This window comes from Tiliqua scincoides, chromosome 5 (assembly GCF_035046505.1).
Source record: "Tiliqua scincoides isolate rTilSci1 chromosome 5, rTilSci1.hap2, whole genome shotgun sequence".
In the NCBI taxonomy this organism is placed as follows: domain Eukaryota; kingdom Metazoa; phylum Chordata; class Lepidosauria; order Squamata; family Scincidae; genus Tiliqua; species Tiliqua scincoides.
The window spans coordinates 118,925,282-119,063,382 of NC_089825.1; the positions used below are offsets into that span (position 1 = coordinate 118,925,282).

Sequence of the window (138,101 nt, forward strand, 5' to 3'; positions counted from 1 at the left end):
ACCTCTGAGATAGGGTGTGGTATCAACAGGGTGTGGTATCAACAGTGACCCCTTGCACTGACCGGCCTGGGAAGCATGGGGTTTACACCAGGGCCTTTGATTACAGTGTGCACTTAGAGGCAACAAAGCCCTCAGGGATAAAAGCAGCACCTGGAGGAGGGAGAGTTTGTGGGTATAGAAAGAAGGAGCTTGGAGGAAAGAGGACAGATGGGCTAACTGACTGGCTAGCTAACTGACCAACCAACTGGACACTGCTGGAACAGAGATGCTGGAGACTGGTGTGTGGCTGCCATGCCCAAGACCTGCCAAGGACCAAGGTGTTGCTGCAATGGCTGAAGAAGTAGGGAGAAGGGAGGACCCCTGCATGTTGAACACATGAGCTATTCTAGTGCTGGGGTCCAGCTGTGCTGCAGCTGTGAACTAGGGTCATTGTGGGGGGAGGGGAAGCAAGGGGAACCAATTAGCTTAAAGTGGGCATAAGTTCTCTAGATAAAGTTTGGAATGGGAATTTGGCAAAACAAGAGGAATCGAGTAGTACAGTTTGCTTCACAATAACTAAACTAGTGGTGTTGGCTTCTTCGCTCACATAATATTGCTCAGGGGGAGAAGTATGTGTACCCTAGTCTTGTGCCTTCCCCAGCTGGAGTAAAAGTATGTAACATCCAAGAGAAAGCAAGAAGATAGAAACTACTCCAAGCTGGTTTTCACTTGCATTTGTTTTGTTTTTTGAAAACATGGGGAATAATCCAAAATGTAACTGATGCTCTCCCAGTCTGAAGTGGTGCAGTCCCCTGTACCATCTCCAGATTCTACCGTCTCAGTTTGGTCTACGCATGAAGCTACTCTGGCCTCATCCCAATTAATCAAAGCTTTACATGTTGTGATTAACTCAGAAATAAATATAGCACAAGTAACAAACTAGCCTGCTTCCTCCTCCCTTGATGGGCTCAGACACATAACCATCTTCATAATTGTTGAACCAGTTGTTCTCCTTGACTGCCAGAGAACTACACAAATGTTAACCTTCTGGCAGTGACATTTGATTCTGCAAGTCCTGACTACACCCCTTGTTTGGCAAGTATGGTGCATCTTTGCCCTGAAAATGCAGAAAGAACACAGGCAAGTTTCAAACGGGTGAACCCTTGTTTATTGGAAACGTGCCCAGAGGGCAGGTACAGCCCCCTTGACTGGGGCACGGCAACAGTGATGGAAGTGGGTAGGTTTCTGTGGGTTCACGGAAGGGGGTGCTCTGGGGAGGTGAACACACTCAGCTGCTGCTCTCTCCTAGTGTGTGCTTGTCAAAGAGATACTCTCCAAGCCCGCCCTGGTTTGCCCCCAGCCTCCGCAGGTTGGTGATGTAGTCACCCAGCACTTTGATAGCTTTTACTTGCTCATCGAGGTAGTGGGATTCCAGGAAGTCACAGAGCTGGGAAGAAAGACATAGAACAGGGTCAGGTGTCAATAGGAGGCATCCCCATCTAGACAAAGGCTGGTTCCCTCTAGGACAACATTTTCCAGACCATCTCAGTTGAAAGAAAGGGGGAGGGGAAATGCATGTTCATACTGGCAATTTGCCATCCATTTCTCACAAAGGTGTCCATTTTTTGGCATAATGTTACACCAGACTAGCACTGGACCAGGTGTAAAGATTACCATTTTGAAATCCATAGTAGCTTAATCTAACTACATTGTGTTCAGACCACTGCAGTGGAAGAAGTTTTATTGTTAGTTGCAGACTACGGTGAGAGTAGTGACTTTAGCCAGTTAATGTAGTGGGATTTGTCCTCTAGGAGAGAGACTACAGGGAGATTTAGGTCCAGGAGGACAAACTGTTCAGTTCTTCAGCAGCACCCCAGAAGCATCCAAACATCAGTGCTCTCACAGACTGGTTGCAGAGATGGCTTTGCAGACACAGAAGCAAAGCAGTATCCATACCAATAGCTATTGGACTATCAGCGCCTTTAGGGATAAAAAGCACTTCTGCTCCTCCTCAAACTAACAGTAGCTCAAGACAGAATTCCCCAGCCCTATCAGCAGCCCCGATACTCACATGCGGATCTCCTTGGTCACTTGCCATTCGGTGCAAATCCAGAAGGGCCTGGTTCACGGTCTTCTCCAGCTGAAGGGCCGCTTCCATGGCATCCAAAGTTGTGCTCCAAGCATCTCGTTCGGGCTTCTGTAGAGAGAAAGTCATAGGTTTCACAACAACCCTTTAGAATAGGCTGCTATTTTCCCCCCAGGACAGTGACTTTACCCAAGCCAAAGAGAGGTAACATTTGAATCCAGGTCACAACTGTTTTCATGGTCCCTAGATCCTCAACCAGCAAGCTTGGAAGTTCAGCTGTGACTAATCTGGACACCCCCTACTCAATCTCATTGCCTATCTAGAAAACCAGGGCACCTCATCCTACCCATCCCAGATTTATATACCTTGATATCCTGCAGGAGAACACGACCGCCACGCTGGGTCTGGAACTTCAGCAGCTTCTCGGCGTGCTCCCGCTCCTCGTGCGACTGCGACCGGAAGAAGTCAGCAACGTGTTTCAGGGCCACATCATCCCGATCAAAGTAGGCTGACTGTAGGGATGCAGATGTGACAAATCTAGTCACCATTATAAATAAAGCTGTTCATAAAAGCTTGCAAGTTCAGTAGAAGAGGAACCTCAGGATGTGGGAAATCTAATCCTTCAGCATAGCCCTTGGATATAGGTGAGTTAGGAGTTCATTGTGGCTACCACAAGATGGCTCCCAACAAGTCATGTGTCAAAACCGCCATGATACTGATAACTCACTCATCCGCTTCACAAGGCACTCACTTTACACCAAGCTCTGCTAAAAGCCATGAGAGTCTGCATAAGCAAATTTAAAGAGGCACTCTTTGTTTGGCTCAATCATTTGCTTCTTAAATTATTGTTTACTCTTGGTCCAGAAAGAGGGCAAGGGATAATCAAAAGTCAGTGGGGGGGGGGGAGGAATTTATAGCTGCCCCTATCATCAAGCCCTAGAGTCTTTTCCCACCCCATCAATTTCATGTTGTCCTGAGTGTTGCCACAAGGGCTAGAGATGTATCTTTAAAAAACAGATGTTATTTTTTTAAAAAAGATTCGAGGCATTGAAGGTAACAGACAGTGGAAAGCTCATGACAGGAAATATTATCGCATAAGTTTTTGATGAAGAATCTTACTTTAAAATAGGAATGTACACACCAGAGGAATAGTGCAATGCCAGGAGAACAGGAAAATACCAGATGGAGACAGCATTCAAACCCAGTATGGGAGAAGCAAGCCTTGACTTAAAGACTGAACTCACTCAAGGGAGTGTAAAGCAACTGACCAAGCTACAAGCTGGAGGACAAAAGAATCACGGGCAGGTATGAGAGATATGAGTGATTTGCAAGTGTTCGACTCCCAATAGTTTACCAATTGTTTAACTTACTAAGTAAAGGTACTGCTCTGCCATTAGCTTGTGTTCTTGTAAAAGCAAGTTCTGTACTATACTAATTGTTTTAATGCTTTTATTATGTATTTTAATAATTGTGAGCCCAGACATCTCTAAAAGAAAAGTAGGGACTTTTAAAAAACTTAACACCTTATATGCTATTGCCATTACATCTTTTAATCTGCTCCAGTATCATTTTAATTGATTTCTTACTCTGGTTATCCCAGTGTATGTGTGCCACAACTCAAGGAGTGCAACAGGTAATGTCTTCACCCCCAGTCACTATTTTGCAATTAACTTTGGTTGGCGGACCTCAGGGTTTTAGTTAAGACACAGACAAGAGAATAAAAATGTCACCAGCCTAAAACCTGCCCATCCTAGCCTAGCAGCTTGCGAGTTTTTGTGTATATATGAAGAGAAGTCAGCTGCATCTTGATCACACTCACCTCCTCAAGGTTACAAGGAAGAGAGAGAGAAAGAGGAAACCTCTCTTGCCACAGTGGCAAGGCATTTCTGAACACACACAGAGGACGTGTAGTAAATGAAGAGATCAGGAAAAGCACACTTATGGAAGTGTATTAGCATCAAGAGCCAAAATGACTCCCATCATTGAAGAGTGGGGGCTAGTGATCTGAAGTGAGGAAAGATGGGGGTGGGATGAGAGCAGGTTTTTAATCACCCCACTGGTTTATCTCCATCTCCCACACTTGGGATCCACCCAAACTACTTTTTTTTTTTTTTTGCAAGGAGGGCAACTAGAGGATGGGAGGAGGCCTCCTGGAAGGCAAATGTGTTTTTAACTTGTAATGAAGCGAGAGGAGCTCATGAATAGGGACACTCCGGATCTCCTGGGTCGGTGGAAGGTGTTCAGATGAGTTTGGGAGCCCAGAACCAAAAGATGCTGCGAGTCAGATCTGGAGAGGGTCTCTAACAAGGGGGCCAATCCGTGGTGGGTTGGAGAAGATGTGGAAGGGATGGGTGGCTCATGATGGGGGGGGGGTCTACCCTACTCACCATGGACAGATAGACATAGCTGGCATACAGCTCCATGTTGACCATGCGGTTCACAGCAGCCTCGCAGTCGCGGTGGTAGTTCTGGCGGACCTGGGAATCCATGACTCGGATTAGATGGGACGTTCAGACGAACGGATCGCTGCTGCTGAGTGTCGATCAGGGGCTGGAGGGTCAGCCGGTGGTGAGTCTCTCCCCAGGTCCACTCGGGTAGGGCTGTAGCAGGGAGAAGGTGAGTCTTTGCAGGCGGGGAGAAGGCGACAGAACCGGCTCCGTTCAAGCACTGTTGAAGCAAGAACCAGGCTCTGCGGGACAAAGGGCTGCCGGCGCTTTTATAGCGCGGCCGGGCAGAGGAGAGGGACGGGCGCGGCCACCAATAACCGCTCCTGGCCACTCGCTCCTCGGGCTGAGTGTGCACTGAAGGCGGAGCCCCGGCAAGAGAAGGGGGAGGACCCAGGCGTCTGAGCGCTTGCTCGGCCCTTCCCCACGCACGTGATCGGCTGGCACAGCCTCCCCCCAACCCCTGATTTTTCAGTGCCGGGGCTTGCTCAGCCCTAGAGAACGGGGGCGTTAGGAAGGCAGGGTCAGCGATCTCCCCCCCCCCCCAGTGCCTTGAACAGCTACCTCGCAAGTGGACACCCAGAAGGGGAAGCTTTGCTCAGAAATGATGGACCACCTTCAGCTTGTTGGGTTTCTACCCATCAAGAACCCCTCCCCCCCAAAAAACCCTCAACCTCCCCCTCCAGACAAGCCGATCCGATTATGTGCAGAGTGACTTTTTTCACCAGGAGCAGCTGGGGTTGCCAACTTTTGAACCAGAAACTGTGGCTGTGCATTTAACAGCACTTTCATCTGCAGCAATGAACAGGAGATTCTTTCTTTCTTTCTTTCTTTCTCTCTAGCACTGAGCTATGAAAAGAGAACCCCTGAAAAACCATTACCCCCCAGAACATATTGGTTCCTTCCAGCAGCAGCCAGCAATACAATGAATTTATGAATGGCCCCGGCATGTATTCAGTTCTTGATAGGATCTCCCTATCTAAAGCTTCACCTGATTTCTGCAAATTTCAGCTCTTTATTGAAAGGACAATAAAGAGCATTTATACTTAGGACTTTCTGCACAGAAAGCCTGTGCTCTGGGCACTGTGGGCCCCCTCCCCTCAAAAGCACTAGAGTACCCTTTTAAATGTCAGGCCTGTTGCCACAGAACTCTAGTCCCATTAGCCACATGCTCTATTCCCCCAAGGCCCCATTCTCCCTGCTTAGGGAACCCAGAACCCAGAACAGCAATTGGTGGTCCGCAGATTTGATCACGTGACCACTGCTCCTCTTCTGGAGGCATTCGTGTTCTAGATCAGGGGTGTCCAAAGTTTTTGGCAGGAGGGCCACATTGTCTCTCTGACACTGTGTCGGGGGCCGGGGGGGGGAAAAAGAATTAATTTACATTTCAAATTTGAATAAATTTACATACGTTTACGTAAATGAATATATTAAAGATGAACTTATATGAATGAATGAAGGTCTTGCAATTGCTCAAGACCTATAAAAGGCCTTGCACAAAGCAAGGCTGGCCTTTCTTTTGCTGCCGCTACTGCATCACAGATGTGAAACAGCAAGCAGTGGAGGGAGCCCTCATCCCACAGCTCACGTGAGGCGTCAAACACTTGCCCTCACGCTGAGAGCAGTTGTGTCGGGCCAGTGTGGGCTCCAACAAATCACCAGAGGGCCAGAGGCTCATTGGAGACTGGGAGCTCCCTGCGGGCCATACTGAGAGGACTTGAGGGCCGCAAGTGGCCCCAGGGCCGGGGTTTGGGCACCCCTGTTCTAGATGCCCAACACTCCTCTCCTCCAAGTTTTTGCCAGCTCCCCCTGCCCTTGAGTTCTCTGTAACCAACAGCAGTACAATCCTCAATGTGTCTATTCAGAAGTTAGTGCCATTGTACTCAGTCAGTGGGCTTCATTCCAGGAAAGCATGTATAGAATTGCTGCCTTAAAGGCACCCTTTGCCTTTGCAGCAGGCAAAGGGTGTGGTCAATGGCAGCCACAAATGATTGCCAGGATGGAGCCAAGTCAACATTTGTAGACTCTTGACTGCAGGGTTAAGTGTACTTATCAGGAAGTAAGTCACACTGAACTCAGATAGAGTTCAGAGTGAACGTGCTCAAGATCAGGTTGCAAGAATTAGCTGCTAAAACTCCTCCTGTGACCCACTCTGTTGTCTCCTTCTAACCGCCATTATATGTACTCTGGTAACAGGGACCACAGGAATCAAAATGATTTGAAGCTTCTGAATGCGGTGATGGTCACAAGGTCTGCCACGGCTGCTTCATCACCATGAGTCAGAGTAACCTACGGCCATGAAGTATGGGGACAGTTGGTGAACAGAGGTGGGGGAGGATTTTACAAGGCTCATGTGAGCACACCAGCAATATCATGTTCCCATTAAACTAGGAAGTTGGCTCAAACTTGATTAGCTGGCATCGAACATGTTTAAGTGATGCCATGGTCCCATAGATCAACCTGATCCTCATTAGCCTGGTCTTTATTTTCAGATTCTGGGTGGCAGTGAAAGACCAGAGGGCCTGAGGGCCAGGGATATTGGGCCTTCTGGGACTGAGTTTCTCCATCTTCTGACTGTTGCCTGCTTTTGTAACCTGAACAGTCAGCAAACTTTGGAATATAGGTTCTGAGGTGTGGAAGTTATTGATTGCTAATTAAAAGCCACTAATAGCCCTGGCAAGTTGCTGAGTGGAGAGTTTTTTTCACTGCTTCAGTCAGGCCAATCATTTTAATTGGGCTCATTAACCGATGACATCTTTGGTGTTATAACCCTTAATCTCCCTACCCTTTTGGCCTTCATCTCCCAGCGCAGAGGCTTTTGCTGAGTGCAGCAGAAAAAAACCCCTCCATTTAAGCTCACATGGATGTTAGTTAGTCTGCTACTTAGGAAGCTGACACAGGCTTTAATTCATAGTCAGCAGGTGGATTTGCTAGATGGTCAATCGGTAGCTCACAGGTGAAGGGGGCAGGGCCTTTCCTCATTCAGCGTGCTACTACCTGATTGACAGTGGGGGGAAAAATCAGACCAGCATGCTACCTGTCCTGTGAGGCAGAGAAACAGTACCAAAAAATGAGAGGAGGCAGTCCATCTCTCTTACAAGTTTTGTGTTTGTCTGTTTTTTATGGTTCAGATTACACAGGCCAACACATGTTTTGCTTCCTTAAATGTTACACCAATTCCTGGGTATATTTGGGGTGCCGATTCCAGAAATGGCATCCGTTTTGCCCTATCACGTCTAGTTTTGGAGACACGGCATAGCCTCTTTAGTGAATGGTTCAAGCAGCTTCCTCAGGAGGAAGCCTACACCATGGCTTCCTCAGAAGGAAGCTGCTTGAACCATTCACTAATGAGGCTATACTATATCTCCAAAACTAGACATGATAGGGCAAAACGGATGCCATTTTTGGAATCGGCACCCCAAATTCATATCAAACCACCATAAAGATTGGGAAAAACTTTTCTGACCCTCAATTTTGTAGGCCGGTGTTATCAGTGCTTTATTGCAATTAATAGTGTCATGTGGACTGTTGCAAGCTGCTTTGCATAGACAGGTGGGGTACACACTTTCTTATGTAAATATAAGGAAGTAGTTTTATTCTCCTTTCAGAGGCAAAGTGTGTTGTCTGCAAGTCCCATCTGGTCCATTGGCTTCTAGATACTAATTACTCCCAGGCCTTAGGGCAGCTGGATCTCAGCCCTCCCTTACGCACATGTAAAAGCAGGTTTTTGGCAAAGTTGCCAGAGCCAGTGAGGTGGTGCCAGCCATGTTTCTTGCACTGCCTCTCAGAACTAGTAACACACTGGCCTGGATTTCTCAGAAGTGGTAGTATGCTCCGAGGAGAGTTCTGAGTCTTGGGTTGACTTGCTAATTCCCAACTGTAAAACACTACACCTTAAGGGCACCAGGTCATGATGGGGAAATTGTGCCACCAAAACTCATATGGCAGACAGGGAGGTTAGCACCCCCTCCTCTCTTACTTACAGCTCCATTGGTTCTTCTGCTTTTTCACCTACCTTGCCAGCTGCAGCAAACAGCATTTGAGTTTTGCCTCAGAGCTGTGGCTGCACCCTTTCTCACAGGGAAGTACAGCCTTAATTTCCCAGTTAAGAACCTGTTAACACCTACATGAACATCATCAGTTCCTCCCCAGAAGTTCTGAGTCCTTCCACCTTCCAAAGCCAAAGTGGCCTATGTAAAAGGCCAGTAGGAAATTTGGGCACATCAGCAATTGTCCCCACTCATGACAGAATATATACGTCAGTCAGAGGTTACACTTATAGGAAGGTGCCTGTGAAGAAGGGGGTGGGCTAGTCCCAGAAGTAGACTAGCAAGAAGAGCCTTTCCGCAACCACCACATCTCCATTTTTAGCATCAATTGATACTTTTTGCAAAGGTGTTATTTGGGTTTGGTGCTTCTGGTTTCTACGGTGGAGTACAGAGGAATCTGACTGAAAATATCCAGTGGGTCGCTGCTGTTCGGTTCAGTGAAGTGAACCCGTCATCTGAAAATGTGTGAATTAATATGGTTGGCAACCTTCAGTCTCGAAAGACTATGGTATAAGCCTACAGCACCCGGTGTTCCCAGGCGGTCTCCCATCCAAGTACTAACCAGGCCTGACCCTGCTTAGCTTCCGAGATCAGGCATGTGCAGGGTAACAGTTGCTGCTTAATAATGGCTAAGAGGATGAGTGTAAGCAGAATGCCTTTCCCTTGCAGAATGGGAATTCTGCGTTCTGAATGGGAACTAATTGCAGAATACCTTTCCCTAACTGCAACCAATTGTCTCCCACTTGGGAAGAGAGGAATGAGGTTGAAGGTGCAAGTTCCAGGCAAAACTGATCCCTTACTCCTGTTTTTGGAAGTTAGGCACTGTCTAACCGTCACTGGTCCTAAGCAGGGTCAGGCCTCGTTTGTACTTGGATGGGAGACCTGGGAATACCGGGTGCTGTAGGCTTATACCATTGTCTTTTGAGACTGAAGGTTGCCAACCATACCATACCATGTGATCAAGAGCATCTGAAAGGTAAGAGTGGATTTCAGGGACTGAGATGAGGGTGTCATGAAGTGTTCCCTCTACTTCTTCACACTGCTGCTCAGACCCCTTCTGTGGCTGAAAGGTGGTGCCTCCGGTCCCGTGCGCTCAGCGCTGATGTCACTGTTGTCGCTAACTTCTGGGAAGCCAAGCTCCAAGGAGTTCAGTTTATAGCTGTGCAGCTGTATGGCTGCACGGCTTAGTGGAAACTGTGATGTTACAGCCTCTTCTGTACAAGGGACACAGGGCTCTTACTCAGCAAAATCCTCTTGTAGTGTGTCAATTTTTTATTGATTAAAATTAAGTTTTAGCTCAGTCTTCCTCCAAATAATCCAGGTCAGCATTCATGGTTTTTCCCTCACCCCATTTTATCTGTCTCACACCAACTGGCCAAAGGTTACTGAATTATCTTGACAAGATTTGATCCCAGGATTCTCCAGTCATAGGTCCAGCATTCTAGCCTAATAGGAGTGCATGCACATTAGACTGTAGTACTGGTGGTGTTCCACAATTACTCTTTTCTACTTTGAAGAAGGGATATAGTTTAGCAAGGCCATCTGCAAGAGAACAACAACAATTATTTGGAAACAATTCAGTCCCAAAGATACCATATTCACAAGGCAAAGTATGCAAATGTTGCCACAGTGTTACTTGCCAATATTTGCAAACTGGATTTTAAAGTATTTCCATAGTAAGTGGGGAAAAGGGAATAGGTGCCTTCTCGTTCATGGTTGATCACAGGGTTTGGAAGACCCTATTTCTGGTGGTGGTGTTTGAAGTTTTCTTTCTGAATTAGTTACTGAATTACCAGTATGTAAACTTGTTCTGTTGAAAAGTGATATTATTGTTAGAAATATCATCATCATAATTCAGGGTCTACACGGGTATAGTTAAATTAACTGGTTCATTAAAAGGGTTTTACATATTGTTCCAGGTAAGTCTCCTAATGTAAGTCTGCAACAAAGATTCTTGTACACCAGCAGGCACTAATCTATGGCCCATGGGCTGAGAATCCATTTCCCAGGTGAATGGAGTTTACTGTTGCACCAGAGAGTCTCCTCTTCACACCACAGATTGCACCTAAACATCATACCGGATAGCTGCTTCTGGGTTCAGTTGCCAGCAGGCTTTGTGCCTGGATTTCTGGGCAGACATGGCTGGCCGACACAATGTTTGGGGGATGATTTGTAGTGCAAAGTGGAGGCTCCCCTGAAGAACAGTAAGCTCCATTCATGCCAGGGAAGGGATTTTCCAGATGCAGTGGTCTCCAGTTTAGAGACCGTTATTCTACACCCAAGGAAGAGAAGGGAATCTAGAGGTTTCTGACAGGTTTCTCTGTGCCTGAATGCAACACACAATCTCTCGCATCCATTCATGAAAGAGAGGTCTGATCCTGGACAAGGTTAAATCCCCCCCATGCTAGAGTTCTTAACCCTTGGAGATTCCAGTGAGGGCAATTCAGGTACAAAATTGCCCTGATTGCCCCAGACTGAAGTCCCCATGAAAATGCCAATTCTGATAAAAATATTGTGGAAATCTGTGGGCCTTTGTGAAAATGTGGGGAGAATAGGTAGTTCGCATGTTTATTCAGAGATTTGTGCAAAAAATAAACCAAAAATATTGTGCACTAACATAAACCAAACTCTGAGCCAAGAAAAGTTGGACTGCACCACCTATATAAATTATAGACTCTTAACAGTTTTGATTGCTTCCACAAGCTGAGGAATGATGGAGAACACAGACTAACCACCAGACATTCCAAGATGGCCCATTAACTTCTGGGAATTCACCCAGACACTTCGCACACACTTTTCAAATACTGTCTTTGCAGTCTGAAGGACTAGGAATTTGCCTTTAGAAAAAAAAAATTATCAGGATTCTACACATAGTACTATATTGTTCAGTTTTTATTTATTAAAAAAGTGAATAGCCTGCCTTTTCCCTTCTAGAAAGAAGGCACTCAAGATGATGCTTTTGGACACAGCCTGGCTTTACAGAAATCCATGGAAGAATTGTGTTCTGAAATGACAAGCATTCCCTAGAAAACAGTAGATAATTAAATAAGGTATCTCAAATGTCTGTGCGTATTGGCCCTTGTGTGATAGATGTGGTGTGTCTGCCCCCTGTTGGAATGCAACAGAACAAGAATGGTTGTAAGCTGGAGTGGCACCAAACCAATCTGTGGGCTCTAGCACCCATATTACACAACCACAAGAAAACTCAAAACAGACTCTGGGTAGTTTATGCTACAATACACCCCAAGAGAGCAAGGAAAGCTCAGTTGCACAGATCTGTTGAAATTCATCTCAAGCCACAGGAAACAGACAAAATTTTCAACTCACATTAGTAGAGAAGAAGCTGGCAATCCTTTTCTGAAAACCATGTACAAATACAGCAGTTGCAGACCTTCTAGCAAAAGAGAACAAGCTAGCCACATCCTTCATCTTGCTCTCCCCTATCTCTCAAAAGCCTCTATAAGCAACATGCACATCTTCACACTGCTAACCACAAGAAGCAAAGAAATGCAAAAGTAAAAAAATATAAGCATCCCTTGAGAGAACCTGCCCCCCCCTTTGTTTCCACAACAAAAGTGTCCCTCCACTGGAGGGAGTTGATGGTTAAGACATTTTCCAGAAGGTCAAGAAGACAGTCAGGACACCAGCAGCAAATACAGCAATGGCTTGCCAAGTGGGGGTGCCAAAGTAAGATAGGAGGCCTTCCTGAAAGGAAAACAAATGTAGAAGACATTATGTTACAGGAACAATGCACAACAGTGGCAGATGTGGTTGGGGCAAGCCCTCACATGTAAACAGAGGGAGGGGGTCAAATTTTAACAGCAAAGGGCAAGAGTGCTGAACTTTCCCCCTATCTATGACTTCACCCCCCCCCCCCCGGACTCTTCCCTTTTAAGCAGGCCTCCAAAGCCAGGGATGAGCTTGGGTGAGAGGAAACCACCTGAGTGAGAGGTAGATTCTGTGTATACTATATACGTGTGTGTGAGAAGGGTGGTCACCTCTCCTGACCCATATACCCATTTTGCTGTTAAATTGGTAAAGGGACAACCACATTCAGGTTTCCATTATATGCAACTCATTTTAATGTAATTAACAAAATGGTGGGGTGGGGCAGGTGATTAATTAAACATTACTTTAAGTGTCCAACACCCAGTGGTATAGCTAATGATTGTATAGCAGAGCTCAAAATTATGCCGCGGAAGTAATGTCACAACTGGAAGTGACGTCACACCTGGGCTTTTTAAAAACTGAAAATTAGGGGAAAACCTACCTCCTCTCCCCAACAGCTCACCATCCACTTGCTCTGCTGCCTTCCCCCAGCCAGTTGCATAGCTGAGGCATCACTCTGCTACCAGGGGTCAAAGAAGACTTTGTAGCCCCCCCATGACAAAATCAAATTTAATTAAGTAAATAAATAACAGTGTGCACCTTATTGGTTAGAGACACTGTGCTCGGGTGGAGAGGGATGGTTATTCTCCCCCTGCTAAATATAAAAGGAGCACCACTTGAAAAAGTGCCTCTTTACCCAGTTAGTGGGGTAACTGTATAATGATACATGGAAATAAGAGCTGACTCATATTAACAGATTATTGGTTCCATGCTGAATCATAACATCTCCTCATTGGCTCTCAGAACAATCAGTCTCATAGGTCAATTTTGAGTTAAAGCAATCCACTTTTTGTTCCTTAAGGCAGTTGTGTTTTCGTTTTCTGGTTAATTGGCCATAACTTTTCATAGAATACAGATATTCTAATGTGGTTGGCTTCATTGCATTCTGCGTTAAATTACCTTTCCAATGATGTGATATTATTTGTACATATCAGGGTTTTCACATTTTTGGCCACTAGTATCAAGCTCAGTTTGTTGCCCACCTAAAACTTGTTGCCCAGTACAACTGCTACCCCCTGCACCCGCTTAGCCACACCACTGCCAACACCCCTAAACATTATAACCCCGTTCAGACTGGAGGCTCCAAATGCTTGTGGGTCAGGGTAGATGAGTCTGGGGTTGGGATGCCACCTTCATTCATTCACTGTGCCCCTACCAAATGTCTGAATGGGCCTCCTGTGCCATTTCAACACCACAACAGTGCAACTCTTACCCACTCCAACTCCAGATGACCCCAGTGAGGAGCTAAGGGCCCAATCCTATCCAACTTTCCAATGCTGGTGCAGCCACAGTGCAGCCCCAAGGAATGGGAACAAACATTCCCTTACCTTGGGGGTGCCTCCATGACTGCCCCCCTACTGCAGGATGCAGTGCATGCCCTGTTGGCACGGCTGCACCAGTGCTGGAGAATTGGATAGAATTTAGCCCTAAGTCTTCTTATCAACTTAAGAGGATGCCTTCAATTGATTGGACTTTGATAAAGCTGTTTTTAGTAGAAGAACTTGCAAGAACTGTATGCCACAGGCCCCACAAGAGGCAGCCTCCCTTACATGAAATGCCCTTTCTAAGATGGCATCTGCTGCAACACACATATCCAGCAGCTCAGAGCATTTATCTTCCCAAGTATTGTCATTCATACATAGACTCAATTAAAAGGAACCCTCTTTAATTGGGCAACAGCTCTCAATTTTAGAGATGAAGGATACAGAGCCTGCTTGCTATATCTCACTCCCCTCCTAGGGAATCACTGTGTCTTCACTCCCGCCCATATACACCATTCACTCACCCAGCCTCCCTGCTGCTCAATCCAATTCACCAGGCGGTCCCGTAAGAATGCCATGGCCCAGTTCACCACAACAGGGAACCAATTTTGGCAAGACTACAGTTGGAGAAAGAAAAAGTATTATAACAGTACTGGACTGAGTCAGAGAGAGAGAGAATCCCTAAGTAAAAGCAGTGTTGTACCTTTAAGAAAAACTGAAACAAAGTACTGCAGTGAATAAGCCTTGGAGTTCACCACAACTCTTCTGCAAGGTATGTTAAGTAACCAAAAACAGACATGTGGAAAGTGGATACATACTAGAGGATACATCCCAGCAAAGCATGCGGGGTTGAAGAAAAAATGGGCCTTCTCCCTTTGAGAAAGCCAACAGTAATTCAAATCTGCTTTTTAGCACTATTTAGCAGCACAAAAAATGCCCTTGTAAAGCAAACAGCAAAAGTAAAGAAAGATGTGGCAGTCCATCAGTATATTAGCAAAGCCACATATTAATTTGAGATGGGTGTGCCCCACAAGAGAAGCCACATTGGATAGAATTATTTAGTGGCTGGAGGGCAAGTTTCTCTCATAAGCAAATCACTTCATTCCATGACAAAAAAGTTAGAGAGGAAAAAAGTTAGAGAGGAAAAGATATGAAACGAGAGGGTTACAGAACAGAGGGCTACAGTATTACATTTTATCAAAGACATTTTGTATCTGGGACCCAAATATTCTATACACATTCTCTTCCAAATAAGTTTTCCCACACTTTTGCCCTATCAAAGGAGTGCTGCTGGGAACACGGTCTGCAAGGCCTGAGTAGATTGAGGAGGGGCTTCCAACCTGATAAGGGATGCCCAGAAGAAGGTTCTGGACTCTGCCAGCAAGCCTCAAGGAAAACAAATAGGATATCTTGCTTAACCATGTGCAGTTCTTCATCACAGCAAGCTTCATCACAGCAAGCTGCATGGGGCCAGAAAAGGGTGGGAAAAACCAGCAGCCCTGGTCTAGAGTAGGGGTGCCCAAACCCCGGCCCGGGGGCCACTTGCGGCCCTTGAGGCCTCTCAATACTGGCCCAGCGCAACTTCTCTCAGTGTGAGGGCGACTGTTTGACCTCTCGTGTGAGCTGTGGGATGAGGGCTCCCTCCACTGCTTGCTCTTTCACATCTGTGATGCAGCAGTGGCAGCAAAGCAAAGGCCAGCCTTGCTTTGTGCAAGGCCTTTTATAGGCATTGAGCTATTGCAAGACCCTCATTCATTCATATAAGTTCATCTTTAATATATTCATTTATGTAAACTTATGTAAATTTATTCAAATTTTAAATGTAAATTAATTCTCCCCCCCCCGGCCCCCGACACAGTGTTAGAGAACTGATGTGGCCCTCCTGCCAAAAACTTTGGACACCCCTGGTCTAGAGGGTAGAGCAGACGAACATCCACAAGGTCGCCAGTTCAAGGCCACCAGCACCGTGCGACCTTGAAGCAGCTGACAAGCTGAAGCCGAGCTATTCCATCTGCTCTGAGCATGGGAGGATGGAGGCCATAATGTAAAGCCAGCTCGGATTGAAACACCTGATTGTAGTGGTTCTTGAAAGAGAGAACCTTCTTTCAATTGTAGAAATCCCTATTTAATAAGGGATTTGGATAAGCCTGCCTATGTAAACCGCCTTGAATAAAGTCTTGAATAAAGACCAAGAAAGGCAGTATATAAATACCTGTTATTATTATTATTATCCTAATAGCACCCCCCAATCCTAATCCTAATAGTACTCTCTCTTCAAGTAGGAACCCTTTCATTAAGGGTTAATACTCTGATCTATGCACTTATTTCAATCAATCACTTTTGTACATCACCCTTCCTTAAGAAAAGCAAGGTGGCCGATGTGAGTTTTCACCTTTTTCTCCTCACGACAACCCTGTGAAGTGGGATAGGTTGAGAGTGACTGACACCACTCCTTCTAGCAAGTTTTATGACCGCCTGCAGCTGCTTGCATTTTCCCCAGTTCAAATGGGCTCAGAAGGTCCTCAACATTCTTAACCTGCCCCCAGAAGTCAGGTCACTGAAATGAGAAGTTACCGGTAAATCACTTTTCAAAATCCATTGGATAACCCTGCCCTATTCACTTTGGAATTCCCCTGGCACCTTCTGGAGGGACAGTGCAGAAACCTTGCCCCCCAGCTCCTTCCTTTGCCTCCCTGCTTTTACCTGGACGATGACTCTGTATGCAAAATAGAAGAAGACAACAATGCGGCCCCAGTTGATCCCAGTAGCAAATAGGTGCTCAGAGATTTCAGCCATTTTTTCAAGCAGGTGGTCACCAGAAATGCATTCTACCATGCTGCAAAAACAAAGTGGCATCAACAGGCAGAAAGAGGTGTCCCAGGGTTATGGAGAACTAGTAGAGGGTGTGTGTGTGTGTGGGTCCTACCAGGACTATGTTTTCCCCTAGAACTCCTGGGGTTTGCCAAGGCTGGGTTCAGAACAAGCCTCAGAGAGCCATAAGCTTGTGGTCTTCCTCATCCCATCTTCCTCTTTCAAGCATTAAAGGAAAAAAGGCTGCTTTCACTTTAAGAACAAACCATAGTTCTGCATTATGTAACAAATCAAGGAACTGTGGTTTGTTAAGCCATTTCTGCCCAAAGTTGAAGATGCACAATAGGAATCAAATGCATACACCTGTGGGCTGTACTCCTGTGGGCATAAATGGGTTTACTAACTAGAGTTAGAAAAGGCCAGAATATTAAACCAAGATTCATTCTGTCCACAGCATTCAAATTTACAAAGCAAGAGTACATACTTAAGGTCCCTTAGTAGGTATAAAAAGATTTATATACCACTTTTCTAACAAAGACATCTACAAATATATAGCACCATCAGATACATGCTGCTTTACAAAAAATAAGTCTTTCATTGAGGGGGGTTCACAATCTAGAAATAGACACCAGAGACAGACAGAAGAAGAGAAGGGAAATGGAGGCAGGGGAAAAAGTAACCTATAGTAAGCAATCCTGAGTAGGCGCTCTCACACATGAGCCTAAACTATGCCACGATGCATCAGATCAGGGCTGAGCTAGTCCACATCCTTTGCAAGAAGCCCAGCAAGCAGTAGGCTCTTGCAGCTCCACTGGAACATTGCCTGTGGTTCATAAGTTGTTTGCAGTCTACCTTCTGCCCTGCTCTGCCTGATTCACTTGAGACCCCTCACCTGGTGATTTCTGGGTCATTGCTGAGTTCCTGCCATATACGGAGCATGCAATCTCTCAGTGAAATGACCAGGGCAGCATCTGGCACATCCTCCTCTTCTGATTGCTCCAGCAATGTGTCTTCTCCAGGTGGTTGCTCCCCTGAGGCCTCTTGGAGACGAGGAGCAGTGAAACGCTGCCAGAGAGTCTTGATGAACCTGCAAGAGAAGAGGTGCAATAACAACAGCAGCAAATACAAAAAAATTAGCAACAACAGATTAAGAGATAGCAGTGAGAACAGCACCAAAACCAACGTTTCTAAGATGCTTGAAAGAATAACACAGTTTCCACCTGGCACAGTCTCTAAGGTGCCCAACGGAAAGCTTCCCTGGGGAGAGAATTCCACAATGAGTCTGGCTGCAATCCTAACCACACTTTCCTGAGAGTAAGCCCCATTGAACAAAATAGGACTTACATCTGAGTCGACCTGATTAGGATTGTTGTACCCAAGAACGCCCTCTCCCCAGTCACCACCCACCTCCGTCCCAGAGGTAGGGAAATTCCTAGGAAAGCCTCCACAGATGTCCGAACTGTACAGGTAGGAAAATGTGGAAACAGGCGTTCCTCCAGGCTTCTGGGTCTGACTCTCAGGTTATGTAGAGATTTGGAAGTAACCATCAGCACTTTGAACTGTGCTGCTCAGAAACAGCCAGAGCAAATCTCATCTCTCTCTGAGGCTGCAAATGCCACCTACCCAAGAAGCAGGGCTCTTCCAATCCGAAGGATGCTTGAGTTGCTCTTGGAGATTCCTGGATGAGAAATACAGAGGACAAGAAGTTTGACTGTTGCATCTTATAAGACTTAGTTCTCAGGGGACCTGCCAGCCCACCTGGTCCCCTCTTCCAAGTCTCTCTTTCCTCTTACTTTCTGAGATCTTAGGAGTTCAAGTTTTTCCTGCAGCATTGAAACCCCAGAAGTTCTGACTCTCAACACCCTTCCCCCCCCAACACTTCAGAACAGAACTAATCCAAGCTAGAGCAGGGGAATCATTTCAGGAACATTCTACAATGAATGCCACTAAACTACCAAGGCTGGAGAGAATCTAATTCCTACAGGTGACTGTACAGTATATTGATCACACAGGCCAACACACATTTTGCTTCCTTAAACATTACACCAATTCCTGGGTATATTTGGAGTGCTGATTCTGAAAATGGCATCTGTTTTACCCTATCACATCTGGTTTTGGAGACATGGCATAGCCCCTTTAGTGAATGTTTCAAGCAGCTTCCTCATGAGTAAGCCTACACCATGGCTTTCTCATGAGGAAGCTGCTTGAACCATTCACTAATGAGGCTATACTATATCTCCAAAACTAGCCGTGATAGGGCAGAATGGATGCCATTTTTTGAATCGGCACCCCAAATTCATATCAAACCACCATAAAGTTTGGGAAAAACTTTTCTGACCCTAAATTTTGTAGGCCTGTGTTATTAATAGTGGCCTACCGAACATGGCTGTCAAGTTACAGAGATAATATACTGGAAGGGTTTGGAACACAATCCACTCCAAGGGCCTGTTGAGGAGAGGAGCCAATGCTTTGCATGCAGGAGGTAACTTGCTCAATCCCCAGGGCTTCCAGATAGGGCTGGGAAAGACCCTTGCTCCATTTCCATAGCCAGACAATACTGTACTACTGACAAGGCAGATTCTTATGGAAGGCAAGGAGGTGGGTGCCTGTATCTTTCTTCCTCCATGGCCAATAGCAATTGGGAGGAGGCATAAATTGGCACATGCATATAGGGAGAAGGATAGGGACCACCACCCTCACTGTGGTACTGATCTCCCTCAGTTGAGGCTCCCACCTGTTTTAAGAAGAAAATGTTGTGGGGAGATCCAGGCCACCATCCTATGAACACTTATGCAGTGGTACACTGGCAGAACTTACTTCTGAGTAGACAGGACCAGCCTCAGGACTGGTGGGGCCCAAAGTGGGGCATTCGTGTGCCCCCCCCCACTCACCAGGTAGCTGCAGCCACGGCGAAACAGACACTTGTGATGCTGTGTCACCGCAGCAGAGGTGACATCATGTATCATCACCACCACCAATTCTTTCTGGGAGGCCCATTTCAGTCCAAACAGTCCCAGGGGAGAGCAAGCAAGTCCACATTCTGCCTGCCAGGCTACCCTCTCAGGCTGGCTGCAGCAGTGGGAGATCTACCCGCCACCCCAGTGTGGAGCCCTCCCAGAGAGCAGGGCTCAATGTCACAACATAGGCCACATTGTGCTAAGCAGCCCTGTGAGTAGGCATGCATAAGACTGCACTACAGAACATGAATCTCTAACGTAAAAGCCCTCAGTCCGTCTTGACAAAAAGACATCTGTTTGTCTTGCTAAGGAAAAGAAACTGCTTCCATGGCCATTGGGAAAACCCAATAAGATTTGCTTCCTAGCAAAGAGCTTCTTGGTGCCACAGTGGACGGGTATCTTTCCCTCCACACATAGGCTGATTTACACCTGAGGGGCCGTGGAGTAGCAGCAGACCTTGACAAGAGAGCGGAACCAAGGTCTTAAACAGCTGAAATACTTTCCATCTTGAAGGAATGACCCCAAGATCCAGCTTTTAATCCAGCCTTTTAGCAAGGCCCCTGATAGCCTGAGTTGCACCACCCTCTCCTGGGCCTACTTGCCTGTTCTACAGCTTCATCTTGGGCAGCGGCCAAAGGGAATACAGAGGATAGCTTGTAGCTAGCATAGCTGAGGCCATCTTTTGGGATTCTATTTGGAAGGGTAATATACTGTACTGTTTATGGACTCTTTTCTATGCTAAAGTTCTTAAAAAAATTTTTTTCTAGATAATAAATTTTTCTATTTATTATTGTTCACTGCGCATCAGTGCAGTTCTTGTTCCACCTTTCTCATGAGTCCATCCATTCTGGGATAACCCAAACTTTCCCAGCAAGGGTTACCAGATACAAAGGGGGAGGGGCAGAGTGCCTCTATCTTTAACCATTATATAAAAGAGAGAATTTTGGCAGGTGCAGCTTTAAAAACCCTTCCATGTTGAGCTGCACCTGCCAAAATTCCCTCTTCTATACAATGGTTAAAAGTATGGGCACTCCATTCTCCTTGGTATCTGGTCACCCCGCAATAGCAAGGGTGCCCAAACCCCAGCCCTGGGGCCACTTGCGGCCCTCGAAGGCTCTCAATGCAGCCCTCAGAGAGCCCCCAGTCTCCAATGAGCCTCTGGCCCTCCGGAGATTTGTTGAAGCCCGCACAGGCCCAACGCAACTGCTCTCAGCGTGAGGGCAACTGTTTGACCTCTCGCATGAGCTGTGGGATGAGGGCTCCCTCCACTGCTTGCTGTCTCACATCTGTGACGCAACAGTGGCAGTGAAGGAAAAGCTGGCCTTACTTTGTGCCAGGCCTTTTATAGGCCTTGAGCTATTGCAAGACCTTCATTCATTCATAGAAGTTCATCTTTAATATATTCATTTATGTAAACTTATGTAAATTTATTCAAATTTTAAATGTAAATTAATTATTTTTTCCCGCCGGCCCCTGACACAGTGTCAGAGAGATGATGTGGCCCTCCTGCCAAAAACTTTGGACAACCCTGCATTAGAGGAACAGAAGTGCACTGAAAGTGGATTAAAGCTATAGTGCAGTGGTTCTCAAACTTTTACCACCGGGACCCACTTTTTAGAATGAGAAACTGTAAGGACCCACCAGAAGCAGGAAATTTTTAACAATCCTAGGCTGAAATCCTACCTACACTTACCCAGGAGTAAATCCCACTGACTATCATTATTAAAAGTATACATAGTAGCCTATTAAATGTACAGATGTACAACATTTCCCCAAATGTAGTCACATACCTTGAGAGCATCAAATCTAACACATCAAAAATAAAATATTGATGAATGGGGACCCACCTAGTAGGTCCTGAAACACTGAAACAGTGTTTGAGAAACACTGCTATAGTGGAAATGCAGCCCAGATCTTTTCCATAAGCACCAATGTATATTAGTACAATTCAAACATGCGAAAGTGAAACTTACACCTTAGATCAGAATTGCTAGGCCCCAGTAGTAGTTCACAGAATTCTTAGGCCCCAATAATAAGCGTCATCCCTTCTAGTTTAGTGTGTGTCTACAGCAGGTGGCCTTGGATCAAGTCTGCAAGTGTTTTGGCATTGCTTGAAGGTGAAATTGACACCTTCAAAACAAATATAAGTACATAATGCACATATAAGCACAAAAATAAGTCTTGAGCACAGAAAAAAAAAAAAGGTGAAAAAAAAGACCAGGTGTAAGTTTATTTCATTTGTATCAAAATCATCACCTAGTAATGAGGGAAGGAGTGAAAGGCAGTCCTTGGATGCAGGTGAATTACTACAAGAAGAAAAAACAACTGAGGAGGACTTTGTTGAGGGGGAAGGAATGCAATAGCTCTACTCAAAGTAAGGAAGTGATCCCATCCTGATCACTGTTTTTATTGACTGCAGTTTCAATTCTGCTCTAGTTTCCATCTTGCTCATGCCAAGTTGAAACTGTTGATCAGAAACTTGTTTTAAAAGTATAGTAACTTCTGGTTTGTAGGACAATTCAGGAAGGGGAGGGGCGATCCGGTATCTTGCCCTGGGGCCCAGTGCTGCCAACTTTCAGGTCTTGGGCACCACTTCAGAGATGGGCACGCTGGGCTGCAGCATCAACTTGCTTGGATCGCAGCCCTTCCAAGCAGGCGTTGGTAGTTGCATGGATTCCTCCCTGCAGCTGAGACTCCAGAGAAGTGAATGGAGCTGCATCGCACTGACTGGGGTAGTCAGATCGCACCTCCTCCCGGGGCATCCCGGCTCCTTGCGCTCCCCTCCCGCTGGTAGGGATCGAGCCACGCTCCTACCTGCCCGGACGCGGGACTGGGCTCCCTCCCAGCCCCCCGCCGCTCCCTCCTCTGCAGCCATACCGGGGTGCGGGCAGACGACGCCCCTCCCTTCTTCCCGCTGGCACTCCCCCTTTCCACTGAAATAGCCCCGGACGCCTGGGTTCCCTCCCGAAAAGGGAGGGGCGAGAGCGCAGGGCACACGCTGAGCCAAGGATCCAAGTTCAAGCCGGGAGGAAGAGACATAATCATACAAGGAGAGGAAGCCTCACCCTCTTCTATGCTCAGTTTCTGGCTCCCACACATGGAGTGGGTCAGATCAAACTTACCTCCTCATCTTCTTCCTTTGAGAGGAATTAGAGCCTGCTTAAGTATGGAGGACCTAGCCAGGGTGCAGGTCTTGGCCTAGGACTCCTGGGTCCTTTCTTCTTTGTGCTTCCTTTCCCCCAGATCATTTATGTGGCCAGGAATGCCAAGGACAACCTAGGGCACAATCCTAACCAGGTCTACTCAGAAGTAAGTCCTATTTTGTTCCAGGAGGCTTACTCTCAGGGAAGTGTGGTTAGGATTGCAGCCTTAGGGCCCAATCCTATCCAACTTTCCAGCACCAGTGCAGCCGTAATGCAGGCCCAAGATAAGGGAACAAATGTTCCCGTACCTTGAGGAGGTCGTCTCTGAGACTGCCTCCCCACCACAGGATGCAGCGCACACCCCATTGGCACAGCTGCACCGGCACTGGAAAATTGGATAGGATTGGGCTCATAGTCTCCTATTTCCATCACATGACATGAACCAGAGAATGCTGGAGCCAGGAAACTGGGACCAGTTTCTGACAAATTTCATGGCAGGGGCAGGTAGGTGTGAGTGAGTGAGTAAGGCCCAGAGTGGGAAAACAGGAGCTAAGAGGTACCACAAGAAAACGTCCAGCCTGGTTCTGGGGAAGTTCTTGTCCTCTTCCTCCTTCTGTGGGAAAAAATGGAGTCTTGTGGTTTAGGACAGTGGTGTTCAACATTTTGTGTGCCACATCCCCAATAAACAATGAGACCTGGGAACCCCACAGTCGATCCTGTCCTGCCCCCTCTGTAGACCCTATCTACTCACCGCAGTCCTGTTGCTGCCCACTTTAATGACTTCCCAGTTCTGTTCACCATAGTAACTGTTACCCTGCACATGCCCGATCTCGTCTGATCTTGGAAGCTAAGCAGGGTCAGGCCTGGTTAGTACTTGGATGGGAAACCGTCTGGGAATACCGGGTGCTGTAGGCTTTTACCATAGTCTTTCGAGACTGAAGGTTGCCAAGCAGTAACTAAAGGCACAATCCTAACCATCTTTCCAGCACTGTCATAGCTGTGCCAGTGGGGCATGGGCTGCATTCTGCAGTTGGGGGGCAGTCACGTTGGCCTCCTCAAAAGGTATGGCAATGTTTGATCCCTAACCTCAAAGTTGCATTGCTCTTATGTTGCTGCTGGAAAGTGAGTTAGGATGCCCGAAGTATTCTTATTTGAATGAATAGAACAAGTTGCCCTGAAGTCTGGCACTAGCAAAAGTTATTTTAGCACAATTGCTAAGAACCCAAGTAGGACTGGGATACCATCTCCTGGTACCTGAAGGGGTATACAAGACGCCTCCCCCTTTACCTGGTGGTGCTCTGGTCCAGTGGTCTTCAACCTTTTTCATTCCCATAAGTTGCCGTCACCCCACAACTGAAGCCATTGGGGTTCTGACCCCAAGTTTGAAGAACACTGGTTTAGGAGATTTCTCTGCTGCTTTTCCTTGGGCAACAAGCCTAGTGTTCCCCCCAAGGATGACTATTGTCTCTCTGTGTACACTTCTGCTGTCACTACCATTGCAAAGAGTTTCATGCTGCTTTCAAATGGCAGTGAATAATCTCCCTTGGCCCTTATCACCCAATAAAGCTGTACCAAACATGGAATTTGAACCCAATGGGTTTTTCTGCTCAGTGGAGCAGAATGGTTTCCATGTGTTTTGTGCTCCAGAGGTTATAGGGTCATTGGGGTCCAAGTTCTAATGTGAACCATCAAAGGGCAATGGAAAATGGTCCAAATCTTGATGTAAAATGAGGCAAGATCCAATCATATTTTTAGAAATTATTGCCAGGGGTTCCCCACATGGGTGTTGCATGAAGGTACATGCTTTAGAGCAGGGGTGTCCAAAGTTTTTGGCAGGAGGGCCATATCATCTCTCTGACACTGTGTCAGGGGCCGAGGGGGGGGGAAGGAATTTACATTTAAAGTTTGAATAAATGTACATAAGTTTACATAAATGAATATATTAAAGATGAACTTATATGAATGAATGAAGGTCTTGCAATAGCTCAAGACCTATAAAAGGCCTGGCACAAAGTAAGGTCAGCTTTTCCTTCACTGCCACTGTTGCGTCACAGATGTGAGACAGCAAGCAGTGGAGGGAGCCCTCATCCCACAGCTCATGCGAGAGGTCAAACAGGCCCTCACGCTGAAAGCAGTTGCATCGGGCCAGTGCGGGCTCCAACAAATCGCTGGAGGGCCAGAGGCTCATTGGAGACTGGGGGCTCTCTGATGGCCGCATTGGGAGTCCTCGAGAGCCGCAAGTGGCCCCAGGGCTGGGGTTTGGGCACCCCTGCTTTAGAGGAATAAATCACACAGGGGATACTCAGACAGCAGCTGCCATGCCAAGCCACTACACAGTTATGCATTTATTCCCCAACAAGTTTATCCATTAGAACAAGGCATATAGTGACCCTGGTAAAAGGACCTGGCTGTCTCCCCACCTGTAAGCATGCCAGAAACATCAGCCAGGATAACACGCCCCTCTGCTCTCATATATACTCACACACACAGAGTCCAGTTCCTTCCTGGGCCGTGCAAACACCTCTGGAAGCAAGAAAGAGAAAGGGACTCCAAAGATCATTGACTACTTGAGTGGGGAGTGAAGCTGACAGGTAGGGGGTGCCAACAGGTGACAGAGAGAGAATGGAGCAGGAGCACTGGCAGCTGCTGTGGTGAGACAGTTCTCTCACACTCTCCCTTTACTTGCCTTTCCAAGGTAATGGATCTCAAGCCTAGGAGGGAAGATTCGGACTCAAAGTCCATTGAGCGGTCAGCAACCATGGAAGTTGAGGGAGTCCCTTTGCTCATCCATACGTCAGAGAAGTGGGGTCGTATCTGGGAGTTTCAAGCCCGGCCTGATGATGTCCTCATTTGTACTTACCCCAGATCAGGTAAATACAGACAGAGAAGAAATGAGAGGGCACTGCTTTAGCTGTGAGGGGATAGCAATGGAGTACCATGGAGCTTTAGGAGATAGAGGGTCATTGGCTGAATCTCCATTATTCTTCCCTCTCAGGGACCACCTGGACGCAGGAAATAGTGGACATGATCCGGCATGAAGGGGACCTGCAAAAATGTGCCCGGGCTCCCATCACCCAGCGGGTCCCCTTCATAGAGCTGTCTGCTCCCATTTTCACACGTGAGTAGGAGTAGGAGACTTTTCAGGGAACAGATGGTTGAGGGTGGGATGAAGGGTGTGTTGTCCTGAGGCTGAATATTCTCTTGCCCACTAGATGTTTCGGGCTTGGAAGCAGCAGAAGCAATGCCCTCTCCACGGACTCTGAAAACTCACCTTCCTGTTCAGCTCCTGCCCCCTTCTTTTTGGGAACAGAATTGCAAGGTCAGGAGAACTGGGGTGAGGTTTGCGAAAGGGGGAGGGTACAATCTGAGCCAAGGATTAGTCGAGGATTCTGTTGCTAATGTCCAAGCCTGGATGATGAGAAATGGTCATAAAAGGAGAGGGTGCCTCTTCTCTTCCCAATTCCTGGCTTCCACACATCTGAGTAGTGAAAGAAGTCAGACAGTTTGGGGCATCTCAACACTGTTGAGGCCCAGCACATTTTTCCTTAGAGGAATTAGGGCTGCTCAAAAATGGGGGAGCTAGAAAGGATGCAGGTTTCAGCACTAGGACTCCTGGGTTCTCTTCTTTCTGCTTTCTTTCCCCAGATCATTTATGTGGCCAGGAATGTCAAAGACAATGCAGTCTCCTATTTCCATTTCCACCGCATGAATCAGAGAATGCCAGAACCAGGAAACTGGGACCAGTTTCTGGCAAATTTCATTGCAGGAAAAGGTGAGTGAGTAAAGCCAAAAGTTGGAAAACAGGAGCTAAGAGGCTCTGCATGAAATTGCTGGCATGGTCCAGGGGAGGGCCTTGTCCTCTGTCTCTTGATGTGGGAAGGGAATGGAGCCTTGTGGTTCCCACCAGGGATGACTATTGTCCTTCGAAGGTGAGGGGCACAACTAGGTAAATTTGTCTGTCTGTCTGTCTGTCTGTCTGTCTGTCTGTCTGTCTCTCTCTCTCTCTCTCTCTCACACACACACACAGAATCAGAAAGCTAAAGTTCAGCCCCTCCACCTCTTCTGTCTCTTTGCAGTCACCTGGGGTTCATGGTTTGATCATGTTCGTGACTGGTGGAAGGCCAAGGACCATCATCCAATTCTGTATCTCTTCTATGAAGACATGAAAATGGTGAGCAGCTATAATTTCCACACACATACACTTTCTCTTCTAAGGTTGCAACCTTGGCTACTAAGGAACTCTGCTCTAAACCCAATGACTTCCCTGCGGTTAGTTTTGAAAGCAGCAGTCTCTTTCAGTGAGAAACACAGTGAGCTTCCCACATGGCAACATCACAAAATGCCATCACAAAATGCCAAAATCCTATCAACAATCCTATCTTTCATTTTCTTTCTCTCTCTCTCTCTAGGACCCAGCCCACACAATCCAGAAAATAGCCCAGTTCCTAGAACTAGAACTTCCAGAACCTGTCCTGAATCAGATCATCCAGCACACAAATTTCGAGAGCATGAAAGCAAACCCCATGGTTAATTACACCCCTTTTTCCCACATGGATCAGACCATATCTCCTTTTATAAGGAAAGGTAAGGGTTGTAGCCTGGGTCCTGGGAGCAGCTGATAGGGGAGGGGCCTCATGGGACTGTTGGGAGCAATGGAGAAAGGAAACCTGGTAAGGTCATCTTAAGCATACAGGTATAAGGCACAGCTGTGTTCGGGGAAGGACTACCATAAGCTCCAAGTTTTATTCATTTAAAGTGCTTGTGCCCTGCCTGGCAGCTGACAAGGCACCAAGGCAGCTTTCATATAGCCAAAGAATAGGAATTCACTGCAATAGACAGAAGAAGTGGGGAAGGGGATATGCCTTGCTGGCCTCTTATGTCCTCCTTCTTACAGGGCAGTTGATGGCCTTGTGGCCACTGAGATGGGGCACAGTCCAAGGTTCAAGAAGCCCCAGCAGTTGGTGGTGGGCAATGATGAGTTAGGTAGTACTATCCTTGTTGTCAGTGAGAGTCTTCCCATCCGTGGTATTTTTAAGTCTTGTCTAGTTAGTCAGGTCTTCTGGCACTTTAGTTATAAGCCTCTGGTGGTAATTGTCACCTTCACTGTGCAGCTGTATGAGCTTGTCGGGTGTATTCACATGTAGATCAAGCTCTTATTTCAAGGAGGGCCAAATTGGGGCCAGTAGGGCCAGCAAGTGCATCACGTGGTCTCACATTAGCCTTAGAACAGCTCCCAAGTCCTCTGGAACATGGTAGCATTCTGTGGCAAATGTGCAATGAAGTAACAAAGAAATGGGTGTGGGAGAGGGAGGAATTTTGAGAATGAAGCAGTTAGAGAAAAAGAAGGGCAGAAGACAAATGAAATGGCTGAGTCCCTTTTCCTGGATCTTCTCCTCTGTTGCAGGTATCATCGGGGACTGGAAGGAGCACTTCACGGTGGCTCAGAGTGAACAGTTGGATGTTGTCATTGCCCGAGAACTGGGGGGCAGCAACCTGATGTTCCGGGCACAGCTATAAGCAGGCACACCTGTGCTTCCCATATTACCGTTCATGAAAATGCACCTGGATATTTGTTGTTCACTTTAAATCAAAGGAATGCTGAAGCTAGAAGTAAGATCAGGTCGAGCTGCATCTTGTGTGCAGGTCTTGCTTTGATTCATGGGTTGCTTGTTGAGATCTTTTAATTTACAAATGAATTTCAGTGAAACGGAGTGGATAAAGTTTGTTCCCTCTTTTGACAATGAGAAAGTGAGTCCGTTTTTACACAGTTTCTAAGGTCTGTGTCCTGCCCTTCCTCTGAGAAGCCCACGATAACATAAAACAGATTTCAGGTGATGACACTGCCAGCTTGTGATATTCTAGTGTTTTCCCAGCTGCCCTCCACCTTTATAGCACATAGGTATGTGTACATAGATCCTTGAAGCCATAGGCTCTCCATAGAATCTTTAGAGTTGGCATCCTTCAGTCTCGGAAGACTATGGTGTCACGCTCTGAATGGTGGTTCTGGAACAGAGTGTCCTTTCCAGTGCATGAAGCCTGGGTAAAGTAGGTATGGAGGATAGGCTGTTACCCATGCAGCAAATCCCCCCTCTCCACGTTGCTGAAATTGTCCAATGGAAAGGCAGAGGCCAATACGGTTGGTTCCAGCGGCGTCACAGGAGTTGCCAGAACGTGACTGTGTTCAGCCATGAACTGCCTCAGGGACTCCGGCTCCGGATTTTGCCTCGAGGTTGACTCCTGAAGCCTTTTCCATAACTGGATGTAGCCACAAGGCAGTGGAGGTTTGGGATCAGAGTTTTCCTTCTCTCAGATGAGCTGCCTTCCCAGGCTGACGAGTCCCATCTACCCGGTGGCTGTTTAGTCGCCTCTTACGACAAGTACAGCCAAACTGAGGGCCTATTCTTATCCCCAGCCCTCCATAGAATCACCTCTCCCCAATCTCAATATCCTATTGTTACCTAGCGAGCTTCATAACTGAGCAGGGATTTGAACCTTAGGCTGCAATCTTGTACTCTTGGAGTACAATCTTGCAATCTTGGAGTAAGTCTCATTCAACACAGTGGGGTTTATTTCTAAGAACAAGTGCATAGGACAGTGCTGTCCATTTCTCTAGTCTCGGGCCACCATCCTGGGCAATCTCTTCTTAAGCAAAGATCCTGGGTCAGTGGTGACTCTAAGGTCCTCATTCAAATACATTCCTGGCCCATGAGCCAATATTCTGTCTTTTAAAAGCAGCAGCCACCAGCAGCCACTTCCTGATCTTGTAACAAGAGCTTAACCTAAGATCATGGCTACGAAATAAAGATTAGCTATGATCCAAAATGGCTTTTCTACCACATCCAGTGGCTGGGAGCCAGGACAATCACTAATTCATTTATTTGAAGATTTCTATCCCACTTCTCTGTGAAGGTAGCTCAAGTCTTTACTCCTTGGAAGGAAGAGAGAGAACAGCTCTTTTGTTAGGATCTTTGTTTTCATCTTTGGGATGGAGAATTTGGCCACTAGCCTTGTTATCAGGAGATGGGCCTCAGTTGGCCTCAAGAAGGCACACTTCTAGCACCTCCATTTGTTTCCGTATGAGCTCTGTTAAGCCATTCCCGCCCAACATTGCATGTACACAGCAGGGATCCAATGCCTGTGGGCCAGGCAAAAATGGGGAGGGGGGTTTGAAAGTAGGCTTAAGAGCAGGCGTAGTAAGGCTGAAAGTGATTGATGTAACAGGTCTTCGAGCAAGCTTCATGGCTGTGAAGAGGGCCGGCCCTTCCATGTGGCCAACTGAAACTGTCACCTCAGGAAGCAGATTGCTGGGGGCCACCTATCCCTGTCCTATAATTCTGTCCTCCATTGCCCCTTCTTCTCTCACTCCCTGGTGAGGAAGAGGTAGTGGAGTGGTGAAGGGAGTGCTGAGGTAGAATATAGGAGAGTGGGAGGATCAGAGGTTGGCACATCATCAGTTGGGGGGGGCAACACTGAGCCAGCCCTGTCTTTGAAGGAGTAAGGCCCATTGTATTCACTAGGGATTGTTCTCAGGTGAATGCAGACTTGTTGCCTGTGGGCTGTGTACTGTCTCTCAGAAAACCCTTGGAAAGATGGTCTAGATATTAATTTATGCCCCTAGACAAATGTCTCAATATTTTTCCTGCTGAGCCCAGTGCTTCTTCTCTACTCAAGTCCTTTCAAAAAAAGTTTCAAAGGCAACACCTGAGTCTTCCTTCTGATGATGTCCCTCTTGTCAGAGAAGCCCTGGAGGAGCTCTGCTCCCCCCTCCAACATTTGCTGCTACATGGACATACTATCACCCCACAAGCAGCTTCCAAATGGCAGCCAGCAATTTAACTTGGCCTCGATTGCACAGTAAGTCCAAGCCAAGCGTGGAATTTGATCCCAATGGGTTTTTCTGCTCAGTGGAGCAGAATGGTTTCAAGGAGTTTCTGTTCCAGGGGGGTAAAAGGGCCAATGGGGTCCAAGTTCTAATCGGGATAATCAAAGGGAAATGGAAAATGACCCCAATCTTGAAGTTGTGATGTAATGTGCCTGGGCTCCTATCCACCAATGTTCGCTTCGTAGAGATGAACCCATAGCAGCATAAACGAATTACAAGTGATGACACTGCTAGCCTGTAGAATTCCAGTTCTTCCCCCTCAACTCTTGGGAAACCAGCTCCTTTGTCAAAACCTTTGCTTTCAGCTTTGAGAGGGAGAATGGGGCTGTTAGACTTGTTATGAATAGGTAGGCCACATTTAGAAGCACCACCTTTGACCAGGCCCTGCTAATGCCTGACCTTTGTTTACCTTTGTTGTTAAAATGCATCACCTCCCAATTTCTTTGGGTCAAGCTGTAGATGAAACTTTCTTCTTCTCAATTGTAATAAAATCCACTGGAGTTCCTGACCAGCCCTCTCTACACTTCTGCCCTATTTCCTCCTGATGATATCACCACTTCTGCTGTAGGAGAAGTCCCAATTCCCTTGACTACACCTCCGGGGATGATGCATCTGTCTACCTGTGTGCAAGCATGGAAAACACATCATGCTGACAGATAAGCCAAATGCTGCAGTGGACTGGGGCTGCCAGAGCAGAAGCAACAAGCTTGTTGATGTGTATGAGAGAGAAAAAGCACACCAGCAAGTTATGTAGCAAGCGGGCATGATACTTATGCAGTAGCTGTGTGGGTTAGATTCAGTGAGTGTGGGCTCTGCCAGAGCCAACTCAAGCCTTTCTGCTGGAGGAGGCACCCTCACCCAAGTGGTGCCAGGTTACAATGGGCCATGATGGCACCATGCCCCCCCGCCTCTGAACAGCTCAAAAGTAGCCTCACCAGCATCTGCAATATCACATAGTCCACTGCATGGTGCCTTATTCTATGAGCATGCATGTATTTTAGAGCCCAGATGCAGCCATTCCTCACTTTGAGCAGCTAGAGGCTGGGGAAGGGGCTGAACCAGAAAATATCACAATTCAGACAAACAGAATTTTTAGAAAGCATTTCTAAAAAGAATAAATAGGGAGAGTAACATACCAGGGGCAGTCCCTGTTTCCTGTTCCTTGTTTCTAACAAATCACTACCAGGCAGAGGTTGCTCACTAACAGCTCAGGCTTAAGCCCAGGGTCATTTCCAAGACCCAGGGCACCATCCCTAAACATTTCTACAACTTTTTGTCATGGCCTGAATATGCATTTTCCCCAGCTACAAACAGATAATTGAAATCACCCATTACTACAACCCTTTTTTTCTTTAGATACTTTCCTGATTTTTTAAAATACAAGACAAGATCACCTTCAGCATTTTCTTTGCTGAAACAAGCATCCAGTTCCCCCATTTTGGCTCAGAGACTTCTGCCAATTGCATATAAACCCCTATACCAATGGTTCCCATACTTTTTCGTACCGGCACCCACTTTTTAAAATGATGCTGTATTGGGACCCACCTAGCTTTATCTGCCTAAAAAAATTCACTTCACCAGTCACTCAAAGCCTCGTTTTTACCGTTTTTATTTTATAGAGGAGGGGCACCTTCTGAAGCTCCACGTTTCATTAGCTTGGGACCCAGTGCTTACGAAATCCAAGCCCCACCTCCCAATACCGTCTCCATTAATGCCCTGGGACCCGTCAGCTCTGGCTGCCTAGTTGACTCTGTGTGTTGAACAGGTAGCATTTCGGCAAATGCTATCCTGAAGGCTAGCCTTGAACATCCTAAACTTGGCTTCCAGGACTGTTTTTAGGTCCCAGCCACATTACCTGAAGTGTACAACTGTTGAGTGGTACTGAAAATATCACACTGACTCTCATTAATGGTTTCTTCCATCATTCTTATGCCGATATCTTCCAGCTTCTTTGCAACACTGAGGACTAGAAACCTCTAGGTCTTCCAAAATCTGTGCTAGATAATTTCTGCACCACTTTAGAGAGAAACGTTGCCACCTGCCTAGGGCAGCCGCTGGACAGTCTGTAGTCAATTGCACAGATTCCTTTCCCTTCCATCCTCTTCTTACAAACAACTCAATACTTGCAGAGTTCAGGTTTTGTTTTTTGTTTTTAATTTCCACACACCAATCAAAACCACCAAAAGAAATTGCAACTTCACAGTTAACAGAGCAGAAAAGATGTATCAAATTTTTTAAAAAAATTATTAAAAAAGGAAGGTTGGGTTTCATCATTTTAAAAAGTGTATAAACTATTGCGTACATGAGGAAGGGGGAATCAATTGTATAGAAAAGACAAGATTAACGTCAACTGCCATTCAGCTGCCTCCAGGTACAGTACAAGACTGGCTTAATGACAGCCAGGTGTGATTAGTGCTTCTGGATACAGTTTGAGGGTTCAGTGTTGGCTATTATGTGCCCAGACTCTGATTCTTGCAGTGCATGCCCAACTCCAGAAATATGCTCAAAAGGTACTACCTGCCAATCACTTCCTCATTCCTTCTACACAAGATGGATATGATTGAAGGTCCCAGGTCAGCCTGGAGCAAAATTTGGGAAAGATGGAGTAGAGGAAGGCCTTGATGGGTGCTTAGGCAACCACCAATATATTATGGCTAGTACTGAAGATGTAGGGAACCCTGAAGACGTAGTTCAGAGCTCCCCTCCATTTTCAGAAACAGAGCCTTCTCTCTATTGTGGCCGAGGCAATACAGAGCAGGTAGGGAGCGATTAAGCCCCACTGACCTTGACTAACCGCCTGCACAATGGAGTTGGTCTAGCAGGACCCATACGTATGTTCAAGACATCCTTTCTCCCTGAAATTAACTGATGAATCTGGACCCCCAAGAAGAATCCTTCAATAGCTGGTTGGTACAGCCCCTTTGGCACTTGTCCAAAGAGACAGGAGGAGCTGGGTGACAACAGATCACACTGGCTGAAGATATTGATAGAAAAAAAAGAGTCACTCACACACAAAAAATGCACCCCAGTAGTTTACAAAAGAGAAATATGACACAGGGTGAAGGAAGAAGAGAAATGAGGACATCACTTGCATTATCACATGGGAGGTGGAATCAAGGGCCCCCACACAGACCCTGGCATAACTGAAATGCATCCCATAATCACCAGCCATGGACACAATGCAAATGGCACAAAACCCAACTGCCCACAAAACAGATTACATTATGAACCGTGCCTCAGAATGGAGGCATGCAACCCATGTGAGCGAGCTAATGAAATCCTCTCTTGTGTCACAGCTCTGTAAACCGTACACTCATAAAGAGCCACAATCAAGGGAATGGGAAATGGGGGGGGGGGGAATCTAATCACAGCTTGAGATATAAAGCACTGAAAATCCAGGACATCAGAAGCACTTCGTCCCACCCCAGTAAATTTGCATTCACTTCATAATCAAAAAACTGCAACACTGTGAAAAATCACAGTATCATAGCACAAATTCTAAAGAGTTTTCATCAGAAGCTCAGCCTCCCCAAACCGCTCCACTGAACACACCCCCTCCAATTCCATATCATTGATATGCATCGTTTAGCCCCCTTCAACTGAAAAGCTGGAGTTTGCACCTCAATGACACTAGACTCCCCACCCAACCCCACCCCTGAGGTAACATAAATCCCTCCCCAGTATAATTATTCAAGTACAATTGCTTCTCCTCTTCCACTCTCCAACCCTTTCAAATCACTGGATCTTTCATTCTCAACCCCCATTTACCCCACCCTACAGACTTACTGCTGGCTGAGCCAAACTGCCTCCTACAGAAGGCATTTGTAGCTGGAAAGGAACGTAGGTGGAGCCTTCCAGACCTTGAATCTGGCTCCAATCTAATGTCCCAGCAAAAACTGGACAAAGTAGGCATAGGATTGTCTGTGACTGTATCTAAAAATTTGGCAGGGAAGGTGCATGATACTGCATACATTTAGTCATGTTCCCTTTAAGAATGAGTAGAGGAAGGGGGAAAAAATCAATTATCTAGGCAATCTCCTCTGGTAAACACCCTCCCTCATTACTCACTGCCCATTTCCCTGCTCCTTTTAGGACCATTTTTTGATACAAAAATTGACCCCCCCATTCCAGAAACCATCTGCTGAGAAACTCCATCCAGAAGTTCCAGAAACCATCTGCTGAGGAACTGGGAATAAGTTTCTTCGCCACTCCCAAGAGAGATATGGGAGAGACCTGATGATACTAGCATTTCAAACATAATGCATTAGCCCAGCGCCAATTAAGCGGCCAGGCAGTCCCAGCGATTTTATTTCCTTAAAATGAATGGATATGCCCATCTCTCTTCTGGCAGCCGTCACTAACAGAGAACAATGCAAGGATAGCTGCAGAGAAAGAAGAGGTAGGGGATTTGGGGCATCAATAATTCACCTTACATGGAAGAGGGTCCAAGAAGTGGGTTTTGCTGGATACAGAACAGACCTGCCTGCCTCTGCCACCTGATCCATCTCAAAACCATTTCAATACCATGACTTCCTGCAGGAGAGGGGCCACATGACTTTCAGCCCCTCTGCTGGATGGGCCTCTAACATGTTCCATGCTCGATATACCTTCCTTGCTCTATATATACACACCCTCCCTGAACACTAAATTAAAGCGTGCACACATTTCATTGTGAACAGAGGATGGAGGCATAACAGAAAGGGAAATAAAGAGCTATCTTCTACTGAAACAGACAGCGCTTTGACGCTTTGAGGCAAGGATACACGCCCCGTTTCTTTACAGTAAAAAAACCTGCCATTTTAAAGCACCTGTGTGAGGCTGGATTCCATGCAGTCTAAAATCTAACAACTGCAAGCCAGCACAGTTTGGGGCAGGGTGTGTGTGTGTGTGTGCATGCCGCTGAGGGTGAATTCTACACCCAGCAAGGTGTGTGGTTGCGATACACCTTTTAGTGCATGCACTGGAAGGGAAGGAGAAGAGAAACCACACACCCCAAGAGAGTCAAATGCCTGAACAGAGCACATGAAGGCGAGTTTGGTTCGGTGCTGGTTTTTTGCTAAGCCAAACGGCCTTAAGGAATACCTGAAAGGCAATGAATCCAGTAAAATACAGGAATGGAGAGGAGGCAAGCCCTGAGATAAGGACCTGCCACAGGATAGAATGAAGCCAAACAAGTGCTACCCCCCCTTTTTTTACTTCTTCAGGCACCAAAGCTCACAGAACGGGGCTGGCAGATAGGTTCTCCCAGTAGGCAAGGTCTCCGCCAGTCATCTGCTTCCTCTTGCAATTCTCTTGTGTGATCTGTTTGGTTCCATTTGGAGATCCAGTTTTATACAGCATGATTGTCCTGCTCTCAACAGATCCTTAAACGTATGTATCAAGACCACTCTAGCACCACCAAGTGCATTTTTTTGAAAACAGAGGAAACATCCTTCCAAAACCCCCACTGCTTTCCTTCCAGCAGTGCAGTTTTCTCAAAAATGATTAGTTGTTGCAGAAATTGGTCTAAATTCATCTCCTCACCAGTGCTGAATTTTGTCTAGATCAGCACGCTGTTCTGCACCTTAAAAAGACAGTTGTCACTTGAAATCCAAACTATTCATCACCTAAGTACTGCATCCTAAGTACTGCAAGAGTACTGCAAGATAACATCCTAAGTACTGCAAGAGCAGAATTGGACCTTCTCCTGTTGAGGCATTTGAAATCTGCCATTCTGGAATGCCATCCAATTTCAGCTTCCAAGATCTGCCACCCCAAGAGAGCAAGGAGAGCTTGGTTGCACAGATCCATTGAAATTCATCTCAAGCTGCAGGAAACAGACAGAATATTCAACACACATTGCTAGGAAAGGAGCTGGCAATGCTCTTCTGAAAACTGTGTACGAATACAGCAGGAGCAGACCCTCTAGCAAAAGAGAACAAGATAGCCACATCCTTCATCTTGCTCTCCCCATCTTTCAAAAGCCTCCATAGGCAGCATCCATGTCCTCCAACCGCTAAACCCAAGAAGCACGGAAATGCAAAAGTAAAAAATATAAACATTCCTTGAAAAAGATGTGCACTTAAAAAAAGGCACCAAGATAACAAGCGATAGTTTTGTTTTTTTAAAAAGCTCCCCTTCCCACAATGGCCAAAAAAAAATTGTACCACTTCTTCCTTCAATCTTGATGAGGAAATTGGGAGAACCTGCCCCCCTCCCTTTGTTCCCAAAACAAAAATGCCCCTCCGCTGGAGGGGGTTGAGGATTAAGACATTTTCCAGAAGGTCAAGGAGGCAGTCAGGACACCGGCAGCAAATACAGCAATGGTCTGCCAAGTGGGGGTGCCGAAGTAAGACAGGAGGCCTTCCTGGAAGGAAAACAAATGCAGAAGACATTATGTCACAGAAACAGTACACAACAATGGCCGATATGGTTGGCGCAAGCCCTCACATATAAACAGAAGGAGGGGGTCAGATCTTAAGAGCAAAAGGGACACAGGCAGGGGGAAAGTTCAGCACTCCTACCTATGGCTTCACCCACCCCCTGTACTCTTCCTTTTTAAGTGGGCCTCCAATGCCAGGGGTGAGCTTGGGTGGGAGGAAAGTGCCTGGGTAAGAGGTAGATTCTGTATATACTATATACATATGTGGGGGGAAGGGGTGGTCAGCTCTCCTCACCCATATGCCCATTTTGCTGTTAATCTGGCAAAGGGACAACCACATTCAGGTTGCCATTATATGCAACTCATTTGAATGCAATTCACAAAATGGTGGGGTGGGGCAGGCAAATAACTAAACATTACTTGAGGTATCTGACACCCTAAGCATTATAACTCCCTTCAGACTGGGGACTCTAAATGCTTGGGGGGTTCAGGGTAGGCAAACCTGGGGCTGTGAGGAGCCCCAGCCAGATGCAACAGAGCATTCATTCATTCATTCACTGTGCCCCAGCCAGATGCAACAGAGCAATACAAACATTGCTTGCAAAGTCTGCTATACTATGCAATTTGGGTAGCGGGGTGGGGTTGGGTGTGGGTGCTTAAAGGCTACACATAAGCCTCCAGCTGTACTTTGCATCAGGCTGCATCAGGGCTTCAAGGCAGCTTAGCACTCTCAAAGGCTGAGTTAAGTCTGTCCTTGCTCACCGACTCAGGCACTGCTAGCCACACCACAGGATTCATGGATACAGGTCACACACACACACACACACACACACACACACACACACACACAAACTTTAAACAGAATACAATTAAAAAGGCAAAGGAGTTCTGCCCTCTTCTGCATCTGGTCTTCCTTTGCCTCAAATTTCTCTTAATTAAAAGAAAAAAGAAAAAGTACAAATACAAAACAAGTATGTTCTCTCACAGCACAGAACAAACGTGTGGCAGCAATTCCACTGGCATGATCCATCTTAAATAAAGGTGCAACCTTTTCATGAGTTGTTCCTCAACAATTGAAGACCATGGATTAGAGTTTCTAAACCAGAGGAGAATCAGTGCCAACTCACCCAGCCCCCATGGGCTTGGATCCAGTTCAGGACATGTTCCCGGATGTATTCCATTGTCCATCCAATGACAGTCCTTATAAGCTCTGGTACTTTAGCACAAATTGCCTGTTTGGGAGCCAAAAGGGAGCAAGAAGCCAGTTATTAGCAGCACAGGCTGTGGCTTAGTAATGGAGTGCATGCCTGCCTTGAATGCAGAATGTCCCAGGTTCAATTCCTAGCCTCTCCAGATAGGGCTGAGGAAGAACACATCAGACTCTACATTGTCAGATGCAGTCACTGCTAGTCAACTGGGTAATACTAAGTTAGATGGCCCAACTGTCTGACCCTTAGGTCGCTCTGAACGTTCTGGGGGGGGGGGGAAAGGGTGGGAAATGGCAGCAGCATCACACTCACCTTAAGAACCAGCCTGCAAGCGAAGTAGAACAACGCCACAACACGGCCCCAGTTAAAGGTCCCATCTGCAAACATCTCTGTAGCCACTCGGAAGAAGACTTCCTTGGGGGGATACGCCTGAACTTGGTCGATCATGCTGTGGGGCCCAGAAAGAGAGTAGCCTGGTTTAGACACACACACTCCACTCATAAGGAGGGGGAGCAACAGCGCATTTTCTGGGGATGGAATCCTTAGCGAGTGATGCAACGTAGATGGAACAAGTAGGGTGATCTAACAGGAACCGTGCTGAGCTTTGGAAAAGTGATGTCATTGTAATACTCTGCAGCATTTCACTGGGCAGGTCTGGCAAAGCGCAAGTCATACGCCTGGAAAAGACCAGGCGGTCATCAAGACAAATGCCTCTCTGCAGTATGTTTGTTCACACCCTTGTCATTTCCAGCTACCCTTGTGGGCACCCATGAAATCCAGGGTACGGAGTGCCACAAGCAGAGAGACGTGGCTAAAGCACACTACATCAAGAGTGCACAACTTCATCACGCAAGTCAAGTCACACAAGACGGAATACAGCAATAAATAAAGCTATCTCCAGATCAACAACGTATCGGACCGTGAGAAGAAAACTTCCCAGATTACTGATTACATATCCAAAGAAGCGAAAACCATCAATAAAGTGCTTCAAAAGAAGTCCTGCAAAAGGAAGCTCATTGTATCCTGCATCCACGGGTGGCCTAACCAGATGTGCTGCCCAGGGCCCCAAATTCTGCTCCTCCTCTGCCATCATGCACCCCAGCACCTGACAGCACAAGCACACAAGATTCAGGTCCCTGCTTTTTTAATTTTTTGCTTCCTCTACTGTTGCCACTGTGGCCTCAACCCCCTTTGTTGAGCTGGCTGTGGAGACCCTTGTCATGGTGGCAGCGGCAACAGCAACCACCTCCAGCCCCACTGCCACAATCTTTGGCAATGGTGCTGAAAGCAAGTCCTCCCAGCCTGGGCACCTAACATTGCTTTTTACTGCTCCCCCCCCACCATCTTTGCTCTGATGCTGTTTTCAAACAGACCAGCAGGATCGGCCAGAAGGGGGAAGCCAAGAGAAGCAATGCTCACTTCCAAAATAGAAAAAAAAACCTCCCATCTTTGGAAGTGAGGCTAAACTTCTCCAACTTCTTTCTTCCAGCTTGTTCTGCTGCTCCGTTTGAAAACAGTGGCTGAGTGAAGATGGAGGAAGAAACAACAAGGCATGGTGGTCAACGGACACAGGTGGCACCCGTTGCTTGAGGCTGCCTGCTCTACCTTGCCTCTTGGATGGGCCCGCCCTGCAGCATCCTGTCTCCAGCAGTAGCAGGGCTCAAGGCCGCCAAGAAAGGTGTGCAAGCTCAAGCAGTGTATGCATGTCAGGAGTCCAACATTTCATTACCCAGCAGCCCAACCACAAAATCGAAGAAATGTAGGACGGAGGGGAGGAGAGGGTGCACATTCAATTCTCGGTGCCCTGGGTCTCCTAGAGGCAGGGAGCAGACTCAGTCTGGCACTGCACTCGAGAAATCTATTGCGGTAAAAGCAAGACTTGCCAGCAGCCGCTCCATGTCCAACAGTGGGTGATCAGGCCCTCACTGGAAGAGATTCCACAGGAAGTACCAAGTGTGTAGAGAGTTGTACAGCATCTCCCTCAGGCAATGTTTCCTGTAAGTTTTTCAGGGAGCGTGCAGAGCCTACAGCAGCTGCATGGCTGAGGCTCCAGAGCACAGAGCAGTGACATCATCGAGCTCTGAAGGGGAAGCTGCAAAGTGCTTCAATTCTGGCTGCATTACTTATAGGGAAGGTTACCCTTGGGGGGGGGGGGAAGAGACATAATTTATTTCATCGATACCCTGCTTTTTTCCATGGGTTCCCAGGCACCTGCTTAGCACCCAGACTTCCTTAGCTTCAGCAAGGCAGCTCACTCCACACACATACACCAGCCGTGATGCTGAGAGGCCAGCACTACAAATACCGAGACAGAGACAGGGTGGAGGACCAAAAGCCATGGGATTACAGGCCGAGTCTATTTCCCTTCATCAACAGATATTAGTGGGAATGCGACGCTCACATCATGTAGCGCTTTCTCAGCACCGACTGGTTAAAACCTACTTCTGCAGCTCTGTGTTTTCATTCAGCTCATCTGCGATCCTGCGCAGGCAGTCACTCAGCTTCTTGGTTTTGGCATCATAAGCCTGGGGCTCCAGGTTATTGAGTTCTGTCATCGTGGCTGTGATACGCTCATTGTCTCCGCAGCTCTGCACTTGGTCCCTGATAAAGCTGCCACAGGACCAAAAACAGACAATGGAGAATTTGTCACCCAGAGCCCCAGTCCCACCACCCTCTCCGTTCTATACCCGAGAAATCCCCAACACACAAATGCTGCTTACGTCAGCCTTCCCCAGGAAGTGTCACCAGTCCGTCCTCGCCTCAAGGCACCCCCTTCTTACTGCAAATGTGTTCCTATCTGGACACTCACCACTTGAGTAGCACTGTTCCTGTCTGAAGGATCTGATCTGAAGTAGTGCCTGGAAGAAAGAGAAGCACCATGAAAATAAGCAAGGAGGAAGAAAGCGCATCCCTGAGAACATAAGAAGAGCTGTGTTCAGTGACATCAAAACTTCATCCCATCCAGCATCCTGGTTCCCATAGCAGCCAAATGCTTCTAGGACACACATAAACAGAAAATGAAAACAACTTTCCTGTTGTTGCTTCTGAATATGCATCCACACATCCATCATGATCGACAGCCCATTAACAGATGTCTCTTCCGTGAATTCACCTATATCCCCCCCTTAAAAAGAAATGAATTGTTTGCTGGACCACCACTCACTGTGCTGAAGTCTACATTCATTATGTGTTGCATGAAGTGGTTTCTCTCCTCTGTCCTCAGTCTACTGTCAATCAGTATTACCGGGTAAGTCAAGAGTCTATCGTTATGGGAGAACAAGGGGAACTCACAGCCCAATCCTCTTTAACTCCCTGTGAGGTGATGCAGCAGTGCCAGTAGTTTCCACTGTGACCTACAGGAGAGCATGGCTCTCCAGAATCTGGCCCATGGGCCAGATCTGGTGCCCTGCATAACCTCTCCTCCCCATGAATAGCACTTACCATTCCACAGGGGAGCCTTGTGGCTCAGGTGCCGCTCTTCCCCGAACCGCGTCCTGGCTTGCTGCACCTGCATGGAAATTTGGGTGCAATGGCTGCTGGGGTGACAGACCCCGCAAGCCAGGGCTCAGTTTGGGGGAGTGTGGCTCTGCGACCATTAGGCTCACTGGTGGAACAGTAAGTACTGTTCTTGCCAGGGAAGTATTTCCCAGTGCACAGCAGTCTCCACTTTGGAGACCACTGCCCTAAAGACCTGCTCTGGGTAACCTTGGCCTGGTAAGGGGGTTTGGATTTGGCAGTCACTGCTGCCACAGAACCTGTCCCCTTCTGGGGCCCAATCCAACCCCTCTATCTCCTCCCCATCCTGCCCACCCCCACCCTGTTCCATCTCCTGTATGGCCTTATCCATTCCAGCAGGTACCCGCAATCTCTTGGAGCACAGACCCAGCTGCTCGGGGCAGCAGTCAGGATGTGCATACTGGCACAGTTGCGTTTGCAATTGCCGTAAAGCACATTATGCTGGCGGAACACCCATTCTGTCAGTATAACATGCTCATAGGATTGGGCCTCCATTATTCTCTCCACCGTGCTGCACTCCATCCTGCTAGAGAAATCCAGAGTACTGGATATGTTTTCATACTGGGACCCACTTCTCTCATTGGGGATAAAGAACTGGATAAGATGATAAGTTCTTCCACTTCCCTACCCACTTCAGGAAAAAGACTTGATTCACTTTCGTTTCCAGGGGCGTCCTTCCCTTTCCTATCACTGTGATTTTACCAGAATGACTCATTATTTGCCTGGTGGTGTTTACAACTCTCGCACATCTTTAAGGTGGCAATTTGGAATTTTAATCATTTACAAGTATGAAGATAAGTGGCATTTCCAAGGCTTACAGCACGGAAAGATTTTCTTATGTGTCATCTCAAAAGCAATTTGGAAGACATCACTGGCTGCTGGCTGCTCCATATGATGAGGGCCACATATACAGACCAGGGGAAGGGGGGGAGGGCTGCAGCTCAGTGGTAAGGTAACTGTCTCACAAGCAGAAGCTCCCCAGTTCAAGACCTGGTGTCTCCAGTTAGGGCTGGGGAAGAACTCTGTCTGCAACCCTGGAGAGCAACTGCCAGCTAGTGTAGACAATGCTGAGCTCATCAGACCAATGGGTTCAGTAAAAAGCAGCTCCTTACAATCCATCCATCCACATTCAGAGAACAAAAGCTGCAGGGCAAATATCCCCAATGGATTTTCCTTTCTAACAATTAACCTGATAATTTCCATCCAGTTTGGTAATTTCTTCCTCCTCCCCCCCCCCCAAAAAAAACTGGGCAAACAGGCATAATTCAAAGCTGTGGCTCTCATATTTAGCAAGCATCCCTATACATCTTAGCACAGCATCTCTCCCAGCAACTGTTGCTGATGTCTTTACAGTATGTTGTTTTGAAAACTGTGGGCCCTTCAAGGCAAGGAACCATTTTTTCCCCTTGTTATGTAAACCACTTTGATGAGTTTTGTTGCTGCAAAGCAGTTACTGAACTAAATATAGGCAAATGCCTTAGAACGAAATCCTAGACCTGTCTACTTAGATGTGAGCCCCATTGTTTTCAGTGGGACTTATGCCCAAGAAAGTGTTAAAGGATTGCAACTTTAATCTGACACCCCAGATGAGACACAGTCTAGGCTTGCAATGAGGTCTTGTCAGTTATCTTGGCCTCTTTCTTCCATTCGCCCCCTCCATCTAAATTTAGACTGTAAGCATCTAGAGGCAGGGACCTGTCTGCCTTGCCTGCATTACTCTGTAAAGCACCACATTCAACTGACAATGCTATATAAATAACAACAGCATCATCATCCACCCTGATATATTTATAAATATATCCAGCAATCCGAGGACATCCCCCTCCCCAAATCCTAAGAGAACATGCAATTAATTCAAGGAATTCACAGCCAGAAGATGTGGCTGGTGTGGCAACTGCCTCAGTCAGCTTTTAAAAGGGCAAAACAAGTTCACAAAGAATAGCAACATCAGCAGATACTTGCCACGATGTGGAACCTCCACATTCAATACTTGTGGCTGAGGAGCAAAACACTGAAGGGGAGCCGTTGCCTTCATGCCCTGTTCTTGTGGGCTTCCTGTAAGTAAGCATCTTTCCGGGCATCACTGAAAACAGGATGCTGAATGAGGAGTCTGAGCCAGAGTAGTTCTTTATGCACTCTTCCTATGACAGTGTTTCACCACCTGCGGTACTTGAGAGGGTGTTCAGTGGTATGCACGGGACCCCTCAGACCCCTGACTACTGTCAACAAGACCAGCAATGCAACAAGCAGCAGTAAGAGGTTCAGAAGGCAAAGCTCCAGTGTGTGCTTTTCAGGTGCTCAAAAATTCCCTTCTGAGCCTCTTACTGGTGTTTGTCATGCTGCGTCTGGCCTCCCAATCTGGAAGTAACTGGTGATGACGATATTATCATCAGCTACCTCTGGTGGTACTTCTAATAGGTGGACCATACAAAACGGAACAGCAGGGGGGACAAACAATGAGAAGTGCTGTCCTATGACACCAAGTTAAACCAGGGATGTGCGGTGGGTGGGGAGGCAGGTGAGGCAGAGTCTCCCCACTGGAGTCCTTCGAGAAGTGCTCTGCACGTGGGTTGTGGGTGCTTGGGTGCCTCACGTAGCGGCGGCACTTTTCGAAGGACTCCAGTGGGGAGGCTCTGCCTCACCTGTCTCCCCACCCACTGCACATCCCTGGTAAGCTTACGGAACTCCCTGCCACAAGATGTGCCAAGCTTAGCTTCAAAAACACACAAGCCAAATTCCTGGTGGGGAAGCCTGTTAACCTTGGTGACTAATGGAACCTTCAGGCTCAGGAGCAGTCTACCTGACTGCCACCATGCCCTGAGTGGGGGGCTCCCTGGCTGGCCACTGAGCCCAGGAGCTCAGGGGTCCTCTTGGGCTTTCCCTCCCTGCCTCCAGTAAGGGCTGCAGCTGCCCTGCCCCTTCCCGGCCACTCTCACCCTCCTTCTGCGGTGGAAGCTCCTGGTCCCGCTGGCCATGACCCGCCGCCATCTCCCTCCGCTGCACCCAGCCTGGCCCAGCCCCAGGTCAGTCCGCGGGAGCCGCTCTGCAGAGATCACGTGACGGACAGGGCAGCCGGCGAGGGGAGGAGGGGGAAGAGCGAGACCGAAACTGCAGCTCCTCGGAAAGTGGGAGGGGCCGCGCGGGCATCGCCACACCACGTGCACACGACACCATAGAGAGAGGGCCGGCTAGGAAGGAAGCACACGACACCATAGAGCGAGACCGTCTAGAGCGGCATGTGGCACCAACTTCCGGTTTAAAGCGCAGACACCCCCCTTTCCACGCCCCTAGAGATAGGAAAAGGCTAGAGTCACGCGCAGAGTGGAACTGGCCAAAGGGTGGTGGCTATTAAAAAAAAATTATTACACATAGTGTGTTGTATGAACTATGGAAGCTCATTAAGGCTGCAATCCTGTCCACACTTACCTGGGAGTAAGCCCCATTGACTATAATGAGACTTTCTTCTGAGTAGACATGCATAGGTTTTGGTTCCAAGGCTGCAATCCTATCCACACTTACCTGGGAGTAAGCCCCATTGACTATAATGGAACTTACTTCTGAGTAGACATACATAGGATTGGGCTCTGAAGAAGCCTTACAGTGAGACCACCCCCTGCTGGCTCTATATCTCAGTTGGTGTCTGATTTACTGCTAGTAAAAAGTATCACTAACAGGCCTTTTTTGGATAAAATTTCGAAAATTTAGACTTGAATATGTATTTTCTTTGTGAGTTTAAAAATTGAAAAATGCATTTCTTCACTAACTTCGTAGGGTCATTAAGTACGATCAAGTTTTATCAAAATTACATGAAAGGTTTACGATGCTGAAAGAATATCATGGTGTTTTTAATGTTCTTTAGATCAGTGTTTCTCAATCAGTGGCATGGGCACCAGTCGTACTTGAGGAGGTGTCTGGTAGTACCCCAGGACAGAGCAGGAACACTACACAACTAGCAGCAGGAGGAGGCTCAGTTCAGCAGAGCATGCTTTTCTGCTCTTGAAAATGCCCTCCCATCCACCTTGAGCCTCTTACTGGTGTTTGTCCTGTTGCATCTGGCCTCCCAACCCAGCAGTAACTGGAGACCCAGCCTGATCAAAGGCGTTATGTGAATCTGTGGCAGCTGCAGAACTGAGTAGCCTCTTGTAGAGCTTTCACCCGGGACAGGGTTCTGATACAGTGGCCTCCTTCGCCGTTCCTGCACCCCTCCTGGGCCTGAATTGCTCCCCTCTTGCCCTACCCCCACCCCAAAACACCCCCTCCCCACCTCTGTTCCACCCTCCCTCTGCCACCTGGTACAGCACTTACCTGCCCTGGCAGCTGTTGGGTGGGATGTGATGCCCACGGAATGGCACAGGCCTTCCCATTGGTGCCACTTACTCTCCAGGTGTCAGAAGGTGCTTTACGGAGCTTTTACGAACACCTGGCGCCACAGCGTCGGTGCTGAGGGTAGGATTAGGCTGCCTGTTTTCTAAAATCTAGTATGTCTCCTGTTGAAGTATTGAAATATATTTGCAGCAATCATTTACCCTACCACATTCCCAAATACCTTTCTAGCACTCAGGATATATTTGACTGTGCCAGTATCAGTTGCCAGTGGTGAACAGTTTCTCAGAATTAAAATTTGTTAAAAGCTACTTCAGTCTACAATATCACAAGGAAGGCAATCATCAAAATCTAGTAATGATTTTTATGGAAAACACTGGAGCAAGTATGCATTGAAACTGTCATTAAGAATTTTGTTTCCATGAAAGCCAAGATATGTAACTAATATTAAATGTAGAAATGAGAATGTTAATGTTTGAATTGTGGTAAGTTTCTAAATTAAAGAGGGGCACCCATACTGACCTTTAATATTTGGGATTCTTATGTTTACTATGGAATAAGGTTTACTTTTTTCTACACTCATTCTGCAAGTGTTGTGTGTATCTCAAATTCCATGTAATATAATCCCGAGTAAAGGGACTTAGGAGTTACAAGCAAGAAGTTACAGCTCTTCACGCTACAATCATAAGCAGTTACTAGTTTCAGGCATTGGCTACTGCAGGTGGGGGAGAGAAGTATTATTATTATTATTATTATATTAATTTATACCCCACCTTTTTGCCCAACGGGCACACAAGGCGGCTTACAACACCTTAAAAATACAACATTAAAAAACAATTTACAATAATTAAAAAATCTAAAAGTATTAGTCATTGTGTTGTTATTATTGAAAAATAATATACTAACTTAAATACAATTTTCCTTGAAGAAGGAGCGCCTTTTTCTAACTTGTACAAAGGTGCCCTTTGGGCTGGGTTGAACCTGTCACACTTACCCAGTTGGCCATAAGGCCGACTGGGGAGGATGCCTGAGGCAGGAGAGCAGCAAAGGACACCCTGTCCAGCTATCTCCTTGCCTGCAGTGCTGCTGTTCCTCCTCCTGCTCCATTGATTGGGAGAGGAGTAGGCTAGAGAGTTCCCCTCCTCCATACATCCTGTTCCAGTCCAGGGAGAAGCAGAGGCTGGCACATCACCAGATAAGGGGGCAGCAGCATTTGGTGCACCACTTTAGGTGTCAGGAGGTCTTGATGGCAGGGGGGACAACTGCTTTTACTCCACAAGGAAAAAAATTAACATTGACACCCCCATCTTTAGCATATAGAAGCATCAAGTCTGTCAGTCCAATATTTTTAACAGTGCAAGCCTTTGCACATCTACTCAGGAGTAAGCCTCATTAAATTTAATGGAATTTACTTCCATAAGAATGTAAGAGCCCCACTGGATCAGGCCAAAGGCCCATCTAGTCCAGCTTCCTGTATCTCAGAGTGGCCCACCTAGTCCAGCTTCCTGTATCTCACAGTGGCCCACCAAATTCTTCAAGACAAGACACAACCTGCATTCTGGTGCCTTCCTTCGCATCTGGCAATCTGAGGTAGCCTACCTCTAAAACCAGGAGCTTGCACACACCTACTATGACTTGTAACCTGTGATGAACTTTTCCTCCAGAAATTTGTCCAAACCCATCTTAAAGGCATGTAGGCAAGATGCCATCACTACTTCCTGGGGCAAGGAGTTCCAGGTGTGTATAGGATGACAGCCTTTGTCAGTGTTTTCTACCAGAAGTTCTGGCCGGATGCATGAATTGCACACAAATACATTATGGGTATCTTTCTTCCGCAGCCTCATAGACATGTCTTCAGTCTGTTGATGGGCACAAATGCAGATGTATTTTCAGGTTTCTTTGATCATGTGGAAGAAGCAACATTTCCAAAGCAGTGGAGAAAGAAAAGCTGTGAAATGACTGGCTGATGTATTGACCATGTAATAAGAGCTAGAGGAGAGGGTCTCAGGAAGGCAAATTTCACTTCTCACTATCCATAAGAGGGCAAGGCTTTGATTACCCATAAGAACTAATGAAAGAAAAGCTAGCACATTGGCTAAGGTGGAGAACCTTTAGGTACCTATCCTACACCGACGTATCTAGGAGCAAGTGCCACTCAACCCTACAAGACATACTTCTGAGTAGGAATGTTATAAGCCTCTGTGCACTTATATAGTGGTCCTGTTAAACTAAAAAAAAACTTGATTTTTAAAAAGTGTTTTATACACTTCGAACACAAAGATATCATATCATCAGTATGCAATCTAGATCACAATATCAAACCAATTAAGTAAATACTGTACAATAAAATTACATTGGGTTTTATACATTACTGTTTTATACTTTCATTTAGATGCCAATATACAAAAAAATGTCATATTCACATTGAAACTTTTTCTTTCCAGCAATATTTAATAGAACAGAATGTATTTGTTGTATTCCATATGGCATGCATTTATTCCACCAAGGCTGGTAATTAATGGGGCTTACTTTTAAGTAAATAGGGGCAGCCGTTATGCTTCGAATTCCCCCCTTACTTGAAGGTTGTGGCTTTTGAGGGCTACATGCCTAAAGCTGCAATCCTATAAATGCTTGTCTGGGAGCAAGTCGCATTGAAAAACTGGTTTTACTTTTGAGTCAATATGCATTAGATTATCCTGCGACAATACAATCCTGTGTTTGCTTACTTAGAAGTAAACTCACAGCTTTCAGTGGGTCTTATTCCCAAGTAAGTGCATGTAGGATTGCAGCCTTGGCTTACTTATTTGGAAGGGGAAATAAGTCTCCTTTAAAAAGAAAAAAGAAAAGAAACCAGCAATTCATTGCCCTAGCAGAAACAAGAACAGGATCAGATTGTGAAGCTTTTTTCGTTTTGGTCTGCTGGATTTGGTATGGTGAACTCCAACAGATATGCCTAATTTCTTAGAAATGGGCATTTTAGCAACAGCAAAGGTTATTGCCCTACATGGCACTTATTAAGGGGGAGCTAGCCTTTAGTGGAGATGAAATAAACCTTTTGTGACACTTCTGCAGCTGTTTGCTTGTCCAGGAGCACAAGTGCCCATTGCAAACTGCTAGCCTACAGAGACATTGCATTGTGGCATTACCACATTCTTGACAGCCCACTAACCTGCACCAGCACAGCCAGGCTGCATGGAGGTCTCCTCAGGGTAAAGGGATGTATTTCCCTTATCCTGAATAACGTGCCAGCCTGTCTTATGGGTAAAGGTGAGTTTTTTTCTGTGATAATGAAATAAAAACACATGACATGGCTTTCTGCACTTCTCATTTTTGGAAAAAAAGGAAAAACCCACTCCAAAATCTGCCCCCCCTAAAAAAACTTTCTAACACCTCTGCACCTGTGGTTGCATCTGCTGACACTATACCACCTTTATAACATACCCAGTACACTTTAAAAGTGATTATAATTTATCAAAAAAAGGAATAAAAACACATAACACCATTTTCTGCACTTCTTGTTTTCGGAAGACACCGTAATCCACCAAAAAATTAAACCTTTTTCTCCCACCTCTACGTATGGGGATTGCTGCTGCATCAAGCAAGATCAGCCTATGTCTTCCTTAACTGCCACCAGTGTTATTTTATAAACCTTAAGTAAGCTGAAGCTGAGCAAGACGGACATCTGATTTTTACAGATAAGTTCTGACGATTAGAGACAATAAAATAGGAACGACTGTTTTGAACAAACAGGAGAGTTTTTTTCTTTTTAATTGAAGAGAAAGAAAAACCATTCTCTTTTAGCCAACCATGTTGTTCTATTGTGGGGCTGGCTGTAAGGAGCATGACAAGCCACTACCCCAACAGGGACAGCTTAATTCAGTGCCTCCTTTTGACTGATAATAAAGCACTTGAGAGAACATGTTTAGCTCCGAATACAGTCCACTTCCTGAACTATAACAGTCTATTAATTCCCCATAGAGAATATTACTAAAACAGTCTGTCGACTGCTATTTACACTTTTTTTTCTGAGTTAAAAAATCCAACTACACACTGGAAAACTAGTTGGCACTGGTTGTTATTAAATACATATATTTATCCTGCCCTCCCTCAAAGGAGTTCAGAGTAGTATTCATGATTCTCCACATACCCTTTTATCCTCACAACTACCCTGTGAGGTAGGTTAGGCTGAAAGAGAGCAATTAGCCCAAGGCCACACGGTGACTTACAGCCCAACAAGAGCTGCCTGTTGTGCAGGGCTGCAGCTATGCCAAAAATGGCTGCCACCGCATCCTGCGTGCTCCAGGCAACAGCAGACGGCTCCTTGGGAGAAGGGGACTTTTGCCCCTTTACCCTGGGTAAAGCAAGTAGTCCTGCAATGGGGCTACTCGATCCTACAGCAACCCAAAGATTGGCGTAGAACCAAGAGCCTCTGTGTCAGGTGGTTAGCCCAACACAGAGGCTCTGCCTCCCTCCTGGCATGCTCCCTCCCCCAGCACACCTCCTCCCTGCCCTCCCTCTCCCCAGAATGCCTCCTCCCCCTTCCACCTACCTCTCCACTGCTCAGCACTCCATGTGACCACCGAGCAGCAGAGCTCTGGCACTCGCCCAGCGCTCTGGGCTAGCACCGGCGGAGCACCAGTGCTAGGGCCCACAAGCATGCCTTATGGCACGTTTGCAACAGTGCACGCTGGGGGCGAGCCGGCGCAAAGAGCTTAGGATCGGACCCTTAATGATGGACCAGAGATTTGAACCCAGGTCTCCCTAGTCCCAGGCCAACGTGCTAACTACATCACATTGGATGGTTCTCACAATCAACAACAAGATTGGATTGGTTCCTTTTTCCCGCCTGGCACAAGTTGCAGACATTCAACAGGTGCAGCTCTCCAAAGTCCTTTCTCCTGTACCAGTTCACATGCTCAGACAAAAGCTTGCAGTTTGTCAACAACATCCTTAACCAGGTGTTGGAAGACTTCAACCTGCTGTGAGGCCCAAATGGAGTCTCTTTGAGAGTGTGGTCCGGCATTGAGAGCTTCTTCAGCTGAGTTGTCGACAAACGTAATGACAAAAGCATGTGGTTTGACAGATTTGGTGGGGTATGGGGTCCTGCTGGCAGCCCGTGAGGCTGCTTTATCTCCAGATTATTATTAACATAGCACTATCAACGTACATGATGCTTCAGAGCTCTCAGGGAGTTTGAGGACTGCATTAAGTTCCTGCATGGGAGCAGGGAAGACAGCGGGGGTGGGGGGAAGGCAGCGACACAATTCCCAGGATTGTGTCACTAAGGGGGCTGCAGGGACTGGCATACACTTACCAGTCCCTGCTGCAGCCTCCCGGAGCCCTGTGCGACCATCTGCAGGGCTCCCCAGCCTTCAGAAAGTGAAAGTGGAGCGATCGCACCCTGCCTCAGCAAAACCAGAAGTGGAGCATGATTGCGCCGCTTTCACTCCCTGACATTCCCCCTGCCCGCGCCACTTAAGGGAAAAGAGTCCAGGGCCCTCAGACTGCAGTGTCGCGACACCCCAGTTTGAGAAGCCCTGCTTTAGAGAGTTTCATAGGCAAAATATAAGCTAATTCCTGCCTTCGAGGAGCTTACAGTATAAAATTAGTGGGGAAACACCACAGGAAGGGATAAATGAGGCAAACATTTATGTCTCCCAGAACAAAGAGAATCAAACTAAACCAGTTCTCAGCTTTCTTGATCTGGTATTCAAACAGGTCTCAGGTTCTGTCTCTTGCTTCAGGCATTCAACCACCACTTTCAAGTCTCTCTGCGGTTTGAAGGGAGGTGCTAACCTTAAGGAGCTGTCCTGTAGCGTGGGAAAATGGACCTCTGTGGCTGGAGTGCAAGCCACTAGTCCATTCACCAGCGTTTGAAAACCCAGCCAGTCAGCTTGAATTGCCTTCACACTGCCTTCAATTATGTCAAGGTCCTCTGTGTCCTTTGTGTTTCCCTTTCAGGTTTTCATGTCCTTCACCATGATTAGGTGTAACAGCTACTCTGAATCTGCACCTGACAACCAATGCCCTGAAGTCAGCCTAAAGCTTATCCTTTTTAGCTGCTTCGGCCTACTTAAGCACCTGTCCGCTATCCAAATAGCATTGGGGTTAAGGTGGGTCTATACAGACACAACTCCCAATATTGATAAAGTCAGAGACTGGAGGACACAGCAACAAGCAAGATGATTGAGTTCAGATGAGTCAGCTTGCACAGTCATAGGATGCATCTGAACCAGGAGTTGTCCTGTTAGTCCTGCCCATCTTCTGTCTGGACAAGCAGGTACCCATTGCTCTGGTGATCAGGATCAGCTGGAGTCTCTTTTTCCTCCTCTTCTTTATCTTCTTCTTCCTCTTTTTCCTCTGTGGGTACAGGAGCTGCTGCCAGGCTAGGCCAGCTGTCACGCTGGGCCAACTTCTCTATCAACAGCTGTCGGAAAAACATGACCGGGATGGGAAGAGCAGCCAGAACGATAAGGCTGATGAGGAGGCCCAAGGCCCAGGGTGGGTAGTCCAGTTCTTGCTTAGCAGCCTGCGAAGTGACACCAAGAATGATAATTAATTCTTGACCTGGCATCAGTATACACCAAACAGACTTCTGGTCCCTACAGCAGAAGAATTAAGAAGATCACCAGTAACTAACCATGAAGGCTTCCAATGCTTTCAGCAGCTGTATGGCTGCTAGAAGTTCAACAGGGACAGATTCTAATTGACAGCAGCACACCCCCAGTTTCAAATGCTTATCTGTGATATGATCAGGGATATATAGCAAGTGTCAACAGATGGAGCGGCACCTTCTACTGAATGGGACCTTAGTTCCATGTAGTCTAGCATGGTCACTACAGAGTGGTAGCAGCAGTTTCAGGCCGAGGTCTTTCCTAGTTTTACCTGGATTGAACCCAAGACCTTCTGTATACACTGAGCAAAAGTTTCTTTGTCCAAGTTCTGTTCTGCATGCAGAAGAGTCACAGTGCCACCAGGCTAGTGATTGCCCCAGTTGAGATGTTTGTTTAAGCCTAACTTAACTAAAATCTGTGAGCTAATTGTTAGCAATTGGCTCATTAATGCAGCATTTAGTGCAGCAGTTTTCAACGTTTGGGGAACCCTTTCTGCAGCAGTTCATCTGCCAAGGAGCTTCTACATAGCAGAAAGGAACCTTGGGGTGATGCAACAGATTCTGGGGCAGATTCTAGGGTGCACTCTCCATTCATTTGGGGCACCAGTGAATCTCACTGCTGCCCTGCCCCAGTATGCAAGGGAATGATGGGCAATATGGTCTTTCAGAGAAGTTGGTCTGCTATGACTAACGTTGGAGAACTCTTGATGAACTTCTAAGGAACCTCTGGGATCCCAAAAGGGTTTGAAACTTGCCTTCTTGGATAAGGCCCTACATCTTTCAACCTGCTGAGGCAGATCATTACTGCTCTGGTTGGGAAGGTGGGAAAAGAGGTAGCAACTTGCTCAGGGTTGCCCAGTATGTCTGTGGCACAGTTTTAATCCAAATCAGATCAAATCGAAATACAGTACTGTCTTACCAGGCCAGGCCCAAAGTAAAATAGCACCTGAAACAGCACCCTAATTTCACTGGGGAAATTATCCTGGAGCACCCAGATACCCCTTATATACTCCTCAACTACTGCCTCTCTCTTCCTGACTCTTTTTTTCAAAACAGGCTGGGCAAGGCATGCCAGAAGCAGAAGAAAAAGCCCTCATCTCTTTCCAGCATGTTTTGATGAAGCAGCCGGGCAGGAAAGAGGGAGACAGCAGTGATGGAACAATCTGGAAGAAGAGTAATCAGGGTAGTAATCAGGGTGCAGATATTGATGGAGGTTGATGGGAGCGTGGAAGAAGGTCCCATCACTTTACTGCCTTCTGCCTCATTGCTGTTGAGTGAAAGCAAGCAGGGATGTGAAGGGGGAGGTTGTCACTCTCACCTCTTGTCTGTTCCAGGCCTGGTAGGTTGGCCACTTCAAACACATGTGCACCAGACTTGCTAGTAGGAGGCACACCATTGACCCCAAGCTCACATAGCGCCACATATAGCTGTAGATACGCCAAGGCCGCCAACCCAGCATGGCTTCTATGTCACTTAAGAACCTGGACCAGAAGGAAGAAGAAGACAGACTATTATCCCATCATGAGGGTGAACTATATTTTATAAGCTTACAGAATTATTGAGAGGATATGTACAACCTGACAATGTAACTGAGGGATGAGTAGTTTGATACGGACAACAACATGCAGTAAGTCTGATGTGAAAGGATGTTTGAGTGCCCTTTGATGTACCACCACACAGCTATGCAGAATGCGGGTGCGTTAGAAGTGTGGACTAACAGGAAGGGGAGGTTAGCTTTGAAATGGAGCTTGAGAAAATCTTGAGAAGAACAAATGGCCTTGGGAATAAGAGAGATAGGAGAAGCACCAGGAGAAAACACACAGATGCAAAAGCATGAGATCATGTCATGTACGAGGGGTACGTGCAAGGGTTCTGATTGGTCAGGAATATGAGCTGACCAGGCATGACTCTAATAATATTTTCCCAATTGTGCAGTGCAGGACCCTCATGGAATAAGAATGGAGTATTCTGTAAAAATGAGTCGAGCCTTTTGGGAAGTTTTTCTTGGGCTGGACATCAGCTGCCAAAGGCCCGATCCACCTTCACAGAGCAACACGGACTTGTGTCAGCGATTGAGCTGGTACAGTTTCAAATTACCCCACAGTGGCTAATGGGGCTTACCTCAAGGCAAGGGGACAAATGTCCCCTTCTTTGAAGAGACCTCCAGCAGCCAAAAATTCTCTGCAGGATGCAACAGAAGCTGTACTGGTGCTCCTGTGTTGCTGTATAGGGATTTAGGTAGGACTGGACTATATGTGGGTCAATGGAGCATCAAAGGATAAAGTTGTTCCCAGGACTGTACCGAGAGCTCCCAGTGCCTGAAGCAACATGTCAGATGCTTCCCCTCCCTTACCTGGTGATGCACCAACCTGTGCTTCTCCCACTGCCTGGATTGGAAGAGAGGTATGCTCTACTCCACCACTCTCCTCTACACTAACTCTTCCGCTTCATAGCTTCTACAACTCTTCTGCCTCTTCCTTTTCCAGTTAGGAGAGTGAGAGGAGGAAGAAGTGGGCAGACAGAGACGAGTACCCTCCGTCAATCAGCTATCTGAGATGAGCTCACTGTCAAAGTCGGTGGTGCAGACCCCCAGCCCCTGCTCAACAAACAAGAACAAATGAACTGGCAGGTTCTTATGCAAAGGGGAGAAGCAGGGTTGAGACTCACCTATCAGTGCCATAGATCCAGGCCATGGCAAAAGCTTCACAAGCCACAACAATAAGTAGGGGCAGGGTGGCTGAATAGTCATCAAACATGGCCACAAAGTAGCTTCCTGAGCGCTGAACAAAAATCAGGCCCAGCAGGAATCCAAGCGCACAGCACAGCACTGCAGAAGAGAAAGCAAAAACAGGCCCAGTCAGCCTGGCTGGACACCTATTGAGAGCCACGGACTGGCAGGGAGCCATTGCTAACCAGACACACAATGAAAGACAACCGCCATCTTGGTTTGGGCCTTAGGCTAACGCTCAGATGAACACACAGACTATCAATAAGGAGAAAACTGTGTGGCATGAGAGTGGCACATTTTGACATAGAAGGCACTGCCTTGCCAGCCTGCCTAACTGCTCTCAGTCAAAGATCTTTAGTGTCCTCAGTGGCTCTAGAGAAAGTATCAAACTGAGCACAAGGCAGCGTAGTTCTACAGCAGGCGCACTGCCCTCTGCCCATACTGGCACCCTCCATCTTATTGCTGCTTCTCACAGAAGCTGAAAGCTCAGACAAGTGGTAGCAAAGAGTCGTGGGGGTTGGCCGAGGATGGCTAGTGGTGATGACTGGAACTGGCAAGTAGCCACTTGGGGGTTCAGGACCAGTGGCTGGTGCGGCACTGCAGGTGTTGAGTGTAGTCCAAAGTGGTAGGGACCATTTGACCACCTTAGCATTCTATGCTGTACAAGAAGGACGGAGAATTCCAGACTGTACCAGTTCAGTTGGGGGGATGTGTGGGAGAGGAGGCAATATTTTTGGATGCTCCCCATATAAAGAAAGCTCCCCGAATGTAGCACATGAGAGAGAAAAGTTTAACACTGCCTTCTCTCTAATGTGCCAGTTTGCTACAGTGGCTTTGTTATGGAAGAGGGGGAAAAAAAGAAAAACCCCTTATTTCTGACGTCATACAATCTGAAGTTCTACCACTTGATTCCACAGAGTGTATTCCTGCCCAATCTTGTCTGATCTTGGAAGCTAAGCAGGGTCAGGCCTGGTTAGTACTTGGATGGGAGACCGCCTGGGAATACTGGGTGCTGTAGGCTTATACCATAGTCTTTTGAGACTGAAGGTTGCCAACCATTCCTGAACTCTCAGTCCCACTGAGGCCTCTGCCACCTGCAGCTCCCCCTCCCTGGGCTCCGCAGTACCTGTAAAGGTGGTTCGCCGACGTTGGAGGCTATGGAAGTTGTCCAGCAAGGGGGTGATGATCCCTTGCATGTTTCCCAGCATGGTGCTCAGGCCCAAGTTCAGCAGCATGAAGAAGAACAGCACAGACCAGAAAGGGGCAGTCGGAAACAGGTTCATGGCCTCCGTGAAAGCAATGAATGCCAGTCCTGTGCCTTCCACACCCTGCAGGAAGGAGAGGAAATTCATTCACCAAAACTGGCACACAGCAGGTTTAAAGTGAGCAACAAGAACACTTCATGCCTGGCACAGGAAGTTGGCGTCTGTGGTACTCCCACTGAATAGCAGGATCCATGGGCCTGACTGCTGCATGGCCTTCTTCAGTGCTTCTTCAGCACTGTCCTATTGACCGTTTCTCAGTTCAATAGATTCTAGAGACAAAGAGCCCAATCCTATCCAACTTTCCAGCACTGATGCTGCCATACCAATGGGGTGTGCACTGCATTCTGCAGTGAGGGGCTGTCACAGAGGCCCCCACAAGGTAAAGGAGTGTTTGTTCCCTTGTCGTGGGGCTGCATTGCAGCTGCATCAGAGCTGGAAAGTTGGATAGGATTGGGTGCAAAACCCTCATAGGGCCGCGTACAGACAAACACAGGAACATAACTGGGCATGGAGTTTATTGCTGCTGGGTGAACTGCTCATTTCTCCCAGCTTTAGCTCTTTAACTGACACAGGCCCAAATCCTAACCAACTTTGCAGCACTGGCATAGCTGTGCCAATGGGACATGGGCTGCATCCTGCAGTTGGGTGGCACTCATGGAGGCCTCTGCAAAGGAAGGGAATGTTTGTTCCCTTACCTAGGAGCTGCATTGCCCTTATGTCAGTGCTAGAAAGTGGGATAGGATTGTGCCAACAGACACCTGGGTCAGAAGCAAAAGCTGGCTATTAATGCTCCCAGCCTCCCTACTTTGGGAAGACTCTTTGCTTTGTTTAGGGGTGCAAGCTGCTGCATGTTGATCCACTTAGGGCGCAATCCGAACCTGCCCTGGAGCAGGCAGGCCGGCGGACCGGCGCTACATCCAAGGCAGGATTGGGGTTTCAAGCGGCTCAGCCCGGGGCAAGGGGAATAGTTTCCCCTTACCCGGGGTAAAGCCACAGCAGCCTCAATGGGACTACCTGGATCTGCGCCACCTCAAGAGGTAGCGTGAATCCGAGCAGTCCGGGACTGCCCTGGGCTGCCCGAGAATGGGGTTAGGATACGGCATAACCGCCAGATCCTGGCCCTGCCTCCTGCTCACCACCCACCTGCACCCGGGAACACCTTCCGCCCACCCTCCCCCAGTCCCCAAATGCCTCCTCCCCGCTCTCCCCACACACACACACCCCAGCTCAGCTGACACAACCTACCTGTCTCCTGCAGCCCGCGTTGGCGTGGGAAGGCCAGGGCATGTCCGCGTGCTGGCCTAACCCCACTTAGGTCATCCCAAAAGTGCTTTACGACTCTTTTGCGACAGCCTTGGGCCAGCGCAAGGGACACGTGCTGGCCCAAGGAATGTTTATTTACTGTGTTAGTTTTTTCTCTCAACACTTTAAAATTGGCTCTGGCTGTGGGGTCAGTGGTTTGGTGTTGTTGTTTTTTTGGCCAACATGGGGGGGCCACCCAGTCAGTGCTCTGCTTGCTTTGAAAAGGCAGAGGGGTTCTTTTATGAATGACAGGTGGGTCAGTGTTGGGCAAATTCAGCTTCTCCTCAAACCTTCTGAAACAGGTTCTCAGAATGTGAGCACTACATTAAGCAAGAGGAAAGCTCAAGAGCGCAAGGTGGTGGGGAGAGAAGTCTCCCTCATATAGTTCTGAGAGAGATAACATGACTCAGGCCACTCTGCTCTCTTTACTACACCGTTCACGCAATGATGGCCGGATCCCAAAGGATCTCCTCTATGGAGAACTCGTGCAAGGAAAGCGCCCTACAGGTAGACCACAGCTGTGATACAAGGACATCTGCAAGAGGGATCTGAAGGCCTTAGGGATGGACCTCAACAAGTGGGAAACCCTGGCCTCTGAGCGGCCCGCTTGGAGGCAGGCTGTGCAGCATGGCCTTTCCCAGTTTGAAGAGACACTTGGCCAACAGTCTGAGGCTAAGAGGCAAAGAAGGAAGGCCCATAGCCAGGGAGACAGACCAGGGACAGACTGCACTTGCTCCCGGTGTGGAAGGGATTGTCACTCCCGGATTGGCCTTTTCAGCCACACTAGACGCTGTGCCAGAACCACCTTTCAGAGCGCGATACCATAGTCTTTCGAGACTGAAGGTTGCCAATACGATCACGCAGCACAGCAACAGTGCAGGCAAAATAACAATTGAGCAGGCACAGCCACAGCACAGCCCAGCCTGCCCTGCTCATGACCCACCAAGCTCAGCTCACCAGCCCCATAAGGTTGACCACCCTCTTTCTGCAATTCCAGGAGGAAGGTTCATCAGATCCCTAGCAGGCCACGGCAGAGGCCACTGCCGGATTGGTGAATCACAAATTGTGCAGGCCAGACACAGCTTAACAGGCTCACTTTTACTCCCCAACCGCTCCCAAATGCAGCTACTGTGGGGAGTGCCCATCACAGCGGTCCAACTCAGAGTCCCATTCACCTTGTTCATCTCGTCCTCTGCGCGGCAGTCACCAATTCCCCACGCCTGCAACTGCTTCTCCGTTTCATTTGCAAGTCCCCGATACCAAGCACTGTACTGAGCGGCAGACAAATCGGAGAAGTTCCCAGGGGGGAGTGTCTCAGCAGGGAGGGAGTCCATCAACAGTAACACGGCTTTTGTATTCCTGCCGCCCCAAAACAAAATAACAAGCAGAGAGGTCAGAGGTCACAGATGCCTACAAAAGAATGCAAAGAAGCCTAGAAAGCAATTATTTATGGATTGCATGTACTGATGGACTTCCTGCCTTAGTCAAGGCACTCAGCGTGGATTGCAATATTAAATGCAAGCAAACCAAGAATGTTATAGAAAGTCTTAGGTTGTTGATAGGGGAGCTGGTGACAATCTCCCCTGCCTGGGCTTCTTGCCTTCCCTTGAGGCCCACAAGTCTGGCTGCCCAAACAGTTCTCTCAGGCCATTGAATGGTCTTTAGCTTGGACGTGGAGCGTATGGGCATGATTGAAGGTATGTGATGCTGACACTTTGAGAAGCTAAGGCCGCATGAGTCGGGTCAGTGCTTGGATGGGAGACCACCTAAAAACCCTATCTGTCCTGTCTTCAGTTCCATTGTGAAAAAGTGGCAGGATGAAAAGGAAATAAACGGTAAGTCTTTGCTGTTCTTTGTATGCAACTTCCATCACTAACAAACCTAACACTGAAAAGGGGCTGAGATTCAGCAGGGCATCAACTAACCTTTCAACGCAGTGTTTCGTGATGACGTTGGCACGGAAGCCCAGCACTGCAAAGACCACCAGCGTGGCCAGTACCGAGGTGAGGAAATTGACCCCAGAGACGAGCAGCCCATCGAAGTGGCAGTTGTTGTGGCGCGGGTTGTAACTCGAATAGGCGATGATGGTGCCAAATCCCAGGCCCAGCGCAAAGAACACCTGGGTGGCTGCCTGACGCCAGACCTGCATATCACCCCATATGGACAGCTTGGGGGTAGGGACAAAAAGCAGGGCAGCAAATGTTTAGACAGGAACTTGTGAGAAGCAACTTCCAGGAGGCTGCTATTCATATTTACTGCATCTCCGTACTAGTTTTTCTTCTTTTGCCCAATGGCATAAAAATGGGTGTGTCATTGTAAGGCTTCATAACTTCAAACCTCAGTTTGCCACAGTGGACAGAAGTGGGTTTGCAAAGGGTAGCAAGGGCCAAACAAAATTACATTAACATCACTGCAGACACAGCTTGCATCTGCACTATTATTATTATTATTATTATTAACAGTATTCATATACCGCTTTTCAACAAAAAGTTCACAAAGTGGTTTACAGAGAAAATGAAATAACTAATGACTCCCTGTCCCAAAAAGGCTCACAATCTAAAAAGATGCAAAAGATGTAAAAGATGCACTAGAACCTTTAAGCCCTGCATTGCTTTTCTGTCATTGGGTGCAAGTGAAATTAAAATGGAGGTGCCACAAGGCATTTAATATAGCACCATATTAACCAGCAATGTGGTCGTCCGTGGCCAAGCTCCTTTTATAATGCTTAATTGCATGTCAAATTCAGCAAACCTTCTTGCATCGTTAATTAATAGCTTCCTCCCGACACCTTCTGCTACTTCTATTGCTTGATCAGTGATGAACTGCCTCTTAATTAGGCAATTCTTTAATTAATTGTCCCAGGTTCTTAGGAGGGAGTTGCTTTAATACGTCATTACTTTTCCCCTGTTCTGCCCACACTTACCCAGGCGTAAGTCCCATTGACTACCTTTGTTAAAACCATATACATAGTAGCCTGTTCAAACTAAGGGTCTGTAACAGTTCCCCAAATGCAATCACATTCCATGGCAGCATTAAGTCATATATATTAAAAATAAAATATTTAAATGAATGGAGACCCACCTGAAAATGGCTTGTGATCCACCGAGTGGGTCCCAACCCACAGTTTGAGAAACACTGCCCTAGGGAATAGTAGCTGACCAATTAAGGGGCAATTCATAATTATTTGCCCAGACACAATGAACAGGCAGCAATAAAACTGACTGAGAGCCCAATCCTGTGGTCCGCGCCGTGCCTCCATGGCGCGGACCACAGTTGTAAACATGCTGTAAGGCATGTTTGCAGGGCTTACTGCCGGGCTCCCGCTGGAGCTGGCACTGAGCCAGCACGCCGTGGGTGCCCACATTCCACGGCTCGGCGGTCTCTGTGACCGCCATGCTATGCAATGGGAAATGGGGGCATGGGGGAGGCGTTCCGGGGAGGGGAGGAGGCATGGTCGAGGGTGTGGGGAGGTGTTCCCGGTGGCAGGGAAGAGGCGGGTCCATGGAGCCGAGCTCCGCAGGATCCAGGACGTTTGGGCAGGGCTGCTCGCCCTACACGAGCGCCTTCACTTTAGCCGCGACCAAACAGTCGCCGCTAAAGTGAGTAGACCCATTGCAGGACTGCTTCCCTTACTCAGGGGAAGGGGATGAACGCCCCTTCTCTCTAGGAGCCTCCCGCAGTAGCCGCCGGGTCCTGCAGCTCAGGATTGGGCTATGAATCTACAAACAGGAAGCTTTTATTAAAGACACAATAGCCCTTAAAAGCTTCAGTCACACATTGCCACTTTACACTGAACAGGTTGGCGTTGCAATTGTGATGTGTTATACATACACACAGACAAGCACAGATTAGGGTTGAAAAAGCACATTGGGGTAATACCACAAAAAACTTTGGACAATTTGGGAATGACATGTTCTGGACTCTTTGTAGAAAGTGAGTGGGGAAAAAAAAGATGAGTTTCAGAGAAAACTGTTAGTGTGTAAACAACCAGAATGCTATACTATGATTAGGTCTAAACAGAAAAGTGAGGAGAATATTTACATGCAAGAAAGTGAGGGGAGCATGTAATCAGTTTTGGCTGTACAAGGCCTCAGGTTACAATCCTATGCACACTTTCTTGGAAGTAACCCTTACTGAACACGGTGGGACTTGCTTCTGAGTAGTCCAGAACAGGATTGTACTAATAATTTCTTACCTTGGGAGTGAACATGATCCTGATTCCATCAGCAGCCCCTTCTAGCAGCAACGCCCGCACAAGGAAGCACAAGAGAACCATATAGGGGAATAAGGAGCTGAAATATAAAACCTGGGGTGGGGTGGAGGGTGTGAACAAACATCAGAGATTGACAGACACCTGCGGAAGCACCATCAGCACAACATGATAGTATTTTGCTTTCAAGCTCTCTGTAGCCTTCTTTCTCACATCCTATGTGCAATACTGCTAACTATAGGGGGGGCCCGTATCTGTGGATCTCATATCTGCGGTTTCACTTATCTGCAGGCCCCCCTGCAGTAAGGAAAGCGCCCTACAGGTAGACCACAGCTGCGATACAAGGACATCTGCAAGAGGGATCTGAAGGCCTTAGGAGTGGACCTCAACAAGTGGGAAACCCCAAGTGGGAAACAAGTGGGAAACCCCAACAAGTGGGAAACCCTGGCCTCTGAGCGGCCCGCTTGGAGGCAGGCTGTGCAGCATGGCCTTTCCCAGTTTGAAGAGACACTTGGCCAACAGTCTGAGACAAAGAGGCAAAGAAGGAAGGCCCATAGCCAGGGACACACACCAGGGACAGACTGCACTTGCTCCCAGTGTGGAAGGGATTGTCACTCCCGAATTGGCCTTTTCAGCCACACTAGACGCTGTTCCAGAACCACCTTTCAGAGTGCGATACCATAGTCTTTCGAGACTGAAGGTTGCCAACAACAAGGCCCCCCTTGTCCCTCCTTCACCCTCCAGAGGCTCTTCTGAGCCCCACAGAGGCCGTATGTGTCCATTCGCGGCCTCTGTGTGGCTCAGAATGACTGAGGAAAAAAAGTCACTTTCAAGTTTGTTTGGCAAAACCAGAAGTGATGTTTTTATGCCTTTAAAAGGCATTCCGAGGGCCAGGGAAACCACCGAGGGGCACCACTGTACTCTGACTTAGCAGTACGCTTGACCATTCCCCTTTAATGACATTTTGCTTTATTTTTTGGCAGGAAGTGAGAGGCAAGAGAACATACCACACGCAGCCATCCCAACCATTACTCAGCAGCTTCTCAATCTAATCCAAACCTTACCATTACTATGGTTGCATGTTTTAAAATGGATGAACTGCCAAATGAACTAATCGATTAAAGGCAATTGAGGCAATTCAATTTGCCTGAGAGGGTTAATTTGAGTAGGGAGATCTGAAAGTGGCACTAGAGCATTTGTGGCTTGGATTATTGTTTCCCGGTCATTGACGTCCCTGGACATTCACGTACAGTTTTTTTTGCGTCTCAGTTCTTTGTGTCCCACTGTAAGTGGGCAACAAAGAAACAGTAACTGGGCAACAAACTCCATATTATATATGTTAAGCGTCTTATCCCAGCCTTACCCCTACCTTTGCATTTAAAAATAAAAAGTATATCTAATACATTGGGGCACAAATGTTTGGGATGCAAAACACACACACCGACACACACACACACACACACACACACACACACACACACACAACTGGGCACAAATGTCCAGGGATACCAACGACAAGGATGCCTTTGGCCAGGACATAGTTTGCCCAGTATGCAAAGGTCCTATCACTATCTCTTAAAGGTGACATTCTGGGACACTGTTCTGGATGTGGTATGTTACCTTAGCAGAGTATGAAGAAGAAAATAATTTAAGAGATACCTTCTACAATGAGTGGGTGCTTTTGTTTATCGGTTTGGGAGTCCCTACACTTCTTTTAATGCCTCAGAAAGGCACTCATTTCTACTTGTGTAGACATAAGAAATAGAAACATACTTTTCTTTTTAAAAAGCGAAATTGAAAAGAAGCATCCAGGAATCTCTCTGGCCAGGTCTCTCTCTCTCCCCCCCCCCCCGCTGGCCCCTGCAGTAGCTATGGCTCTGATGGGAACACCAACCACTGACCTTCCCAGAGGATTTGATGCCTTTGATCATGGCAAGGCAGACAAGAGCCCAAGCGGCAAAGAGGCAGCCAGTAAGAGCAGGGTCAAGGCCTCCACTTTCCCCAATGGAATCGGTCACATCCAAAGCGTTGCGGTACCAGAAGTAGGTGGTGGGAGAACTGAGGTCACATTCAGTTTCTACAAAAAGAACAGGGGCAGAGAGTGAAGCAAAGGTTGAGGTAAATAACTGGGGAAAAACAAGCAATCCTCCTTTTTTTTCAACCACATGAAAAACTGGATAATTGCAAGGGGAAGTACATATTCCACAAATACATTATAATATATCAATTTCCTAAATACTTCCCGATGCATGTTTTTTTTTTTTTTTTTTTGGATCTGCATGATAAGGCAGTTCAATTTTTTATGCTATTTTAGAACGCAAAGACAACCAATTTTAGAGCTGGTGGGCAATTCCATGCAGTAGAAATGCAGCTCACTCCCAAGCTCCTGTTTTCATCTCCTTCCCAGAGACAACAACTCAGAAGAATTGAAGAGAAAGGGCGCAATCCTAACCCACTTTCCAGCACCAACAAAAGGGCAATGCAGCTCTGAGGTAAGGGAACAAAACATTCCCTTACTTTAAGGAGGCCTCCGCGAGTGCCACCCAACTGCAGGATGCAGCGTACATCCCATTGGCACAGCTATGCCAGTACTGGAAAGTGAGTTAGGATTTGGGCCAAGAAGAGATAACTGGCATCCCTAAAGATACTAGATTAAGGGCCCAATCCTATCCAACTTTCCAGCACAGGTGCAGTTGCAATGCAGCCCTGTGATAAGGGAACAAATGTTTCCTTACCTTGAGGAAGCCTCCATGACTGCCTCCCCACCACAGGATGCAGCGCTTGCCCCATTGGCACAGTTGCACCAGCACTGGAAAACTGGATAGGATTGGGCCCTTAGCCCCCTGGCTTCTAGTTGCCAACCCACAGTTAGGGGAGATGTGCATCATCACAAACTTTCAGAGTAAGAAGTTTGACTGTCATCATGTCATCATGAATGTGGAAATTGTACATTGGTGAGAGGATTGAGAATTATGTGCTTATGTGCTCTTGGATAGAGGTAACTCACAGGCAGAGGAGACTGCATCTGCCTGCACTCCATTAATTTTTATTTACCATTCGCTGAGACAGTTTGATCAGGTGTTTCTGAGCAGCTATTCCAGGGCAGGGGAAACTGGAAGGAGTTAAACAAGTAGAAAAGACTCCATGCAATGATGACATTATAATACAGCGCAACGAAGGAGCAGACCTGCAAGGGAGAAGAAAGAACTCAGCATATCCGTCTCATAAATGAGTTTTAGTTGATTTGCATACAGCATCTAAAAAACCATGTAATCTTTATATAGTTAGACCAATACTGTATTTTAAGATGATCCATGCACAGAGCAGGCATCACCCTAGAAGAGACATCCCTTCCTATGGAAGAGAAAATGGGACATTCCTTTGTTCACATAGTGCCTGCCACCAGCAGTTTTTAATAAGCACTTTATTTATAAAAATAATTACTGAGAGTTCATTTTTTCTTTAAAAGAATCTGCTACTTGATTAATTGGAAGCACCTGACCAGTCAACTGTTTTTTTTTGAAAAATATAACTTTTTATCAATTAACTGATTAAAAGTTGCAGCCCATACCAATTAAAAGTTGATTTTATACAGTATGAAACCCAGTTTTTTTTTTCTTCCAAGCATTGCTGTAGGACACTCACCCAGTGAAGTCACTAGGGTTTGTGCCACCTGGTGCAGGAGGCCAGTGCATCACCCCCATGAGGGACCACCTCCCATGCAGTGTGCGGGGAAATGCACCAGGGGGTGGGCGTGATGGTGCACCATTGCCCCACCCCTGCTTGATTTTTGGCTATACCTTTTGATAGAATAGAGATATTTCAATGCAGTTTGTTTCACTGCATTCTGCATGAAATTATGCTTTGAATGTTATATAACATGATGGTATTATTTGAAAATGACAAGTTAAAAAAATTTTTGGCCAATAGTGGAGTCACACCCCCCCCGCATGTCACCCAATACGGCCTGCGCCCCCCACACTCCCCCTAGCAACACCACTGCACTCACCACACAGCTTGCAAAGCCGATGCCCACCAAGCGGGGGCTAATGTACTTCCAGACTCCGATGCTGCCCTGGCGAATGATTTGTCCAGCTGCCAACTCCAGAAAGAACAGCGGGATCCCAATGATAAAGAGGAGCACCAAGTACAGCAGCAGGAAAGCTCCTGTTTGGGGACAGACAAACTGCTAAACACAGGCACAGCGTCCACCTCATAATTCATTCAGATACTCACAGCGTAAGCCTATGCATGTCTACTCAGAAGTAAATCCCACTGAATTCCCCAGGGTGAGTATTAGATTGCAGCCTGCTGGCCCAATCCTATGGGACCTTTTTGATAGTGAATCTTGCGGTCCACTGTTGTAGCTAAATGCCCCAGTCCCAATCCCTGTTTAAGCATGAACTGTATCATAAAGAATAACACATAAGAACATAAGAACATAAGAACAGCCCCACTGGATCAGGCCATAGGCCCATCTAGTCCAGCTTCCTGTATCTCACAGCGGCCCACCAAATGCCCCAGGGAGCACACCAGATAACAAGAGACCTCATCCTGGTGCTCTCCCCTACATCTGGCATTCTGACTTAACCCATTCCTAAAATCAGGAGGTTGCGCATACACATCATGGCTTGTACCCCATAATGGATTTTTCCTCCAGAAACTCGTCCAATCCCCTTTTAAAGGCGTCTAGGCTAGACGCCAGCACCACATCCTGTGGCAAGGAGTTCCACAGACCAACCACACGCTGAGTAAAGAAATATTTTCTTTTGTCTGTCCTAACCCGCCCAACACTCAATTTTAGTGGATGTCCCCTGGTTCTGGTATTATGTGAGAGTGTAAAGAGCATCTCCCTATCCACTCTGTCCATCCCCTGCATAATTTTGTATGTCTCAATCATGTCCCCCCTCAAGCGTCTCTTTTCTAGGCTGAAGAGGCCCAAACGCCGTAGCCTTTCCTCATAAGGAAGGTGCCCCAGCCCCGTAATCATCCTAGTCGCTCTCTTTTGCACCTTTTCCATTTCCACTATGTCTTTTTTGAGATGCGGCGACCAGAACTGGACACAATACTCCAGGTGTGGCCTTACCATCGATTTGTACAACGGCATTATAATACTAACCGTTTTGTTCTCAATACCCTTCCTAATGATCCCAAGCATAGAATTGGCCTTCTTCACTGCCACCGCACATTGGGTCGACACTTTCATCGACCTGTCCACCACCACCCCAAGATCTCTCTCCTGATCTGTCACAGACAGCTCAGAACCCATCAGCCTATATCTAAAGTTTTGATTTTTTGCCCCAATGTGCATGACTTTACACTTACTGACATTGAAGCGCATCTGCCATTTTGCTGCCCATTCTGCCAGTCTGGAGAGATCCTTCTGGAGCTCCTCACAATCACTTCTGGTCTTTACCACTCGGAAAAGTTTGGTGTCGTCTGCAAACTTAGCCACTTCACTGCTCAACCCTGTCTCCAGGTCATTTATGAAGAGGTTGAAAAGCACCGGTCCCAGGACAGATCCTTGGGGCACACCGCTTTTCACCTCTCTCCATAACACATTATAAGGTAGGCTGGTAAACAGTGGTCATCTATGGTAAGAATTCCATCCAGGTGACCACAAAGATGTTAAAGGATCACATTATCTTGTATAAACGTGCCTGTCTCTGGAGGTCATCACCTGATGTCCTGCTTCAGGTATCCCCAGCATCATAAACTAGGCAGTTACACAGGTCCTCCTCTGTAGTAGTGCCCCAATTGTGGGTTTTCCTCCCTAGAGATATTTTTCTGGCACCAGCGTTACTATGCTTTAGGATCAAGCACATTTCTGCCCAGCCCACAGGTGTACACATTTGATCCCTCTTGCATAGATTCTATGTTGGGCAGAAATGGCTTAAAACTGTCCAGTTCTTCCAGACTGTTGCTGGTAGAGGCTAATGAGCTGCTGTTTATCTTGGTGTTTTCACATATTGAAGGCTGTTTTTCATTTGTGATATTTTATGCTTTTTTAAAGTTTGGTTGTGGACTACTTTGAGCACCCAACGTAACAGAAAAGCAGTACATTTTTTAAAAAAACCAAATGTGGTTCCAGGAATCCTGCAGGGAAAAAAATTGTGATATTTCTAACCCAGTCCCAAACTCTCCAGAACTGCTCATATTTACTCACCTCCCCCGTTCTGATGGCAGAGGTAGGGAAACCGCCAAACATTGCCTAGTCCAACAGAAAAGCCAACCTGGGCCAGGATATACTGGGCCTTTGATCCCCAGGCCGGCCGGCTGTCAGGTTCCTCGGAGAGCAGTTCCAAATTAGATTCACCTTCTGGGGTCGCTCCAGATTCTAGATCTGCTTTGGATTTCTCCATCGATGGAGGGGATGTACAACACACACAGCTAACTTCTTTTGCCGTTGCACTTTCACACACCTATAAGCTTGTTTGAGTGTAGGTGACTCAGCTGAACACACCCAAACACAATTCCTGATGCAATTGTCCACACTAGCACATGTTCTTGTGCATGCTTGAATAGTTGAAACTGCACTAATTACACAGGCAAGTGTCAACACTTCTTGCACATTAACAAATGTACCGCTTACTTACTTAGATGTGCACATTCATGTGTAACAGTTATCTCACACATTGGCTCGCGCACACGTACATTCAGTCCCGACAACTGTGTGTTTCCGCACTCATGCTGTTGTATAGGCACAAATGAACACATTTACACAGTTCTTCAGAAGGTAATACATGCCTTTGCACACTTAAACGTTAACCAAGTTGGTTGTGCCACTACTTCGGTTTACACAAGCAAAGTTGCACACTCAGTGCCAAGTCACAGACATCCTCACTGATGCAAACCCAGGCCTTGTGCTTTCATTCAAACACAGCCAACATTCTGGGGCTGAACTCATGTTTATATGTACAGATTTGCCCATAAACATTCACGCATGTATAAATGGGAGAAAGCAGTGTCCAATCTACTTAATGAACCGTACATGTAATGAAACACACGCACGCACATGCATTCGCTGGCCCCTCTTCAAAGCACAAGGATTCAGGTCTGCAAAGAGAAGCAGAAGACAAAGGACAAATGAGCAGAAGATGGAGAAGGAATGTTACATTTCAAGGTTGGTTTGCACACACAAAACATTCCTAATACTGCAAACCACAGAAGATTATCAAGCTTAGTCTCTCCCTGCTTGCACAATGCTCCAATTCGTTCCCCCTTTTCCTTATTTCAGGGAAAAAAACACAGTTTGTGTTTACTTTGCCTTCTTCAGATGTAAAACAAACCAAAGTGGGACAGAACCCACTTCAAATGATGGTTTCCATCCCAGTTTTGCACTCTGCTGTCTGTCCTGTGGCAGTAAGCAGGAAGGTCATTCTGGCCTCTGGCTGGTTAGAGAACACTGGGTGGTTGTACGCCTCTCCCCTCTGTGTCAGGCAAAGACCAAGCTGCCCCAGCCATCAACTTGCTTCCCTACTTCTTTTCATAAGGAACTCTGCTCCAAAGGCCAGTTGCCCTGGGGTTGCAGAGGCAAGAAGGAGGTTAGCCCAGCCAATGTCCCTGGCTACTAGTTTGCCACCTTTATCCAAGCAAGAACCCCATACTGCTAATTAACCCCTGCTTATTGGGTAAGAGGCACTTTTTCAAGTGGGTGCTCCTTTTTTTAGCAGGGGGAGAGTAACTGGCCCACCTCACCCCAGCACTGTCTGTTTTAGTGGCTATCTGCTGGTATTCATTTGCATCTTTTTAGATTGTGAGCCCTTTTGGGACAGGGAGCCATTTAGTTATTTGATTTTTCTCTGTAAACCACTTTGTGAACTTTTAGTTGAAAAGTGGTATATAAATACTGTTAATAATAATAATACTGGGGAAATCAGTTGGATGTAAATGCCTGTCAATAACTCAATTCTTTGTTCTGGCTTCGTCAAACTGTTCTTCCTCCTCTAATTTTCCCCCCCACATTTTTGTACCATTCTTCCTCCAAGGAGTTCAGGCTGGTGTACATGGTTCCTTCCCTCCTTTTGACCTCACAACAATCCTGTGAGGCAGTGGTTATTACACATTTAGCACCGGGACCCACTTTTTAGAATAAGAATTTGTCAGGACCGACTGGAAGTGATGTCATGACCGGAAGTGACATAATCAAGCACGAATGTTTTTAACAATCCTAGGCTGCAATCCTACCCACACTTACCCAGGAGTAAGTCCCATTGACTATCATAGTTAAAGGAATATACATAGCAGCTTGTTAAGAGTACAAGACTGTAACATTTCCCCAAACGCAGTCACATAATGTAGTGGTATCAAGTCTAATTAATTAAAAACAAAATATTGAAATGAAAGGGGGCCCATCTGAAATTGGCTCATGACCCACCTAGTGGGTCCCGACCCGCAGTTTGATAAACACTGCTGTGAGGTAGGTGACACTGAGAGAGAGAGAGAGAGAGAGAGAGAGAGAGAATGACTGGCCCAAGGTCACCCAGGAAGCTTCACGGCTGAGCAGGGATTTGTACCTGGCTCTTTCAGGTTTAAGTCCAGCTCCCAAACCACTGCTCCATCCAGCTGTCTACCTTTCCCTTTGCACCTGTAGTCATTTCCTTTATAAGCCTGTGAACACAGCCTGCATCTTCTTTTCATAAGAACAGCCCCACTGGATCAGGCCATAGGTCCATCTAGTCCAGCTTCCTGTAACTCACAGCGGCCCACCAAATGCCCCAGGGATAAGCAGATAACAAGAGACCTGCATCCTGGCGCCCTCCCTTGCATTGGCATTCTGACATAGCCCATTTCTAAAATCAGGAGGTTGCACATACACAATATGACTTGTAACCCATAATGGACTTTTCCTCCAGAAACATGTCCAATCCCCTTTTAAAGACATCCAGGCCAGATGCAGTCAGCACATCCTGCAACAAGGAGTTCCACAGACTGAGCACACGCTGAGTAAAGAAATATTTTCTTTTGTCTGTCCTAACCCTCCCAACACTCAATTTTAGTGGATGTCCCCTGGTTCTGGTGTTATGTGAGAGTGTAAAGAGCATCTCTCTATCCACTCTCTCCTTCCCGTGCATAATTTTGTATGTCTCAATCATGTCCCCCCTCAGGCTTTTCTAGGCTGAAAAGGCTCACCCTTTTCTAGGCTGAAGAGGCCCAAACGCCGTAGCCTTTCCTCATAAGGAAGGTGCCCCAGTCCAGTAATCATCTTAGTCGCTCTCTTTTGCACCTTTTCCACTTCCACTATGTCTTTTTTGAGATGCAGTGACCAGAACTGGACACAATACTCCAGGTGTGCCCATTCTGCCAGTCTGGAGAGATCCTTCTGGAGCTCCTCACAATCACTTCTGGTCTTTACCACTCGGAAAAGTTTGGTGTCGTCTGCAAACTTAGCCACTTCACTGCTCAACCCTGTCTCCAGGTCATTTATGAAGAGGTTGAAAAGCACCGGTCCCAGGTCAGATCCTTGGGGCACACCGCTTTTCACTTCTCTCCATTATGAAAATTGCCCATTGACACCCACTCTCTGCTTCCTGGCCTCCAACCAGGTCTCAACCCAGGAGAGGACCTGCCCTCTAATTCCCTGACTGTGGAGTTTTTTCAGTAGCCTTTGGTGAGGGACCGTGTCGAACGCCTTCTGAAAGTCCAGATATATAATGTCCACGGGTTTTCCCACATCCACATGCCTGTTGACCTTTTCAAAGAATTATAAAAGGTTTGTGAGGCAAGACTTACCCTTACAGAAGCCATGCTGATTCTCCCTCAGCAAGGCCTGTTCACCTATGTGTTTTGAGATTCTATCTTTGATGAGGCATTCCACCATCTTATGCATTTATGCACAATGTCCACCACTCGCAGCATTGCACAGCAAATTTGAGTTGCTGTGAGCCACTTTGGAAACAGGATGAACCCCTACTTGGTTCTGAGCTACAACTACCTCTGTTTGATCCCCAGAAGGTTTGTAACATTGTTACCACACAGAGGGAGGAGCAGCAGCTCTCTCAAGAGCCAAAAATATCTCTCAAAAGCTTTTCATACACCTGTTTGGGCATCTTCTCAGCATTACACCAAGGGCCAAACAAATATGTTCTGGTGTGTCTGCCTTTTCTTGTGTAAACAGCATGATGGGGAGGGAGCACAATCAAAATCAGAACAGGGTAGGGAGAGGCTTTAACTTATTCCATTCTGTGTTCCTGATCCAGATTGTGCACCCTTCTATTGACACAAGAAAATAAGCTCCTGTTGGCTCAAAGAAAGGGTTTTTCTTGTGTAAGCAGCATGCACGGGAGGGACGCAATCCAGATCAGGACTGCAGCAGAGAAGGGTAGAGTTCAATCTTCCGTATCCCCAACACAATCCTGATCCAGCTTGCACCTCCTCAAGCACTACACACACACACACACACACACACACACACACACACACAAGTACACCAGTATTTCTGGTACAGTTAACGTCATATATGCTTTGCCCCTAACGGAAAACGTTATGTCAAATTTTATTTTCTCAGTCTAATTTCAGGACCTGAAATTATTCAGACTGGTACAAACACCCTTTGCTTAGAAGCTCTGCTAGTTTGGGTGGCATAACTCAAAACGCTATGTTTGTTTTTCTTTGAACAAACAGAAGATTTGTTCAAGTTGCTTGGAGCTCCTGCCTCGGAGGAGGATTTTTTTTTTTTTTACAGGCACCAAACTGATTCCACTTCTAAGCAGTATTACTTTTGGCTCTTCCCAGTTTCTCTCTCTTTAATCCTAGCCAGCAGCTTCCCCATTTGTATCTCAGCTCTGCAGGCACCAGGCATCAAACTGCACCCTCCGCTCTTCAATCTCACCCTTATCTCTCCCCCTCTCCCGGTTCTTATCCTGTACTGTCTACACAGACTGGCAGGAGGTCTCAAGAGTTCCAAACAGGAGTTATTCCCAGCCCTTCCTGGAGATGCCCAGGGCTGAACAAGGAACCTACTGAACACAAAGCATCCGCTCTACTACTAAGTTACAGTGAAGAAGGCTAATTTCACACTCGGGATAATTAAAAAAGGGATTAAGAATAAAACAGTCAATATTATGATGCCATTGTACAAATCAATGATAAGGTCACACCTGGAGTATTGTGTACAGTTCTAATCTGTGCATCTCAAAAAGGACACAGTGGAATTAGAAAAGGTGCAGAACAGAGCAACCAAAAGGATTACTGGGCTAGGGCATCACCCTTATGAGGAAAGGCTATAGCGTTTGGGGCTGTTCAATCTAGAAAAAAGTTGCCTGGGGGGGGACATGATTGAAACATACAAAATTATGCAGGGAATGGATAGACAGAGGGATGTTCTTTTCCTTCTCACACAACACTAGAACCAGGGGACATCCACTCAAATTGAGTTTCAGGAGAGTTGGAATAGACCAAAGAAAATATTTCTTGACCCAGCGTGCAGTTAGTCTGCAGAACTCCTTGCCAAAGGATGTGGTAATGGCACCTGACCTAGATGCCTTTAAAAGGAGATTGGAGAGATTTCTAGAAGAAAAGTCCATCACAGGTTACAAGTTGTTATGGGTATGTACAACCTCCTGGTTTTAGAAGACTTCCTCAGAATTCCAGATGCAAGGGAACGGCAACAGAATGCAGGTATCTTGTTGTCTTATGTGCTGGCATCTGGTGGGCCACTGTGAGGAACAAGAAGTTGGACTAGATGGGCTTTTGGCCTGATCCAGTGCAGCTCTTCTTATTTTCTTACAGTCCCATAAACCACATTTCCAGTATCCTCAAACTATTCTGTTGGTTGGTGAGAAATGTTGCTTATTTATCATATTACGTCTCATTCAGTTATCAGCTGCAGTACTGCTGAGCTAGAGAACATTCCTCCCCCCCCCTCCAGTCATCATCTTTGTGTCTATTCATACAACCTCCTGAATTTGCCTGCATGTCCCTGTAAAAGACTGGGGAGAAAGGGTGCTTTGCCAACTTCAGTGGGAGAGTGCAAAGCAATGCCAACCGTCAGACCTAGTTCTGAGTTAATAGTGATCATTTGTTTCCTGCCCTCTCCATTTTCCAGGGCCAATGCCAAACACTCATAATTGCCTACAATGAGGATCTGATGTCAGCCTAAACTTACAGAATAAGCATGGTCGAGGTCAGATATGAAAGGAAGGGATAGGTGCCAGCGCAGGGGGGGAGGGTTGGGTTCAGAAAGCGGGCAGTGCTGGCACAGGACAGCCTATACTTGCCTATCAGGCAGTGCCAGCCTCCTCTCCGTAAATGCTCTGAAGTCTATTTATCCAATGTGATGACCTACCAACTAAGAAAGCATTTATATCTGCAAAGAAGGAAAGGTTCTTGAGAACACATTTAAGGATCAACTGTGAGGCAAGACTGTGTTTGCACATGCTTTTCTCTTGCAACAGGTCTTCCACATGAATTAAGCCCCAGGGAACAATTATTTACCTTTCCGATAAATAAGGTTGCCCGGTGTATCCACCAATCAGAATTCTGCGAAATGACAAAATGAGCCACTTTTTCCTCCAGAATCAGACAATGGTTCTGAGGCCAAAACAAATATTCTCATTATACTGTCAGACTGTTGATCCATCCAACTCAGGCTTGTCTACGCCAACTAGAAGCTGCTCTCCCAAGTTTTGGAAAAGCAACTTTCCCATCTCCATCTGAGATCAAATTTGTATGTGAATGGGCTTTATAAAATAAAGACAGCTTGGACCTGCATAGAGGTCCACTTTATTTCAATTTTTCTTATCTTTAACATTTTTTTTTCCTTTCACATGTTCTATGGCCGAGTCCTGGCACTCAAAAAGGGGCAAGCAACAGAGCTCAGGGACAGAGCACATGCCCTGCCAAGGTCCCAGGTATGATCTCCAGTTAAAGATTTGCTGTTAAAAAGCCTGGGAAAGATTTTTTTCATTGCTGGCCTGAAACTTAGAAGAGCCTCTGTCAGCCTGCTATATTGAGCTATGTGGAGCAATGGTGAGATGGTCCCATTCACACATGCACATCCTTGTACTTACATGAGACAGAAGTTTCTCACGTGCTTGTTCAAGCACATCAAAGGCAATTCAAGCTTCTGTGCATTCACTTTGTATCTTCTCTGCACACTGGCTTCCAACATTCATATGTTCACTCCCATCTCTGTGGTCCAGCTATCCCTGGAGGTGGAGTGAGTGTCTGACTCTGATATCCATTCAGATATCACTCCAAACCACAGTTAGTCCAAATCATGGTTTGAAAACCCACTCGAAATTAGTTCCTGATTCTGATTTGCTAGTCAGTTCCAAACCCTAGTTTGTGGGTTCAGGCATCACACTGAACTGTTAGTTCCATTTCCTAACAATGATTTGTTGGGATATCTGGTCTCAGCATTTAATCAAATCTAGCAAACACATATCTCCCTCTGTTCTCAGCTTCTGTAAGACTCTATTCTTCTTCCTTGACCATACAAATTCAACAATACGATCTTGTTACAATTTCAATGGTTTACTTGCGGCTCCTTCTCCCTCATTATTTCTGTTGTTTCTTCCATTTTCTTGACTGTAAGCCTGTTGGGGCAGGGGCTTGTCCTTTCATTCTTTGTATAAGACTATGTAAGCGGATGATGCAATACAAATAATCATAATAAAATGACAGTTAAATTAATCAAATCCCCAATCTAAGGGTGCGTTATAACAAATAATTCAGGGCGCAATCCTAACCCCTTATGTCAGTGCTTTCCAGTGCTGGCATAGCGGTGCCAATGGGACATGTGCTGCATCCTGCAGTTGGGTGTCACTCACAGAGGCCTCCTCAAAGTATGGGAATGTTTGTTCCCTGACCTCAGAGCTGCATTGCCCTTATGTCAGTGCTGGAAAGCACTGACATAAGGGGTTAGGATTGCGCCCTTAATTGCTATTTAGAAGAGTATATTTCTGTATGTCTTCCACTATAATCTGAAAACCACAATCTACATGCAGTTGTGCTTTTATAGAATCCTGTAACAATCCAGTTGATAATATCTTGGGAACAAAAAGAAGTCATTCATTCACAAAAAATACGAATATGGAATTGGGTAAAAACCGTAATCTCTCGATGTGGGGGTTGTTTAATCTCATAGCACCCATCAACTGATGGTTTGCTAACATTTAAAATATATATATACATTGTTGAGACCTGGGAGATGAGACAATGCTAGATTTATCTTGTTTAGGATGTAGAGTACTATTAAAGCCAGTGTGGTATAGTGGTTTGCATACCAGACTACAACTGGGGAGATCTGGATTCCAGTCCCTACCCAGCTATTGGGCAAATTTGGACTGGTTACCAACTCTCAAGCCAAACTACTTCACAGGATTGCTGGGAGAGAGGGAATGGGGAGTAGGGACACACATACACACACAGTGCACCACCCTGAGCTCCTTGGTCAAAGTTCCTTCAAACAATTGCTGCAGTTTACAACAAAAAGGAAGGCAAGCGTTATGTGACCAACGGCAAAAACCTAACCAACTTTCCAGTACTGGCACACCTGTACCAGTGGGGCATATGCTGCATCCTGCAGTTGGGGGTCAGTCACAGAGGCCTCCTCAAGGTAAGGCAATATTTATTCCCTGACCTCAGAGTTGCATTGCCCTTACTCAGTGCTGGAAAGTTGGTTAGGATTGCACCCCAAACCACATTATGTGGATGATCAGTGGAAGATCCCAGACTGAGGGCCAAATCCTATCCAGCTTTCCAGCCCTGGTGTACCCATGCCAATGGGATGTGCGCTGCATCCTGTGGTGGGAGGGCAGTTATGGATGCCTCTACAAGGTAAGAGAACATTTGTTCTCTTGCCTCGGGGCTGCATTGCAGCTGCACCAGCACTGGAAAGTTGGATAGGATTGGGCTCTCAGTGCCTGGTAATTCTAGAAAAATTACTGTCAAACCCTGGAGAGCTGCAGCCAGTCTGTGCTGGCAATGGTGATCTAGACTGATAAATGGCCTGACTCAGCATAAGACCCTTCCCTATGTTCACATTTGCTTTTGATAGTCGTGGAATGTGTGTACACATAACCTCTTAATCTTCACCCCAAATAAAACAATGGTATTTGCCCATATTCTTTGTAAGTTTCTTGGGAGCAGGGACCTGTCTACATTTCCTACGTCTGAAGGAGCAGCATAAATAATAAAGGAAAAGATCCTCAGGGATGCTTGTGTGCTATGACGCCATTTCACATGATAGATTATGCAACATTAACTAGTACTGTCCCTTCGAAGTGCCAAACTACACACAATGTTTCGACCATGTCCCTGCCTTTTCTTTCCCAAGACGCAACTATCAAGGCTTCAAACTAAGGAAGAAAACCAGCATGTGTGGGGAAGTAAAGGGGGCAGTTCTTAACTGCTTCCCCTTGTGCCATTTTCCCCCCTAAGAATGATACATGCCCCCAAGCTACCTCACCCCACAACGGAGAAGATACATGCACACAGAGCTCAAGTTCTCCATTTTACTTTGCAGCCTCCGATGGCAGCATTTGGTTTTCAGAAATAAAGTCAGGAACCTACATAGGACCGAGCATGACGTGTTGTTTGGCCCCCCAAGGTGCAAGCAAGGATCTTGAGGCAGAAATCTGCAGTGTGGATCCATGTTCGAAAAACTGGGTGTGGCTTTGTGACTCTGTGTGCTGTGCTGCAATCTGAAAAAGAGGAACTACAGAAGTCTCACTCAAGTGCTGTTGTTCTTCTGTTGGCCAATAAGCTCTTATGCAAACAGCCTTCCAGGCTCCTGGATCAAAAACTTGCTAATCCATGGTTGGTTGCTATGGGACCCAATCCTATCCAACTTTCCAGTACTGATGCAGCCGTGCCAATGGGGTATGTGCTGCATCCTACAGTGAGAGAGGCCATCATGGAAGCCTCCTCAAGGTAGGAGAGGCAAGCGGTGGGCCTCATAGGCTTCATTTTGCCTGGCCCACATTTGGTCCCTGTTGCGTATATGCAACGTTGGGCAAAAATGGCTTAAAGTACCCCTTTTTTTTGAAGGTGATTTTTGAAGATTTTACTGCCATCTCCTCTCATTCTGTGATGAGGCACACAATGTTTGCTTCTCAATTAAAAAGTATTTAGTCGCCAGAGAAATCTATCCAGGAGAAATTCCCTGTACTTGCCATTCTATTATGGTACTTTAGCACAGGGGTCTCCAAACCCCGGCCCGGGGGCCAGATGCAGCCCGCAGTGAGCCTCTATCTGGCCCGTGGCCAGCTTCTTGTCCCCTGAAAGCCTCTGGCCCACTCGACTGAACATGACCAGAGCTATGTTCTGATTGCATCTGAAGGATGTTCTGAGGGCTGGAGAGGCTAAGTGAATGAGCCCACTCATTCATTTATTCATTCAACTAAGTTCCATCTCTAATTTATTTATTTAAATTTTATATTTAAAATTTTTTCCGGCCCTCAGCAATGCGCCAGATATTTCATGCAGCCCTCTGGCCAAAAAGTTTGGAGACCCCTGCTTTATCATCTGAACAGCAATGTACTCACTTGACTATTGTCTTCGCTGTCAAACCACTCTCAGGAGGACAAGCTATCAAAATGTTCTGGAAAAAGGGCTCCTTTGCTTACGAACAACAGTTCAGGACCGTTTCATCCAACGTCCTCCTGATGGGAGAGCAAAAATGTGAACATAAGATGTTATAAACAAAGCTTGGTCAAGACTTGGAGACTACTTCATAGATAAGGCCAATGAGGAATGAGCCAGGAACAAGCAGCAAGTTGTATATCTCTTCTTCCTCTTTCCTTCTCACTGCACATATCTGGTGGAATGGGAGCAGTGGTGTAGCTAGCTACCCTGGAGCCTGGGGCAAACCTCAAAATGACGCCCCCTGAAGTCACACCCAGAAGAGATGTCACACCCCACATTTAAAAAAAAAAATAGAGTGGTGGAAAGGCCGCTGATTGAGCCCCTGTCGCCTCCAGCCCTATGGGATTAAACATCCAAAGTGGGAAACAGTAGCTTGTGCTCACAGGGTTGCAAACCAAGATATCAAACCAGGGTTTGATATTCTGGTTTGTGGGGATAGCTTAAACCACAGTTATCCCATTTGGATGTGACAGGAAATGCAGTAAAGCAGGATGTCTCTCATTCTGCTGAAAACATGGGTGAAAGGGGAAGGGGAGGAGGGCATGCTTGAGCTTGTCACACCTTCCCGGCACATCCACAAACCTTATAGGTGAAATGACTCATACATTTACATTCTCCACTATCACAAAAATCTCACAAGTCTGTTGTTCAAGTTATACAGCAGTTTGTTACGTAGGTCTTTAAAAAGGTGCAATTACTATCTTTCGACCCGCTGGTAATAAACTGCACCACTCCACCTGTTTCCCTGAGGCAACCTTGCAACACAATGGGAAAATTCAGTAACTCCCACTCCAAATTCCTAAATTCAAGAATCCTAGATTTCTATCAAGCAGTTTCCCAAGCCAGAGCGAGACTGAGCCACAGGTTATTATGCACACCAAGGTCACATTGGCAACAGGTCAACTTCACATTATAATGTGAAAGACCAATATGTGGTGAAGCGACAGCGCAGTGTAGTGGTTGGATGAGGACTGGGAAGACCCAGGTTCAAATCCCCACTCAGTCATGAACTTCACTAGTCAACCACGCCAGCCATTCTCTCCCACCTTAACCTGTCTCATGGAGTTGCAGTAAGAATTACCTGCCTTCCTAGAAGAATGTTTGGAGGATCCATGCTCGGGGTGTTACAGGAGCCATTTCATTCCTCGTGGCACATGCTAATTTGCTGTGGCACAACAGCGCTTCTCTCCGTGCTAGTGTGCCCCAGCAGTTTGGAAAAGATCACATTAAACCTTCCAGAGCTTGCAACTGTTTCCTGCTCTTACTCCACCCCTATCTGGATTAATGGGTTCGCTGCTCCCTCAACCAGATTTAAAACACTTGGTCCCACCCCCTACTCCCCCAGCATCATGTTACAGTGTGACCTACAAGCGTAGCACACAAGCCGCTGTCACTTTAGGGGCACTTGAGCTTCTTCTTAAAAAGGAGCTGCAGAACAAGGCAGTTAAACCCAAAACGAATCACAGGCCTGCCAGCTACCCCTCCTATTCCTATTCAGAAAGCGGCCGTGTGATTTTAGAAAGTATCTGTCTCCTGCTTTTAAATCCAGTTTCTCAACTGAGCTTTTGTTCTGCTCAGGTTCGTCTCTTAAAACACAGTCATTGGCCATTGAGGCTACAATCCAGTGCCCATAAGTAGGTCCCACTGAAATCCTTGGTGCTTATTTCTGAGAATGAATACACCGGATTGGTCTGCAAGTTGCCCAAGAACTGAGCTTGCCAAAACCAAGCTCAGCACATTGCACCATAAATTAACTCCCCTACAAATTACAAGCTTCACCTACTGTACAGGGTCCTTGCAAGGATGAAATGCCTTTACTTATATTACAAAATTAGACGATACATACTGGCTCAATAACCCCTGGGGGCTGGGGATAAGAATAGGCCCTCAGTTTGGCTGTACTTGTCGTAAGAGGCGACTAAATAGCCACCGGGTAGATGGGACTCATTAGCCTGGGAAGGCAGCTCATTTTAGAGAAGGGAAACTCTGATCCCAAACCTCCACTGCCTTGTGGCTACATCCAGTTATGGAAAAGGCTTCAGGAGTCAACCTCGAGGCAAAATCCGGAGCCGGAGTCCCTGAGGCAGTTCAACACAGTCACGTTCTGGCAACTCCTGCGACGCCGCTGGAACCAACCATATTGGCTTCTGCCTTTCCATTGGACCATTTCAGCGATGTGGAGAGGGGGGATTTGCTGCATGGGTAACAGCCTATCCTCCATATCTACTTTACCCAGGCTTCGCGCACTGGAGAGGACAATCTGTTCCAGAATCACTTTTCAGAGCGCGATACCATAGTCTTCTGAGACTGAAGGATGCCAACAAGAAGACTGGCTCAATTCACCTGCCAAACCACAGTTAAGGAAGCTGGATTGTGTGGTGTAACGTTTGAATTGACATGTTTGCAACTGGTCAGCAAACCAGAACAAAGAAACAACAGTGTGAAATGTGTTTGCACAGATCATGGTTAGTACTAACTATTGTTTAATATGAGGCCAACAAACCACAGTTGATGCAATTGCTCCTTCTTCAAAAGCCGCTGCACCATGGACATGAACTCAAGAAACTGAGGACAGGAAGTGGAAGCAGGTAAGCAAATGGTTAAACCATGGCTTTCCTGTTACAATGCCAGAGATGGGCAACTGGACTGCCAAACACGCATTTTCCTGGATTCATGCAGTCTCAAGTTACACGTGTTTTGAAACCGGAAGTGACTCGGGACTCAGAAGCTTTTCTCAGGAACAAGTTGAGACTTGCAAACTTGGGCTCATAAGGAATTAATAGGCACTTTCTGCATTCCCCAGAGGTGACTTCATGCCAGCGAAAGAGCCAGAGCAGGTCTAAGGAAACCCACTGGCAACCAGGCAGCCTACAAAGCTGTAACTACAAACGTTTTTTACTTACTTCTCCTGGGCTATCTAGTCACCAAATGGCCCACACATACAGTACGTGCTCTGTTGGCAATGCTGCACCCTCTGGGCCATTGTAGGATGGGATGGGCTCTAAGTCAAACTTTCCTGGGAGAAAACCCCACTGAACTTAAATGGACTTACATCGGATTCAGTGGTGTTCTGGGGGAGGAAATGGTAAGTTTTGCAGGCGCCTCAACACAATGTGTAAGCTGCCCCCCGCCTCTAAAGTCATTCCAGGTGGTGAGAGCAATGTGGAAGGGCACCTCCACTTTGCTGTCACTGGCCAGAAAGGCTCCAAAGGCTAGGAGGAGGGGCTGCTTACATGGTGCATTGAGGCACCTGCTAAACTTACCGTTTTGCCCCCCCTCTGGGAATTTCACTGTTCTGATTTGACATGCAGAGGATTCTGCTGTTGATTAACGGCCCAAACCTATCCAACTTTCCAGCACCGATGCAGCCACAATGCAGCCCCGAGATAAGGGAACAAATGTTCCCATACCTTGAGGATGCATCTGTGACTGCCTCCCCACCAAAGGATGCAAAGGATGCCCCATTGGCACAGCTGCACCAGCACTGGAAAATTCGATAGGGTTGGGCACTTACCCATCAACTGGATTGACACATAAATACTGAAATAAAGTCTGCCTCTTAGCTTTGAGCACAGGTATATCACAGAAGGGTTCACTTAAATGAGAATTTCTTCCATGCAGGCCGAGATGCCTGCCTCTTCTAAGATAGCATTCATAGTGTGTATTTTTTTATAAATACTTGAATTAAAATTATGTATTTATATACATATATACACACACATGGATATACATATATATTAAAAAATTTAAACCTTCTGAAGTTATAATACGGAGCACCTTGTTAGTGGATTAAAATGTTCTTGGTTGATCAGATAATTAAATGTTGCAGCTCTAATGAAAATCAATCATCCTTTAAAGAGCTCTTATTGCTGCTCGATCTATTATGTTGTTAGCATGCATCCGCATTTGTACGTATTAAAAACGTAACCTTTGATGTTTCAGATCGCAAGTACAATATGGGCACTGCGCTGCAGGGAATTTCTGACTGCAGAAACGTCCTCTCCATGGGAAAATGCAACATACTCCCCAGCTGTTACCACCACTCTCTAGCCCAGAGTCCTCCAGGCCAAGTTTTCTTATGCACCATGGAAACATTTTACCTACTTTCTCTTTCCTATCTTGGACACATCTGCTGCTCCTTGAGAACAGGAGTTACTATACCCTAAACTCCAGACCACCTACCATAATGCACTGGTGTCTCAATATTGACAGATTGTGCAAACCTGGTGTTTGCTCCCACTTTCACACACCATCCAATTAAACAACATTTAAATGCCTCCTATGCCACCAGGCATATTTGGGGTTGCGGTGGCTATTTTTGTACATGTGGTATCCCTTCCCTTCTCTCACACACAAATGCTCCTTCTACTCTTATATCCTGAGTGACTCCCTCTTGCTGGAAAGCTCCGTCCTCCAAACCTAGCTGCGTAGCAGCTGGCTCTCACCACCTGGTGGTGTGACAGGCCAGGCACAAAATGCCAACAGACATTTTGCATTTTCAAATTCTTGCCAGGGCAACAATATGATTCAAGGAGTCTGACAGTGCATTCCTGCTCGTTATTCAGTAGTAAGTTCCACTGTGTTCAGTGCAACTTAGTGCAAGGCCAACATCCACAGGATTGCAGCCTTAGGGTCCAATCCTAGCCAAATTTCCAGCGCTGATGCAGCCTCAATGCAGCCCTTGAGGAGGCCTCCACGACTGCCCTCCCACCACATGACGCAGTGCATGCCCCGTTGGCATCAGTGCTGGAAAGTTGGATAGGATTGGGCCCCCAGGTACCTATTCACACTTACCTGGGATTAAGCCCAAATGAACAGTCGAAATTACTTCTGAGCAAACATGCCTGAGATTGCACTGTGAGTTGATTAATCTTACCAGTGCTAGTTGATTAATCCAGCGATTCAGAGGCACGTAAGAAAAATATGATGGAAGCAAAAAAATACCTTTGGCTTCGGGATGATGCACACATGAATTATGGCAGGCATCATCTTAGAAGCATTTGTGAGTGCTCAGAGGGTCTAACACACTCTCCCCCATCCTGGCTTTCCTTTTGAGCCTTGGGAACCTCTTCCACTGCTTCTGGCCACATCTGTTTAGGGCAGCCTTGCCATCTTTTTCCCCTATGTATTTTATTCTATATAAGGCCCCTTTTGACAGCTCCATGGAAAGCGGAATTCCCCCCATAGGGGAAGCATGTCCTGGAATGGCCAGGCTGGCTTGGAAAGGGGCAGGGTCGCCTCACCGATCGAGTTTCTGCAGCCAGCTGTTGCGGGCACATGGCTGGAGCCAGAGATGTGGCGCCCCTGCGAGCCTGGAAGCCCCCACCCCACAACAGCGTGGTGCTTCCCTCTCCCCCAGAGCAGTGGCGCTGCTGACTTCCCCTTCCCGGCTGCGGAGTGCATCTGATCTTGACCCACCCTGTGGCTCCTCGGACCCCCAAGGCATCCCCCCTTCCGCAGCCCCCACGCCGCCTCCCCGTGCCAGGGGGCAGCTGCGCCCACCCCGCAGGCACAGCCCTACCTGGCCTGGCGCCCGGGCGCGCTCGATCCACCTGGAGAGCAGAGCAGAGCAGGCGAGGGCGCCCGCGGGTTTTGCAAGCGTGGCGACGTTGCATCAGCCAACCCCGGGGCGGGCGCAGCGGAGGCGTGTCGGAGCCCAGCCCCTGCCTGTCCCCGCCCACGGAGCTGGCGGGGCTTTGGGAAGAGGCGGAGATCTGGCTCTCTCGCCACCCACACTGCCCACCTCCTGGTGAAAAAGCCGGATCTAATGAGATCCTCAGAGACCCTCCTCTGGTGGCATCCTGTGGGGTTTCCCTCTCTTGCAGACAGGCTACAAGCAGGCACCGTCAGGTCCCCTAAGCAGAGCCCTGCAGGATCAGGCTCAGGGCCCATCTAGTCCAGCTTCCTGCATCTCACACTGGCGCACCAGATGCCTCCGGGAGCACACCAGACCACAAGAGACCTGCATCCTGGTGCCCTCCCTTGCACCTGGCATTCGCAGGTAGCCTACTTCGAAAACCAGGAGGTTTAAGAACCTCCTGCCGCCTCCGCGCCCAGCAGGGTGCACTCATAAAGTCCGGGGTCAAGTGCTTGGTGGTGTCCACCCAAGACTCAGATTTTCCTGGAACCTGGGGTTTATTATATGGAGCTCGAGACACCAAATCCACCAGTCAGTTGTAGCTCATGTGTACGTGTTTATAGACTGTCCATTAAGAACCACAGGGGGGCAGAAAGAAATGGCCTTACACAACAGGTGAGAAACTTGCTTGCTGCTAGACCTATTGGTCAGACCTCTCACATTGCAGCTGATGTACTGTATAATCTGTTTGGCACTGACTCCATAAATCCGGGGGCCATTTTGCAAAATTTCATATATCTTCAGCAGCAACCTTTTTCGTCAAGTTCTGGTAGGTTAGGAAAGCAGCTTTTCTATCGTGTGAGAATTTCAAGGTGCAAGCTATGAGCATGGATACCTGAGCATCCATGCCTGAGACTGCACCTTACAAATTGCAGTCTAGATAGGAAGCCTGAATCCTGATGACTGCCCAAAGACACATTGCCAGTGGTGCCTTGACTTCAGGGCTGGTCCATCCGTGTGGCAGACTGAGGTGCTTGCACGAGGTGCCCGCCTCCACCCTCCCACTCACCTTCACTGCTCCTTCTCTTCTTCCTTCCACTCCCTGGATTGGAAAAGGAGGACAGAGCAGAAGAGGAAGTGTGGAGAAGAAAAGTGCTGGGCTAGAGCATCTGCTTTGTTCCTGTCTTCCTTTTCTAATCCTGAGTGGAAGGAGCAGAGCTGGTACATCAAAAGACATGGAGACAGGAGACGTGGAACCCCTTCATCTGGAGGCACTATGAAGTCTTGGGTCAGCCATGGACAGCTCCTCCATCTTGGTGTTGCATAAGCAGCTGCCAACTGATCACTCTCTGGCTTCTTATCTGGGTGGTGATGAAAATTTGATCCAGGTGAGAAGGTGGAGGATAGCATGGAAAGAGAAAGTGCTGAGTCCCCAAGCAGATTCAACCCAAGCAATCCATAAGAATTTAAGAACAGCCCTGCTGGATCAGGGCATAGGCCCATCTAGTCCAGCTTCCTGTATCTCACAGCGGCCCACCAAATGCCCCAGGGAGCACACCAGATAACAAGAGACCTCATCCTGGTGCCCTCCCTTGCATCTGGCCTTCTGACATAGCCCACTTCTAAAATCAGGAGGTTGCACATACACATCATGGCTTGTACCCCGTAATGGATTTGTCCAATCCCCTTTTAAAGACTTCTAGGCCAGATGCCGTCACCACATCCTGCAGCAAGGAGTTCCACAGACTGACCACACACCGAGTAAATAAATATTTTCTTTTGTCTGTCCTAACCCTCCCAACACTCAATTTTACACTCAATCAACATGTGATTTACTGTGGGCTCCAGGGCCAGCTTTAAGCCAATTGGGCCAATTGCTTCCAGCTGGGCCCCATACTGAAGGGGCCCTGCACTAGGCTAATCTAGAAATCCAAAAAAGATAATTTGTTCCCAACAAGGCTGTTCACTTACATGCTGTGGCAAGGAGTTCCACAGACCAACTAGGAAAGAAATATTTTCTTTTGTCTGTCCTAACTCTCCCAACACTGAATTTTAGTGGATGTTGTCTGATTTTCCCTATCCTGCTGACTATGCCAATTTGTCCCATAGGTAGGGGTCAGGTAGCTCTGGTCTGGGGTCCCTCTGGTCAGGTAGCATCTCCCTCTGGGTCAGGGTCACTCTGTCTCCTTCTGAAGCTGCCTTTTATCCTTGGATGTCTCATAATCCAAAATGCAGCTCACCTGTGAGCTATCTTGTTAGTCCCTTGTTAAGTCCAAATTAGGCTCAGGTGAACCATCTCTTCAGTCCATGTCCATTCAAAGTCCCATCAAGGTCAAATGAAGCTCAGGTGTCCATCAGAATCTCCATTGGCCTTGATTGATTACAGCTGTGGAGCCAGCCCTGCCCTTCCCAGAGCTGTCAAACAGCTGTCAAAACATGGAATCGCTGTCAACACCACATCATCCACCTGAGGATCTTCTGATCTTCCATTACAGATGTCCCCTGGTTCTGGTGTTGTGTGAGAGGTTAAAGAGCATTACTCTAGCCACTACATCCTCTGCATAATTTTGTATGCCTCAATCATGTTCCCCCTCAGGCACCTCTTTTCTAGGCTGAAGAGGCCCAAACGCTGTAGCCGTTCCTCATAAGGAAGGTATCCAAGTCCAGTAATCATTTTAGTCGCTCTCTTTTGCACCTTTTTCATTTCCACTATGTCCCTTTTTGAGATGTGGCGACCAGAACTGGACACCTGTGACACTGGGCCTAAGTTGAGGTGCTTGCCTCTAACAAGATGAGGATAGTTCAGGATCTCTGTTTCTCTTGCACAGCCGAGATGCTGCAAAGTGCCACTTCTGTGGTTTTTACCCTGCAATTGTAGGCATGACCTTCTTGGATGAACACAGTATAATAACTGCTTTTTTAAAAAAAAAGGAAAAGGAACAATCTAGGTGCGAAATCTAATTAGAAAACTGACAAGGAAATGTCAGCCCTTGTGCGCGCCAAGCTTTCCGTAAAGGTCAGGCATCTAGCCAATGCTCATCTAAGCCATGTGCCTGAGTCAATTCTGAGGATGACCACTGCGTCCTGTAAAGGCTGACTAATAGTATCTGCTCAAGAAGCGACCACTTGATGAAGCAGCCCTTCCGGTGCTCAGGACCCCAAGCAACCCTTAAAGACTGCTTTGATCCCCGCAAACACACTGACAGTGCAATCCTATTGAAGTCTTCTGCTGCTGTGCTGGCCTAGTGGGTTGTAAACATGTCGTGAAGAACGTTTGGGACTACTCAGGAACCTACTCGAGAGCCAGCAGCACTGGTGGAAAGGCCTGTGCCAGCTTGCTGGCGCTGCATCTAGACCCCTGCTGCTATCAGTGCTGTGCTGAGAGGCATGGAGATAAGGGGAGGATGGAAGAGAGGAGGGGAGAGGGTATTTGTAGGTGGGGTAGGGCAGATCAGAGGATGGGACAGGCCCAGGAGGGGTCAGGATCTGTGGAGCAGGCCTCTACCATATCCTATCCTCCCTCCCAGGCCTGGAAGCCCTAAACAGGGCTGCTTGAATTTGAGCCAGCAGTTTAGCTGACACAGATCCGAGTCACCCCATTGGGCAGGCTGGAGTGTTATTCAGGGTAAGGGGAAAAATATCCCTTTATCCCAAGGAGACCTCCAGCCTGCTCCTAACCTGCACTGGATACACCATAAGCCATTCGGCCCAGCTGTGCCAGCGCAGGTTAGGATTGGGCTGTGAAAGTCTGTTGATCAGTGTTTTGAAGGCCAATATATCAAAACCAGGAAGGAAATCCTGCTTCAAGATCTTTCGAGATGTAGCTCTATTCTGCTGTTGTTTCTGTACGCATTTACTATTAGGAGCAGTGTTGCAAAGCATTGGTTTAGAAATAATATAACGGCAAAATTTCCAGGTTAAAATCAGAAGAGGAGATCAAGGTTTATGGAATATCCTTTACTGAGCAAACTTTGCTCACAAAGGAATTGTAAGGTTGCTCACAAAGGAAGTGTAAACAAGTGAGAGAATGGTTTTAGCACCAAATATATTTTGATCTGCACAAGAACACTGTGCACTTTGTGGTGTTAGTTGGACAACAAAGAAGTAACAACATCAGGAAAGCCCAGAACAGTAACATGAAAAACGACACGGTTTTTTTAAGGAACCGAAACAAGATGGATGGTGTTTACAAACTAAGTCTCAACAAAGGAAAATGCAGCCACGTTCTGAAGAATCTCCTTCAGGTGCTTCCATGCCAGCTGTGCAGTATTTAGTCTACAATTGGCTCCATTTGTTTTTTCAGGTTTTACAGATAAACTGAACAATGCCATCAATAGCCTGTCCTATTGCTTTTCAGTATCTTCTGTTTTGTGCTCCGATTTTTTAAAAACCTTACAGTTTGAGCTTAGTTATTCCTGAATTTTTATCTGTGGATCTGGCTTCACTTGGTCCCCTGGAGCCACTTTTGGCCCAGATTTGGCCCAACCTGAATCCTCTGGTGGTGACCCAAAGTGACCTTTTAAGGCTCCCAGAGACCTCACAATACCCTTTGGAGGTAACCACAGCTCCAGTCACCTGCAGATTCTTGTAATGAGCTGGTCCTTTTCATGTTTTCCTTTTCTTCTCTGACCGATTCTTTCCACAGTATGAAGTAGATCCCTTTCAATACTGCTGAGACACTGTTTTTCCACAATTTCCAGTCTGGGCTTTCCACTGTTTTTCCACTGTTTTCCACAATTTTTCAAGAAGTCTTTTGATAGAAACAAAAGACACTGCAGTTAAGGCACCCCTTAAATCCTCCAAAGGTGTGTTTAAAAGCTGGATATAATGAATGCCTCAAGTGTCTTTTGTTTCTATGATTTTTTATTGCACTCTGAGCATGTACAAAGTGCGTTTTGGCCTTCTGTATTTAGTGACCATAACCAACAGCTCCCATACAGCCCAAGCCTATGTATGACTACTCAGAAGTAAGTCCCATTAGAGTCAATGGGTCCTACTCCCAGGAAAGTGTGGATAGGATTGGGCTGTAAGTCTGGAAGTGGAAGAGGAGGGAAAGACTTCAAAATTAGAGGAGGAGACTTCTTAGGCATACGTTTCATTTTCAATCCTGAAACAATTTTTGCCCAATATCTAACCCAGGGATGTCAAACATAAGGCCCATGTGCTAAATGTGGGCCCTGGAAGTCATTTATCTGGCACCTGTTATAATTGGGCTCTCTCAGCATGATACTGAACTCTCTCATATCTTAAAAATATGAACAAGATTTGCTCATTTTCTCATCTGTCATTTGTAGCTAAAAATATATATATATTACACCAAAAAGATGTAGAAATCCAGAAATGAATACTGTATTGTACAAACACCTTGGGCACTCCTACTGGGAAGGAAAAAAGCAGGATATGAAAGAATGAATGAAACATTTTTAAGTACACTATGTGAAGAGTACCTTTCCTTCAAATAGCCCTCCAGCAATGCTGCTGATGGAAGGACAGGGGGATCTACTCATGGGGGGGGGGGGACTGCTCTGCTGCAACAGTCCTGCATAGATTCCTCTGCTCCCCAAAGCATACCCTATCTTCACTAGTACCCGGTGTAGCTCCAGCTACTGAAAAAAAAATGGGGTAGGGGATTGGGGGATGGAGCCTTTCAATACAGGTCTCCCTCATCCTGCACAAGAAACTTCACATGTATAGCCAGGACACCCCTGCTCAGTGTCCAAATCATTTCACTGGTCCCAGAGATAGCAGAAGTTTTCCAATCCCAGCAGCCAAGGTGATTGGGCAATGAAACAGTTAAACTCTAGTTGCAAAACTGATAAGATGAAAGGCCTGGAAGCATCTTTCTCCTGCCCCACCCTCCCTTTGCATGCTCAGATCAACAGACAGCCTGTGACAAGACAAGACCAACCATAACACAGAACTACTCTGTCAGCCTCTGACAGTCCCCCAGAGGAGGAAGTGCAAACAATGGAGTGATCTCCCCCCCCCCTCTTTTTCTCCCTCTTGCAGCTCCAGATTTAAGGGGGAAGGAGGGCAAATCTGCAGTCAGAATACATTTTTTTTAATGGCTTGCATTTAACAGGGTGACTAACCTGGGATTTTGATGAAACAAATCAGGACTGTTGATGACTAGATTTTCATCCCACAAAGGCACTATAAAGCTTTGGGTCCTGACTCAGGATGTGAGTGGTGAAGGTGGATTTTTGTAGACTAGAAGTAAATGTCATGATGCTTCATGAATTCCTGTGAGTCAGATCCTTGGTTTTGAGCAGCACCATGAACCTCTTTATGGTTTTAAGGGTGCAATCTGTGGGCACGAATCTGTGAGTTTGACACTGTCATTGCACTGTCAATGTGAATGGTATGCTTTACAGTATACAAGAGACCAGGTGCCCCCCCCCCCCCCACAGGAGCTGACAATCTAAAACTTGACACAAAGGGGACAATAGGTGAAGAGGAGGGATATATGTAGGGTGACCAGGTACAAAGGGGGACAGAGTGCTTCTACCATTAACCATTGTATAGAAGGGGAAATTTTGACAGGTGCGGCTCAACAGGGAAGGGTTTAAAAAGCTGGACCTGCCAACATTTTCTCTTCTAGACAATGGTTAAAGATAGAGGCACTCTGGCCCCCCTTTGTATCTAGTCAGGGTGACCAGACATCCTCTTTTTCCAGGACATGCCCACTTTTTTAGCCTCATGTCCTGGAAAAGAACTTAAATGTCCTCCTTTTCCCTGTGAGCACTCAGCGCATAGCCTTCTTGGAACTGAAGCCATTTCTGCCCAGTGCTGCATATATTCAACCGGGATCAAATATGTACACCTGTGGGATGGGCAAAAATGGGTTAATTAATAAATGACATGCAATAAATTATATGCAATATAGTTTAGAATGTCATAAGTCATATAGTGTTTCAATTAACCACATGAAATCCACATACATGAATGTTGGTAGCTTTCATTTTGCCGTGTCCTACATTTTTCTGGGATGCCCTGCATTTTGGGCAACCTTGTCCTCTTTTAGGGGTACGGCATCTGGTCACCCTAGGGGATATGCCAGATGCAGGGGAGGGCATCAGGATGCAGGTTGTGTCTTGCTGTCTTGTGTGCTCCCTGAAGCATCTGGTGGCCGCTGTGAGATACAGGAAGCTGGACTAGATGGGCCTTTGGCCTGATCCAGTGGGACTCTTCTGATGTTCTTATAGACCATTGGGCAAAGGATCTGGGGTGTCAGGGCAGGGCCAGGCACACCAAGCTCTGGCTGAGCTGGCCACTGAACCCCCCCATACCTATGGAAGAAGGAGCCCCCACACCCACAGCCCCATCACTGTGGTGCAACAGTCGCTGGATGCATCAATTTTCTGGGCAGCGCAGGGGGAGGCGACCTGTGACTCCTAGTAGTACATTTTTGCGTCTGCTTGCAAAACCCAGGCGAGTTACTACCAGGATCCGTGTCTGCATTGAGTATAGAAAAGGAGCATCATGCAGCCAGCAGTTCTTTCCACCTTAAACTACATAGGCAAGAAATCCCTGAGCATGTGGGTGGTGGTGGTGGGGGGGCGGGGAAGTTGGCTGGGACTGGAAATTACGAGTCGTGGGTGGACTTTATTAATGTTTAATGTATACAAGTCCCGCCTCCTTTGTGTCTGGTTGGTAGCCAATGAGAAGGAGAGGAGCCAATGGCGGAGGTGGGTCTCCCTGGGTGGATGGGTGAAGTTCGGAAAGTTTGCTCCTTGGACCGTGAGTAGTGGACGGGTTTTGGCAGGGTGATCGCAGCACCGGAGGAAGAGACAGCCGTGATAACAAGGGTGAGCCATTCAGACCTGATCCTGATGGGGGGGCTGAACTGGGGGAATGATGACTGATGCACAGGACTATATGGAGATCTGGGGTGTTGGATCTCAGTGTGGCTACAAAAGGGTTAATTCGTCCAGGAGGACTGTTTAAGAGTTACTCTATGGGTCACACAGCTACTGTAGTCTTGGGTTGGGTTCCTGGGGGTTGTTTAAGGGATTAGAGTTTTGTTTTTGGGAAGAAAAAAGAGTCACTGTGTTGAAGGCAGGATTCTGTATCCATAGGAGTATGTGTGGGGTATTTTCTTGTGCTAACTGAAGTGAGGCTAGTGTGAGGTTGCATGTATGGGGTGATGATGGCAGTTTGGGGTGAAATCTTGATGAGGGAGTCTTCTGGAGAGGTTGGATGATATGTGGGGCGAGGGTGGCTAGAAGGCTGCCTTTCTGGGAGGGTAGTGATTCTCAGTTGGAGATGTGGTGATAGTGATTTACCCCCCAGGTTAGGGGTTGGTTGTGTAAGGTCAAAGCAGAGAGTACACCACTGTTGACAGTAAGCAAACCCAAGGAACTGGGAGAACAAGGATCCTAACTGTGTTGTGGGTGTGTGATGTTTGGCTTGTCAAGGAACCCCAAGGTAAAAACGCATCTCTGTCAGTGTGTGTTGCCCCAAATACCCTGGCCTGGGCAAATGAACATGTAGGTGAACACTGGTGTGTGTTGCAGGCCCAAGAGGCTCAAAATTGCTTGGGAATATGTATGAGAGCATGATGGTGTGCACAGCCTGAAATGCTCTTGTGCAACTTGAGTTCCCAAGAAGCACGCATGTAAATGTGTCACGTTGGGGTTATGTAAGTCTGTGGATTGCACATACTTTTCCATGCATCACGATGAGCATTTCTCAGAACATTTTGCCTGAGTGTTAAGGAACAAAAGCAAAGACAGAAAGAGGCATGTGAATTAACCTGTGGAATTTACACTAGAAAGCTGACATTAAAAAAAAAAAGTTCCATGAAAGTGCTTATGTAAAGGAATAAGCTTGTGTGGGGGGAGGGGAGAGATAGAAACAGAAGGGAGTGCATATCATCGTCCAATGGGAAATGTATATACAAGGGAACCTAACTCCAAAACAATGAAGTGAGTTTAGATACATGTACATGTGAAAGTGGGACTAGGATAATTGTGTGAAATCAGCTTTACCAGTACGAAAGCAGGTGTGGACTGCAAAAGGAGTTAGTCTCTGGATCCCACACTCAAAATGGTAACCATCACGTTGATGGGAGTTGATAAAAATCAGTGACACGAGGACCCTCGGAAGTGAACCTGTCTTTCCGAGAATCTGTGATGCGCATAGCCTTGAAACCACCATTTCCTCTTCTAGACTGCTGTGATGTTACATCAGCCGCCTTTCTGGCAGAGTGCAGCCTCGAAATCTCATTCTCATGGCAAGAATGTGTACCTTATGATGAAGCTGGCTTTGGTCAGAGTGTTCATTTTCTTCACCACGGGGGAACCACAGCTGTCCAAGTACATGCCTGAGAACATTAAACAAGCCCTGCTGGATCAGACCAGAGGCTTAGCCATTGGTTCCCAAAGTATGAGCTGTGGCTCTCTGGGGAGCCACGGAAATCAACCACAGAATCCTCGTGGAAAAACTCACAACTTTATACAGTGTATAGGATTGTAACCCTAATGGGGAACCGTGGGCAGTGGCCCAGAAGGTCAAAGGAGCTGCCAGTCAAAAAAGTTTGGGAAGCATTGGCCTATGTTGATACTAGATAGTTTGAGGCCCTGAGACAAAGTCCAGTGCTGCCCCTGCCAAGTTTATTGCTGGCTGGAACACTGGCAGTTGTTCTCAGTGGGAAATGGTTGGTTGTAACAGCTCCTTCCTCTCCCACCCTTGGGGGGGGGTAGGAGGAAAAGGAGCCCCCATATTCTGCCCCCTTTCACCAATGGGGATTGAGGATGGGAAGAGTAAGAGCTGCTCTTGACTCCTTCCAAGATCTTTCAGCAGCAGTTCCTCCCACCCTCCATGCTGGCCAATGGAAGCATCCCCTAGAGGATGCTCCCATTGGTAGATGGGGTAGCCAGGTATAGACTGAGCATGAGTCTTAGCTGACTTGTACCACGGGTTCAGAAGATCAGCTCAACCAAGAGGCCCCTCTGATGGACATGTGCCATCAGCTAGTGCCCCACTTGGCTGCCCCTTGACACCACCAAGGAGCCCAATGTTGTCCGATCAGAAGCCTTGTTAAAGAAAGAAGACTTCCTCGGCATTAGAACTGGAGGTTGTTGGAGCAAAAGGCTATGGCAGATTCTGCATCTCAAATCTTGCAGTCAAATTGAAAACATGTGTTTGAGAGAGGAGTGTGTGCGTGTCTTGGGTAGGCTTGCCAACAGAGCTGAAACAGACTGGCCTGGCTCACGTGAGCCTTCCATACTAGCTCGATATGCAGACACTGGCACATGAAGCTTCCCACAGCATGGAAATAAACAGCGTTGATATTGGCTTGGCTACAGTGGGTTGAACAGTCGACGACCCTAGAGGCAAGGTGTGGGAACTGATAAGGTTGGACAGAGGGTGGGAGTGTGTTAACATTTAGAAGCCTTGCATATCTAGAACAGGCATATATTGCTCTCAGAAAGTCCTGGATAAGAACCCTTTGGGGACGGACTGGGGAGCCTTCCACTTCTGTTTTGCTCTTGCGCAATGGGCAGAACCCTGAGACCACACTCTGATCTGCAAGTTTTGAAATGAAACTAGCCCCCACCTCCAAGTTGTCTGTTTCCCCAGCAACCAAGCTGGCCACTACTGTGACTTCACCCAGCCGGCTTCTGGGTGATAGCAGAGGCCTAAGCCCCATCTTTCTAGAAGCCTTTTAAGAAACATATTTCAACCTGCCTTGAGGGATGGGGTGGAGACAACATATATGGATCTAGAACCAAGTGCAGTGACTGGGCTCCTCCTCAACAACTGAACAAAACTTGTATCTCGTGTCTCTTTTTGACAAGCTTATCGCTTTCTCCTCCCCACAGGAAGGTGCCATGTCCCACAGAGGATGCCTGCGCGTCACAAAGTACTTCCTCTTCATCTTCAACCTCCTTTTCTTTGTGAGTAATTGCAGGGGAGACATGCCAGCCTGATGTTGGGCTTGGTGGGCCCAGTTCTGTGGTTCCAAGCTTCCAAGCAGCCTGCTGATGGGTTGTAGGGCCGAATTAAGGATGGCATGAAATGGTTTTTCATAACTGTCCAGGTTTCTAACATGTTTCCTGTTTTTTCTCCACCCCCACATTTCAGATCCTCGGAAGTCTCCTCTTCAGCTTTGGGTTATGGATACTTTTTGACCGAAATAGCTTTGCCACTGTCCTAGGTGAGTCTTGGGAGTTCTCAGTTACATATCTCAAGCTCTTTCTCTCTGCCCTAAGTTTCTGCCTCAACTAGCCCTTCATGTACCTTTTCAGGCCCACTGAGAAAAGGCTTCATCTCTAGGGAATCACCACCCAGTGCTCCTATCCACCTGTTGCATGTCACTTCCAGCTCCTCCATTTTCTCTTTTCTGCTCTGCAGAGAGAGAGAGAGAGAGAGAGAAGGAAGCTTGTGGCAATTTTTGCAAAGGGTTACAGCTTCTTGGGACATGATCTGATGGTCAAAAATTATTCTCTTGATTCCGTCTGCAAAGGGGAGAGGAGTGAAGTGTATGCCAAAGAGTTGCCAAAGAGGGAGATATTTGCCTTGTTGATCCCTTGCCTGGACTGATATGTCTCTTTCTCCCTCTCAAGGATCCACATATTATGGCCTCAAGGTCTGGTCCTATATTTTCAGTGGTGTTGGCATCCTCACAATGCTGATGGGATTCCTCGGGTGCCTTGGTTCCCTCAAGGAAGTCAAGTGTATGCTGGGATTTGTAAGTATGTGAGGGAGAGATACACACCATTGTATGGTGGTATGTCCATGACACATCCATGTGACCAGGCTTGGAAGGAGCCCTGAAATTCACAGCAATGGGGAGACACCCTTATGACCTTCCCCCCCCCCCCCCACACATACCTCACCCCATTGGGTGTATCTTGAGATCCACTGGCATAAAAGGGCTATATTGCTAAAGCATCCCAGCTGGCAGTTCTGAAGTGTCAGATTACATTCTTATGTAACATCTCCTGCAACCTTCTGGCCATTACAAAGCCTGCAGGAGGTATTATGCTGATTTCAATGGTTAGATTAGGGTGGGAAGATTTCAGACTTGTTGAATCAACTTTGTTCTTTACTTGAATTTTGTGGTTTGACAGCCAAAGTCAGGCATAAATAGTGGTTTTGTTATGGGGGTAGACACACCCTTGGAATTCGGGAGCAGAGTGCCCATGAGTCATGGCTGGTGCCAGGTTCTTGTGGGTGCTGGGTCTCCCCTGTGGCGAGTCCTCCCTGGTTCCCCCACCCTGTGATGGCTCACCACACCAGTAACAAGCCCGTGCTCTTCCCCTTCCCACTGGCCAACAGCTTTCTTCCTTGGGAAGGTCAAATATCAATAACTTTCTCGCTTTTGAGAAAGTCCATTGGCTTATAAGGAGGGCAGGATAAGGAACTGCTGGGCAGGTCACACAGAGAAATACAAGAAAATAAAGAGTTGCCTAGTGTCTTCTCTGAATGTGAGTCATATATTTCCAGATATGATTCACCCAGTAGTTCCTGGGGCCAGATTCATCTTGAGTAACCTTGCTCTGAGCATGTGCTCAACACAGGCATTTGTCTTCAATGGCAGCCCACAATCCTTTCACCCACAACCCTTTCACCCAGCAATTGCATTGTTTGTTCTTAAGATATGTATTGTGGCATCTTCAATAGCAACTTTTTGACTTCCAAATGCGGCTGGCTGTTCTCCTTGTGAGTTCACTGAGGCACTTTTAGGAAAAGGTATTAGTAAATTAAAGAAAAAAAAAACATTGGCATGCCCTCAATAGGAGGGTTGTACAGATTGAAGTGGGCATGAATGGAGTTTTGCTGACCTCTCCCACTCTCTGCCAACAGTACTTTGCCTTCCTGCTGCTTCTCTTTATCGTTCAAATCACCATTGGAATCCTGATATACACACAACGCAACTCGGTGAGTGGCATCACAAGCTATAGAAGAGTTTGCAGTATGGGTGCTCTGTTGTGTGGGAAGGATACTACAGCTCTCCCCTGGATTTTTGCCACTCTCGTCAGATGAAAAGATCTGGTGCTCCTTCCCTACCCCCATCTCTATCTAGTATTCTACACATGCAGGAGAATGCGGTGGTAGAATCATTGGGTTATAAATTGCATCACCACTCTGGGTAGGAGAGTAATTTTTTAAAAACTTTAATAAATTTCTTGCAAGGAAAAGACTAGTGCCTCAAGGAGCATAGTTCCAGCCCAGGCCACTTCCTGTGTGCTCGTTTTCTACTTTGCGGGGAGGTTGTTTTTTATATAAAAGAACACTGGAAAAAATGTGATCCCTTGCTGCACCCTGAAGTGTAACAGCTCTACCACCCCATTCTGTTGCGTGTATGGACTAGGCCTCAGTGGCCTGGCCTGGCTAGCCTGGGGGAGAGGACGGCCAGGACAAGTGAATGAGGAGTGATTGCTCATTTAGTGTGATCTCAATTTTCCTCTCTTGCTGGTTGTGACTCCAGGGAGGGGAGGAAGAAAGCTAGGATGAAGACTGACATATCCTTGAGGAGCGGGTGTGGATTTTGCTGTTGCAATTTTGCCCCTCCCTGCCCTCTGCCAATACATGGTTCCTTTACCTGGCTCCAATGTGAATTTGTGTTTATGCATTTAAATGTCTGTTTTGTGCTTTAAAAAATACAATGTGAGAATGGGGAGAGCAAGATTAGTGTTATTGCTCTAGATAGGGGAGGGGGTGTGACTTTTTGATTGCTTGCAAATTAATACTCTGCACGAACAGATAGGGGGATGGGAGGGAAGTTCTTTTGGATTGTCTGGTGGGCTAGTGAATCAAAATTCTGCCCAACCAGATTTCCACGAAACTGTCCAACTGGTTTTCTGGAAACCAGTTACTCTTGAACTTGATTCTGTTTGGCTCAAAAGAGGTGAGTGCAAATTCACAGCAGGCTGGCTGCTCAGAATAGGTAGATTTGTCTTCCCCCCAGTTGGCTTTCCAAGAGTCACTGATAAGTGGGCATTTGGCTTGAATAGTCTTGCTTAAGAAGGCTGTGGTGTTTTTTTTAATGATAACTTCAGGCATCTGGCAAGGATGCTGAGCCAGCCCTGGAGGACATAATGGGGTATTGGCACAGATGTGACAGGAGTAGCATCATTTTTGGGAGAGAGTAAAGAAAAAGATCCTGCAGTTGGCGAGCCTATTCTAACCAATCTCTTCCACCACCACACAGCTCGGTGAAAAGGTTGGTGAATATGTAAAGGACGTAATCGAAAACTACAGGAAGAAGGGTACCATCTCAGATCATGACGAGAGCTGGGATTTCGTGCAGGAGCAGGTAATTATTTGATCCTGCACATGGATGTGTTCCTCTGATGGACTTACTTAGTTCCACTGTTTCACTGACAAGGCTTCCGAAGCATCTGACATAAAACATGTAAATCACAATTGCGAAATAAAACGAAATCAAATACAGACATCAACATGGGTAAAATACCTGTTTGACAACCTGTTGGAAAATGGGTGGCTGTCAAAGGCCAAATAAAATGGTCCACCAGGTACCTGAAAAGACTTGATTCTAGGCAAACTTCCCTAAAGAGAGTTTCAAAAATAGAGCACCACAGCTTTTTGGGCCTTGAGTGAGTCTCAGCCCACTTTGTTTCCAGTGGTGAGGAGACCTGAAGAAAGGACTCTGAGGACCATCTTAATACTTGGGCAGATTTTTATAGGAGAATGTAGTCCTTTTCATGTGCTTGGTCCCTAAGCAGTTTAGTGCTTAAATGCTCAGAAATGGACCTACAGCCAGGAGGCTGTTCTATAGTTGGCCTAGTCCCTTATCCCAGGCAGGTCAGATGGTCCCCAAAACGTACATGGATCTCTGTGTCCCCCAATCCCTCAGGATCTCCTTGGTATGACCTTGTTCATAGCTCTACTTCTAAGCCAATGCTTTCCTCTTACTATTTGTTACATTTCTATCCCAACTTTTTTCCATGATGGAACTTGAGGCAGCATTTATGGGGTTTCCAGGTGGTCTCCCATCTGGGCACTGACCAAAGACAAACCTGCTTAGCTTTGGTATTGTGACTACATCACAATCATGCCTCACATTTTTTGAACCGCTGTGCTCTGTCACAGGGAGGTGGAAAGCTACAGTTCTTGTAGCATAAACAATTCCTATAACTTGACAGGCTACTTTTCTCTACCCTCCCCAGACTTCTTCTTACTGCTACCTTTTCTCCTATTTGTTTTTCCTTTAGTTCCAGTGCTGTGGATGGACCTCCTACCAGGACTGGATGAACAACAGAGTAGTCAGTAACTACTCTTCCACCATCTATCCCTGCTCCTGCTATAACTCCTCTCAGTCTGGCCAGCTAATGTCTAATTACACAGAGACCTTACCTCCAGGCTTCTGTGAAGACCAAGTTGTAGGGCCTGTCCACCAGGAGGTGAGGAGTGTATGCATGGCTCTTAGGGGAATCTCACATCAACTCTGTGCTCAGGACTTAAAGCCTGTCATTCTCTTATTTTTCTTTGTTTTGTTTGAGGCTAAAGGTGGAGCATGTTTGCAAACTCACACCTGGTGTGGTGGGCAGAGGGGTGTTTATTTTTCCCTCTGCCACCATACTGGAACTTGGGTTTCACCCAGTGGATTTTCCTGGCAGGAGATTCAAGACAGACAAAAGAAAATACTTCTCCATACAATTTGTGGAACTCACTGAGACAGGCTGTGGAGATGTCCACTAGCCTAGGTTTTTTAAAAAGAGGATTAGGCCAATTCTTGGAAGATAAGCTTAGCAATGACCATTGGTCATAATGGCTAAATAGAACCTCTGTGTTCTCCTGAAGCACTCCATGAAGCACTGTACCTAAATACCAGTTCCTTGGATGCAATAGCAGGTGCAATTCCTTAGGTGCAATAGCGACCTTGCCCTGCTTGTGGGCTTTCAGGACCAACCACTGTGGGAAAAGATGATGCTGGCCTAGAGGATAGACCTTTGCTATGTGCCAGCAGGGCTCTCATTTTCTTCCCTTTCCCCTCCCTTCTTAAAAATACACTCCTGTCCATCCATAGGGCTGCAGGAACAATGTGGAGGTCTGGCTTACCAGTAATATAATCAGCATTGTGGGAATCTGCCTCGGGATTGCACTCATGGAGGTAAGAACTTTTGGCAAACTATCATCAGGATTGGTGGTGCAGCTGAGGACAGAGGGGAGGTGCAAGTGTTCCTGGGACTGACCTCCAATGAGAAGACTTTGGAGTGGTTTATTTTGCAGTTCCCTCCCCCCTCATCTCACAGTTGGGGATGCTTATTTGAACTGAGAAGCAAACACTCTAGGCCTGCAGTGCTAGTCCCTACTGAAGGACAGTGTTTCTCCTAAGTTGAATTAGAAAGGTTTATTTGTGGTTGCAGTTCCAAATGGGCCATCAGAGGGCACTGCTGTGAGAATCCATGCCTGGTGTCTGTAGTATAGCTCAGGTCTTGGCTACTAGCTTCTTTGGGCTGACTGCCGAATTCTTTGTGGGTGCATGTGAGAGAGGAATTGGGGTCTGCGTGTTCCCCTCCACGATTGTAAACCTTTCTTGCAGTTTCTGCAGCTGCTGTGCAGGGTGCTGATCAGTGTGCTGGAGCTCAGGGATCTGAGTAGTGGTGGCTCCCAGGAGATTCTCTACTTCCCCAACAGGTGGCACATGGGCATGTGTTTTTGTCATAGCCAACTTTATTTGTATACTGCTTTCCTCTATATAGATCACTCAAAGTGGTTTATAGTCAACAATACAGTGGATATAAACCAACATCTATGCATGCATGGATGTGGTCAGCTGTCTGGCATGCCTTGTTAGGGTAGCTTGATGCATTTATGTTACCTATGGAATGTTCTCTGTTGCCTCCTCCCCAGTGCATTTTGTGTAGTGGAGGGGGGCTATATTGCAGGGCACTTGCTTTGCTTACAGAAGGTCTCAATCTCCAGGTAGGGCAGAAAATTTCCATCTGAAACAATATTACTGGCAGGCAGTATTCACTGAGCTAGATGGGCCAGGGGTCTTGACTCATTATAAGACAGCTTCCAATGTGTGAATACAGTCCCGTGCTGCTTAACGACAGACCGCATTTACGACAGTGGTCAAAGCACAACGAAGAGGCTCTTAATGAGGTACTCAAGTCTCCCACGGCCTGTTGTCTGTTTAGACAACAAAGAGGCTCTTAATGCAAAGAAGAGGCAATCTATCTCCAGTAGCCTGTGCAGCCAGCTAATGTCTGGCAGGAAGTGTCTGTGTACACAACAAAGGCACTAGCTTGGGGTGAAAGTTCACTTAACAACCTAATCACATAACAACAGGGATCAGAGAACGTATCCCAGTCGTTAAGTGACGCACACCTGTGTATAGTCCTTTGGGTGGCTGGTGCATGTATATGGAGGCCACTGATTTTCATCATATGTAGGCATAGGGCAGGAAAACAGCAGTCATCACAAAGTCTCCTAATGTGGTGCTTCTGTATTCAAAAGGTCAGTGTTTGACAAGGTCTCTGCGTCCCGCAGTAATTTTTAAAAAATAAGTTTTTGCGAATGCACTGGAGCCACAGTACATGGAGATGTCCTCTTCCTGAGTTCTGAAGAGGATTTGTGTGTGTTTTATGAGCAGACTTATTGTGCTTGGCTCTGTTGGTTTCACTGATCCTTAGGAAAAGCAAACCACAGCTGACAGATTGCTGCTACGCCTTAAGATGCTGACAACCAGCCTATTAATCAGGTCTTAGTCTGGGTGGAAAAACACACAACTACTCAAACACCGATTGAGATGTGGGGAGCAGAGGAGTGGGTCTTTAACCTGGCATCTTAGCAAGTTGAGATAATATAAATCTATTGGAAGGGTCGGAATGGGATCTTGAAGGTTTTGAGAAGCAAAGCTTGTTGATGTGGATTCATGTTTTTTAAGAAAAAATGAGAGAGGCTAGAAATTCCCTCTTTTCTCAGCCAAATATTTCCTGGGCATTCAGGCTGGGCAATAGGGGTTACCTTCTTCTGCCCTTCCTGCTCTTTGCGCTACAGGCTCCACCCAGCAGCAGCTTCTGATGGAATGCAGTATGTCCTCTTATTTACTAAGGCTTTTTATGATGAGCTGCCAAGCTATGCATGCCCCATATGAATAATCTCATAGGACATCAAAGTTCCCTGAAAGTGGTGGATGGAGGGTAGAGGCTAGACATCTGCATGCTTTGTGTGGCATCTGCCATGGTTGGGAGTAAGCCTGTTGTCTGGTGATGCCCCGTCACCTGCACCTTCAAGCATGTCTGAATGTGCATGGCTGTTGCTTTTGTGGTGCCTTGGGTTTTACGGCCCACAAGTGTTGTAAGTCAGTCTGCATGTGCTTGACTTTCTAGTCTGTGTCAGCCAAAGTAACACTCCCCCACCTGCTCTGACTCTCTTTTTGTTTTTAACCCTTTGCTATCTGCTTCCCAGGGACATGTACCTGGAGTTTTGGCAAGGTAATTACACCAGGCAAATTGGGGGAAGGAAGGCTGAGCATTCCTCCCGATGGCTGCAGCGATAGTTAACGGCTGTGAACCTGTCTTGCTACCTCCTCTCCTACTATCCCGCTTCCTCCCTGCAGATCAATAACATGTACCTGATGTGCGTGCTGCTTGGCAAAAAGAGCTCTGGTGCCTCCAAGGGGTCAGTAAAGGAAGTGTACAAGGCCCCTGGGAATAGCCTCTGGGCCCAGAATCTGTCCCAGCCTCACCAGCAACATGTTGAGTAATCTGAGAAGCCAACAGGGAGAGCTAGAGAAAGAATGGGGGAGAGCACAGCAGAAACCAATAAAGAGCTCTTTTTAAAAAAATAAAAAAGAATAAAAGGCAAGAGGAAGTTCATAGTGAAGAATGGTTATTCTGGGGAGGAAGAGAAAGTATGTGTTGGGGGTTTAACCCTTGAATGAGCACTAACCACTCTTGTCTGACCCCTTTCCTCGTCCTTCTGTCTGCTTAAGGCAGGACTTAGACCTAGAACCACTCCTGAATTCCAGGGCTGGGGATTGAAACAAATAACTATGAAAGGCAGAAGCCTTTCCCACTGTGGAGGCTGCCGGGTTGTTCACAACTGGAAGCCATTAATAGGCAGGGCTTCCAGGTCAAGAGGGGATGGGTTCAAACTGAGCGTGAGCCCGGGCACCTCTTTTTCCTCAGGAATGAAAGACCACACCTTTCATGCAGACGACAGCAGTGAGATCTTTTTTTAACAAGCTCTCTCTCTCCCCACAGCTCTGCCTCATGATGCTGTCGATGTTTCTGTGTAGGACCGTGGGGCCCGACTATGACAAGCTCACACGCTATTCTAGATGAACCCTCCACTAACCAGATTCCATTTCTTTTGCGGCAGTATCTCTCCACTTCAGCCACTTCTGGGGTTTTAAAGCAGTGCTTGGAACTTAAGTCTGTTTACCCTGCACTGATACACAATTAACCCTGGTCAATGAAACAAAACATTCAAGAAAGGTGGGCACCAATGAGAAATGGCAAGTGCAGGGCTCTTCATGGAGCAGGAGATCATTTTGTCCCCTGACCGCTTGCAAAAGTGCCTTTTGCCATCCTAGGATTTGCCGTATATTCTCAAAGTATGAACCAGCCCCATCATTTTTATTTTTACCTTGTAATGGAGTGAGTGTTCACCTTCTGATATCCAAATCTGGAGCTTCAGCACAAAGCCAACGGGACATGTTGAAACACAGCAAAGACCTCTATCTTGAAAACGTTTAGAAGGATTGTTATCCTCTACCACCGCCCACAATCCCTTGTCAGTCATCCAGTTGAGTTCAAAATGTACTTAAACCATTTCTGACTATGTTTCTGAAGCTTTAAAAGAGATGTATTTTTACTATTTTATTAGGAATTCCATCAAGTTCCTTAATTGGTTTGCTGTGGGATTAAGGCTACAAGTTTTGCCCTTATTAGTTCCAAAACAAACCTGACATGAAGGTTTACATTCACGTTGACAGTATGCCATTTGTGATCAATGGTGGAGATGAGACACAAAGACTGGTGACTGTCTCTTCTGAGTGATAGTATGGGTGCTTTGGGGATGTGCCCTGTTCAGTCTACCTGCGCTTCCAATGCAGTATTGTAAACTGTGTATGGGGGGGGGGGTTATAAAAAGATTATTGTTTATATTGATAATGCAAAGGTTTTTCCAGACCTGATTCAATAAGCTGTGAGAAGCTCTCATAAACCAGCTCTCATAAACACCATAGGTGGCAAAATCCAATTTTTGCTGCTTTTTCCCCCTAGCAAAACTTGCAAACTTTGTTCTGTTCTAAGGCAGTTCCCTCCCACCCACTACTCTTGTAATTCCATTATTTCTCATATTGTTGGAATTTCACCCAAAAATGTTTGGTTCAAATTGCCCCATGGTATTACCTTCTTGTGAATGCAGGAATATCAGTGCACCTAATCAGCCTACTTCTTCACCTACTTCAGAGGCAAGGGACAGATCAACACAGGAACTCCCAGGACCCATATGAGGCTTAGAAGAAGGCCTTTGTGTGGGGTGGATTTCTGCACCTTTCCACTGGTGGTTGTCAAGAACTTTGTATAGCGTAATATAACCTAGGGCGCAATCCTAACCCTTTATGTCAATGCTTTCCAGCACTGACATAAGAGCAGTGCAGCTGTGAGGTAAGTGAACTAATATGAGTGATACCCAACTGCAGGATGTAGCACATGTCCCATTGGCACAGCTATGCCAGTGCTGGAAAGCACTGACATAAGGGGTTAGGATTGCGCCCCCAGTCTCATCTTCTGGATAACCATACAAAATAGTTATATTCTGAGAAAGGGTACTAGCTATTAAGTCTTAGTATTTTGTCTTGCATGTCTAAATCTGTATCATGGCAGGAGGGAACACCTGTTTACTGTGTGCATGTGCACATACCTGAATTTCAGTATAGTGAAATTGTGAGAGAAGGCAGGTTGAAATAATGTAGGTAGAACAGGGTATGCATGTAATTTCACCTGCACTACCAGCCTGTTGAATTTTGTTTTATAACGTATTTGGATTGTGTGGGGTGGAGTTTTTGTATTATTGCATTTGTAAATAAAAATAAATCTACAACGTTTCGTTCTTGGTATTTTGCACTTGGATGTGTGAAAAAAGTGAGGTAGCCAGTAGAGGTCCATCCCTAAGGCCTTCAGATCCCTCTTGCAGATGTCCTTGTATCGCAGCTGTGGTCTACCTGTAGGGCGCTTTCCTTGCACGAGTTCTCCATAGAGGAGATCCTTTGGGATCCGCCCATCATCCATTTCTCACGACATGACCGAGCCAACGCAGGCGTCTCTGTTTCAGCAGTGCATACATGCTAGGGATTCCAGCACGTTCCAGGACTGTGTTGTTAGGAACTTTGTCCTGCCAGGTGATGCCGAGAATGCGCCGGAGGCAGCGCATGTGAAAAGCGTTCGGTTTCCTCTCCTGTTGTGGGCGGAGAGTCCATGACTTGCTGCAGTACAGAAGTGTACTCAGCTCTGTAGACCTGGATATTGGTATGTTCCGTCAGTTTCTTGTTGGACCAGACTCCAGGCTGTGCAGCATGGCCTTTCCCAGTTTGAAGAGACACTTGGCCAACAGACTGAGGCAAAGAAGGAAGGCCCACAGCCAGGGAGACAGACCAGGGACAGACTGCACTTGCTCCCAGTGTGGAAGGGATTGTCACTCCCGAATTGGCCTTTTCAGCCACACTAGATGCTGTGCCAGAACCACCTTTCAGAGCGCGATACCATAGTCTTTCGAGACTGAAGGTTGCCAATACACATACATGGAGCCAGTAGAACTTCCTCTATGACCACCAGGTGGTTGCATCCCAGATCCTGGAATACTTGGATGAAACAGGCTATCTGGACCTCTCTGAAGTTGACTTTCTGCTGGGGAATGGGTTGGAAACAGTTTTAATGACCCAAATTAATTATCTATGCTGGGCATTTGACTGGGGAAGTGCATCCCTGCTGGTTCTGCTAGACCTGTCAAAAACTTTCAGTATCATCGACCACAGTATCTTGCTGGACTGCCTAGCTGGGAGAGAACTGGGCAGGGGGGGGAAAATTATTTTTCAATGGTTCTGGTCCTTCCTGGAGACAGATTCCAAAAGATGGTTATTGGTCTTCAGTATCCCTTAGGAATCCCTCTTGTCCCCACATTATTTAGCATCTCTACACAAATCAACTGGGAGAAGTTTTTGGGGGAATGAATGTCACTAGTACACAGATGACACCCAGCTCTGTATCTCTGTCCCATCTGGTACTGTGTAGGCTGTGGAACTCCTGGATCACTGTCTGATAGGCTGGATGCATTGAAATTAAAGCCAGACAAGACACAGGTAGTATTAATCAGGAGACCTGCAATTTTGGTTATGGATGGTCAGCCAGTCTTGGAGGGGTTTGCACTCCCCTTGAAGGTGCAGTTTCAGAGTGTTCTTAGACCCAGCTTTACACCTGGATGATTGCTTTGACCAGCTGAGGCAGATGCTGCCACAGCATCCTTTCTGGGGTGAGACAGACCTGACTACCATCGTCCACACCTCAGTTACGTTGCATATCGATTATGGCAATGTGTTTTACAAAGGGCTGCTCTTGGAGACCACTCGGAAAACTTCAGCTGCACATATGCTGACTGGTACAATACGTGGGCAAAGCATCATCCCTTTGCTTCATCGGCTGCACCGATTGCCAGTTCACTTGTGGCTGCAAGTCAGGGCAAGGATTTTGATCTTGGTAGCCCCTGAAGATTTAGCACCATCACAGGACCACCCCAGTTCATGAAGTAGGACAGAAACAGTTGTGTGGAGCAATACACTTGGAAGAGCAACAAACTGGCATATCTATAGCCCATCTGCTACCCTCTCCAGCCTGCTGTTCCAATGGGAGTTCTTCTGACTTGCTGAGAGCAAGTTGAGCAGGACCTCAGCAATCCCCTTCTCCCTCCACGTTGCTGGAGGGAGACCCCCGCATAGGATACCATATTTAATGAAACTCCATATAGGCAGGGAGAAACTATCCGGATCTGTTTGAGTGAAGCATCTCTCCTCTCCATGTTGCTTTTGTTTGAAATGAACAGGAGCATGTACTTCCCAATAATTGCTACTCCTGTTCATTTCAAGCTGAGGCCATGTGCTTTGCTCCAGTAAGTAAAGGGAGGGGGTGGGAGCCCATCCTCCATCCCTACCACAGGGGTGCTTACTGCTCCCCCACCGAACTGCTAGCTTGCCTGCCCACCCACTCCCCCCTCCACAGGGAATGCGCATGCAAGCAAGTGCAGGGACAGCAAAATGGGGGAATTCAGGTAGGGTGGGGGCACAGTCTGCCACTGGGATGACCTCCCCCACAACGTATCACTACTTGTCAACTGACTTTGGTGGGCCGCTGTGAGATACAGGAAGCTGGACTAGATGGGCCTATGGCCTGATCCAGTGGGGCTGTTCTTATGTTCTTATGACTACTAGTGTGCCCTGCCTCTGGCAGAAGTGGGTGTGAGGAAATAATGGATAAGAGGACCTCAACTCCTTGTCCCAGGACTCAAAATATGCATCAATAGCACCAGTATTCAACTGGTGACTAAAGGCTCACCTCTTTCACCTAGATTTTAAGACCTAAGCATTTTCTGATTGGCATGTGATCCACCGTTTGAAGACTTACCGGCTTGCATTTGGACTTTTAAAAAATAATTTTTACTGAACTACGCTATTTTTTATGAAATTGGATTATGGCCCTGCTTGGGCTCTTCTGGATTGGGTGGGGGAAGGCAGTGTATACATCTTTTGAATCAAATCAGCCTCCATTTAACCATCCTTTCTAGGAATGTATGCCTAGACAGTCACACGTCTTACAATAGGTGAATGGTCTAGGCTGTTGCCAGGTTGTCTGTCATCTCCCAACAGTCTCCTTTATGACTCAGAGTAGCCAGGCACTTAGGAGCAGCTGCCTTGGCCAGAGGTGTTTATTTTTTGCAGCAGGCCTAGGAACACAAGTCCTCACTTCGAGGGATTTCCTCTTCATTGGGCTGACCGGGGGCTCTTTCACAAGTGGTAAGTGCCAGAAGTCCTCTGGATTTCTCCCACCATGTCAGTCACAGGCCTGGTCTATATACACAGGAGAATCAGATGGCAGACTGAGGTAGTAGAATTTTGAACCGTATCACTTGTGACTGAACAGGAGCAATGCTTTAAAAAAAAATGTTCCCATGTAAAATACCTTCCATTCAATTTAAACACAGTAACACACCCATCTAATTTGCACATCAGACAGGAAGCTTTGTGCCTAGTCCTCTTCCTACTGCAATATTTTTTATGTGGAGAGAGATGGCAACAGAAGAATCCCACCCACTGTGCTGCACTATGAATCCTTACAGCTCACTAGGACTTCATTCTGCTGTAAAGTTAGACCAGGCCTCACTGACTGGGGCTTCTGATTTGGCTTAGTTCTCTTCAGATTCCACACTTAAGAGTTATCAAGCAGAATAAGTTAAGTGCTCATAAATCCTGTTAACCTCATTTGAAAAGTTGCGAGCCTAAAGCAGGCATGAATTAAGATGAGATATTCTTTTTTTGATATTCCAACAATGGTTGGGGGCGGGGCGGAGGAATACACACTATTTGCTATCTTTGCTGTGCTGTAAAACCACTCAAACATTGGCATTATGTCAAAATAAATTTTATGTAAGATCATATTGTTTTTCTTTTCCACCAAGACAACAGGAGACAGCCTTTGAGTGTGAAGGGAAGGTGATAACACAGAGGGATGTGGAATCTGAGCAAGTCTCACAGGCTTCCCACCTCTTTTTAACAAGCCTCAGAGTGGGGTTTGCACATGTAGTAAAATGAGGTGGAATAGTCTAGAACAGTGTTTCTCGAACTGTGGGTTGGGACCCACTAGGTGGGTTGTGAGCCAATTGCAGATGGGTCCCCATACATTTCAATATTTTATTTTTAATGTATTAGACTTGATGCTACCATGGTATGTGACTGCCTTTGGGGAAATGTTGCAGACCTGTACTTTTAACAAGCTACTATGTAAATTCTTTTAACAACGACAGTAAATGGGACTTACTCCTGGGTAAGTGTGGGTAGGATTGCAGCCTAGAATTGTTAAAAATTTTTCCTGCTTGATGATGTCACTTCTGGTCATGACATCACTTTTGGTGGGTCCTGACAGATTCTCATTCTAAAAAGTGGATCCTGGTGCTAAATGTGTGAGAACCACTGGTCTAGGCTCTACAAGTAGATTGATGGCCCAAAGGATGCAGGGCCACTGGCAAGCTGGCCACTGCATCCTGCACCATCCAGGGACAAGGCCATTCAGGAAAGGTAAGAAGAGGCAAAACTTACCCTCATGATGGTCCCCAATGGGGACCCCAACAGTGGTCTGGGATGTGGTAGATGCAGCCACAGCCGCCACCACAACCCATCCAGTCCTGCCCTGATCCCTGCCCCTCCGCCAGCAGAGCCCCACTGGCTACAAGTGCACTGTGCTGCTTTCAGGCTGCTGCATTGGTGGCAGCGCCATGCAAGCTGGCAGTGAGGCTCCAGCACTGGATTTTCCAGAAACCCTACCCTAGCAGATAACAATGGACTGTATCTCTATTTCTGACATGCTAGTGCTTTTCTTGCAGGGAATTTTTATACTGTTCCCCTCCCCCCAACATTCACTGCAAGCATAAGCCAGGCCTGAATCTCTTGTGCTCCGAGAGGTGGAAGACTCTATGGAGAAAGAGTACCCAAAGAGGCCTTGCATCCACAAAACAGCAGAAGAGGAGGTGAACCTCTTTCTGGGTTGTACCAGTTCAGACCACAAGTAGGGGCTCCTCCACATTAACAGGATCTACTTACATGCTGAAAACTAGTACATCCTCCTTGTGTGCAGGGACATCTTTTCTTCTGGTGGTGTATGCAATCATGTAGGTCCTGCACCTGCAGTTGTAGAAGTGGTACATCTGTACCACTCTGTTCTGCCATTTACAAGCACTAGGTACAAGATGTATCCCTGCCTGATCATTTTATAAAACAGGAGTGCTAGGAAATGCCATATTTCCCTGCAGTGGCATGTGAAATCCCACACACGCAATTATCAAAAAGAGAGTTTGGGGATCAGTCTGTAGTGCTTGGAGTACAGCACAGACTTTTGACTGTCTCCATAATTACAGGAGAGTATTGAGCGACTGGAAGAAGAGCCTCTTCATAAGGACAACTGCTTCTGGGCTCCATGGTTGGCTATGGAACAAAGCTGTGGTCATGCCTGTAAGACTGTCCACTGAAGGTTGGGCCTAGAGCCAACTGTGGTCACAGAGAGAGGCGTATCTACTGGCAGCATCAGTTGCCATTGGTGTCTGTGGTTGCTTGGTGGCAGAAAGCAGTTACCACAGAAGGTTCAGCAGGTATAGTTGGTAGACATCCACTAGTTCGGGCAAGGCTGTGGGGTCCACAAACAGGAAGGTGGCTGTTTTCCGGTGTGATGGGGAGGTAAACTGTCCATTAGTCCCGGCCCAGCCGGTAGATATGGTGCTGTGCCCCTCGCTCACTGGCAGACACTTCAAAAACAAACGCCACACATAATAGTAACTCCTGAGTTTCTTGATCCCGCAGAACCTGTTGGGGGGGGGGGGAACGGATTCAAAATGTTGATGTTCCATAGTGGAATAAGGGAAAGACTTGACAAGCCAAAACATTTCCTGGAGCAGAATCCTTTACATTCTTCCTATCCTCTTCCACAAGAGCTGGACATGAAGTGTTTCTAAGGGTTCTTGCTGCTCCCTGTACCATTTTTATTAATGTATGGCCCAGGAATGAAAAGTCTACTTAATTGTAGTGCTCCCGCCTTCCCTTCCTTGTACCATCAAGCTTCCGCTCTCTCATGCATAGTTCACACAATTCAAAGCAGTGTCTTAAAGATCAGGACTGCCATCTATGTAAAGAAATCTTAATCTGTCAGTAATGGAAGTTGATTCCCCAACTGGATCCACAGTTTCACTTGAGACAATCCTGCTTTCAAAAGTTTTCTATATGAACCTTCTCTATGCAGTGTATGCATGAGATCCTCCCACTACCTGTTCTGTATGGGAAGGGAAGAGGAGAAATTCTCTTCCCCTTTAGATTCTATCCATGCCCCCAACTTGGTACGCCTATTTCTAGCTGCATGAAACTCAGGGTTTTGCAAGGCTACCTGTTTGGGCTCCCAACCTCTCCCCCAGGGAAGTCTCTTTTTAAACAATATGCCACACATACACACCTGTTTCCTTCCCCAACTACCTACCTGCAGGATGGTGAAGTTTTCAAGCACACTATCCATCATCGGTTTTTCTGGTAGCGTTCGCAATTTGCGAATAAAATTGATGAGGTACTCGCAGAGCGGTGAGCGCTGCAGTTGGAAAACAAAGCGTCCATCTTCCCAGTGCGGGGGTTCAGCCGTCTGGGCAGTGGAGTGGATGAAATGGAATGGTTACTGTTAATTCTAGAGAGAAATCTTTGTTTTACACTCATATATGCAGGTATCACCTTGATCCGATTGCCTTCTCTTCCAACCCAGGATCTCTTTTTCCAAAGAGGAGCAAGTCTAAACAAAAACTTCCTTCCAAAGTAAATTTAACTGAAACCAATTAGACTCTTTTCCTAAATTCAAGGAAAACTGTTTAGGACAGGTGTCTAAAATGCCTAACCCCACAGTGCCCTACAGCAGAAGCGGCTTAACTCTTTGTTTCACACACATGAAAAAAGTTCCTTGAACTTTCTTACTCAGCTTCCTCTCTTACTCAACTTCCAACTAAACTTCCAAACCCCTCCATTTACAGACTAAAATTCCACCCCCCCGCTCCCTAAACTATATCCCGATATCCTGATCACTGCGTTATGAAAAGTCTACAAATCGAATGTTGATCTATCCATTACCCTAAACCCCAACAAAATATCCTGAAACTAAAGAGAGGCTAAGATCTTGTCTGCCCATGCAACGGAATGAAGTGGTAGAGAGACAAAGTACTTAAGGTTGTGGGTGAAAAATGGCATCTTCCAATGTTCTCCTATGTAAGAGAGAACAAAATGCAAGCACATAGTACCTTGCAAGTAAAAAAATGAAACCCTAGCAAGATAAGGAGAAAAGCTCTAGCCCAATCAAGTTGCTGAGGTGTTAGTTTTCTACTTGCAAAAAGGTTTTTAACAGAAGGGAGCATTGTCAGTTCCCTAGTTTGTCCCTGCTTCCCTCCCCTTCCTCTACTGTCTTCCTTCTATCAATTTTAGATTGTGACCCATTTGGGGCAGTGATCCGTCTTCTCATTCTTTGTAAAGTGTATGCCCACTGATGGTGCTATGCGATCCTCACCTGTAATATGAACTGCAGCTGCCCAGAACTCTGCCACCTCACCCCACTGGATGTGTGGATCAGGCCTCCATTTCCAAAAAGTGTCAGGCTTCAAGCCTGGGGAAGCCTTCCCCCATGGTTGCTTTGTAGGGTGGGGCAGCTAGTGTTCTTTATTATCCACACACCCCAGGACTAAGTCCCAGCATCACATTCTGGTTTAGATAAGTTCCCAAATCTCTGCCATAAAACACTGGCACCAACTCCAAACTCAAAAATGGGCTACATGTTACACTCACCAAAAGAACTAGCCAAGCCTGGCCTGTTGAATTCTGAAGGCTCTCCCCAGAGACAGGAAGAGCAAGCTGGAGCAGATTGCTGGCAGACAGGAGCTGCTAGCTGCTAATTGCCCTCCATAATTTATCCCCTCATTTCTCAGGGGTCAGTTTTCCTGAGGAGTTGGAAGGGGGAAAGAGCAGAGTAGAGCCTGTGGCTCCCGCTTTCCTAAGGGTTTGCTTACTGAGTCCAGCTTGCTCAGTTTGCTTACTAAGTCCAGCTTCCAGTCAGCTTGGAAGAAAGTGGATAGAGACAACTGTTTCTCTTTCTGTCATGTACTAGAATTTGGAAGTCACCCAATGAAGCAAATAGGCAGAAAAAAGAAAACAAGATGTGGTGATGACCAATAGCTTTAAAGGGTTTAGATGAATTCATGGAGGACAGAACTCTATCAGTGGCTCCTAGTTATGACAGATATATGGAAATGAACAGCAACTCTATTGGGGGGGCAGCAAGAAAGGAGGCTACTGCCTTTAAGACCTGCTTGTGAGCTTCCCAAGAGCCTCCTGGTTGGGCCCCGTAGTGAAGAGAAGGCTGAACAAGATGGGCCTTTGGATTTGATCAAGCAGGGCTGTTCACAAGGTCTTGGGAGGATCCTTCAGAATTCTCAGCCAACCTAGCTTGGTGACACATGGTGAGCAAAAGATGCAGCCATGTTCTTAGCCACACAGCTCTTGGCCTCTAACCCTCTCAACAAAATATAGCCACCCTCCTCTGCCCCTCAACCCCATGGTTCCCTCAGCCCTCCCTCTGCACCCACCTCCAGTTTTTCCACCACCTGTTTGCCAAAGGAGCAGACCTTGGAGGTGCAACTGAGAGTCAGAGCCCGTGGGCCCTCGTATCGGCTGCTCACCCCATAGAAGGCCCCTCCTGTGCCCCCTGGTTCTTCTTCAGGGAGGGGAAAGCTCAGATCAGCCTGTAACACAGAAGATAGAAAGGACGCATTTGTCATGACTGATATGAAAAATAATGCAGCTCGGGTGCTTTCCGAGTGCAGGACAGGTCTACTTGACATGATAAAACAACATCAGAGGAATCCACTTTACACACCTACTTTTAATTAGTGGAGTCTCTTGCGGTCTGTCACTTTGGTTCTGGACAGTTAACTGATCACTGTATTTGCTTTTTATTAATTGTAGACTATTTCTAAACTTTGTTGTAAGATGCCTTGGGAGGGTCCCTTTAGTGGGACTGAAAGGTAGGATTGAACAAACATGACGAGGGGCTCGTCATCATCTTCCTATCGGGCTTGCAATCTCAGGGCAGGCAAGGGCAAAATACTGGGGTAGTTGGATCTTGATATTATTCAATAAGGCAACTCCTAGGCTCTAAAGCAGAGGTTCCCAATCTAAATGGCACTGTAACCCACCTTGTCCTCCACAGTGGGTTGTGATGCTCCTGGTGGAGCCAGGGAGGCTTCTGGGTCACACCAGAGACCCTCTCTACTGGCCTCTGTGGGCCTCAGAATGACCCACAGAAGCCTCTGAAACCATCTCCACTGAAAGGCCCACATTGGCCCACCGAGGCCAATAGAGTGGGTCATCAGCCTGGCACTCTACCAAAAGCTTCTGGAGTGGCTCCAATTTGCAACCATTTGGATGCAAGGGTGAATGGGCAGGCGCAGCCTGTGGCCCACCTCACATGGGCTTGTGACCCACCCACACGTTGGGAAAGGCTGCTCTAAAGTTTAATATTTTTACTCTGTCTGAATAGATCCTGGGGGAATATTTTTAAATAAGCCCCTTCCCCTGTATTCAATTATTTGCTACGATATTCTTATTCTAAAGATGACAAGTTGGGTTTCATGTCTATGTTATTCACTGATGAGAGCTACTTACTTTCAATTAGCCAGGGTAAAAATCCTACAAGTTAAGCTTCCTTGCCACAACTGTGTTGGACAAGACCCTTTCTCCCATTTAACAGCTGGGGGCAGTGGGGGCTAGAGACAGACAATGACCAAAACTGAAAAGGGAGATGAATCGAGGTCCAAAACCAACCACCACATTTCTTTTATTTATCCAGCTCAGTTTCCAAAACAACTCATTTGCCATCCCAACCCTCCAGTTGAATAAATGCTGGGGGTAAGTGATCGGGGGGGGGGGGGGTGATCAACCCCTCAGGTTGACTCCAAATTTACCTGCTCTGTACCCCCAAGTCCACTGACCAAGCAGGTTGGGTGGGTAATATATAGATGCGTATGTTTTTCACCAACCTGCTTCCTGGGGAAACTTGTATTCCTGAAAATTCAAGAGAGAAGACCACCATGGCCAGGAAAGAAACAGGAAAGGAATTCTCACCCAGAACTTGACCAAGAAGAAAGCATGGGGAGGCCCTTGGTCGTACAGGTCTCGCAGCCCACCTCCCCGCTCTGGAAATTTGTCATAAATTTGACGTACATCCACCATCTCCAGAGGAGGGTCAGAGGTGGGCGCAGGGTCGATATGCACAAAACGGTGCTGCTGTTTACACTGCAAGGAGGAGAGGGATGAAGTCAGGGATGAGACCGACATGGACTCATGAGACCTCACAGACTCATGCATCAACCCTTTCAGTACAGCTGCAAAACCTCTACTGAAAACCATTATACAAACAAGGAATGTGCAAAATTTAATACAAATAGCCTCCCTTTCAAATGAATTACTATCTGAACTGTATACCCCACTGAAATTATGAACAGTATTAGACTGCACATGTTGTTTGTTCAGGGCTCTCCGGCACATACACTGTCTCAGCAATCCTTCCAACATACCTATGTGGTTGTCCTCATAATTGCAAGTGGGAGCTGGCAAACACTCAGGCCCAGTTTTATCCATCTTCCCAGCTCTGATGCAGCTGTGCCAACGAGGTGTGTGCTGCATCCAGTGGTGGTGGTGGTGGGCAGTGCAGTCATGGAAGCCTCCTCAAGGGTAAGGGAATGCTTGTTCCCTTACCACGGGGCTGCACCGTGGCTGAATTTGCACTGGAAAGTTGTATAGGATTGGGCCCTCATTTCCTTAAGGTCACTTGCTGAATTCAAGGGGAAGGTGAGGGTTGATCTGGAAACTTAAATGTAGTTCCTGCTCTTAGCTGCTACTAGTTTAAAGACAGCAGTTCACAACTGATCTTCAGTTCTACATTTGCTGCAACCTTTTTTTTATTTTCTTTAACAATGGCATTAATTTTCAAATTCTTTTCTAAGCTGCCTTGAAAGAAGGTTGAGAGGCAGGATATAAATATTATTAAATAGCTTCAAAGTTACATTTTTATCCTGCCCTTCCTGCAAGGAAGTCAGGGCAGTGTCCATAGTTCCCCCTTCCATTCATTTTATTCTTACAGCTCCACAAGGTAGGGTAGAGCTTGAGAGGATGTTCATGAATGAATAGGGTTTGAAACCAGGTCTCCCTGGCACTCTAACCACTATACTACACTGGTTCAAAGTGTCTCTTACTCCTCTTTCAAGGAATTCTGGGTAAATGGGTTATCCCATCTCATTCTCCTACCAGCCCCCTATGGGACAAGTTAAAAGAAGCAGATATTGGCCCAAGGCCACTTAGTGAGCATTATAGCTAAGCAGAGACTTGAACCCCGGTCTCCAAGTTGAACACACCAGTTGCTAAACCAAACAGAGTTCTAGCCTTCCTTTCAAGTGATGTCTGCATACTGAGTGGGAAACAAAGCGTGCCTGCAATCACACAGATGTGTGTCTCACCGCATCTTGTTCGCCCTGTCGCTCCACAAAAGCAGTGAACTCCACCAGTCGGAGGGATTCTGTACCGATGTGGCTTCCCTGCCAAGAGGTAGTGCTGGGGAGTCGGGAGAGTCTCCCTGGGGGTGTGTGGTAACCTGCCAAGCCAAGGGAGAAAGTGTTGAGGCTTGCTGGTACACTTTTCATTACCTAGTGGCAAGGAGGCACAATAGGAAAATCAATATGGCAGCTTACCTGGGACAGCAGGGGTTGCTGTGATTGGCGGGATGGGATATGGTGCCTGCAGGACAGGCTTGATGCTATGGAGGAAAGGGGGAAAAAAGAAGTAGTAACAGACAGCAATAGATAGAGCTGCAAGTTATTTACAGATGCCCCGATTGCACAAGGACCAGGGAAATACAGGGCACCTTGCAGGGAGCAGAAACTTACTCTGGAGTGGCTCGGGCCTGACTTGCATCCCCTGTCCAGAACTGGAAGAACTCTGTGGACTACAGTAAAGTCAGAAAGAGAATTAAGAATGGTTAAGGCAAACATACACCTATTCCTTAAACTAGAACTGTTGCACGCTTAACGTTTTAAAAACTGATTAATATGATGAATTTGAATTCATCATATGCACAAACGTAACTGGGATGGTAACTACCTTACTGAAGAACAAAGAAAGTATATTTGTTTTGGGATGGCACACAGATATGCCACATCAGGTGCCATCTTAGAAGAGGCACCTTAGAAGAGATTCCCATGTGTGAGAATGCCAGGAGACTGCCTCTTCCAAGTTGTTGACTACCACCTCAAACCACTTATATTTAAAAAATTAGTTTTGAAAAAAGCACAATGAATCCAGGATGCTACTTTATCCAATTCAGTGCAATCCTAACTTGCACTGGAACAGGCAGGCTGGCAGGACTGCGCTGTATCCAGTGCAAGTTTCAGGCTGGCTGAGGTTTGGCCTAAGGCAGGTTTGGCCTGGAGAGAGCCGCAGTGGCCCCAATGGGTCTGCACTACCTAAAGAGGTGGCACAGATCTGAGCAGAATGGAGCAGTCTGAAGCCACTCTGCGCTGTCCAGGAACGGGGCTAGGATCTGGCATAGGTGCCAGATCCTGGCCCCACCTCCCGCTACCTGCCCGCCCATGAGTAAGGAACTTGTGCCGGTCAGCCAAAGGGTTTGAATTGTGCCCTTAGAGAATTTTAAATCAGTTAATTTAACCAGCTCATGGGTTGTGAGTTCCAGTTCTAACTTAAACTGGTTTCATTATCATTCCTCCCTTCCATGAAATTTTAGGAGGCTAGTGTTCTGTTATGGAGAACTCTCAATATGCCATCAAGTTCCAATTCCTATGACTCTTTAGGGGAAAGCCCAGGTACAAGCCCCTCAATATGCAGTACAGCAATACCCTCAGAATATATCCTCACCCAAATCCCAACTCAGAACCCCTCCTCTACACACTTACGGTGGTGCTGGGTGGATAGTGAGGCTCTGACAGGCCCAGTTTTTCCTGGAGAACTGTGGCAGATACAAGCTGAGCAGAAGACATGGCTGCCATAGTCTGGAGCGCTTTGTCCTTTGCAACCTGGTCCTGGGAAAGAGATGAATCCTGGATTCCAACAGACCACTCCTCTTGCTCAGGAGCTTTCAAACATACTATACTGAATAGAACCCTTTCCACAAAGATTCCCAAGATGGTTGTAGAATATGTATGTTGCAGAGGATTCTGGAATACGTTGTCAGGCACTGAAATTCCTGTTGGGACTGTCACCCCTCATGAATCAAGACAGCACATCCCAAACTCCTCTACAGCTGATTGGTAGACAGAGAAAGGACACTGACCAAGCCACCCTCCCTGCTTTTATCAACCTTTTCGCAGAAAAACTTTGTCATCAACTCCAAAGACCCCTAGGAGTTAGCCATCTTGGATATGAATTCTAGAATGAATAGGGAGCACTGTTCTGAAACGGCTGCTGTTTCCATTATTCTTCCTAAATAACCAGAGTCCCGGATGGTAGTTCTGTCCCATTCCAAGAAGTTCCTATTCAGATTTCACCTCAGGGAAACCAGGATTCCTGGTTTGCAGTTACTCTTCCTTCTTCCCCCTCGCCCTGCACTAGATCTTATTCAAATCCCATCCCACAGAACCCAGAAGCAGTAGTTCAAATACCCAAGTTCTCACTCACACATGCACTTGCTCCACTAAAATGTACGTATGCAAATATGTTCAGTCCTGTACATACAGTATTTCTAGAGTCCCTTCTCTTGCCTTACCACTTTGGCCCTTCCCATCTAGGTAGGAATGGACAATTACAAAGCACTAGCAAAATGTTGTGCTGTTGCGACAGAGATCCTCTGCCCACATTCACTGCTGAGCTGGAAGTTTTGGCAAAACATGTAGGTCACAATCATTGCTGTGTCTCCTCTTCCAGTCAACAGCAAGGTGGGTGGATAATCAGACCTGACAGTGTGGAATCAGGGATAGCCTGGAGGAGAAGCATCTCACCTTGAGCTTGGCCTGAATCTCACGGGTTTTTCGTCGTGCTAACACCTGAATGTGACTGGAAACCTGGGGGCGGGGGAGGGTTTAGAGAAAAACAAGTTGGTAACCTTTTAGGCAGAAGGACACAAATCTAATTTTCCCCAACCCCTCAAACTATTCTCTAGTGCAGGGGTGCCCAAACCCCAGCCCGGGGGCCACTTGCGGTCCTTGGGGCCTCCCAATCTGGCCCATGGAGAGCCCCCAGTCTCCAATGAGCCTCTGGCCCTCCAGAGACTTTCTGGTTGTCTGGCCCAAGGCAACTGCTCTCAGTGTAGGTCAACTGGTTAAGCTCCACAGCTTGCTACTTCATGTCTGTGATGCAGCAGTGGCAGTGATGGAAAGGCCACACTTACTTTGTGCAAGGTCTTTTACAGGCCTTGAACTATTGCAAGACCTCCATTCATTAATGTAAATTCCATCTCTGATATATTCATTTATGTAAATTTATTCAAATTTTAAATGTAAATTAATTCTTCCCCCCCCCCCGGCCCCTGACAGTGTCAGAGAGATGATGTGGCCCTCCTGCCAAAAAGTTTGGACATCCCTGCTCTAGTGCCTAAGCCTCCCCATCCCCCATCAACTCCTGGACTCTTACTTGTTTCCTTGTCCGTGTTTTCCCTGTCCTCAATTTGATATAGCGGGCAATGAGTTCATTGCGACCTGGGAGAAGAAAAAAAAATGTGGAAGTTGGGAAGACAACCAACCAAATCCAAGCATCACGAGGGGTGAGGTTGGGCACTATCTTGCCACATATCTCTGCCACCCACTTCCCTTGGCCATGCCACCATCTGCAAACATCAGTTCCAGTTGGTTAGCTTGCTACAATGGGCAGGCTGAAAGCATTTCCTCTAGAAATCCTGCAAATGCTCAGAGATACAGCCATCCAGATCTTGGGGAGCCAGGATGGTGTAGTGGATTAGGTGTTGGACTTAGACCTGGAACATCCAGGTTAAAATCCCCACTCATCCATTAAACTTCCTGGGTGACCTTCAGCCAGTCAGCATCTCTCAGCCTTACCCCTTCACAGGGTTGTTGTGAGGACAAAAGGAGGGAAGGTAACACATACACCACCCTGAGCTCCTTGGAGGATGGGTGGTATAAGAATGTGAAAATAAAATAAATTTCTTAGGGCTTGCCTTCACAGATATTTGAAAAAGGCTACATGTGAACTTGACCCCTCAGTTCATGGTATTCTTCCCTGCCCCCCCCTTACAAAGGCTTTATGAATTACATTTGATTTCACATGTCCTCCAAAGAACTTAAGTGTGGGTGCACTCCCCTATCCTCACAATAACCTTATCAGGTAGCTTAGGTGAAGCAAGTGTGACTGGTCCAAATGATCATTAATTTAAAAAATAAAAACGTAGCTCACGCAACAAAAAACAGACCTCTTTAAAACAAGTAACAGGACAGAATTCTGATTAACTAAAAACAGAGCAAAAACTAAAGCAAGGAAAACAAAACAGAAAAAACCAGCATCCTTATTTAACGAAAGGACCAACAAAAACAGAAAGGTTGTTTAAGAGGTGCCCCTAGGCAGGTTCCTGCTCTTGCAGAAACACTGCTATAAATTCCGTTATCACAGGATGAACCTATTTACATGGCAGTGTGTCAAATCTCTCATTTCTATCTTTCCAGTCTTAAAAAGCAACAGGCTTTGTAAATGGTAGGGATGGAGACAGAGCAGGGACTATACACAGCCTTTGTGATATAGCCCTGTTAAAGCACAGCTGTACTAGGGAGGCTTTTTCTCTGTACTAGAATTGATAGGAAGGAGATGCCATTAGCCCTGAAATTCCTTGTCTTCTGGGAGCTACAAAGCTTCTCCCTCATTTGTAACTTAAACCTACCAACGTGTGTTTTAAGCCTATTGCATCGTCCTGCTGATCAACTGGCTACAAAGGGAGCCCACATACCATACATCTTCCCTTCATCCGAAAGAATTATCTTGCGCCTCCCGCAGGGCGGGTAGATGGCCAGCGCCTCCTGGAAACTCTGCTCGATGTCAGGACTCCAGACCCCTTCTGCGTCATTGTCCAGGCCCTTCTCCCCAGCATCTCCCATCTCCCTGGAGGGGCTGCCCCCCTCTTCCCAGCTGCCAGGCTCTATGGTGTCAGGAGGACTATCTGAAAGAGAGCAGAGGTGGAGGGAGCACAGTGGGTTTGGAGGTATTGAGTCTAAGAGTGAAAGGCAGATCCTTCATCATCCCGTTTGGGTTTCCTTACTCATGATTTCAATTGCCTTTATGGGTGAATCCTTGGTGGTCCTTGGTTAGTTTTTTATCGATGTCTGTCTTCAATAATGTTACCATCCATAAGCTAACCAAAACATTGGCTGGCTGAGAATGGTGGATGTTCAGTTTCATTCCATTTCACAATCCAGTTTAACTAACTGTGATTATTTTCAGCAAGGTAACTGAAACAAAAAGTATGATTTTAAGTAAACTTGTTTGTATAATTTTATCCTTTCTACAGCTCTGTGATGTAGGTTAGGTCACCCATTTTCAATGCTTTTTAAATTTTTTTTTTTTTTTTGCTACAGCCCCTTAGGAGCTCTTCTCCGTTTCCAGGGCCCCCCTATCAAATAAGGATACAGCAGGAACAGATAAACATAAAATCATTTATTATTTTCAGTTTTCAGTCTATGCTACCCCCCCCCCCCGTCAAATGTGCCATTTGAGAATTACTGGGTTAGGCTACAACCTAACTGGAGACTGATCACTTAGGACAGTAGTTCTCAAACTCTGTCGTGCCCCAGACCTACGTTTTAGAATGACAATCTGTTGGGACCCACTGGAAATGAGGTATTAACCTGGAAATGGTGTCGTGAGTGGAAGTGACATAATCATCAGGCAAATGTTTAACACAAACACACTACAAAATCAAATCAATTAATGAAGTAAGTAAATTAAAAGTTTTCAACAAGTTTAAAATTTATTTAAAGGAGAACCCTCCTAACTCTCCCAATCAGCGGCTGATCTGTTCTAAAAAAATGACCCAAACGTCAAAAGGCTGCAGTCCTACCCACACTTACCCGGCAGTGAGCCCTATTGATTATAATTGTTAAAAGTTTATATATCAGGGGTGTCAAACTCATTTCATACGGAGGGCCACATAGCATTCACGATGCCCATTGAGGGCTCGAAGTGATGTCATTAGGCAAGAAGTGATGTCATTAAACAGGTCATAACCAAAAATAAACACTTTTTTCTCACTTAGGAACTCATTAGCTGCTAATGACAGAAGAGAAAACACACAAATCTTGATCATATTTCAAGATATGGGAGAGCCCAATTTTCATGTGGGCTGCCCTTTCAGCTGTAACACCTCAGCACTACTTAGCAGCTGAGAACCTGAGGGTCACATAAAAAGCTTCCCCGGGCCACATCCAGCCCCCGGGCCTTATGTTTGACATCCTTGTTACATATAGTGGCCTGTTAAAAGTACAGATCCATAACATTTCCCCAAATGCAGTTACATCCAATGGTAGCATCAAAACTAATATATTAAAAATAAAATATACACTGAAATGAATGGGGACCCACCTGAAATTGGCTTGCGACTCACATAGTGGGTCCCGACTTAGTTTGAGAAACCTGACCTAGGGAGATGAGTAAGGATTTGAACTGTGGGGGGGCCTCAGCCCAAGGCTGTCACTCTTGTTTGCTACATGAGCTGGGCTCTCTCTGGTCAGCAAGAGGTCATATTCTGAAGTGATTAAGAGCAGTAAAAGCCAGAAACAATGGCTCTGCCTCCTGACTCATTCTCTGAAACTCCCACACAGAGGAGAGCACTTTTAACCCCCACCTCCCCACTGCAAACAGCTACGAAAAGTGTGGTGCTCTCCCCTTGAAGCACCACAGCTGGTCACAGTTGCTGCTCACATCAAGGGTGGCGAGGGAAAGTCACACAGCCATTTTTCTGTGTAGGGCCAGCTCCAAGTTTGAGGAGTCCCTCAGAAAAATCCCCCTTGGGGTCTCACTCCTATTGATGTCCCCAAATCTGGTTGGGGGGGCGTTTTACCTTGGTGTTGTCAGGGGGTTGGTGTGTTTGGAGGAGGCAACAATGAGGGAAAGCTCCCATTTGTGGGACAGGATTGAGGAGGCAACACTACAAAAGAACACCTCAGCAGAGAGTTGTTCCATCACCTCAGAGGCTATGGACACAGGTGTGAGTGTGAGTGTGAGTGTGAGTGAAGGATTTGGCTTTCGTGTTCTGATTTAGGAAAAGTGGTGAAGGTGGGATCCTTTATAATGAGAATTACGCTGCAGGTCAGCTGAGAAGGGCTAGGGGGCTACACTGGGCCTGTGGTTTGACCACCATTCCAGAAGGCAGAAATGATTTATTTGCACATGTGCTAGAAATGATGAGATGTATTTGCTTCATTCCTTATTCAGAGATTTGAGATATAGAGGCTCTGGGAAAGGAGTCAAATCCAGACAAATGACATTTCTTGCAAGTTATCAACCAAAAAAATCTCTCCCCCCTCCCAGCAGAAACAGAGACAGCAATTGACCAGGAAGAGGCACCAGAAAGTGAGAACTATCCCTGGTAAAGAGGGATTGTTGGAGCAGATGTTGGTTATCTCTAGCATTGACAGCAGAGGGTCAATGTGTATAAATACTTGAAGGTGAGGAGGAAGGATTGAAATATAGTTCTGCAAAGTACAAGCCAGTTTTTCTGCATGGAAAGTCCAGCATTACATTAAGCCTCTTCCAGAGAAACCAGATCTCTTACGAAAGAGGGTAGGGCCCCCATCTGCTGCCCCATTGAGTCAAAACCCGGTTGTTTGCCTGGTTACTCCAGTTCAAGTGACTCCTGGGAGCACAGTACAACAGCAAGACAAAGAAACCTTCCAGCATGGCTTACATCTTGCATTCAGGACAGGAAGGGGGTTGTCTCTTTAATCTGCCATCAGATTTTCCCCCCCACTCAGACTCTGTTTCCTTTGCTTCCCTCCTCCCTTCAACTCCCAACAGCTGCAGCCTTCCCAGATGGCTAAAACTTTTACAAAGAATGAAACTTCCCTGGCGTGAGATTAATCGCTCTCGCTAGCTTCCTTAGAGCTAAGCCAAGGCCCTACGTTTATGAAAGTTAACCCAACAGATTTTGTTTTGGTTTTGCTCAGAGGTTTTTCCTCTTCTTTTGATATCAGTTTCTAAGCAGTGGGGACGGACACACACACACACACACACACACACACACACAATGCTTCCTTCTACAAAATCCCCAGGCAACAACTTCCTTCAGGTTTCATTTTCCTGGGAGAGTTTCCCACCCCACTGAATTTCCTGTTTCAACCACTGCAATCTCCAAAGCATTTCTCTGTAAGTTGTTTTCAGAGTGTGGCTGCATTCTGAGAAAGCAAGACAGAGAACATTCCGGAACGAAAGGCAAGTTATATGTCTTTTGGCAAAAACGAAGCCTCAGAAGAAAGGTATCTGGCAAATATTTTAAGAGAGAATGAGGTCTCCAAGCATAAAGATCTGCGGCCTTAAGGACAAAAGTGATAATTTTGGAAATTAATTGGGGCAAAAACCCCTCATACATAGAATTGGGCTGCACAAATGCTATCTTCACAAGCGCTTCATACTAGGGTACAATATAGGTTGTCACTTCATGGAGGATTTGGCACTGGAGGGCTTTGTAACAGAAACACGACACAATTTCATGACCCGACCTTTAATTGGCACCCCAATTCTACACTGTTGCTCTGCCAGATCTATTCTTGTCATATACAGAACGGAGAAGGAAAAATATAAAACACACACACACACACACACACACAGAGTAGGTACACACATTGCAGAATAGGGAAGAAAACAAGGGCTCCCTGAAAATAAAATTGAAAGAGTAAGAACTTAGGGCACAATCCTAACCAGGTCTACTCAGAAGTAAGTCCTATTTTATTTATTTATTTATTTATTTATACAGGTATTTATATGCCTTTCCACCCAACAGTGCATGCCTTTCTTTGGTCTTCAGATTTCTCCTCGGACTTTAATCCAAGGCAGTTTACATAGGGCTTACTCTCAGGAAAGTGTGGTTAGGATTGCAGCCTTAATCTTGTACAAGTATTTTTTTTCACATGTCTTGAAACAAGTTCATAAGAAAGGCTTGCAACAGTCACTTGCTTGGCTGTTGACAATCAGAAAAATGCTCAATAAATTGGTTCTCTCTCTTCTTTTAAACAGTTGAGGTACCACAAATAAAAGGGTATTGGACAGATATATGGAGAAAAAGTCCATCACAGGTTACAAGCCATGATGGGTACATGCAGCCTCTTGTTTCTAGAAGAAGGCTACCTCAGAAAGCCAAGTGCAAGGGAGGGCACCAGGATGTGGGTATCTTGTTGTCTTGAGTGGTCCTGGAAGCATCTGATGGGCCACAGTGAGATACAGGAATCTGGACTAGGTGGGCCTTTCGCCTGATCTAGTGGGGCTCTCCTAAATATCTTAACAATAGATATAGGAGAAAGAGGAGTCTCAGATTAAAATTCCTACTCCTGTAACCTTGGCCAGGGTTGTAAAGAGGATAAAATAGAGGGGAAAGGACCACATGTATTGTTGCCCCATGCACCTTGGGAAAAAGACAGGCTAGAAAATGCAATAAAAAATACATTAAATTCATATTACTCTCTTAAGCAAACTTAATCGCAAGGAAGCTATACTCTATATATGCACTAATGTGCACCTGTTTTTGATACTTTGGTACCATACTTTTAGCTTTTCTAGGTTCACATAGTGCCATGCATTATGTTTTTACAACACTGTGTTACTTGAGTTAAATGTCTGGAATGATGAAGCCTATAGCTGGCAAACTAAAACTGCAATCTAGCACATTTACAAGGGAATAAGTCCCATTAACTTCTGTTAGACTTCCCAGTACACATGCTTAGAATGGGATGGTTCTAGCCACCTGACACTTACCTAGGAGTAAGCCCTATTAACTGTATTGAGTTTTACTTCCCAGTAAACATGCATAGGATCGGTCTGTGCATTTTGATAGCAATCTGTATAAAAATCTGAGAAATGCAAATTCAAGCCAACGCTAAACACTGCCATTTTAGGAAGATTTAATCAACTCTTAGCCTAAAGAACACATACCTGACATTTCACAACACTGGGAAGAAACAACCCACAGAGCAAAATACTTCTAGCAATTTCTGCTTGGGGCACAACTGAGATAATATCAAAAAAAATAAAATATCTATTAAAACATACACATCCCAAGGATTTCTTCTTTGAAGCCTCCATTTTCAAAGAAGTCAAACTGGAAATAAAAAATTTCCAGTACATTTGGCATATATATATATATATATATATATATATATATATATATATATATATATATATATATATATACATACATATATATATATATATATACATACACACACACACACATATATATATATATACACACACACACACACACACATATACATACATATACATATATATATATATACACACATATATACACATATATATATAAATAATGATTTTGCAGAAATGCAAAAGAATTTTGATCTTGAAGAACTTGAGAAATGCCAGAAAGTTTTCAACTGGAAGGGATGGGGGACAATGGATAACCTAATATTCTGCAGGGTTTTTTTTTTTACTGATTAGATCAGAAGAGTTGTATTACTGTGTGAAACCAAAATCTGAAATTCTCTAATCTATGCCAATTTTTGAGTTACTATAGTTTTATTCAGTTGTTTAAAAAAAAAAACTCTTAATAGTTACATGGGAGGTTAAGAAAAGTTAGCTACTTATGCCCTCCACAAAGCAGAGATGGGCCCCAGCTTCATTCTGTAATTTGAGTAACACATGCACCCATGTGAAAGGTCATGTTTGTTTTTGGAACCAGTCACATCAAGGTCTTGGGCAAATGAAGATTACTGTATCCAAGTCTCTCTTTTAGTCCTCCTCATGCTTGCAAACACACTCACCTTATGAAACCCACCCACAAAAGTTTCACTCCTTCAAAATCTGGCACAGATACACTGAAATGCAACTCCACATGTGCCTCCGGAAGAAAGACTGAGGATTTTCCTTGATGGAATAATGGAACCCAAGAAAGCCAAACAACCTGGAATAAACCAACTGTGTGAATCCTAAAATAAATAAGGCTATCTTCTTTAACACACATACCAACAGCAATGCACAAGAGATACTTTGGCCTTAGATGTGTGGAATCAGGGAAGCACGCAAGAAAGGAGAGTTCAGGGTCCCCACTATTCCAAGATCTTTCTCCTAACTTTAGTGGAATGGAAAATGAAACTACTTGGGCCCACAAGGGTAGAAGGCTGGCAGAGGATCCTTACTCTAAATCCCGGTCCTACACAACACAGTTGATGAACCAAACTTCCACATATTTCACTTCCATAGAACATGCAGTATGCTTTATTTTGGTATTCTCTGTAAGATTTGTGCTTTATTTTGGTATTCTCTATAAGATTTGTGGTTCAATATAGTTCATATAGATGGATTACAGATTTCAGTTCTGTGGATTTACTTTTCTTAAAACAGAACTTCTCACTTTTGCGGTTGTGCTTAAGAACTGTCCAAAACAAAAACATATATTACTTACACACACACACACACAAATGGTCTTTGCTTATCTTTTTTGCAGCCTGATCGTATCAGGAAAATGCCCCTCTGCGTTTAATAGGCACAAAAAAGGGAGCAGAAGCCCATCGAAATCCAGTTTGTGGCCTGCTCAGAAGGGGATACTAGAGGGATCCAGTAAAATAAAGCAAACCCCGCCTCTTGGTAGCTGAGATTGTGAAGGGGGATGGGAGAAACCAAGCACACACCCCCTTTCTGAAAGTACAATCGAGTTTCCCCAAACCTAACAAAATGTAACCAGCAAGAAACCCACACACCCCCTGCACTGAAACTCGCAAACAGAAGGACACCCAGTGCTCCTGACTACACTGTTTTACACGCAGTGTATCCAATGAGCTCCTGGCAAAGTTTCTCACCCCCTTTCCAGACAAAGAGGAACTCCGCAGACCCATAATCCAGCCACTGAACAAGGTGTGGTACCCCTCTTTGCTTCAAGATCACTCTCTCTCTCACACAGGTTTTTTAAACAGTAATACGTACAAACATGAAATTAGCATATCCACCCCATGAAACATTTTTAAAGCTCTTTTACAACAATACAACAAACATTGCTTTTTCAAAGCAATACAACGGATACCCCAGGCAAATTAATTTCAAACGAATATACACATTTAGGCTGCAATCCTAGCCACACCTACCTAGGAGTAAGCCCCACTGACTACAATGGGACTTACCTCTGAGTAGACATGCATAGGCTTGAGCTCCTAGTTGACAGACTAGCATTGCTTTTTTAAAAAAGCAAAGCAATTCAAAAGCAACTTGGCAGGCTTTTCCTCATCAGGATCAACCCGATTTTTAAAAAGTGCCTTTGCAAATTAAATCAGAGATTGATCAAAGCTTTCCCTCTCTCCCTCTCCCACCACCATAGGACATTTTAATGGAAACCTTTTCCGCCAGGACGCTCTCCGCAAAGGAAGTGGTGATTAAGCAATCGTTAAAGAGAGGGATTGAGAAGAAGCCTTGGATTAAGGGGAAAAATAGATATATATTTCACTTACCTTCCTGGGATCTCCAAGAGATGGCTTTAGTGTGTGCCAGAGGAGGGGGGGGGAAAGAGGAGAAACTTTCCCTGAACTTTGCTTTAAAAAAAAAAAAAGTGATCCAAACTTTCCACCAGCAGGGTTAATTTTGGCTCATCCCAGAAGTTCCTACGCCTCTCCTTGGAGCTGGAGATGGGAAGGGCTGGGGAGCAACAGGCCTGCGTGGTATTTTGGATAGGTGACAGTTTTCTTCTGGAATCCTTGGAATGAGGCAAAGGAATTAAATCAGCAGCAGTGAGTCACTTTCATAGGAGGGAGGGGGATCGGGAGGGGGAGGAGCCGAGGGTTCGAGGGGGAGGGGCTTAGAACACAGGCAACACATCCCACTGCAGGAAAAATGTTAGCCAGGGGAGGAGGAAGAAGGCGATGCCTTCAGTCCACCCACTGAAATGGTACAAACTAGGAAGGAGCACGTAGTTAATGCATAGAACTCAATGCCCCAAATTGAGATTTAAAAAGAGATGAGACAAATGTATGGCAGGAGAGGTTTGATGAGGTTTTTTGCATAAATATATGGAACCTCCAGGTTCAGGGATAGTGTACCTGAATCCCATGGAGGCATCTGCTAAGCTCATTGTTTCTCAAACTGTGGGTCAAAACCCACTAGGTGGGTTGTGAGTCAATTTCAGGTGGGTCCCCATTCATGTCAATATTTTGTTTTTAATATACTAGACTTGATGCTCCCATGGCATGTGACTGCATTTGGGGAAATGTTACAGATCTATACTTTGAACAGGCTACTGTGTATATGCTTTTAACAATGATAGTAAATGGAACTTACTCCTGGATAACTGTGGGTAGGATTGCAGCCTAGGATTGTCAAAAATGTTCCTGCTTGATGATGTCACTTCTGGTCATGACATCACTTCCGGTGGGTCCTGACAGATTCTCTTTCTAAAAAAGTGGGTCCCGGTGCTAAATGTTTGAGAACCACTGGCTTAGCTAATGTCGGAAGTGGGATAGAAATGGGCCCGATCCAGGAGGGATCTTGTGTTCTTACATAAGTTCTGGAGTTCCTCTAGGTTTTTCTTTAGCTAAGGTCAAAAAATGGCAGCAACAAGGGAGAAATATTCATGACTCATGAATTGTGAGCATAGTGAAGAAGCCCAATTTGACGCTTTGGGAGACGGGAGTAGATGAGGGAGTCCTGCTGCAGGCATGCAGCCCAGTCAAATGCACATTTAGTTGTAAAGTAAAAGTCCCACTGAATGAGTTTGGTGGGATTTGTTCCCAGGTAAATGAACTTGGGATTGCAACTCTAAGGGGCCCAATCCTATCCAACTTGTCAGTGCCAATGCAGCTGCAATGCAGCCCTCCATGAATGCCCTCCCCAGGATGCAGTGCATGCCCCATTGGCATGGCTGCATCAGCACTGGAAAGTAGAGTACAACTGGACGCTAACATTACACTGAAGACATCTGGGAGGAAGAAATTATGGCTGTTCTCCCCCTGAAAACATGAGCAGTTATTTGGATCTGTTTCTAGTGGTAATAGGAGTACATGGGTCCCTTATAAGAGAAGAGGCACGCAGGAGCAGAAATAGTGGTTGATATTTAATAATCTCTGTAAATTGCAGCACTCTCAAGATATGAAGAGTTGCTGTGTGTACGGTGACTTTTGGGAATAAATTATATTGAATTCAAAAGACAGGTTAAAAATATTTAAGTGAATTCTATCTTGTTGGCATCCTTCAGTCTCGGAAGACTATGGTGTCACGCTCTGAATGGTGGTTCTGGAACAGAGTGTCCTCTCCAGTGCGCAAAGCCTGGGTAAAGTAGGTATGGAGGATAGGCTGTTACCCATGCAGCAAATCCCCCCTCTCCATGTCGCTGAAATGGTCCAATGGAAAGGCAGAAGCCAATACGGTTGGTTCAAGCGGCGTCGCAGGAATTGCCAGAACGTGACTGTGTTCAGCCATGAACTGCTTCAGGGACTCCGGCTCTGGATTTTGCCTCGAGGTTGGCTCCTGAAGCCTTTTCCATAACTGGATGTAGCCACAAGGCAGTGGAGGTTTGGGATCAGAGTTTTCCTTCTCTCAGATGAGCTGCCTTCCCAGGCTGACGAGTCCCATCTACCCGGTGGCTGTTTAGTCACCTCTTACGACAAGTACAGCCAAACTGAGGGCCTATTCTTATCCCCAGCCCCCAGGGGAGTGAATTCTATCATTAGATGCCTTTTTAAGAGGGATTCTGCTACCTTGATCTTTGCAAGTACTTGCATTGTTAATTAAAATTATTTTAACATCTTGTATTGGCAACCTTCAGTCTCGAAAGACTATGGTATCTATTTCTTACTTAAATGAGGGCACTGTATTAAGCCATTGAAAGGGATTCCTCAAATAGTTTGAGTCTCTAATGGCACAAGATGGATGCCTAGCTCAAAGGAGGGTGCTGTGAAAAGGTGGGGAAGAACAGAGGAGAAACCATAAGGTCACTGTAGGTGAGCCCAGCTGTACAAATTGATCCTCCTGGTCGGTTACCAGGCAGACAAGGGAAAAAAAGTGTGAATGTTTTAAAGTTTTTGTTATTTCCGTATTTCCTATAAGATAAACTTAACCCCCCCCCAAAAAAACTCTTAGAGCTCATTGCACATGCTTAAAGACATTCTCACTTTTAAAGAGCTGCTTCTGTTCAGAAGGAAAAGAGATTCTGCACATGTTTAGAGGCACTCTGTCCAAAGTTCTACAAATGCCCGAACTAAAAGAGGCAAATGGCATCATAAAGGGAGCTCAGTAGCATCCCTATACAAGTGATACGAAGCTCTTTCTACTCTTTGGCTTGTGATATCCCTTATGAAAATACAAAGAGAGTTTGCAGTGACGTAATCTCTCTCTCTCTCCTGTGATCCTTCTTCCCAGGGAACAAACATTTCCTGGACTGCTGATCATGGTGGAATTTCAGTGAAATCTGACCTCGCCACCTAATGGAGACATGCCAGAATTGCAGCAGTTGTTTAATGGCACTGGGCCACTTCCTGGGCGTGAAACTTTATCATAGTAACTGCTTAATGTTTCTGCTGCAGAACAGATTTAAACTGGGTTTCAAAGGTTCTACCCTGAGAACGCTTCCCCTTCTTTAAAATTGAGTAACCACTGCACTAGCGGTAGCACCCTGATCTGTTATGTATTTTAAGGCTCACATTCAGTACGTATAGACCAGGGGTGTCCAAAGTTTTTGGCAGGAGGGCCACATCAGCTCTCTGACACTGTGTCGGGGGCCGGGGAAAAAAGAATTAATTTACATTTAAAATTTGAATAAATTTACATAAGTTTACATAAATGAATATATTAAAGATGAACTTATATGAACGAATGAAGGTCTTGCAATAGCTCAGTGCCTATAAAAGGCCTTGCACAAAGCAAGGCTGGCCTTTCCTTTGCTGCCGCTGCTGCATCACAGATGTGAAAGAGCAAGCAGTGGAGGGAGCCCTCATCCCACAGCTCACATTAGAGGTCAAACAGTCGCCGTCATGCTGAGAGAAGTTGCGTTGGGCCAGTACAGGCTTCAACAAATCTCCAGAGGGCCAAGGCTCATTGGAGACTGGGGGCTCCCTGAGGGCCGCATTGAGAGGCCTCAAGGGCCGCAAGTGGCCCCCGGTCCGGGGTTTGGGCACCCCTGGTATAGACGAACATAGATGAACAAGCCTTGCTGAGGGAGAATCAGCATGGCTTCTGTAAGAGCAAGTCTTGCCTCACGAACCTTTTAGAATTCTTAGAAAAGGTCAACAGGCATGTGGATGTGGGAGAACCCGTGGACATTATATGTCTGGACTCTCAGAAGGCATTTGACATGGTCCCTCACCAAAGGCTACTGATTAAACTCTGAAGTCAGGGAATTAGAGGGCAAGTCCTCTCCTGGATTGAGACCTGGTTAAAGACCAAGAAACAGAGAGTGGGTGTCAATGGGCAATTTTCACAATGGAGAGAGGTGAAAAGCGGTGTGCCCCAAGGATCTGTCCTGGGACCAGTGCTTTTCAACCTCTTCATAAATGACCTGGAGACAGGGTTGAGCAGTGAGGTGGCTAAGTTTGCAGATGACACCAAACTTTTCCGAGTGGTGAAATCCAGAAGTGATTGTGAGGAGCTCCAGAAGGATCTCTCCAAACTGGCAGAATGGGCAGCAAAATGGCAGATGCATTTCAATGTAAGTAAGTGTAAAGGCATGCACATTGGGGCAAAAAATCAAAAGTTCACATATAGGCTGATGGGTTCTGAGCTGTCTGACAGATCAGGAGAGAGATCTTGGGGTGGTGGTGGACAGGTCGATGAAAGTGTCGACCCAATGTGCGGCGGCAGTAAAGAAGGCCAGTTCTATGCTTGGGATCATTAGAAAAGGTATTGAGAACAAAACAGCTAATATTATAATGCCGTTGTACAAATCTATGGTAAGGCCACACCTGGAGTATTGTGTCCAGTTCTGGTCGCCGCATCTCAAAAAGGACATAGTGGAAATGGAAAAGGTGCAAAAGAAGGCAACTAAGAAGGGCTGGGGCACCTTCCTTATGAGGAAAGGCTACGGGGTTTGGGCCTCTTCAGTCTAGAAAAGAGGCGCCTGAGGGGGGACATGATTGAGACATACAAAATTATGCTTGGGAAGGATAAAGTGGATAGAGAGATGCTCTTTACACTCTCACATAACACCAGAACCAGGTTAGCAGAGGCGAAGTGCGATCGCTCCACTTTCACTTGTGAAGCTTTGGGGAGCCCTGAGGACAACCACGCAGGGCTCCCCACACCCCTGGGAGGCTGAAGGAGGCTCTGGTAAGTGTACCCAAGCCCCTGCAGCCCCCCCCAGTGGCGCAATCCTGGGGACTGTGCTGCTGCCTTCTCCCTGCCTCTTGGCTGTCCTTGCCCCTTAATGGGATACAGGTCAGGGCCCACAGGCTAGGACGTCGTGACACCCCAGTCTGAAAAGCCCTGCTGTACACGCTTACATGGGAGTAAGTTCCAGTGAACTCAGTGGGGCTTACGTGTGAGCAGACATGCCTAGGTTTAAACTAGCACTGTTGGTTCTCAGTGCTGGTTTAAAGAGCTGAGTTTCCATTACCTGAGTTTGGTTGCCCATCAGGTTTTTGCTGCTGTTTTGTCACTGGATTTGCTTTAGGATTGTTAACTATTGTGTGCTCTTTTTTTCCACTGGGAAAAGAAAGAGTAGAAATGTTTTAAAAATAAGATAGATTTGGGCAGTTCAAACTGCTGTTATCAGCATGGCCAAAAGTGCCAATATGATATCAGAAGTGGGATCCTCTCTCTCTCTGTGTGTGTGTGTGTGTGTGTTTCCAAGAATGTTATTTGATTAATACATTTAATTAAGGAAGAATGAAATAACATAGAATCAAGAAAATTATGCACGGGAAGGATAAAGTGGATAGAGAGATGTTCTTTACACTCCAGAACCAGGGACATCCACTAAAATTGAGTGTTGGGAGAGTTAGGACAGACAAAAGAAAATATTTCTTTACTCAGCATGGGGTTGGTCTGTGGAACTCCTTGCCACAGGATGTGGTGATGGCATCTGGCCTGGATGCCTTTAAAAGGGGATTGGACAAGTTTCTGGAGGAAAAATCCATTACGGGTTACAAGGCATGATGTGTATGTACAACCTCCTGATTTTAGAAATGGGCTATGTCAGAATGCCAGATCCAAGGGAGGGCATCAGGATGCAGGTCTCCTGTTATCTGGTGTGCTCCCTGGGACATTCGGTGGGCCACTGTGAGGAGGAAGCTGGACTAGATGGCCTATGGCCTGATCCAGTGGGGCTGTTCTTATGTTCTTATGTATATAGGGAACTAAGGGCCCAATCCTATCCAACTTTCCAGCACTAGTGCAGCTGCAATGCACCCCCGAGATAAGGGAACAAACATTCCCTTACCTTGAGGAAGCTTTGTGATTGCCCAACCACCACAGGATGCAGCACACACCTCGTTGGCATGGCTGCACCGGTGCTGGAAAATTGGATAGGACTAGGCTGTAACTAGTCCCAGTGGTACTGTGCAAATTCCAAGTGCACCTTAAAATGCACTCCACACTTTCTTGTGTACTCCTGCCGTGTACTGCAGGAAGAGATGAACAGTGGAGGACTCGGAACACAATTTAAAAACCAGGGCTGTCCTTGAAATTTTGTGCAATGCAAATGCTTGTGATATTGTGCATCAAATGAAGGATTGCTTCAAGGCACAATGATGGCCAGATAGCTTTAAAAGGGAACTAGGCAAGTTCATAGAGGAGAGGCTATCAGCAGCTATCAGACATGATAGTGTTTTTAGCACTGGGACCCACTTTTCAAAATGACTCTCTGTCAGGTCACATCTAGCTTTGCTTTAAAAAAAAAAAGTGATCTAGAAACAAATTATTTATTTATTTACTTGTGTTTACAAGTAAGAGGCCTTAGTTATGTGACCCAGGCTTCACCTGCCCCCACTACCTGTCATTGATGGTTTTGGAAAAAAACACACCAGTAAAAAGACACTCAAACATTTATCTCCCTATATTTACAAAAGCTTGTGAACTGCAGGAGCTCAGCTGTTTGCAGGGCAACTAGCAGCTATCTTGGAAACTGCAGAAGCTCAGCTCTTTGCAGGGCAGTTAGCAGCTATCTGATTTTTGAATAAGGGCTTGAGGCAAGTCTGATCTTTCAGTCACCTATGTTTTAATTGGAGGTTCTGCGGGACTAGTAGTGGAGCTAGAGGGGGTGCAGAGATAGCAATTGCACTGGGCTGCAGGATGCCTGGGGGCAACAGTCTTGCTGCCCACCTGTGCAATTGCCCCCCCTCTCAATTGCCACTTTTACTTCTTGTAAAAGTGCTGGAAAAAAATGACACTCTTTGCAAGAGGGGCAGCAGGAATTGTAGTTTCTGACTGCTTGCTTCCCTTGCTTCAGGGACTTGGGGGGGGTGACCAGGGGACTTGGGGGCAAGCGGGAGGGGACTGGGGGTGGTGGGAGACAGCACAGCAAGGGGAACAAGCGACCAGAGACTCCAATCGCTTGTGCTTCTGGGGGGGGGGCAAGTAGGAGGGGGTGGGGGAGGCAACAGATTTTTTTTCAATTAAAAAAAAAACCTGGAGTGTGACATCACACCTGGAACTGATGTCACTTCCGGGTATGACGTGGGGGGGCATCATTTTTAACTTTGCCTTGGGCTCCAGGGTATCTAGTTATGCCCCTGTGCAGGATGCAGCAGAAATTGGGCCACAACCCACAATTTGAGAAATGCTGACTTACGGGAACCTCCAAGGTCCGAGGCAGTATATCACTGAACAGTAGTACCTGGGAGGGTAAGAGGGAGCAAAGGCCCTTTCTGTGGGCTTCCTAAAGGTGTTGGGCTGGCCACTGTGGAGAAGAGGGTGCTGGACTTCATGGGCTTTGATTCTGTGAGGCTCTTATCTGTCTACGCAAGGATGCTGAAGAGTAGTCTAACCTTAAGTCATTCCACCTACCCCAGCCCAGGCAACCTGGTGTCTTTTTGGCTCTGTGCTCTTGCTCCCTAAAGTGCTCAGAATTTCCAGAGAGCACACTTCCTCCTGGTTTTGACTTCCTTGGAGCAGCAATCGCTAAAGATGGAAGGTGTTTTGGTCATATTTAATTTACAAAAAGTGCAAAGAGAGCATCAGTAGAAGTGAATCTTCCACCTCAGTCAGTAGCAAGAGGCATTCTGCACACCAAAGTACTGTCAGCTCTCCGCTCTTTCCCTCTGTTTCCTTCTCAAATTGCAATTGTTTCTATTACAGCCCCTTCTTTTACAGCTGGGGTAGTGTCACCTTTCCAAATATCCCATGGGGGTTCCTTAGCTATCTCCCAGTCAGAACCCATTAGGAAATATCTCTTGAGCATTAAGGAATTTTAACTAGGCATACCTGATATCAATCTGGAATTTCCTTTACAATTCAAGGTCCATACATGAGGTTGCCTAGTGGTCAACCACAGGTTGGCAACCTTCAGTCTCGAAAGACTATGGTATCATGCTCTGAAAGGTGGTTCTGGAACAGCGTCTAGTGTGGCTGAAAAGACCAATTCGGGAGTGACAGTCCCTTCCACACTGGGAGCAAGTGCAGTCTGTCCCTGGTCTGTCTCCCTGGCTATGGGCCTTCCTTCTTTGCCTCTTAGCCTCAGACTGTTGGCCAAGTGTCTCTTCAAACTGGGAAAGGCCATGCAGCACAGCCTGCCTCCAAGCAGGCCGCTCAGAGGCCAGGGTTTCCCACTTGTTGAGGTCCACTCCTAAGGCCTTCAGATCCCTCTTGCAGATGTCCTTGTATCACAGCTGTGGTCTACTTGTAGGGCGCTTTCCTTGCACGAGTTCTCCATAGAGGAGATCTTTTGGGATCCGGCCATCATGCATTCTCACGACATGACCAACAACCATCCAGGCACTAACCTGACCTGAACCTGCTGACCTTCAATCATAAAATGTTACTGTTGTTTTTATTTGGTAAATCACCTTGGAAATTCAAACTGACTTGAAAAGTGAGAGAAGTCCTTTAAATAAATGATTGAGGGCCCAATCCTAACCGACATTCCAGCACTGACCTAGTTGTGCCAATGGGGCATGTGCTACATCCTGCAGTTGGGAGGCAGTCACAGAGGTCTCCTCAAGGTAAGGGAATATTTGCTCCCTTATCATGGAGCTGCATTGTCCTTACCTCAGTGCTGGAAAGTTGGTGAGGATTGCACCTAACTAAATCAAGCAAGCAAACAAGCAGATATATATGTGAGCAGAAGTAGAAGTCTGGTTTTGGGGCTGGCCCCTAATCTTGACTGGGGCCCCCAAATCTCTTTCAAGGGCCTGTGGTTGCATCTAGGGTGGAGCCCTGTAAAAAAGAATCCTGGCTATATGGGGGCAGCACCAAGGGTCTGTGTATATAAACAGCTGTCCTGCTAGCTGGTTCTGGAATCGGAACCCTTTTTGAAACCAACTCTTTGGTAGAAACTGACCAATTGGAGTTCTGAGGAGTTACAGGCTGGCCAGCGTGTAGAGGTGTAAGAGGGGTAGATTGGAGCTGCGATGGGAGGTGTGGTGGGGGTGAACAAAAAAGTGGAAGCTTTGAGAAGGACTTGTGGTGGTTTTGGTGGAGAGTGACAGTTTCCCAGGAGTGGGATTTTTTTTCATTTATATTCAATTGGACTGGGATTAGGGGGAAAAGACAACCTGCTTTGGGTGTCTAGGTGGCAAAAGAGGGAGAGTGAAGGGGCTGTTTGCTGGACCTCTGTGGTTATTAGAAGGAAATTAGTTTCTACATACACAAGAATGCTTTTGTGCATCATATCGCATCCATCTATTTAATGTATCTCTCAATCAATCACAGTTCCCCCTGGGCTGCATCCTGTCTGTCAGGGACAGAATTTATGTGGAGATGAGAGCTTTTGGCTCTGCAGAAATCAATAGGTCTGATTTCAGAGAAAATAGATTTAAGAGGGAAGTATTAATGTGAAATAGACCAT

General features: G+C 46.5%; 7 protein-coding genes, 1 long non-coding RNA gene and 1 pseudogene across 17 annotated transcripts; 3 read left to right on the top strand and 6 right to left on the bottom strand.

Moving 5' to 3' along the window:
- Positions 1-1,124: 1,124 nt before the first annotated feature.
- Positions 1,125-4,863, bottom strand: LOC136654299 (ferritin heavy chain B-like). Its single transcript, XM_066631253.1, has 4 exons — positions 4,453-4,863; positions 2,431-2,577; positions 2,051-2,176; positions 1,125-1,426 (listed from the first exon to the last, which is right to left on the bottom strand). Exons 1-4 carry the CDS (start codon positions 4,552-4,554, stop codon positions 1,268-1,270), a joined length of 534 nt encoding a protein of 177 aa, XP_066487350.1. The 5' UTR covers positions 4,555-4,863; the 3' UTR covers positions 1,125-1,267.
- A 6,488-nt stretch (positions 4,864-11,351) lies between these two features.
- On the bottom strand, positions 11,352-22,371 carry LOC136654298 (apoptosis regulator BAX-like). 2 transcript variants are annotated; one of them, XM_066631252.1, is made up of 6 exons: positions 22,291-22,371; positions 18,143-18,197; positions 17,412-17,606; positions 16,412-16,544; positions 14,233-14,325; positions 11,352-12,259 (listed from the first exon to the last, which is right to left on the bottom strand). In XM_066631252.1, exons 1-6 carry the CDS (start codon positions 22,349-22,351, stop codon positions 12,194-12,196), a joined length of 603 nt encoding a protein of 200 aa, XP_066487349.1. In that variant the 5' UTR covers positions 22,352-22,371; the 3' UTR covers positions 11,352-12,193. The 2 variants fall into 2 exon arrangements, with proteins under 2 accessions (XP_066487349.1, XP_066487348.1); XM_066631251.1 differs by having other exon boundaries at positions 11,352-12,263.
- Positions 22,372-23,414: 1,043 nt separating this feature from the next.
- Positions 23,415-23,534, top strand: LOC136654500 (5S ribosomal RNA; annotated as a pseudogene).
- A 1,837-nt stretch (positions 23,535-25,371) lies between these two features.
- LOC136650934 (sulfotransferase 1C2-like) lies at positions 25,372-28,283 on the top strand. The gene is made up of 7 exons (XM_066626899.1): positions 25,372-25,489; positions 25,615-25,737; positions 25,832-25,938; positions 26,265-26,391; positions 26,696-26,790; positions 27,029-27,203; positions 28,024-28,283. Exons 1-7 carry the CDS (start codon positions 25,378-25,380, stop codon positions 28,134-28,136), a joined length of 852 nt encoding a protein of 283 aa, XP_066482996.1. The 5' UTR covers positions 25,372-25,377; the 3' UTR covers positions 28,137-28,283.
- A 5,850-nt stretch (positions 28,284-34,133) lies between these two features.
- Positions 34,134-44,604, bottom strand: LOC136651245 (apoptosis regulator BAX-like). Of its 3 annotated transcripts, XM_066627470.1 has the most exons (6): positions 44,523-44,604; positions 40,880-40,928; positions 40,513-40,680; positions 38,383-38,518; positions 37,990-38,094; positions 34,134-36,847 (listed from the first exon to the last, which is right to left on the bottom strand). In XM_066627470.1, exons 1-6 carry the CDS (start codon positions 44,572-44,574, stop codon positions 36,746-36,748), a joined length of 612 nt encoding a protein of 203 aa, XP_066483567.1. In that variant the 5' UTR covers positions 44,575-44,604; the 3' UTR covers positions 34,134-36,745. The 3 variants fall into 3 exon arrangements, with proteins under 3 accessions (XP_066483567.1, XP_066483569.1, XP_066483568.1); XM_066627472.1 differs by lacking the exon at positions 40,513-40,680; XM_066627471.1 differs by lacking the exons at positions 40,880-40,928; positions 44,523-44,604 and adding an exon at positions 40,791-40,843.
- Positions 44,605-51,250: 6,646 nt separating this feature from the next.
- On the bottom strand, positions 51,251-68,410 carry SLC6A16 (solute carrier family 6 member 16). The gene is made up of 11 exons (XM_066627067.1): positions 68,194-68,410; positions 66,037-66,194; positions 65,082-65,214; positions 63,929-64,104; positions 62,013-62,123; positions 59,743-59,984; positions 58,993-59,176; positions 56,377-56,578; positions 55,190-55,349; positions 53,841-54,003; positions 51,251-52,438 (listed from the first exon to the last, which is right to left on the bottom strand). The coding sequence occupies exons 1-11, from the start codon at positions 68,387-68,389 to the stop codon at positions 52,157-52,159; spliced, it is 2,007 nt and encodes a 668-aa protein (XP_066483164.1). The 5' UTR covers positions 68,390-68,410; the 3' UTR covers positions 51,251-52,156.
- A 3-nt stretch (positions 68,411-68,413) lies between these two features.
- On the bottom strand, positions 68,414-84,220 carry LOC136651025 (uncharacterized). Its single transcript, XR_010794488.1, has 3 exons — positions 84,139-84,220; positions 78,518-78,634; positions 68,414-69,083 (listed from the first exon to the last, which is right to left on the bottom strand). It is a non-coding gene; the product is annotated as an uncharacterized lncRNA (long non-coding RNA).
- A 7,655-nt stretch (positions 84,221-91,875) lies between these two features.
- On the top strand, positions 91,876-105,230 carry CD37 (CD37 molecule). Its single transcript, XM_066628282.1, has 9 exons — positions 91,876-92,003; positions 95,022-95,096; positions 95,284-95,356; positions 95,766-95,890; positions 97,009-97,083; positions 98,357-98,461; positions 99,381-99,569; positions 100,196-100,279; positions 103,383-105,230. Exons 2-9 carry the CDS (start codon positions 95,031-95,033, stop codon positions 103,461-103,463), a joined length of 798 nt encoding a protein of 265 aa, XP_066484379.1. The 5' UTR covers positions 91,876-92,003; positions 95,022-95,030; the 3' UTR covers positions 103,464-105,230.
- Positions 105,231-108,796: 3,566 nt separating this feature from the next.
- Positions 108,797-128,880, bottom strand: TEAD2 (TEA domain transcription factor 2). 7 transcript variants are annotated; one of them, XM_066627821.1, is made up of 13 exons: positions 128,626-128,880; positions 126,949-127,088; positions 120,912-121,121; positions 119,591-119,655; positions 118,960-119,022; positions 117,919-118,044; positions 116,896-116,954; positions 116,701-116,765; positions 116,470-116,603; positions 115,079-115,249; positions 113,542-113,697; positions 111,408-111,563; positions 108,797-110,743 (listed from the first exon to the last, which is right to left on the bottom strand). In XM_066627821.1, the coding sequence occupies exons 3-13, from the start codon at positions 121,057-121,059 to the stop codon at positions 110,630-110,632; spliced, it is 1,257 nt and encodes a 418-aa protein (XP_066483918.1). In that variant the 5' UTR covers positions 121,060-121,121; positions 126,949-127,088; positions 128,626-128,880; the 3' UTR covers positions 108,797-110,629. The 7 variants fall into 7 exon arrangements, with proteins under 7 accessions (XP_066483918.1, XP_066483917.1, XP_066483916.1 ...); XM_066627820.1 differs by lacking the exon at positions 126,949-127,088; XM_066627819.1 differs by lacking the exons at positions 126,949-127,088; positions 128,626-128,880 and adding an exon at positions 121,221-121,337 and having other exon boundaries at positions 113,581-113,697.
- Between the last annotated feature and the right edge of the window lie 9,221 nt (positions 128,881-138,101).

Bases quoted from the DNA above. Each gene is read 5' to 3' on its own strand.
- LOC136654299 (XM_066631253.1), bottom strand. From the start codon at position 4,554: ATGGATTCCCAGGTCCGCCAGAACTACCACCGCGACTGCGAGGCTGCT. The intron at 2,578-4,452 runs GTGAGTAGGGTA...GCATCCCTACAG, and splicing joins GCTATGTCTATCTGTCCATG to TCAGCCTACTTTGATCGGGA. The intron at 2,177-2,430 runs GTATATAAATCT...TTCTCTCTACAG, and splicing joins TTCTCCTGCAGGATATCAAG to AAGCCCGAACGAGATGCTTG.
- LOC136654298 (XM_066631251.1), bottom strand. From the start codon at position 22,351: ATGGCTGCAGAGGAGGGAGCGGCGGGGGGCTGGGAGGGAGCCCAGTCC. The intron at 17,607-18,142 runs GTAGGTGGCATT...CTTCTCTTGCAG, and splicing joins GGAAGAGCCCTGCTTCTTGG to GTTCATCAAGACTCTCTGGC. The intron at 12,264-14,232 runs GTGAGTGAATGG...TTTTCCTTTCAG, and splicing joins TTGAGCAGCAGGGAGGCTGG to GAAGGCCTCCTATCTTACTT.
- LOC136650934 (XM_066626899.1), top strand. From the start codon at position 25,378: ATGGAAGTTGAGGGAGTCCCTTTGCTCATCCATACGTCAGAGAAGTGG. The intron at 25,939-26,264 runs GTCAGGAGAACT...TTCTTTCCCCAG, and splicing joins TTTGGGAACAGAATTGCAAG to ATCATTTATGTGGCCAGGAA. The intron at 27,204-28,023 runs GTAAGGGTTGTA...CCTCTGTTGCAG, and splicing joins ATCTCCTTTTATAAGGAAAG to GTATCATCGGGGACTGGAAG.
- LOC136651245 (XM_066627470.1), bottom strand. From the start codon at position 44,574: ATGGCGGCGGGTCATGGCCAGCGGGACCAGGAGCTTCCACCGCAGAAG. The intron at 40,681-40,879 runs GTGAGTGTCCAG...GTCCTGTGGCAG, and splicing joins GGAACAGTGCTACTCAAGTG to CTTTATCAGGGACCAAGTGC. The intron at 38,519-40,512 runs GTAGGTTTTAAC...TGGGCCCCACAG, and splicing joins GAAAACACAGAGCTGCAGAA to CATGATCGACCAAGTTCAGG.
- SLC6A16 (XM_066627067.1), bottom strand. From the start codon at position 68,389: ATGGAGAAATCCAAAGCAGATCTAGAATCTGGAGCGACCCCAGAAGGT. The intron at 55,350-56,376 runs GTACTGCGGAGC...TCTCTTCTGCAG, and splicing joins TCGGCGAACCACCTTTACAG to TGCTGTGCTGTGCGCTTGGA. The intron at 52,439-53,840 runs GTGAGAGTGACA...GTCACTTCGCAG, and splicing joins AGGCCTGGAACAGACAAGAG to GCTGCTAAGCAAGAACTGGA.
- CD37 (XM_066628282.1), top strand. From the start codon at position 95,031: ATGTCCCACAGAGGATGCCTGCGCGTCACAAAGTACTTCCTCTTCATC. The intron at 95,097-95,283 runs GTGAGTAATTGC...CCCACATTTCAG, and splicing joins TCTTCAACCTCCTTTTCTTT to ATCCTCGGAAGTCTCCTCTT. The intron at 99,570-100,195 runs GTGAGGAGTGTA...GTCCATCCATAG, and splicing joins TAGGGCCTGTCCACCAGGAG to GGCTGCAGGAACAATGTGGA.
- TEAD2 (XM_066627817.1), bottom strand. The intron at 119,023-119,590 runs GTAAGAGTCCAG...CCCCGCCCCCAG, and splicing joins AAACACGGACAAGGAAACAA to GTTTCCAGTCACATTCAGGT. The intron at 110,744-111,407 runs GTAGGTAGTTGG...CCCCCCCAACAG, and splicing joins AAAACTTCACCATCCTGCAG to GTTCTGCGGGATCAAGAAAC.